General features: G+C 45.7%; 2 protein-coding genes across 6 annotated transcripts in view; both read left to right on the top strand.

The window, feature by feature from the left end:
- Positions 1 to 12,086, top strand: part of LOC119436068 (uncharacterized) — a 79,810-nt gene extending 67,724 nt beyond the window's left edge. For 3 of the 5 annotated variants that reach the window (XM_049655486.1, XM_049655484.1, XM_037702813.2), the window contains 2 exons: positions 5,379 to 5,426; positions 10,438 to 12,086. In XM_049655486.1, coding sequence (XP_049511443.1) covers positions 5,379 to 5,426; positions 10,438 to 11,909 — 1,520 coding nt within the window. In that variant the 3' untranslated portion in view covers positions 11,910 to 12,086. The remainder of the gene's footprint in view (positions 1 to 5,378; positions 5,427 to 10,437) is intronic. The other 2 variants (XM_049655494.1, XM_049655503.1) reach the window with 2 other exon arrangements.
- A 39,519-nt stretch (positions 12,087 to 51,605) lies between these two features.
- LOC119461085 (transmembrane channel-like protein) lies at positions 51,606 to 137,999 on the top strand. The gene is made up of 22 exons (XM_049669307.1): positions 51,606 to 51,808; positions 68,359 to 68,502; positions 70,628 to 70,724; positions 72,936 to 73,017; positions 75,418 to 75,524; positions 75,757 to 75,855; positions 76,545 to 76,684; positions 80,934 to 81,081; positions 82,831 to 83,013; positions 83,144 to 83,253; positions 85,030 to 85,099; positions 86,794 to 87,765; positions 91,055 to 91,183; positions 94,781 to 94,848; positions 99,111 to 99,350; positions 100,245 to 100,370; positions 104,111 to 104,189; positions 105,256 to 105,370; positions 116,410 to 116,604; positions 118,823 to 118,956; positions 128,589 to 128,880; positions 137,770 to 137,999. The coding sequence occupies exons 1-22, from the start codon at positions 51,612 to 51,614 to the stop codon at positions 137,997 to 137,999; spliced, it is 3,957 nt and encodes a 1,318-aa protein (XP_049525264.1). The 5' UTR covers positions 51,606 to 51,611.
- The last annotated feature ends 6,180 nt before the right edge of the window (positions 138,000 to 144,179 follow it).

The following is a 144,179-nucleotide window of genomic DNA, read 5'->3' as shown; positions in this document are numbered from 1 at the left end:
ATATATAGAAGAAACTACCGTATTTACTGCATTGCGGCTTGCTCTGTAGCTTTAGGACATATTTATCTATATCCTAGACGCAGCAAAATAATATTGAATTTTTACTTTTTGGATAATTTGCTTTTGAAGATTGCCAAATATCGCACCTTCTGTTGTAAACAGCCTGGCCACTACATGCTCTAGAAAGCTAAATTTTGGACAATTAGAGTTCAAGGAATTTCCATGTAGGACGCTAAATTTCATTCATGTACCTTTATTAGTTTTACACCGCACCTTCGTAGCTTTAGTACCTTCCCGCAAAAATGGGCAAAAGTAGGACCCGAATTCTAAATATTGCTTAATTTCGGTCGCATTATTAGGAAAGTCAAGAAAGGTACATAAATGAAATTTTGCATCCCAATTGGAAATTGCTTGATCTCTAATTTGTCCAAAATTTAGCTTCCTTGAGCGTGTAGTTGCCGGGCTGTTTACAACAGAAGTTGCGATATTTTGGCAAACTTCAAAAGCAAATTATCCAAAAAGTAAAAATTTAACATTGTTTTGCTGCGTCTAGGAAATAAATGTCCTAAAGCTACAGAGCAAGCCGCAATGCAGTAAATGCGGTAATTTCTTCTAACTATGGTCACAACTGAGACACAGTTCGCAAAAACCATGCATCTCATGCTTGTTCTTGAACATTTATTTCTAAATCACATTAATCAATTTCTTAATATTATCTATAGTTAAAATATACAAGAATTAAGCTTTTTTATGGTATATACCACAACTTTATATCCTAATTAGAAGAGCCACCGCGGTTGCTCCAAAGGTACTCAAAAAGGGGGGGGGGGGGGGCTGGTGCTGCCGGACCGCCACCTTAAACGTTATCGCTCGGCGCAGGAAGCGCCTGCATGTATCGGAATTTTCTCGAACGTTATCGATGCTTCTATCCGTTGTAAGTTGTCACCGACGCTGATGTAATCTGATTGTATGAGCGACGCCAATTGTCTAGTACCTTCTGGAAGACACGCGGGTACCAGAGATTACTCTGGAACCTTCGATGACTCATGTATAAAAGCCGACGCGCTTCGCCGCTTATCAGATTTCGACGATCGCCGATTGTGTTCGCCGCTATCGTTGTGCTTCGAGTGAAACTTGCTTTTGTGGGCACAGGCTCACCCAATAAAAAGTCCGTTTCGTCATTCACAGTTTTGCGACTGTTTTCTTCATCGTAACTACTACGTGACAACTACGGAATTTTAAAAAATCGCCTGTGGCAGGTAGCATAATTCTTATCGTTGAGCGGTGCACATTAGTAGCACGAGCAATCGAAAGACATTCAACCAATTAACAAAAATTGACTAATGAACTTCTTGGTTAATTACTTTATGACACATATCGCAATTTACGAATTGTAGCCGGTGAGTTTGCAAGACCCATCGACTTGAAATGAATTTCCATGATGACACCAGTTTCGAGATACTATTTCTCAAAGTGTGGGACGAAATACATGGACGTTACAGTTACTTTTGTGCTTCAATGCATTTTGGTAAAAAATTAAGTGGAACAACAGTGCATTTTTACGGCGAGTATGATGGCGCATATCTCCAAACTGGTGTCATTCTGGTAATTCATTGCAAGTGGATACGCCTGACAAGATCACCGGCTGCAATTCGTAAATTGTTGTGTCGTAAAGTAATTAACTAAGAAGTTAATCAGTGATTTTTGTTAATTAGTTGAATATGTGTTTCGATTTCTCGTGCGAATTTGCGCCTCATCGAATAACCCAGCTCAATGATAAAATTATGCTACCTGCCACAGGCGATTTCTAAAAATTCCGTAAAACTTAAAAATGAACACCCTGTATGTTAAAAATGGCGCTTACTGAGGAGGGTGGGCATGGAGGAAGGAATAATTAGAAGAGAACATCGCAGCACGACTGAAATCAAGAAGTAATGGCGCAACACGTGATCGCCACATCAGAGCGCGCGGTAGGTTTAATAGACAGTTTTAGTTACACGCACGTAGAGGCTTTGCGTACGTAGAGCTTCTACGTGTAAGCAGTGCGCATGCGCAGAACGTAGCGGCCGCGCGCTGGTCTCACGGACGTACGTGAGATTCGATTTTTTATGTGCGTTTCTTGCGCACGTAGACAGCTTCGCGCGGGGGTTTCGCGAGATCACGAACAAGCGATAGCGTGCTGTGCGCGCGCAGATGGCTTGCATGGAAATACGGCGACAGGATGACTAGGTCATCTATTTCATTCCATGTCAACGATGACAGCAGATAACGCGTGCACAACACACTTCCGGGCATTGCGGAGACGATGACCGGCACGCATCAATGCACGTCACTGGCTTCGCTGAAATACTCATCTTGAATTGAATTGTTCATATTTCCCGATATATGTAGCTACGTGGTGCGTCGCGTACGTGTAGCTAAAAGTGTTTCAGATGGCGTGCACGTAAGGTACGTAGACTGTTCACGTTTGCGTACGTGAAGTCTCCACGTACGTGTAACTAAAACTGTCTAATGCTGCCGGGTGCAGGGCAGCAGCGCAGCTGAACGGGTGCGCACTGATTTGAAACTGCTGCGAACTAAACAATATCGGCCAATACGTTGTCACTCAGGGTCACGTGTTGACCCTACTGCGAAGTAAAAAGCGAAGGAAATCGCTTGACGGTGAGTTCGCTTGCCAAGACTAGCTGCCTCACGTAATGCTCTCGCCTAGTTTATTTCTTCCTCCACGGGGGCGGCCTCTCTCCGGGCCCCAGGCAGCCTGTGTGACGTACGCGTAAAGCGGGGAAGCGCTTGGCCAGCTCGACATGACTCGGGAAAACAGTCGACAGTCGCTCTCGGTCTTCGCAGCCGCGCGGTCGTTGCTCGTACTCCGCATTCTACAGTACGATTTCAAAATTTTCACGCCACTTTAGTCACTGTCTAGAAAACGATTAATCGAACTGCTTTAATCGATTAAACCGATTAAATTAAAGGTACACATCGATGACGATTAATCGTTTTGCGGCGTACTTTTAGTCGATTAATCGTTCATCGATATTACCATCCCTAAAAACGGCTTGGCTCAGTGGCTCTGGCGTTTTGCAGTAAGCGTGAGGTCGGGTTTCTATTATCGGCCGCAGCGAGCGCATTCCGACAAGGGTGGGATTAAAAAATGCTAGTGCATTTGATTATAGGTGCACGATGACCAATCCCAGGTGGTCATTACTTCAGAGCCCTTCCACTACGGCGTCCCTCATAGCCCACTGTGCAGTTTTCTGACCTGAAATCCCAAAATGTGATTTTAATTATCTTATTAAACGTCATATTTCGCACTGCCGTGGCAAATTTTTTCCATGCAGTGCGACACGTTTACTCAAGTAAAGGCTAACCTTGCACCAAAAACAGCAATCACACACCATTTCGTATTCTTAAAACACAAATACAACTCTACGAAATTTCACACGCAAGTACGCATCGAAAACAATAAGATGTTTTTTTTCTGCTGCAATAGGACCCGAGTTTTCTGATGCCCACAGGTTAAATGGCCACGCGAGCCTATTCACAACCAAAGCATACGCAATAAGCATGGATGTGAAACAAGAAAAACGCATACCAAACTCAGTTTTGTTCAGTGAAACCATGAGCGTTGCGCCAGCGCTACGCACATGTAAAGCTAATCATAATCCTCTGCTGAGTTCCCTCAATAAAAAAACAAAAACAAAAAAAAAAAAACTCTAGAGCATATAGTGATAAACTTGACATAACCATCGGCTGGGTCCCAGAGCATCATGATATATCTGGGAATGAAGATGACGCAATAGCTGGATCAGTCGATAGCCATAGCCCGCTTTCATTGACCTATGTTCCATACCGATACCTTCGAGCACTAGTGCGCAAGAATTTAGAGAAGCACTGGCAGAAGGAATGCGATCTTCTTGTCAATAAGCTTCGCACAATACAGCCACGAATTAGCTTTGGATACTCGATCTGTTCCGTCACACATGAAGTGACTTTCAGCCGCTTGAGAATAGAATATGCTAATGGTACTCATACTCACACCTTATCCTCGTGGTTGATGCACTCATCTGCAGTCGGTGTGGTCTTCCACTCACCGTTCATGCCGTAAATGCCGCAAAATGTTGCAAGAAAGGATCCAACACTTTAGTTCCCTCTTCAAGTCACACCATTGCATCAATCCTTGTTTCTATCTCGTGAACCCTCAGTCCCTTTTAAACACGTTTGACTTTCTGAATGGTGTTGGAATTTTAAAGGTAATTACGTCTGAATGAACCCAGTCCTATGAATGAACCCATAGACAAGATAGTGACTGGCGTAGATCAAAACATCTCACTGGGCACTGGGCGTCACTACCATTGCTGCACTGGGCCTCACTTCCTGGGCATCACTAACCCCGACTTCACTGCGGCGGTGCTAGATGGTGCAGCGTGCCCAGAGGGAAGCGCAAGAGAGCATTCCGGCTGCATACACGCCTCATACATGACGTGTTTCTGCAGTTGTCAGTGATAACCGCCGTAACGTCCACATGGGTTCTGCCATTTTCTTTTAATGCCTGACTGGCCAGTATACTTGCTCACAGAAATATTAACAGTTGCAATGCTTCAGTACAACTCTACCGCTACCGTCCCGGCTATATACCTGCGAGCTTTGCGCCTGCTAGCTCTAAGTCGCGCCAGGTGCATGCACAGCGAGGATCAGCTGGCATAGCAAAGCTGGCAAGTGGCCGGGAAGATAGAGTAGCGATAGGGCTACGCTGCAGCCTGCTGTGTCATGGTTTGCTATCGCACGATATGCGTGATAGCTTTTCATGAAATGAACCTTTGACGGTTGTGGAAAAACGTGTATTCGTAGTTTAAACCTGCTATCGGAAAGACGAGATAAGCCGTCACATTTTGCAACAACCATTAAGTGACTTAAGTTTTAAATCTGGCATATAAATTGCCGTAAATTTTCAACAAAATAACTCGTGGAGCTCAGAATGTGCGATTTTACTGTGAATGACAGTGTGGATTATTGTGAAGTGACAGGGAAGTAGTGCTAATTTTCGTGGTCGTTATACCTTCTTTAGTATGCAGTGTGCGCTGGTTCTACACAAAATCAAATTGTGTACCACCCCATGTTCAGCAAATACATAAGATGAAGTATACCTAAGCGCTTGTCTTAGTACTGTTCTGTTGTCGGTGTTCCTTATTTTCGCTATCCTAAGCTATAGATAATACAAACCGGCCCGATAAGAGTGCTTGCTATGTATCTAACGTACGGTTTCACTCGTCACATAGATGACAGGAACTCGTGAGGTCTACCTGCCATGCTTGGTGATTTCGAAGTGAGCATGTTAATCTTCCGGTGGCTCCATGCGCTTTTTTTCCTGATTCTTGCAGATGACCGGAAAGGTGCCACTCCCATTTACATCAAGAAATTCATACTTGGTGAGCTTCCTTTCAAAATAATCCTAGTAAACACTAGGCTGTCCGAGAAAATCTTGTCATAAGTGTAAATAAAAATGAATGGTGAGAGTCGCGAAGTATTCGGGGTCAATTCTAAGGATTGCCCTTCTGAGTCTCAGGTCCTTGCTAACTATCAGCTTGAACAAGAGCTATTATTCATCAATACCCTATATATGGAAAGCGTGCAAAATTGCGAGATAATTCATTACGAAACTTATTTTCAGTGCATCCTCGAGCTACTGACATTTGTGGAAACGGCTGTCTATAGCCTACCGCCAGCGACGCATAACAAAAAGCGAAACCTGTCTCAAAGCGATGTATTCAAAGCTTCGTCAGAGGTCCAACGGTACCTCAAGATTGGTTAGAATGCAGTGGTGAACTCATTTCTTCCCTAATGTGGCTGTTTGCGCCTGTTGCTAAGACATGACTAAACTTTCAGCGTACAACCAGACGAGGACGGTGAAAGAACACGGGAGACACATGAGCGCTTGTCTCCCGTCTTTTCACCGTCTCATTGTGCGCTCAGTTTTTAGTAATTTCTTCACATTGTTGCCTATAGACGAGAACTACACAGAACCTGATCTGTGGAAAGCTCTATATTACTCAGGTGCTGTGTCATGTGTGTGTGTCCAAACTGCGCGTGCAAGCCCATATATGGTGCCATGAATACTCAAATTGCACCCATAAGGAGAAACAGATTGAAGCCAGAGAAAGCATAGAAGACATTGTATAACTGAAATGTATAAGTAAGGTAAAACGAAACGAAAGTGGATGAAAAAAAAAATCGAAGCCCCTTTCTTAAAGATGGTCGAACGCGAAGCTTTCTCCCATGCAAACTGAATCAGTCAGTCCAAAGCCAACGACCACGCAATGAACCCAAGAAATGCTGAGCGACCCGATGCGATGCATATGTGATTTGACTGCTTGTTTAGGATCGTATTTTTTGAACGTTGAAATTAAATGGGCACATTTCGCTAAGTTGCATAGCCCTTATTTTAGATGTTTAAATTACACGCACACACTCACTTTCACGGACGCATCTACACTTGCACAGTATTGCCTTGTGATCGCTGTGGTAGACGGTCAGAGGCTCTGCTGTTGCTGATACACGCACTACGGTTTACATTCGCAGTTGTACCGATAAGAAACATGGGAACCGCAACGACACGCTATCCGGACGAACTGTATATATCTGCATTGCATTACGGGCATCATCGCAATACATTCCCGGCCGTCACCATGGGTAGGCCGCGGGTGAAGCGCACAGAAGAGGCTGCCGTACGCGAACGTAAGCGCGAGCGCGATCGTGCCCGTAAGGCCGATCACGTGTATCGGCAGCGGCAGATATACAAGTGCAGTTCGTCTGGGTAGCGTAGTGTTGCAGTTCCCCTTGCTCTTATCGGTACAACAGCGAATGTAAACTGTAGTGCTCTACGATACGTATGTCGTGCGCCGTTCTATTGTGTGCACAGATGCGCAGCCGTTCTATTGTGTAAGTTGGCTTTCCTGCAGTGCGTGTTCGGCGCTCACGGACGAATCAGTGAGACATAGAAAGCTTCGCTTTAAAAAAACTTACCGCAGGTGGGAGCCGAACCCACATCTCCCGCATTACGCGTGCAGTGCTTTCTTCGTTATTTGTGTGTCTACAAGGTTAGCCCTGGGAGTGTTAGCCGGCGCCACTCACGGCCAAGGCGGCGGATGCGCTCATCCTTTAAACCGCAGGCGTCAACCGGGGAAAATCTTCGTTACACCTTTCATTAATTTAAGGGTGTTATGATGTATGCCAAAGAACTGCAAGAAATTGCGCGTTTTGTACGGCATCCCACACGTATATAAAGCAGGGCAGCACAACTCAAGATTGGCTATGGCCAAAACAAATTTATCGGGGGCTCACACGGGCCTCACTTAAGTGGGGCACGTTGCATCTTTGGCTTGCGGTAACGCAGTCTGTGATTGAGCGCCATCGTATTCGGGACAACGTCTGTTCAGACTTATAGGTGCTTCCGAGACGTATAGGTGCTTCCGCAGTGGACATAACGTACCAGAGCATGCTCCGCCGTTCAGACAGCCGGATTTTCCCGGCCATACACGATCACTCGCAATAAAATATTGGTTAGAATCGGTAGTTGGTATTGTTTGGTACTATCTATATATGCAGCACCTGCGCCCTTTCATCGAATTAGATTAAAATACATTTAATTGCTACATAATTTATACAAAAGCAGTGCCATCTGCCTCGACCATTCGAACTAGAGAAAGTGCATGCTCGTTTTTATTGCGATAGCAATTATATGGACACTCAAAAGCAGATTTCTGCCGTCGGCGTCGCCGTCGCCGTGAGGTTCCGTATGACGTCAATGGAGATGAAATCGTCGCCGCGTGCTAAACGCTGTATGTGCGAGTGAAAGGGCGCGAGGGGCGCGCGCTTTCACGGGGAGTGAACGCACGGCGGAGAACAAACGCGCGTTCTGCGCCATGCTCGCTTAAGGGCTGCAGAAGTAGGCGTCTCTTTCCTCCTTTACAATCACCATATATGTAGAGCAAACGCGCCTTCTTCCGACGCGTGAGAGGTCGTGAGGGAGGGGGGGGGAGGGGGAGGGAAGGGAGGCGACGTTTAGCTGCGGCACCAAGTGCCTGTTTACATCAGAGGCTCCGGCAACAGTCACCAACGCCGCACTCATTTTGAGCGAACGCGGGCAAAACGCCGACGGCGTCAACAGTTCTGCGTGTTGCCGGTGCTGCTGCATGTCCAAGTTTATACAGCTGATAAAGCTAATATCATTACTCCGTATAGCTCTCTACAAATTTGCTATCGCAATTGATGCTTCGCCTTTCAAGTGAAACTGCGACGACTTTTTTCAATGTACTAGCGCCGCAGGCGACATGCATGTTTGGCTTGGTCGCGAAGGTGTACACATATATTGTCCCACAAGGTTACCTTTATAAACTTTATATGATAATGCATGACCGCGCATGCTCTGAAGAACTCTGGGTTTGCGAACGCTCTGCTTAGTTGTTCCCAATACTCCCTTTGTGCTTTTAATAAGGCATGCTTTATAATCTGTTGTGTAATGACACTTTCCATTGTTGGGAATATCATGCTGGGAGAATTGTTGGTGAGGAGGCTGTTATTCGCAAACTACACACTAAGCACCCTTAAGAGCTGAAATGTGTTTCTCGAGTTTGCATCGTCCATTGTATCTAGCACCCATTTTATTCAAAATACCCTATAGCGCGCGCGTGTGTGTGTGTGTGTGTGTGTGTGTGTGTGTGTGTGTGTGTGCGTGTGTGTGCGTGTGTGTGTGTGTGTGTGTGTGTGTGTGTGTGTGTGTGTGTGTGTGTGTGTGTGTGTGTGTGTGTGTGTGTGTGTGTGTGTGTGTGTGCGTGCAAGAACATCGCCGTGCACACGCACGCACACACGCACAAAAAACCAGTAAGGACGTTGAATGGGTGTTTTTTTTTATTTACACCCATTGTTGACCCCTTTAGGCACAGGGAGTTTATGTGCGCCCTATGCGAAAGGTGTTCTTGCATCTACTAGCGTGCTCGTTACCGGTAAAACCTGTCTTTGCAGCTATATGATATTAAAAAGGCCAAGCGTAATGACATTATTTTCTGCGATAGAATATGCGATCTGATGGAAAGTTTAGCATCCGGTGGCTCAGTCAGCAAGGGCGTTGCGCAGCTGAGCACGAGGTCGCGGGATCGAATACCGGCCGTGGCGGCCGCATTTCGATTGAGGTTAAATGCAAAATCGCTCATGTGCTTGCGTTGTAGTGCAGGTTATAGAACCCCAGGTGGTCAAAATTAATCCGGAGCCCTCCACTACAGCGTGTCCTTATAATCATAACTGGTTTTGGCACGTAAAAACCCCAGAAAGAAGTCAAGTTTTGCATCAAATGAAGCAGCGTGAGTTCCTGGACCAATTCCTGTACACATACCAATATTTGACGAGCTGCAACGTGGCTGCTGTGTGGTGCAGTGGATTAGTGTCTATAAAAGTATGGAAAAACAGGCTAATGGGAAACTGTCCATCTTGAGCAGCGCATAAACTGACACCATAAAGAATACGGGACAAGCATTTAGTACATTTAGTATCTAGCTTCTACATGAAGCTCCTGGGTTAGATGCCACCTCCGTGGATTTTAACATATTCACGGATGAATTGTTTGTACTTTGATTTCATTTATATGGCAATGTTAATAAAGAAGTCGTAAACAGCGGAAAGGACGGCGACCTTAAGATGACATTTCTTTCATTTGGCCTATAGTTAGGCCAAACACCCTTTCTTAAGGGTGTTAATCAAATAAGAGGGCTTGTATTAATACCCTAAGGGGACTCTCGTCTGGCGACACTAATTTGCATCTTAAGGGTGTTAAAATGTTGAGTGAGTATTCGAAAAATATTTTATTCGATTTATATTCAATTTGGTCTCAAACTGCTATTCGCACACCCCTAAATGTGTTGGTGACAGTTAAAAAAATAATGTGAACACATCAAACAAAAGCATCTGTTCGCACCCACAGCCACCTTCGCGACCATAGAATGTATTCATCAAGTTGCCAGCGCCTACGATTACTCAATCGAAGCATATTGGCAAAGCGGATTTAATTCAATTAGTTAGCAATTAGGGAAAGCATCAGTTTTTGACCTATTACCGCGTCGCGGTGGCTCATTGGCTATGGTGTCCTGCTTCTGTGTACGAAGTCGCCGGTTTAATTCTCAGCCATGGCGTTCGCATTCCCAAGAGAAGGGAAGGCAAAAATGCTCGCGCATTTAAATTTAGGGGACGTTAGAGAACAGAACACTAGGTGGTCAAAATTAATTCGGAGCCCTTCTACAGCAATCCTCAGAGCCCGTGTTGTTTTAGCATATTAAACTCCATAAATATTTTTGCTTTTTCCCAAATGCTGTCTTGGTCCAAGAGTACACTGTGGAAGAAACGAAGGCGATTGCCTACTAGGATTTTAATTACACATTTTCATTTCTCCAGGCAAGTACCCCGAAATGGATACTCAGCTTTTCAAGGCGAGATTCAAAAGGACCTTCATGAAGGCAATCGAGAACCACGTACTGGTAAGGACAAAGGCAACGGAACACGCTGAAGGCATGACCGGACGGGTCAAGCTGGCGACGAAGCCCCGCAAAAAAATAACGTCTTCAGGTTCCTCGTCGGCAGAACTACCTTCAGCTCCAGGGCAGTCATCGAACGCCGCAGGCAAGAAGGCTAAAGGGGGCGACGCCGACGCGAAGAAACTTACAACCGGCAATGCGAAGGCCAAGAAGGGTGCTGCCGGCGAGGCGAAGGCCAAGAAGGGTGCTGCCGGCGAGGCGAAGGCCAAGAAGGGTGCTGCCGGCGAGGCGAAGGCCAAGAAGGGTGCTGCCGGCGAGGCGAAGGCCAAGAAGAGTGCTGCCGGCGAGGCGAAGGCCAAGAAGGGTGCTGCCGGCGAGGCGAAGGCCAAGAAGGGTGCTGCCGGCGAGGCAAAAGCCAAGAAGGGTGCTGCTGGCGAGGCAAAAGCCAAGAAGGGTGCTGCCGGCGAGGCAAAAGCCAAGAAGGGTGCTGCCGGCGAGGCGGGTGCTGCCGCCGAGGCGAAGGCCAAGAAGGGTGCTGCCGCCGAGGCGAAGGCCAAGAAGGGTGCTGCCGCCGAGGCGAAGGCCAAGAAGGATGCTGCCGCCGAGGCGAAGGCCAAGAAGGATGCTGCCGCCGAGGCGAAGGCCAAGAAGGATGCTGCCGCCGAGGCGAAGGCCAAGAAGGATGCTGCCGCGAAGGCGAAGGCCAAGAAGGGTGCTGCCGGCAAGGGAAAACCCTTGGACGCAATCGAAGAAACCGTAGACGTGGATGATCGCTCCAGCGAAGGCGAGGATGCGAACGAGCATTCCAGCGAAGGCGAGGAGGCGAACGAGCATTCCAGCGAAGGCGAGGAGGCGAACGAGCATTCCAGCGAAGGCGAGGAGGCGAACGAGCATTCCAGCGAAGGCGAGGAGGCGAACGAGCATTCCAGCGAAGGCGAGGAGGCGAACGAGCATTCCAGCGAAGGGGAGGAGGCGATCGAGCACTTCAGCGAAGGGGAGCAGGCGATCGAGCACTTCAGCGAAGGGGAGCAGGCGATCGAGCACTTCAGCGAAGGGGAGGAGGCAGAGGAAAGTGCCACCGAAAACGAGGAGAAACGTGCCAGCGAAGGCGAGGAGGGGAAGCATAGCGCCAGTGAAGGTGAAATGGAGGATCGCGCCAGCGAAAGCGAGGAGGAGTCGGCCGCCATCACCTCCAAAAAGAGCAGAGATGCCGAAACTAATCCAGTCAGAGGTACCACTTCAAAGATGACTTCGGGAGAGCAGCAACCTGCAAAGGTAGTCGGTCGCCGCAGAGCTGTGAACGCGGTCGAAAACTCAAACATCGCGGGAATTGAGTCTGAGACCGAACCAGCACGGCCCCGTCCAAGACCAGCTCGTCGAGGAAGGAAATGAAAACTGAAATATTCAACCGCATGCTCCACACCATGTCAAGCTTTTATTTGCATGTTTTTATCATTGCGTAATGACAAATTTTATGGAGTGGCGCGAAACGCTTGGTTCTGAAATCGTTTGAAGCACATCTAGCGGAATGCACATGTGGATGGAAAATAAAAGTTCATTCACTACCTTCTTGTACTGTGATTTTTCTTTCGTTCTCCCCTCATATGTTGAGGATACATTCAATGGCTGTAGCGTGCATTCTCTCCAAAAAATACCTAACCGAGATGGGTGCCACAACGACGTTTCAGGAAAGTTGACACATTTTCGTTCATATATATATATATATATATATATATATATATATATATATATTGCCGGCTCACGAGGGTGAATCGGCAATCTCGGCTCAATGTAGCGCACTCGAGGGAGGGAGGGAAGACGGAAGCGCGCGGACCGCACGGGGGCGAGGCGACGAAGAGGGGGGTGCGTTATGCTCTGTCGGCTGCTGCTCGCAGTACGGCCGCGCGGGCGCCGTATCTTGAAAGCGACCCGCACGGGTCTCATCTTCAAAGCGAACTGCAATGGGGACAAAGTGCATGCGCAGAGTGCCGGTAGCTTCGTATGCGCTGTGCTTTCGACGTTTAGTTTACGTTGAAGCGAGACGAGAGATAGCACGAAGGTCAATTTGCCCACTGCTGCTGGCGCGCTTTCTTACTCCTGCATTTCACAGCGAGTTTCTGCGGTCATCGAGCGAGATGTGTTCATGTTTACCTGTGCGCGCATGAGATCGTGTTTGTTTATTTAGTTAAGGTCAAGCTACACGTACGCGGGCCGGCGCGCGAGAACTCGCGCCCATGCGACTCACGCATGCTCAGATGGTGCAGAAGCGATCCTGCACCATCTGCGCATGCGTGAGGCGCATGTCCGCGAGTTCTCGTGCGCCGGCCCGCGTACGTGTAGTTTGGCCTTTAGTACGCACATGTTTACAACTTTATACGGCCCATTAAACAACTATCCTTGCTTCGTATAGCACTCTGCTAATTTGCTATCGCAATCGATGCTTCGCCATTCGGACGAAACTGCGACTTTTTTTATGTCAAGTGCAAAAAGGCCTCTCTAGGAACCTCAAGTTGCCGTTTTGCGTCAGTCGACTATCCAATATCACGCTCCACCTGATCTATTAGTCCTGAATTTTAATCCTTCCCTTTTAAACCCATTCTCTTATTTAACAGACCACTTGTCTTGTTTTAAATTTCATGCCCTGCACAACTCCTCTTATTCTCGATTTCAGCTAGAATATCAGATACGCGCATTTGCTGTTTAATCCTTACTGTCATTTTCTGTCTCAATGTTCCACCTACCATTTTTCGCTACATCGATCGTTGCGCGGTCCGCAGTTTCTGAAGTTTATCTTCCAAGTTTCAGCCCTGTCAGCTAGTAATTCAGGAACATGCCACTTACCGTCCATAGAGCTCGGGGAACTGAAACGGGGGTTTCACGATTTATTTCATTAACGCCAGCGCGTGCTTGGAAAAACTGGTGCACTACTCGTGCATCCCGTGGATCATGTTAGTCACCAAACTTGTGTAGACCAGGACCTGAATTAGAAATTTCTTAATAGAATGCGATTGTTCTAAAGAATGTAGCTTCTAACATCGAGTAGAGTATATCATAGTGAAGGTATGGAGGCGGAAGCGCCACTAAATATTTTGGAACGTATACCACTTAGCAGGTGGAGATAAATATACTATTAGTCACGTAGCGCATGAACACCCGACATATGAATAATCACAATGTACGATAGTCACCGCAACATGGCGACTCTCCAAGACCTGGTCCCATTTGCCTGAGTTTGCGCCTTTGCCATGCGAAACAGCGCTCAATCGCTGCACACTTAAAAGGAAGAGATCCACACACCGACCAAAATGGTTTAAAAATATATTTGTTATTATTTGTTATTTGCTACGACCTGGGCCGATCCCGAAGGTGGTACAATGTTACACAGCATCTTCGTAGCTTCTGGTACGAGGATAAGAACTGGGTAATGTGGGCCGGTCCCGAAGACCACGCGGCCTGCACGCTCCCGTTCGTCAAGCACAGAAATGATGAAAACTGGCACACGTGCTCTCGCTCGTGCTATGTCAGGGCAACTGCATGGACCTGATTTTTTGTGCCGGACACGGTCTGGGCCCGCTGTTTGAAGCCCAAGCCCAGGTATGGCCCCATTACTGCATGACTGGGTTCGGTCAGCCCCGCCACATGCGATAAAGATGTCGTACCTTAGGTGGTATATCGAAAGACATTATAATATAGGTTTAGTGGCAATTAGACGTTGCAGAAATGTTGTTCAACAGAGCAGTTGTACAGCTAGCATGAAAAAGCTAAAAAAAAAGCATGGGCTGGGTTGGAAATTACTGGCAAAGCATTTTGTTTTTAAGGATCTTGCGTACACTTTGTTGAAAGCACTGAAGTATAGTATACACATCTGGGAAGCGGCTTTTGACAAATAACTAGCTCTTGAAGCAAAAAAAAAAAAAAAAAAGAAAAACGCAGAAAAATAATAAAAAGAGAAAAAGAAAACTTTATTAGCTGTGCAGCAATTAGGTGTTCAGTTGGAACTTCAAACATGCATATTCCAACTTCGACACGAAAATAATAACGGAGGCAATGGTCGTGCACACTCAAGTGCAAGTGACGTTTTGTTCCAGCGAGGACACTGGATGCTTAGGAAAGAGGTGCTTCGGCTCCTCATAAATTTCTTCGTGATACCAGGGTCCTTCTGAGCACGAAACTCCCCCGCAAGTTTCATATAAGGACAAAAGATAGCCCCGGAGGCGCTGGCGTAAGTAGAAGGGGAACAATCTGCCGCGCCAGATGGCCGGGCTGCGCGATCATGCAAGTCTTTCACGAGGAAAGGCGCCTCTCCCACATTCATTTCAGCATGTTTGCAGACGGGACATGCAAGGGGAACTTCTGGCAAAATAGTTTAACGTACGATGCATTTGCGCTTAAGAGGAAGCTTTACCTATTCAAATACATGTAAGACGCAGAGACGCTTTTCAGAGATAACCACTAGGCCGATCCTAATTAAATTTATGGCATTCGAGTGAGAAAGGTAACTTCTACTGACAACTAAAGCGAAATTTTGATTTAAGGTCTGTATTAAAAAAAAAGACGCATTCACAAATTTGTAACACCGAAAAAAGAAATGGACGCACGAAGTATACAAGTTCGTAGCTCGGCACCAGGAACAGATATCCCAGTTTTGTAAACTGCTATGCGTTAGAGCACCCAAATTGGACAAATTGGATGTATCAATTTTTATCCTACGTGAATTTGTTACATTGTTGACAGGGGTCTTGCACAAGTTCTACTCACATATTAGTGGGCCATTGGAGAGCCAAGTATTATACATCAATTTTGTCCGCTTTGGATGTACTAGTTGATGCAATTAACAAAATTGTGATATCGTTTTGCATTACTGAGTTACGGTTGTAAACTTGATAGCTTCGTTTTCTGAAAATTTGCAATTTTCAACAATTTTATTAAAACATTGACAGCCTAAATAAAACAAAATTCGCTAGCAACAGTCACTAGATTCTAACTTTTTCTTTTAAATGCAACAAACCTCATCGAATTTGGTGCAGTGCTTGCCGAGAAAAAGGATCGCTCCTTTTCCATGTATTTAGATAGCAGCCCTCGAGCTAAAGCTTCCTCTTAAATTATAAACGGTTGCGTTGTACGATTGACGTAGCCCGCCCCTCCCCCCTAGTAGGCTTCCTCGCACCTACTCTTTCGGTCGCGTGTCTCCACTTTGTCTTTTTAGTTAGATAAGTTGGTTGTATTCGGTTAGCTAGTTCAGTAAGTTAGTTATTAGGGGATTAGTTAGTATAGGTAGTAAAGTAATTTGCTTGTTTATTAGAGTTAGGTATGTTATTAGGGAATAATTGTTAGTTTAGTTAGAAAACTTAGTTAATTAGATGGTTAGCTTTGTTAGTTTGATTAGTTAATTAGTTTTGTTAGCTTTGTTAGTTACCTTATTCATTTAGTTTAGTTATTTAATCACTTAGTTATGTATTTAGCTTATTAGTTAAATTTGTTACTGTGGTTTTGTTACGTTAGGTATTATTGAGTTTAGTTAGCTGTTTCCCTTAGCTCAGATATTAGTTATGAATTAGTTTAATTATTTACTAAGTTTAGGTAGTTATAGTAGCTATTAGATTAGTTAGTAAGTTGGGTTGGTTTAGTTGGTTATTTTGATAATTAGTTTAGTAAGTCAGGTAAGTTAGTTATTTAGAGTTATATTTGGTTAGATAGGTAAGTTATTGTTTAGTAAGGTTAGTGAAGTTAGTTGTTAGCGAGTTTGGTTAGGTAATTATTTGTTAATAGTTGAATTGTATGTTAGGTTAGTTAGGTATTAGTTGATTAACATAGTTAGTTCATTAGTTAGCTTAGTTGGTTAGTTGAATAATTAGTGAATTAGTTCAGTTAGCTTTGTTAATTAGAATATTTAGATTCGTTATTAGTCAAGTTCGGTATAAATGAGTTTAGTTAACTAACTAGCAAGTTTAGCTAGCTCAGGTCGTTATTACCTACGAAAGATGTTTAGTTAATTAGTAAGGTTAGTTAGGTACCCTTATAACTTGACCGACACACAGGCACACAGCAAACGTTGGGCATTGTCGCTATCACGAAGCGTGCTGTCACTACATGGAGAGAGATGAACAGTGCAAAAACTTGAACACGAGCTGCTAAAAGAAGCAACGCAGGCCGTTTACGCGTAATTACATAAAAGTGAGACGTGATATTGCTTTGTAGCCGGTTTCTAACAATGGAGTAGTTCCAAGCGTACCTTTTAAATCATGAATTAGGCCGCTGTTACAAATGCAAGTGAACCTGGAAATGAAACAAGGCGTTGTAGTTGTTTTGAAATTGTTCGCGTTTAAATTTTTGAACGCTGTACAGAAACAGGGCGGCGGTTTGTACGTTGTGCCGATAATATTCACACGCCCATAATGGCAGTCGACCCTTGCGCAAAAGCGGGCGTACACACAATGCCTGTGGCGTTCGTCGGGCGTCTACTCCGATGCCCGATGATGGTTTAATTCACAGCCCCTTTGAAACGGGGCGGTGTGAAATAGTCACCTGGCCTGCTAGATTTAATCAGGTATGCTATGCATATTGTTACGTGTGGAATGACACACACGAAAGAGGCTATTTACACTATATTTACACTGGAACCAAAACAGCCAGGCCGACACTTGCACGCGCCAAAAGCTCAGACGCACTTCATCGTCTTTCTCGCAGCGACTCGTGTCTTGAGCATCTCTCGACGATATCGTAATGCTACCCCCCCCCCCCCCCCCCCCCCCCCCCCAGCGGCAAAAGCGCCGTCACGGTGCTGTTAAATATCCAAGGCGCTTGGAGAGTTGGAGGGTTTGAGTCGGGCGACGTTAACAATATTACTGGTTGTCGCAGCGGAGCACGTAGTGGGCGTGGCTAGAACGAGTTCATAGGTGACATCGGTCACTTGGCGGAGCACGCGATATAGGCCTGTTTAACAGGAGAGCAGTTTTTCACGAAGGCCAACTTCACGCGATGAGCACGAGGTCGCGGGATCGAATCCCGGCCACGGCGGCCGCATTTCGATGGGGCAAAATGCGACAACACCCGTGTACTTAGATTTAGGTGCACGTTAAAGAACCCCAGGTGGTCCAAATTTCCGGAGTCCCCCACTACGGCGTGCCTCATAATCAGATCGTGGTTTTGGCACGTAAAAACCCATAATTAATTTAATTAACTTTACGCGATGGTGACCAAACCAACACGAGGGTGCCGGGCGCAAAATGCACGTCACGGTGACGGAGGTCGTAGCGTTGCTTCTGTTTGTCTTGGGACACTTCCAGACGACCACGCGAAAGTTGGCGAGCATGGTCAGCACGGGCGATTGCGTCACGGTCATAATCGCTAGTTGAAGCTGTGGTGGACGGAAGCACAGTGTCTAGTGGGAGCGTCGGTTCTCGGCCATACAAGAGGTAAAACGGGGAAAAGCCAGCAGTTTCGAGACGGGAGGAGTTGTACGCAAAGGTAATGTAAGGTAGAGCCAGGTCCCAGTCACGGTTGTTGGCTGAAACGTATTTCGATAGCATGTCTGTAAGGGTGCGGTTCAAACGCTCAGTAAGGCCGTTCGTTTGTGGGTGGTAGGAGGTGGTAATTTTATGCTGTATTGAGCAGGCACGCATGATGTCGTCAATGACATTGGACAAAAACGTATGGCCACGGTCGGTGAGCATTTGACGCGGAGCACCATGCATCAAAATGATATCGTGTAGGAGGAAGTCCGCAACATCAGTAGCGCAAGTGGTCGGAAGAGCGCGTGTTACGGCGTAGCGGGTCGCGTAGTCCGCAGTGCAGTGACGGCAACCCACTTGTTTACTGATGTAAATTCCGGAAATGGGCCGAGAAGGTCTAAGCCTACACGATGTAAGGGCTCGGCAGGGATGTCGAGCGGCTGCAGGTACCCATCTGGGATCTGGGAAGGCTTCTTGCGTCATTGGCAAAGTTCACAAGCGGCAACGTAACGCCGGACGGAACGGGCAAGGTCCGGCCAGAAAAAACGGCGACGTGCTCGGTCATATGTTCGAGATACGCCGAGGTGTCCTGCCGTCGGTGCGTCGTGAAGCTCTTCTAGAACGGTTTAGCGGAGGTGTTTAGGTACTACAAGTAGGAACTCAGAGCAGTCCGGATGAAGATTACGACGGTATAGAGTACCGTCGCGGAGGACGAAGAGGCAGAGAGTAGCATCGGCCGGAGAGTGTTCAAAACGGTAGATGAGTGCTCTGAGGCATCATGACGTTGCTCGTCGGTGAAATGAAGGAGCTGTGATACTTAGAAAACGCAAGCAGCACTGGCAATATTGGAGGAGTCAGAGTCGTCAACAGGGTAACGCGACAAGCTGTCAGCGTCTTGGTGCAGGCGGCCAGACTTGTACACCATGGAATATGAAAATTCTTGTAGCCTCAAAGCCCATCGACCAAGCCGGCCTGTAGGATCTTTTAGCGATGAGAGCCAGCAGAGGGCATGATGGTCAGTGACTACGGAGAAAGGACGACCGTAAAGGTAAGGACGGAACTTCGCAACTGCCGAGACAACCGCAAGGTATTCCCTTTCCGTAATGGAATAGTTGCGCTCTGATGGTGATAGGAGGCAGCTTACATAAGCAATAACGCGATCTTGGCCACGCTGACGATGGGCTAAGACGGCACCTACGCCATGACCGCTGGCATCTGTACACAATTCTGTAGGGGCATCAGGGTCGAAGTGGGTGAGAATGGGTGGTGAGGTGAGAAGAATGACGAGACGAGAGAAGGCGGTGGCTTCTGAAGTACCCAATGAAAATTGTATGCCTTTCTTCAACAGATTAGTGAGGGGTCTAGCAATTGCCGCAAAATCTTGAACAAAACGACGAAAGTACGAGCATAGCCCAACAAAACTACGAACGTCTGTGGCTGTCTTCGGAACCGGAAAGTCTCGGACAGCGCGAGTTTTGTCGGGATCAGGCTGCACTCCAGAAGCGTCGACGAGATGACCCAGAACAGTAATTTGGTGGTGGCCAAAACGACATTTGGACGAGTTGAGTTGCAGCTTCGCCTTACGAAGTACATTAAGTATAGTTGTTAGACGCTCAAGGTGAGTGTCGAACGTTGGCGAGAAGACGATGACGTCGTCGAGGTAACAGAGACACGTGGACCATTTAAAACCTTGCAGCAAGGAGTCCATCATACGCTCAAAGGTGGCAGGCAGGGGCATTGCATAATACACACGGCATTACTTTAAATTGGTATAGGCCATCAGGTGTTATGAATGCGGTTTTTTTCTCTGTCCATATCGTCAACAGCAATCTGCCAGCATCCAGAGCGAAGATCAATAGAAGAGAAATAGCTGGAACCATGAAGACAGTCAAGGGCGTCGTCGATACGTGGGAGCAGGTAAAAGTCCTTAGTAATTTTGTTCAAATGACGGTAGTCTACACAGAAGCACCACGTGCCGTCCTGTTTCTTAACCAACGCCAGAGGTGACGCCCAGGGACTCGAAGAAGGCTCAATGATGTCTTTATTTAGCATTTTGTTCACTTCATTTTGAATTACTCGGCGTTCTGACGCAGAAACTCGATATGGTCGTCGGTGAATAGGCGTAGCATCGTCAGTAGGAATCCGATGCTTGACCGCGAGCGTCTGGCCTAAAGGGCGAACGTCGAAGTCGAAAATATCTCGATAGGACGATAACACTTGGCAAAGGTTTTCAGCCTGCGTAGAGGACAGGTCCGCCGCAACCATTTTCTTTATGTTGGGATCGGCGTTCGAGGCTGGCGCGAGGGGCCCGCCAAGCTCGGAAGAACCATCGGTTGATAAAGCTGCCACTTGACGGTTGCCGAGACAATCGACGTTGGCAAGGCATATACCTTGCGGGAGAATTTGTTTGCCAAACCAAAGTTAAAGATAGGGATGCGAGTGCAGTTATCAGTAATAGTAAGAATACTGTGAGGCACGGTGACGTCATACTGCAGTGGAATGTCGGGCAGAGGAGTGAAGAGGTACTCGCCATCAGGAACAGGTGGGGAAGACAACAGTTCTATATAGGCTATTGACTTTGGTGGCAGGCGAATAAAGCCGGTGGAGCGTAAGCGGCACTGGGGTGCATCAGGAGGTTCTGCGAGAATCAGCAACGCAAGGCGAAGGGTACTGGCAGAGCAGTCAATAAGAGCAGAATGCGCAGAGAGAAAATCGAGGCCGAGAATTAGGTCGTGGGGGCAATGAGCAAGCACGGTGAAGAGGACAGGAGTGTGGCGGCCGGCGATGCTGACACGTGCCGTACACATGCCGACGATACGGACAGTACCTCCATCAGCAACGCGGATGACACGTGCCGACGCTGGGGTGAGGAGCTTTCTGAGTCGTCGTTGGAAGGCAGCACTCATAATAGAAATATGGGCTCCTGTATCGATCAGCGCAGTGACAGGATATCCATCAACGTCAACGTCAAGAAGGTTTTGATTCGTAGGCAACGTGAGCAGAGGATTTGAGGGCAGGGTCGACAACGCAGCTTCACCTCCAGAAGCTGCAGTGCCTACTTTTCCGGCTGGATCCGAGGGGTGATAGGCGGCGAAGAGAAGCGGTGGGGTTGGGACGAACGAGACTGATGGCGTCGAGGTGAGGGTGAGCGGTTGTAGTGAAGGTTCGGAGCTGGGGCATCAGCGGCAGTGGGTTCATGGCGGGTGGCATAGGGAACAGTAGGTCCAAACGTGCGGGAATAAGCGCCGGTATATGGCCGAGGAGGCAGTGGCCATCGGTTGCGGCAGTGACGAGCGACGTGGCCGATGCGACAGCAGTGGAAGCAGATCCGCTTGTCATCAGGGGTACGCCATTCGGCCGGGTTGCGGTATGTAGCAGAAGAGGACTGCCGGGGACGAGGAGCGCCGCTAGAGAACTGGGGAACGCTGGGTTGAGTCGTTGAACACACGGAGTTCAGACCCATGTTCTCAAATTCCTGTCGGACGATGGCCTGAATCATCACAATCGTGGTTGCAGGAGGTGCGGGAGGCGTCGCGGAGAAGGCTGGCGAACTGGCGGCCTCGAACTCGCGCCGAACAATACGGGTTACGTCGTCACAGGCGGTGATCTGACACGGTCGACCTTCACATGTCGACGTAGCAGCAGTGTTGGGTAGCCGCGTGATGTGGTGTGTGATACGGCGGCTCTTAGCCTGTTCAAGGCGACGGCATTCTTTTATGGTGGCGTCGATTGTCGTGTGTGTGTGAGTGATTTTAAAAGGAAGAGAAGAGAAAAGTACAGCGCCGTAACTGCCTCTCGGGGGAGGGCACCTCAACAGCGCTGTACAGGGAAGGGGGTGAGGGACATATAGTGACAGGCTAGTGAGAAAGTGGGGGAGAGGGGAGAAGAGAAAAAAAAAACGAGCAGCAAGGCCAGGAGGTGAAGGCGGCTCGACTCACAGCCGAGAGCGCAGGTTGGCATCCTCCAATCGATTGTCGAGACGTTGCCGAAAACAAGCAAATTGAAAGCGTCGTCGGCGATGCCCTTTATCAGATGGGCCACTTTATTTGCTTCAGACATAGTGTCGTCAGCTTTGCGGCAAAGAGCCAAGACGTCTAGGATGTATGAAACGTGTGGCTCTGTAGATGTCTGAACCCAAGATGCAAGAGCCTTTCTCGAGGCAACCTTGCGCCCAATGGGGTCGCCGAACAGTTCCCGTAGCTTTTCTTTGAAACTGTCCCAACTGGTTATCTCGTCGTCATGCGTTTGGTGCCACACGCGTGGGGTGCCGCCAAGATAAAAGATGATATTGGCGAGCATAATCGTTGGGTCCCACCTGTTATTAGCACTGGCGTGTTCATGAAGTTTGATCCATTCATCAACGTCCTGTCCCTCCAGGCCAGAGAACACACCAAGGTCGCGATGTTGGGCAACCATGACGACTGGAACAGTCGGACGAGCTGAAGCCGTTTCAAATGCGGTCTCGTCACCGGGAGGCATGGTGACAAGCTCGGTGTACCGACCACTTCGGAGTTTCGTGGCGAGGACGGGGATCGCAATCCTCCACCAGAATGTTGCGTGTGGAAAGACACACACGAAAGAGGCTATTTATACTATATTTACACTGGAACCAAAACAGCCAGGACGACACTTGCTCGCGCCAAAAACCCAGACACACTTCATCGTCTTTCTCGCGGCGGCTCGTCTCTTGAGCATCTCTTGATGATATCGTAATAATATGCTTTATCTAACATCTTTGTATACATCTCCTTAATCCCCCCCTCATAATCTACCTTGTACCACTACGTGTGACTGTGAGAAATCCGGTCGTATGACTCTCTTTTCTGCTTTTCTTCCATCAATACTCTAAACGTCTCTTGGTTATCTCGACTGCTGAATGCTTCTATACACACTAAATACAAGCCCTTCTGGGGAGTGTACGCTATCCACGGTGATCACTGGGTGAATCCCTTCGCATTCCATTAGCATGTGCAGAGTGGTCTCCGGATTTTTGCTGCAGCTTATACATGCCTCATCTGGTTGCGAATATTTGCTCCGGGATGTGTTTATCCTTAGGCAACCGGCTCGAGCCTCAAATAGCAAGGCACTGCACCTTGTGTTATTGTACAGATTGTCGCTTCTAATTTCTTACTTCTCATTCTTGTAAATCTTCATGGTCCTTTTTGTTTCCATTCTTTGCATCCAATTCACTGTCTCTGTTTCTCTCACTTTCTTTTTGATGACTCCTGGCTGTATATTTACACTTTCAATTACCCTGTACTTGGTTGCCAACTTGCGCTGGTTGAGCTATATGAAGCGCTCCCATAGCGTTACGCGGGAGTTTCGTGACCAAATAAAACGTGTTGAAGGATCCTGGGGATACTAGCCGTGTGGGTCGACGGGGGGATTGGATAGTGGGCAACCTGCGGCGCTCCGTGTCAAGTTCCTAGTGTTACATGATGATGCTACTATAAGACGGACTGTGACGGGCTTCAGACCGTACCACCTTTGATAGGTAACATCCGGGCGGAGAAGTTGGCCGCAACTTTTGCAGGGCTAGGTCCACCTTGAGAAAGCAACACTCCTCCGTCTCCTGTGCAGTATGACCAAGCTATCGCAACATATTCAAGCTATCACAGCTAAAAGCATGTTCTCTTTCCTTTGAAATTAAATACTAACATAATACATCGTGACACGCGCGTGAGCGGGAAATGAGCTGTCATACCGTCCCTGCCACACTCACAGCTAAGCACTTCTTTTGTATAGATTTAAGGCCCACGAAGAACATTTCGAACACGGGTATCGTGGAAGCCATCGATGTGTAATGCCGTGGCTATTAAGCAATCTACTATGTGGTGCAATAAATAAAAAGCGGAATAGAACAATTGCAATAAAAATAGTCGTATCGAAAGCGGTAACAGTCAAATCGTGTCAGGAGCGGCTTTTAGTATTTTTCCCCCTTTCCAGGGAAGAAAGTTTTTTTTTAGAAACAAAATCGAACGAGAACTTCAATCGCTTTTATTTTGTTTGCTATGATAATTAGGAGCCATTTTTGTTCAACTTGTCAATTTAGCTTCGCACAGAATGCCTTGGATCAAGGCAGAACGCCCTCGTGTGCTCGAAAACCCGACCGAGGCCAATCAGTGAACGGGCCCGTGCCGCGATTTCAAGCCCGAGCCCGGCCCGCTAGAATGCTTTACCCAGCCTTTTAAAGCCGGGCCGGACTTTCGGGTAGCCTCGGGCCCGTGAAGTGCTCATGCTTTGCGACATGACACGCGCGCACGTCGTCTCAAAGGGTTAGTTGGCGTTGGCACTAGTGAAGTATGCGTGGTATCGTGGCCTAATGGTTAGAGCACCGGGATATCTGTGCTGGGGGCGGCAGAGGTTCGATGCCACCACCGGATACTTGAATTTTCTTTTTATTGAAGAGGTGAGACAGGAACCTACCTACCTAGGCGCCTGGGATCATAGAGTTTCCTACAGTGATTACTAGAGGGAACCGTGGCGCTATGGGCACCCTGCACTGTTCAGAGGGCGCTATACGACGTTTTCATTTTTCACCCCAGCGTCACCGACACCGGCCGCTAGAGACGTGATGAAAATGATACGCCATTTCAAACGATAGCGGTCATTTCGTCGCTCGTCTGAGTGTTATGCCCTGCGCACGCGCACTTTCAACGTTTTCACAACTCGGACATTCTCGCCCCGTGATAAGCGGTCGATAGTGTCACGGCGAATGTATGCAGCGTCCCTCCAGTTTTGCTTCCACCACTCGTTAGGCTGTGTATTCTGGCGCTGCTGTCTACTCTGCAAAGCTTTAGCGCAGGCTGTCTATACGGCAGCTGCAAGCAGGGCAGTTCGGCCAGCACGGGAATGATGCATGGATTCGCCTAAACCTTCTTGCTTTAAAACGACTTCGTGATGTTGCAGTGTGACCATTTTCAAGAAAGTACTGCGTTAGAAGTAATTAAATCAGCACAATTAAAAGTGTCCGACGCCAGGATTAGAACACAGGTACTCTAGCACAGAAGAAAGCCTGATGTTGAAACCATTACGCCACGGACGCCACGGACGCAATTAGCAGTGATTATGCGTACTTGCAGAACCTTATTACTTTCTGCATTAAAAAAAAGTATACATTGCTTTGAAATTTAGGCCAATTGAGGCCCTGATAAAGCGTAATAAACGAAGCCACAAGAACGTCTGAAGCCCCAAGCACGAAGATCAGACGAATCCATGCCATCATTCCCATGGTGGCTGAGTGATCCCAGCGCCAGAGTTCTCTCTGGCGTAGGAAACTCTATGCCTGGGATGAGCCAGGCACTTCGCATTAAATGTATGACGACACACGCGGAAGTGGAAGGGACGTTGTGATTTTATATTCCTTGGCGCGAATGATGAAATTCCTCTAAAGGTATGGCATTTCGACCGTGACGTGAACACTTTTTTTCTGTATTTTTTAATTAAACGTGTGTGCAGGAGAGTTTCGCATCATGGAATGTGCCCGCTGCGCCTTCTGTCTTACGCAAACAGTGTTGATAAAAAAATGGCCGCTTAAAGGTGTTACTCTTCTTTGAGCTTGTAGCTTTTCTTTTTTCAGGTTACGCGCCAGCGTGTCTTTAAACTTGCTCATGTACGTTTATATGCGAGGGAATAGGATGGAGTTGAATGACAGAGCCCTGATACGTCTTAAAAGCCAGTTCATATTTATTCGCCTAGAACGAATAAAAACGCACATTTGGCTGTTTTAAGAACCGAAATTAATCTCTAAGTGAATTCTTACTTTAATTGGCAAAATTTTGATTAAACAATTTCGAACATTTTTGCTCCATAAGTTTCTTTTTTCATTGTCTCCAACAACATGCACCTGCGCATGTTCTTTCACAAACAAATAATCGTTTGTGTGTTTGTGTTTTCTTTTGCGCCATGCGTTTTAACATAAACGCCAGTTGATAGTTCGGCCATAACTTGTTGACTCTCTTTCGTTTGTGCTTGTCCGAGTTGTCCCCTCACGCTAGCGCAAGAAAAGTTGGGTTCTGAACAAATTCTACAGCGAAAGAGACGGGTAATCAGATTGTGCATGCGACGCGAATGGTAAAAAAAAAAAGAACTGCTGTTTTGCGTGTCAAAACCAGCATATGATTATGAGGCTTGCCGTAGTGATGGAGGACTCCGGATTAACTTTGACCACCTGGGGTTCTTTAACGTGCACTCAATGCACCCCACACGATCGCTTTTTTAAAATTATTATTATTATTATTTGTGCATTTCGCCCCCAACCCGTCGCGGTGGCTTGGCGGCTATGACGTACAACACCATTCGCGTCACCCGCCATGGTGGCTTAGAGGCTATGGCATTGCGCTGTTAAGCACGAGGTCGCGGGATCAAATCCCGGCTGCGGCGGCCGCTTTTCGATGGGACCGAAATGCAAAAAACGCCTGTGTCCCGTGCCATTAGGGGCATGCTAAAGATCTCCAAGTTAATCCGGAGTCCCTCATAATCAAATGTTGGTCGTGGCACGTAAAGCCCCATAATTCTATCTTCTATTTCGCCCCCGTCGAAATGCGGCCACTGCGGCCGGGATTTGATCCCGCGACGTCGTGCTTAGCAGCGCAACGCCATAGCCTCTAAGCCATCATGGCGGGTGACGCGAATGGTGTTGTACATTCTACAATCTAGGCAAGCACTAGGGCTTATTCTGAAATGTACCGTGAGACATGCATAAATAGCGGACGGACTTGAACGGTGAGTTTAGATCCGACGACCGTGCTCGCCCCTATATCCCTGCAACTGGTGCGATGCTTGTCTTTCTGGGCACACGTTCGTCAAATAAAGAGTTATTAACTCACACATTTGGCCGTTCTCCACCTTACTGCTATTAGGATGTGATGACTGTGACATCTCGACAGCTGCGCGTGCGTTCGTCACGCGGCGACCTTGCACACTCACATTCATCACAGTGACGTTTCTATATCTCGTATCTCTTACGAGCGTGCGCTTTCGTTCATGCTGGGATGCGCTCCCGTACGCTCAACGCATCTCGAGTTTTTGGTTAGATATACATACAAAGTGGATGAAGTCGGCGTGTGGTGCTATAAAGTAATACGAAATTGGTGGTGGAATGGAGCCGATGTCTTTTAGCACGGCAGTCCCATGCTATAACCATTAGGACACCATTGCACGCATGCTTCTCGTGCCAAAGTCTCTCTATGAAACGTCTGGCACGCGCCATTTTCTCGTATTCCTCCCTCGTCAGAGCTAGCGCTTTGAGACACTGCGTTAGACTGCAATACCCTCGGGATCGTCCCATATCTTTCGTCAGAGGAACGTGATACCTCCAAAGTGCGTTGTCGTCGGGAGATAAATTGGTCACTGAGCTCTGAGTGCGTAAAGCAAATGAAGATGCTGTTAAACGGTTTGTTTCCTACTTCATCTTCAAACTCAGAAATTCAGACATCGCTCTTCGCTTAGCTTATGAATAATATACAGCTGAAGTCAAAGGTGCACGGACCGCAGCCTGGTATTCGAATTTCCAGACTGTCATGGTCACAAACTACTCGTAAATTCGATGTTTTCTCAGATCCTGTGGTCCATAAAATTTTGGCGCCGACTATATGCACTCGAAGCGGCACAGAACAAAAGCCGAAAAAAAGAAGAACTACGCTCAACACATGCTAAAAAAAAAAAAAAGATGGACTCACGCATGCATGTGCACAAACAAAAACTCTTGACTGAAGCTTAGTATAGCTCTCGGTTTCGGTCAGAGACTGACGCACTATTCCAAATGTGTAAAGCCATGCCGCACTCCTCTACCAAACTGACGGGTAGTGAGGCACGTGCAGGAAACTGTCGTTTTACCAATGCCTTCCCCAAGGTAGATGCGTCGGTTATAAATAATTTAACCTCGCTCTTGTTCTTTTCCCGTCGCCCTCCCTTCTTTTCGTCCCTCTGACTTTGCCTAGGAAAGGAGGCCTCTGCGTGCAGACGGGTTATACTGCCGTTGCAATCACGCGAGTCGTCGAGCTCCACCCTCTTTCGGGTGGGAGCGGCGCGTGCGCACTGGACGCTGGGCGTACGCGCGGAATCGCGTTCCGGGAAGCGACGGCAAGAGGGTTACGGCCCCGAGACCCGCTCATTTCCTCCTTGACCAATTCTCCGCACTCTCACTCCCCCCGAGTGCGTCGCTTTCTCGGAACACGACACGCCGCTAAAGCTTTCCCGAAGGGCACCGCGCGACGACCACAGGTGAACAGCGCGCCATCGAGCCACCATGCCGCTGATCGACAGGAGGCGCCAGAGCTCTCTGGAGCAGAAGCGCTCCTCGGCTTGTTGCCGAACACCAGGAGGGCAGATCTAGCTGCCCTTTGCGTCTCCTCAATTGTCTTCTGTTGCTGTTCCTTATCTGAGAGTAAGCAAGAACCTTGAAAGGCAGTTCGGGGGAAAAAGATTACGACAAATACAACAGAAGCTATTGCTAACCAGCGGAAGACAGATTCGACTCCACATTGCAAGGTAAGCTGAAATGAACTTCTTTGCCTGTGTCGTATGACAGAAAACCAAAAGGTGACCAGCCACAGCACCGAGTGCAAGATCCAGCGCGTTCGCTTGGTTTTGTTCTCGTGGCTGCATTCCGTGGAATCACAAATTTCAGATGAATCAGCGCAATGATGTTTCGTTCTTAAATGAATGTTGCCATTGGCTGGCCACCTTCACCACTAATATGTCAAGCATGAGGGTTGGTCGGAATTTTCTATTACGAACAATTCTAGCGTTAGAGCTTTTTGAGAACATGCACCATGAAGGGCTGGAGCAATCCTAATTGGCCTTTATTTTCAGCTCGGGAAAATTGTCCCTTGGATATTCCTTCCTTGTGAAATCCACCTCACAAACCACGTGTCATGGTTACTTGTAGACGATTTTATATAGTTCCTAGATAATCGGCATGTTATTCAGTTTTGTAAGTTCTCTGATATTCATCAGCCCGACTTCTACGTTAGCGTTGAACGCTGACAAGAAATGGAGGACGAAACGACATTGTCAAATCCAAAGCTAAAAATAAAAATAAAAGGCCTCCATTATCTTTTTACTAATTTGTGGTACCCTCTTTGAATTCGTATCATGTAACTCAAACGCAATGGAGAGGAGGAGGCACCACTTCTATCGTATGGGAAAGTTGCAGCTTTACGTCAAGCAGCGACGAACGGCTCCTTACCGTGAGCTTCGCCCTCGTTAGGGTCGCTTGTGAGTCAGATGCTCACGTTCAGGCTCAAAGATATTTAAGGCCGCCCTGCAGAGGCGACCTAAATTACAAACGATGCCTCGAATTCACAGTTGTAGGTGGTGCAAGTGCCAGTGATTTTTGAAGTTGCGTAGATCCTAGTATTATCTCCTTTAGTAGAGAGAGAGAACAAAAAAGAAAAGGTAAGGCAGGCAGGTTAACCAGGTTGAACCTGGTTTACTACCCTACACTGGCGGAAGGGAAATCAGGCAAACAATGAAAGGGAGAAGCAAATGAAGCACAAGTGATGCGCGCGCACGCACACAACAACGTTCACCGCGCAATCAAAGACGGTCGCACAGCCATAGATCGCATTCGAAAAGGGCAGCACTGCTCTAGTGGCCCGAAGCGCGGATACTCGTAACGAAATGTGCCTATCGCGAGTTGAATAGACGCGGCCTGACTGGATCGGCATTGCAGATATAGTAGTGTTGAAATGCACGGGAAGAGGACACTGTTCGGCAACACGGGAAGGGGAGGGAAATTTCAGGTGACTGATAAATTATAACAATTATTTGCTGATAAAATTGAAGTGTTCGGCTTTCGCAAGAACGGCGTGGTGAACGTTTTATCAATTCGGTTGTGTGCGGTAAGCACATACTGTAATTAGGCTTCACCGATTTCAAAGAACAAACAAAACAGGACGTTAACAGCAAGACAAAGAGAATGAGGGAGAATGTGGGAAGTTTTGTGCTGGAGAAGTTTACTTCTGTAATTTCATTCATTTTGCGAATCAAGAGTATAGTAATTGCTAGGATAGTTGACACGACATCATTAATGAGACAGCATTAAGGTAAGAAAAAAAGAGGGAAAAGAATAAGTAAGGACACAATGACAAACAGTTGTGACGCCGTCTCTTGTCGATTTCGAACAATTCGGTGTAAAGATGGCATGTATGCCTTCTTTTTTGGGTTTGATGTGCCCGCCCTTCTCGTTACACTGTCCTCATCAGACCCTCTCCACACCCGACTACCTTATCGTACTGAGCCCTCAGCCATAAGACGAAGAAACCCACCGTGATTCCTTAGTGGCTATGGTGTTGGGCTGCTAAGCACGAGGTCGCGGGATCGAATGCCGGCCACGGCGGCCGCATTGCCGCCTCGCAGTGCGAAGAAAAACAATTTGACCCACCACCACCACTGGGAATCTAACTCGTGCTATTGCCGCAACGAGCAGTTGAGGGCCGCACGTGCTAAAAACTCAGCTGACAGTGACAGTGACAAGAACTTTTATTGGTCCTGAGAAACTGGCCAGGGGGAGCCGACGGCTCCCTCAGGTCAAGTCGGTGGCTCCGCCCACGATGGCTACGGGAGGCGAAATCCCTCTGGACTGCCTGGAGTTGGGAAACTCAGCGGTCCCAAATTTTTTATTTATTGCATGAAAACACTGCCAACAAACGCAGAGCGAACGTCATGTATCCAGAAACACACACACTACCCACGCATTATACTGAATAGCTAAGAGAAAAATAAAATTCGGCAAAGAAACACAAACATCCATCTAGCTACGGAATTTGCTCAGGAACGGGTTCAAAGGTGGTAAGAAAGCCACATACTTGAGCCAGAGACACTTGTCGAACGAGTTTGCTCGGGGTGTCAGCGGACCATGTGCTTCCTCCATGTTATTATTATTATTATTATTATTATTATTATTATTATTATTATTATTATTATTATTATTATTATTATTAGTGACATTATAGATCGTGTCCAGAAAAAGTTTCTAAGCATATATAATCACCGCTTTGCAAACCTGGACATTGCACCCTGTACTAGCACTGTTGGATTGTCATTGCCTTCACTTCGCGACCGACGTAATCGCGCTGACCTTCTGTTTCTCTTTAAACTCCTTCACGGTAACCTCACGTGTCCCGAACTTCTCAGCTGTGTCATGTTCCGCATCCCACGCAAGATCACCAGAGAACATAGACCTTTCCATGTTCCTGCCTGTCATCACGAACACTCAACTGTCCACAGAATACAGAATCTTTATAACGCTTACTTTCATGAACTTGATATCTTTCATAACTCCTTGTCATCGTTCTTTTCCGAGCTTTGCCTGGTATTTTAATATCATGTATTGTTCAAGTGCCCTTCTCCTCCTTTTTCTTTTGTATTTACTTTGCGCTTTGTTGTCAGTACTCTCTTCTTTTCACAATTTTTATTTTTATTCATTTATTGTTTAATAATTTTTCCCTGAGTGTCTTTTTTTTTTGTTTGTAATGTATGCGTGCGCCAGCACTCAGACCTTAGGGTTGTTCCTGGGCACGTTAAAAAAGTTGTCGCAGTTTCATCTGAAAGGCGAAGCATCAATTGCGATAGCAAACTTGTAGAGAGCTATACGGAGTAATGATATTAGCTTTATCAGCTGCATAAACTTGGACATGCAGCAGCACCGGCAACACGCAGAACTGTTGTCGACGCCATCGGCGTTTAGCCCGCGTTAGCTCAAAATGCGTGCGGCGTTGGTGACTGTTGCCGGAGCCTCTGATATAAATAGGCACTGCGTGCCGCAGCTAAACGTCGCCTCCCTTCCCTCCCCCTCCCCCACGGCCTCTCGCGCGTCTGAAGAAGGCGCGTTTGCTCTACATATATGGTGATTGTAAAGGAGAAAAGAGACGCCTACTTCTGCAGCCCTTAAGCGAGCACGGCGCAGAACGCGCGTTTGTTCTCCGCCGTGCGTTCACTCCCCGTGAAAGACGCGCCCCTCGCGCCCTTTCACTCGCACATACAGCGTTCGGCGCGCGGCGACGATTTCATCTCCAAATGACGTCATACGGAACCTCACGGCGACGGCGACGGCGACGCCGACGGCAGAAATCTGCTTTTGAGTGTCCATATAATTGCTATCGCAATAATAAACATGATTGATTGATTGATTATTATTATTATTATTATTATTATTATTATTATTATTATTATTATTATTATTATTATTATTATTATTATTATTATTGTACGTTGTTCAACTGCCTTTCTCCTCATTTTCATTTTGTATTTATCTTGTGAATTGTTTTGTGCATACTCTTTTTTTCATAATTGTTTCATGTACGCTCTTCTTTCTCAATTCTTTTTATTCATTGTGTGTCTGTTTTTTTACTTATATTTCCTTGTAGTTTTTTGGTTTATTATCATGTATGCGTGCTCCAGCACTCAGAATTTGGGTTGTTCTTGGGCATGGTAAATAAATAAATAAATAAATAAATAAATAAATAAATAAATAAATAAATAAATAAATAAATGATTGATTGATTGATATTATAAAAAGTAATACATGTAAGTATTACATGTAGATCCTCATCACTCATGTAACAGTTGTGCTAAGGGGATCTTATAATAAACATAAGAAATAAATAGGCAATTAGCAAATTTACTGTAGTAAAAAGTAATAAAAAAAAAAGAAAAACAACATAGTATTCGTGGATACATAACGAATGCAGTCTCAGTAACACAACAATGCTACGGATGTTATTTTTAAACTAGAAGGAAGCGCGTACCATAAGACGTATCATAGGTGGAAAGGGACCCGCAGCCGGAGCTGCATGTGTGGCTATGGATTGCACTGCTGAGCTCGAGGTCGCGGGTTCATTCCCGGCCGCGGCGGCCGCATTCCGATAGGGGAGAAATACAAAAGGAGCACGTTAAGGAACCCCAGCTCGTTAAAATAATTCGGAGTCCCCCACTACCGCGCGCCTCATAATGGAGCCGTGGTTGCGGCACGTAAAACCCCAGAATTAAATTAATGTTTTAAAAGTAGAAATGCGAAGATTGAAGAAAAGTTTTCATTTCCCCGTAACACTTACTTTACGCACGCGTACAAGGACTTCTTGACCGGAGAGAGGCAAACACAGGTTTCGGTATTTTGGCACAAGGAAACGATGCGCATGTGCAGCGTTTAGAGGTATTCAGTTGACACTGGACAAATACTCTAGAGAGCAATTTTCAAGAAACCTGTGAATATTAAGTGCACGGGGTAGCGCTGGTAAGGAATAAGGAAGAGAGAGAAAGAGGACGTGAGGAGTAAAGCATGTGTTCTGGCGGACGGCCTACGGTCTGCTTCTCTCACAATGACGCCATGGCGCAAAACCCTGTAACGGCGAAAATGGAGGTGCGAAGCGAAACTTGTTCGTATGACATCAAGAAGAAATGGATGATGAACGTTTCTAACGTTTCATTCTGAACGTTTCATTCTCAAGGGCAAGCAGCAGCTAGGTCATGGCCTTCCATGACGAAGGCTAAATAAAACATACAAATATCTTATAAAATGCTTGGATATATAGTACACGTGGGCAGCGCAATACCTGCAGAGCGTAAATAAGTTATAAAACAAGAAATCTGTTTCATGCTTTAACTCTCGCAGAAATGGAGAGTTACATCGCTGACATCATGATGACGTTTTTTTAAGGATGGTGGTTATCGCAGAGGTCCAATGGGGACCACTAATACAGAAGCTATCGATAGGCACACCAAGGTATCTCAGCGGAGATTTATAGGCAATGAGGAATTGTTTAACTGACGTCGAATGAGCGAAATCAGCAAGAGGAGGTACCACATACGCGGCTGACGCACGCCCTATAAGGCATGCGTCAGCTGCGCATGTGGTACTTTCTCTCGGGAAGGAAAGATTGCAGCGCATAGTATCGCTACATGACAATGTTTTTGTCTCTTGGACTGCTCCAGCGTCAACTTCATGCTTCCAAAGGCATCTGGAACAACTGCAGCTGAAGTCTGATATTCTGCATTCCATGTACGTCAAGTATCGCTACGCATAAAAGGAAGGTTAAGGAGGTGGCCATTATAATGCAATTAGCATGCTTTGCCTACTTCAGGCGTTTAATCTATCTATCTATCTATCTATCTATCTATCTATCTATCTATCTATCTATCTATCTATCTATCTATCTATCTATCTATCTATCTATCTATCTATCTATCTATCTATCTATCTATCTATCTATCTATCTATAGATATATATGTTGCGTTACTAATTATGTACTAGCTTGGGTCACAAGCAGGGTGTAATAAATACACTTCAGGTGTTGACACTCCGCCCAACGGCGCGGACAGATCGTGCTCGCTGTAGCCACGCCCCATCGGCCCCTGAGCCGCAGCTGTGTAGCTGTGGCACATGCACCGGCCCCGCAGCTGCGTGGGGGGGGGGGGGGGGGGGGAATGGCTCAGGGGCCGATGGGGCGTGGCTACAGCGAGCACGATCTGTCCGCGCCGTTGGGCGGAGTGTCAACACCTATATTTCTTACGCCGTGGTCACAAGGTATGTGCTCGTGGTCGTGATGCCGTCTGGTCGTCCCATCGTTGTCATTTCAACTTTGTCATCTGACTCGCCATGCCGTCATCGTCACTCCTACGCCGACTCAGTCACGGTGTAAGATATATACTCTTAGGTGCGGACACTTCTCGGCATGCGTGCGAGACGCGATCGAGCAGATAAAGTAGTAACGGCGCGCGCCGATCGGCCCGGTGACGGCAGCGGGCACCTATCGGCGGTGCGACCACGGTGTAAGATGTGCGTACGACGCAATTTCAAGACAGAAAAGATTTTTATTGGTTTAATCTCCCGTTGGTATAGCAGCTGGCGCTTCGGGGGAAATCCGAAACGCGACGCCGCTTGCAGAAGCTGCTCTCTGGTTCCTTGTGTTATCCGCGCGTTCTTTGTACGCACAAGTTCTAGCCTGCGCCCTAGGCCACCTATAGGCCATGGCATGCTGGCTTCTCAACGAAAGCTCGTCTCAACGAAAGCTCCGCCGGTTTTGCGCCGAACAATACCTGGTCGCGCCGTTTGGCGGAGTGTCAACGCCTTTGTATTTCTAACACCGTGGTTTTTAACTGAACTTGCGTCGGTCCCGCCGATAGGTATCCGCTGCTGTCACCGGGCCGATGGACGCGCGCCGTTGCTACATTATCTGGTCGATCGCGTCCCGCCAGCGTCCTCAACTAAAGAGTCAATATCTTACACCGTGACCCAAGTTGTCGAAAAGCTTGGGCCACTATGTGTACATGCTTGTGGTCGTTATGCCATAGTGGTGTTTGCATTACGTCATTCCAGCTTTGCCATCCGACTCTCGTCATGAGGTCGTCATCACACCACCGTCGTCATACAGTTGTCATGCATTCGTTGTCATTCCGTCGTCTTCATGCCGTCATCGTTACACTGTCGCCGTTTTACCATCGTGATCATTTCAGAATCGGTATCTCATTGTCGTCATACCGCCTTTGCCGTTCAATCTTCGTCATTCCTTCTTCGTCATTCCATTTGTGGTCACTGCGTCGCGTCGTCATACCGTCATCGTCATACTGTCATGCTCCATGGGTGATCTTGGCAAGCGAATGCCATAACAAAGTGGGACGATATCGAAGACAGCGTGTGGCGCGTATAACCGAAGCACCGGAAATCTCAGAATGACCACTTGCAGATTTTGAATAGACGTGCCGTAAGCAATACGATGTGTCGCTGTATTGCTTGAATGCTAATCGCATTACCGTCGACAGTCATCGTGAGATAAAAAAATTAAATTTTGGAGTATGAAGTGCCAAAACCACGATATAATTATGAGGCACGCCGTAGTGGGGGACTGCGAGGTAATTTTGACCACTTGGGGTTCGTTAACGTGCACCCAATTCACAGTGCACGGGTGTTTTGGCATTTCACCCCCATCATCGTGTGATGGATTCTGCAGTATTCTTTTTGTTATTTAGACTAAAGCATTTGTCCGATCGCCCTTGGGAATAGCAAAATCTGTGGCCAGTACTTTGCTCCCTTTGCGCATTATGCGGCATCCTCCTGACGGCAATGAGAAGACCGAAGCACCACACCATCAACCTGAGACGCAAGACGTTGAGTCCAATAAGACCCTTTCTCAGCTGCATTCAAGGCAATCGCTGTTGCTTCGTCATTAATTGCATGGTACCAGACGCTTTGTCATCAGACTGCTGTCCATTGGCGTTCCCTTTTCGCCATAAGGTTTCTGATGCGAAAGCGTCAAATGGCCCATTGAGCGAAAAAGCCGGGGTCTGGAGCCTGTAGAAGCGAACCGGCACCTAAAGTCTCATTGGCTGCGACGCCAGGTCACGAGCGCGCCTACACAGACCAGAGTAGGTGAAAGAGAACGCCTGCTGCGTGATAGCGCTCCAGGTGTTGCAGGAGGGGAGTGGGCATCGCCACGACGCCACGTCACTCGCTCTCGGAAGCCAGCGCGCGGTCCGTATCTCTCTCACACCCCCACTGGGCTTAACTGCTGCGCGCGCCTGCCGGCCTTGATGGCCGCTGTTTCTTCTTCGGTCTCTCGTCGCGCAGGACGTCGGTGGCATGCGGCGTTGGCACCGCAGGCTACTGCTGCTTGCTGGCTCGGGTAGCACGTACCGCTATGGTACATTACTCGCAGCGCAAAATTCGAAGGACCGCTCAGCGGTGTTCAATTGGACATTACTGCTTTCGCATTCACAACTCATAATAGTGCTTAGGTGTCCTCGGATTTTTTCTTTTTTTCTTGCGAAACTTTTGATCTTGGCAGTTTGTGCAAGCTTTCGTGTGGCACGCACACAGTGAGAGCGATGGCGTCTTTGCATGCACTTCGGAGGCTACATCAAGCAATACAGTAGTGCACGAATACGAGATTGTAATTATCGCGGTGTCCGGCCGTAAGATCCTTCCGCATTAAAGCTTGGTGACGGATGCGATGCGGCCCTGTTGCAATACGCTCACTTAACAGAGATGGTGTGCCATACAGCAGTCATTCGCAGCGCGGTTTTTACCGCACCAGTTATTCTCAGCGTTTGTTTTGAAGCATGACTATTCGCTTTATTGGATGTCAATAAACGAATGGCTGTCGTCACTGCTGTCACCATCGTTGTTATTATCGTGTCATCGTGATTGCTGTTGCATACGATTGGGGAACCGCAGCTGTGGCTTCCGCTCCCCCTAAGACTCTTCTGTAATCGATTCTAAGTTGGTTAGTTTCCAAAGGAATAAACCAGCGTACGTTGATAGTCTGTGTTGGAATCCGTCATTTCGCAATCCCACATGCATATGTATGGAATACATAGCGGGCAAAAAGCCTTACATACAGTAAAAATAAAAATAAACACGCAGATCCAACGAAATGTTGAAATCTAAGCTTGCTTGAGGTAGCAGCACAGCACTAACACAGTAGTAACACAGCGTAGCGCAGCAGTAACAGATGACAGGAGCACAGCCTCGTCGCCTGTAGCTGTTAAGTGTTTGTGTCACGAGGACGAAGGCAATGCATGATGCTGGTCGAGGGAAGAATGTTGGTGTGAGGCATATGCTCGCAGAAGTAGGGCACATATTTAAATGCATTGAAAGCTTCATACCCCCTGTGTCACAGTGGTACATCCATTCTGGGGGGATTGCTCAATAATGAACATATACCCAGTGGCACACCCCTATATTTGCACGCACCCAGTGCCGAAGTTGTCTGTTCGGGCACATACCAGTGGCCTACTAGACCAGACAGCAGCCTGTAGCAAGTTGTCTATTCGGGCACGTACCCAGGGGACATAGTTGTCTATACATATCCACAAGTATAATAGGCGAGGAAATGACTACGGATGCCAAACCCCGGGAAAGATTCCACTCCTGCGTCCGCATCTTAAAGCAAACTGGCGTGATCACACGTGCTCTCGGTTTTTGAAGCATATTGAAACTGTGTGACGTGACGCACGCCAATTGTCTCGAACCGGCTAGTTGACATTGGCACGAAAAAAAAAAAAAAGGAAAAGGTACGTACATGCGTCTGTTGGCCTTGAGTAGACCATCCGGCTATTGCACAGAGGGCCCACGGGTCGAAGCCCACCATCAGACACGTATTTTTTTTTTCTTTTATTGAAGAGGCTCGGAACGAAGCGACAAAGAAGAGAGAGCGATAGAAAGAGAAATAAAGGCAGGGAGGTCAACCAGGCTGCACCTGGTTTGCTATCCTACACTGTGGGAGGGGGAAGCGGGCAGAAAACGAAAGGAAGAACAAGTGATTGCCGCAATCAGCTCGGACGACTTCAAAAAGTGCAGTAGTGCTCTTGTGGCCCACTGCGCGGATGACGATCGGCTGTACGGTTCCAAAATTTTTTAATTCTGTGAACACTTTGTCGTCTATCCAGCTTACAGCGGCACGCAATGTCTGTCTTTGAATGTAAAAAAAAAGACAGTAGAGTACGCGATGTTATATGGTCTCGCCGCAGCCACAAATGCCGCTCGAGACACTGCCCGTCATGCCGATACGGAAACATTATGCGTTCGAAATAGGGACACTAAAGCACAAGCGACACAGTAAAGTTGCGTCGCATCCAAGCAGACCAGGCGGTAGTCGAAGGCACAATGGAGGTCAAGCGAGTGCAGTCGCAAATCGGAACATTCCGGTGAATTTCAATGCTCTAATTCATTGTGACGAGGAAGTAGGTGAAGTGCCGCGCAGCATCAGGCCTTGACAGTGGCACAGGCACACGCTAGACTTGTTGTTTCCTACTCCCGGCTTCAATTTCAACGTTGGAGCATACGCGTATGCCCTAAAGTGAAAAGCTAGAAAGTTGAGTGGTGAATCTTTTTAATTAGCTACGTGGTCATTCCTATTTGTCCTTCAAGTAATGTCCGCCATTTCTACTAATCTACCTGAGAGAAAGCAAGGAGAGAAAAAGCAGGGAGGTCGACCAGATGAGCGTGAAGTTTTCTATCCTACACTGGGGATAAGGGGGAACACAGAGAAAAAAAATAGGGATAGAGCGAGCACTGGGAAGGACGTGCAAGTGGACTATAAACGTTTACTCAGATCGGTTCACTTGAGGATCTGCACTGTAGTGCGCGAACATCTCTGTGCGCCAACGATGGATGGTAATTCACATAAAAAATGCCGTATTGCGGTATATGCTCCACGTCCTGATCAAAAAAAAAAAAAAAAGAAAGGGAAAAAATAGATGCTTGGTATAATATAACTTCAAGGTGGTAAGGTAGTCATATATTCGCTTAGATTACTTAAAACAACTCTTTTTCATGTCGGCGTTTTAGCCCGAGCCAGACAAGGCAACATTTGCGATGCTGACTGTTTTTACACCATTTACATTCAGTAAAAAAGTAACACGATAATGATAAAAAAAAAACAATAGAAACATTTCGCAGAAATAATCGGTGGACGTTTATCAAAGTCAAATGATAGCTGGGCGGTATAAACCTGCTGAGATGCCCAATTGCGTTCAATGCGAGCTTGTATGGCGACAACGACAAGACGCCAGCGATGATAGCTTGATGACGACGGACAGCACGCTAGAAAGGCGACGGCGCGACGACGGAGACGACAATAACATGACGACGGCACCATTCCAATCGAATGACGATGACACGTCGATAACGATGGAATGATGACCATGAAATGATGTAGACCGCATGACGACGAAGGATTGCTGAACTGGGCAGATACCCTCATAATTCGTTTTACTTCCTTGCGCTCTACACCCAAGCCTCATCCTCACCTGACCTTGTGAAATTTACCCGTCCTTCTTCGCTCTCACGCTTATTGCGCAATTTTCTTTCCACACTTGTTACCTTCAGCTAGCAAGAATTGTTCTCCATCCTCACACTCGATTTCGCGAGTTTGAATCAGTGATTTACTTTCCTACCAGTGAAGACTGCCCGCGTACTTTTGCACTACTAAAAAAAAAAAAAAATCCTGCAGAACCCACCTCCGGATGAATGTCGACGTTAATGCAATTAGCATTGAAGCAATGTAGCCCCACACCGTATTGCCTAATTCTTAATTCTTAAGGATTTTCTAACCCCTCCGGCTCTGACTGACACACCACATCATTTAACTATTTGCAACAAGTTCGGTTTCTGCAGCAGCAGGTAGGCCATTAATTCTGGCCAGCCATGTCATTCCAAATATTAAAGTTTGTACAAAGTGCAGTAGACAAATGGTTACATCTCTCTACTTTGCAGGCGTTCTGACCAACACTTGGAGATAAGGAGTTTGCAATGCTTGCAAAGTTTTCACCGCTTCTGCTGTATTTTATTCTCTATTGCCAAAGTATATTTTCGCGGCATGGTAAAAGACAAAAAAATTAGTCCCGTAAATGAAGAAAATTTACTGACCATGACCTAACCGCAGCAAACGAGGAAACGAAAGCAATAAGGGCAGTTCATCAGAACGAAACCGCGAGTAGTATAAAAAGTAGCTGTTGCCAGACAAATTGAGAGCCATTTTGCAATGAGTGTTGAGGCACACTTCTAACGTTCATCACTAAGCATGCTCAATAAGCCTTTTATATAGACCACAATTTTTGACGCAAATGGTTGAATTAAATTTCGCTCGCAAGATATAATGCGTCAAGAGGACAGCTTCCGGCAACCGTTACGTTAGGGTCTGCGTGAAATAAGACACGCCCTGCGACAGAGCATGCTCAGAAAAAAAATGAAAAAAAAAATAGGATGAATATTAACTTACACGCAGCCTGTCATGCCCAAAATTCGCGCGTTAATTCCGGTCGCCGATAACATAACACACAGTCAAATTACACATTATCTGCTATAGTCAACACATCAAGACGAAAACAAAAAAATGAAGTTCGTTAGCAGCCACAATTGCACAATATTAGATTAGTCTTTTTCAATTATGTGCCTGTCATGCCGCTGATGCGCGAACAAAAAATGATATATAAAAATTAGATAGATAGGACGGGCTGTCTTCTTTTCTTCACAGTTGATTAAACCGAAATTGAAATACTGTTTACAGTCGGGCCAACACCGGCAATATTTACAAGTTTCCCGTTTGTCGGCCTTTCTACATGGCATGATGCACGTATAGAAAAGTAAGTTAGACAATAAATGGAAGCGATTTTATTTGCAGGCATGCATTTATATTTGAATGCATGACAGTAATATAGAAGTTAAACAATACTACAGTTTTGGCACCCGGCATCATCGTGATTTATCTAGATAATAACGCGTATTTACGGGTAACAAAATATAGTTTTTACAAGGGGTAAAACAGATAAAAAGCGAACAGTACGAGTATCAGTGGCAACACATTCCACTTCAGCAACGTCTGCGTGGCGATAGGGCCATCGTGTCGTTCATGTATAACAGCAAAATATGACTGTTAGCCGACAGTCAGAGCTTGCCGACACGGCCGTCGGCGGACCGTCTGCGGACTGTTGGCGTCGGCACATTGTGATAGGGGCACCGACACGATGTAGACCGCTGTCGCCGGAATAAATCGGTGGGTTGTCGTCCTATAGCGTGACCGCGCCTTTACCATAAAATGCATGCGTCTTTACGCGAGCCGGGCGGTGTACATTCACAGTAACGAGACAGATGCGTATGGACGCCGCTTGGCATCGCGTTTACGAGCAAGTGTGAGCAAGTTCGCAGCGTATCGAAGGCGTTCCTGCCCTATTTGACGCTTCTTCCGAGCCCCTTTATTCTCCGCACTCCGTACACGACTCGGCCCAGTTTTGTTCGCATTGAAACTGGCGTGTGTGCTTGATATCTCCGAGGGAGCAGCTGATCGCCCAAAATAGCAGACAGTAGCCACCAAGTGGGGCAAGAAGCTTTGCTTGAAATACGGGGTGATCACATTTAAGTGTTGCAATTTTCAAACATCGCCCGTTGAAGATAACATAATTCTAGTCCTTGAGCTGGATTATTCAGAGAGGCGGACATTACTTGCACGAGAAATCGAAGCATATATTTAAGTAATTAACAAAGATTCCCTAATTAGCTTCTTAAATAATTAATTACTTTACATCACATATTGCAATTTACGAATTGTAGCCAGTGAGTTTGCAAGGCGTATCTAATTGGAATGAATTTACAGAATCACACCAGTTTGGAGATATGCACCATCAAACCCGCCGTAAAAAGGCGTTGTTGTTCCACTTTTTTAACAAAATGCGCTTTTATGCATTGAAGCACAAAAGCAGTTGGAACGCCCATGTATTTAATCGCACACTTTGGGAAATACTACCTCGAAACTGGTTTCATCCTGGAGATTCACCACAAGTAGATGCGTCTTGCAAACTCATCCGGCTACAATTTGTAAATTGCAATATGTGCCGTAATGTAATCAATTAAGAAGTTAATTTGTTAATTTTCGTTAATTAGTCGAATTTGTGTTTCGATTTCTCATGCTAGTAATGTTCGCCTCTTGGAGTAATACAGCTGAAGGACAAGGATTATGCAATGTGCCAAAGGCGACCTTTAACAATTCCGTAAAACTTACAAAAATGATCACCCTGTGTATTATAAGATAGGAAGAAACATCCCAGGCGCGGTAAATCTAGAGCTTGTTATGTGAGCGCATATTGTTCAACCGACTTGGGGCAGCACGGTGAGAACGTCTTAAGGTCCTCAAAGGAAGGGCAGTGGCGGAAGATATGCTCGATACTTATCGTCGTCCTAAATCCACATATGTGTAGGAGATGCTATGCATTCATTCCCGCCTATACATTTGCTCGTATAAGGGACAGGCCGTCACTTGAGGGCACTCACTGTGTCACCTCCGAAGTTTTTGTATGTGGAGCGCTGTCTCATAGAGTACCCACAGCAATGATCAGCTGCGAGAGATCCTGCGAGAGATAGACATAAACGTCATCTGCTCATTAAGAAAGTATTTGAACACGAGTTGCTCCCCAGAAAATAGAAGCTCCTAGAAAGGTTTTATGATTTCTTTGGGAATTTTAGTGTACAATTTCTATGGTACGTTGTTATTTTTAGTTTGCGCTCTATATTGATGCGTGGATTAGTACTTCACACTACTGGTGTTGTTGTTTATGTCTGTGTTTTCTGTACTCTCTGAACTAATTGGTACTTAGCCTATGTTGTCTTTCTCTTAATTGATCACGAGAGCCTAACGCTTTGTATCTGTTTAATTATTGAGTACGGGTTGCTTGCTAACGTCTTGTATGTCTATGCCCATAATTATTTTTCTATCGCTGCTTTCTTTGTTGACTAAGGTTCGGGTACAGTCGGCCCAGCAGGGGACAAACTTGCAATAAAAGAAGAAAAACATAAAAAATGGCAGTATGCATTTGTGAACATGCAATATAGGTTTTTCGCCGTTATTCTATCAACTTGTGATCTGGAGCAGACTACTCAACGCTGTCCGTTCATGCCTTAGCTACTAATACTAGTGCCGGTTCTTGCGAACCAGTTCAACATACGATTTTTTAAGTACGCTTCCTGATGTCATATAGTCGGATAACTCATGCTCTAGTGCAGTTTTGCAGACTTGGCCTTGGCTGCACCCCGACAGTTTCCAACCATCGGGCCACTTCCCCTGTCGGCAGGATTCATTTTCTTTCTTTTTTTTTTTTTTTTTTGCTGTGATGCTCTCGGTTTGAAAATGAGCGGTCGTGAAGACTTAGAGCAGGTGTTCGCGAACCTTACTCGGCGACAAAATCGATACTAGCAGAGGAGGGATTACCATGTCTGGGCAAACGTGAAGGGTTCGGCGACCTCGCCCTCTCGTTTGCGGAAGCACTTTGCTGCTGCTGCAGCTGCGGCGGTTCCTCACGGGAGCGCTCGTTTGCGGAACTTGCGCACTGCTCGCAATCGACTGTCATTGCTCGAGCAGCGCGCTGGTTGGTGAGCACACGTCTCGAGCATCGTCTGCCGCTGGCTGGTGTGCCTGAGCACTACGCGCCTTTTACCACCGTTCTTCTCGGAGAGCCCGACCCGCCTGGAGAACGCACGACATGACGTTTACGCACAGGTGAACATGTACAAAGTTGCATTTTTGCCCCCTCGCATTCACTCATACATAGGACGAACGAAGACGCGTTCGTCATTGAGGATTGTACTTTACTCTTTGAGACCGCGCGGCAGAGTGCGACTCGATACACTTGTTGGCGAGTTTGTCCCATTGGCGTCGATTGCTTTGTAGATGTTTCTCTCGCGCATTTCTTTCTAAGTAGTTAAACTTGACTCAGTTCAGTGGAATGATCTACTACATGTGTGCCTAAATCACCCAAAAAGGTGCTCCTCAAATGTTCGAACACATAAACTTCGAGTGCTTCGCGGGCGTTCAGTCTTCATTTTCTAGAGCTGAAATTTTAAGCTTGACTTTATCACGTTCGCTTTACACATACTTGTATGACGCGGGGTAGGGTCCCCTCTGTTAACCAGCATAATAACTGGTCGCTAAGAAGGCACGGTGTAGGTTACCCGACTAGGCCCACTCGACCAGCCAAAGCCAAACGTGTGTGGGCCTGCGAATGTGCCCCCCCCCCCCCCTTCCAAAAAAAAAACAACAACAAAAAAACTAACAAATTTTTGTTTACAAATGACCTTCGTGGCACGTATTGTTCTGTGAAATACACCCGGAAAAGGAAGTTCCCTGATAAACCTGACTGCTTATAATAACTGTCTTCTAGTGCCTTTGATTGTTGGATCGTCTTCGAGTAAATCTGTGTGCGGACGATCAATGAGCATGTATCGAGAAGTCTATATGCCCACCGCAACAAGGTGAACAGTACAGTAGATTGTCGTGAGTTTCGCATCTTTGGTATATAGAAGCAAATAATAATAATAATAATAATAATAATAATAATAATAATAATAATAATAATAATAATAATAATAATAATAATAATAATAATAATAATAATAATAATAATAATAATAATAATAATAATAATAATAATAATCAGCTTATATTTATGTCCACTGCAGGACGAAGGCCTCTCTCGGTGATCTCCAATTACCACTGTCTTGCGCTAGCTGATTCCAACTTACAAATATACAGAAGCAAATATACTTTATGAAATTCCTTCAGTTGTCTGCCTTTTAATACGAACGCTTAATATTTACGAACGGGTGGGAGGGGAAGGGCAGATAACACGTTTAGAACAGTGTTGTTATTATACTTGTATTACTATTACGCTTGCATTAGTATTACGCTTGCACGCTTTTACGTTTGCATTTCACGTATACCGTGAAACCTAATTAATTATATGCGAGGCAAGAGGATATTAATTTAGTTCAATATTCTCAACCGAAAGCTTTCAGAAAAGACGGAAAAATTTAGCTTTCTGACGTAGGTAATCCAAGTGCAGTTAATTATGAGGTGAGTTTCTGATACAAAAGTTGGTTGCATTGCCAAGAAAACTAATCCGCTATAGATTATGGCTAGCTGTGTCGCTTACAGACGTGGAATCAGTGGTAATCTGCTTCTTCGAAAGCGAATCGCCGCCATTGAGATAATGTTTAGAAAAAGAATGAAAATTGAGTTACCTTTCCATGCATAAATGCTCAGTTTATCACTAAAAATTGTGCAATAAAACGTTTAATAGATCGCGATTTTACCTAAAGAATTGCACCTGCCTCTTTTTCTTATGCCATTTCAGTGGGATCAAAAATTAGAAGTATTAGGTTGTTGTTGAGCCTCGCAACTTAGGCTAATCTAATTTGTCTTCGTTTGTAAAATGGCGGTGCACAAGAGTTGGATTAGAACAAAAACAGAGCGACACACAACTTTTATTACGTAAAGGCGTGGGAAAAAAAAACATCAATTACGTTGAGGTTCAATTCTAGCTCTCTTCGAGAAAATAAAGACGAATATTCTGGCTAAATCTCCTTAAACGCCGTGTTCGCACTAACCTGGTGGCAATTTGCACGTGAGGATTCCAAAAAGTCACTTTTTTAAAAAATATTCAGACTGAACCGATCATGAAAATATTTTATCGGATTCGCTTGATCAATTTTTCAATAACGTATACCTTAGTTTATTCATCGTAGGACTGAGAAATCGACGTAAACAGAGTGCATATTTTCGAGGGCACCTTACTGCCACAACAAACGAGTGCTTTTGCGGCGCCATTTTCAAAAAGGTTAATAATGAAAAAGGTTAAACATGAACCTTCAAAAAGCTCAGCACTTGCTTGGGTGATTGACTGTTCGCTCTGAGAACTACCAAAAAGTAATTTTCTTGGAACTACGTTGAATTGATCTAGTTTCGGATTTATTTTCCTAACGCAGGCACGAAGTAAGAAACGACAATGAGAAGACACGCAAAAAAAGACAATACGAGCGCTGACGTGTCAAGGTCAAGACCATGTTTTTTTGGGAAACACTAATTATACTGTACATACAGAAGGCTGTCCTTTACGCTTGCGGCACGCTATTTCACAGTATTTCTTCATGCAAAACCGTAAACCATGCTCAAAAACGGCTATTTCACTATCTAATAGTGTTAAGGAAGCTTCGCTTAGGCATCTCCATCACCATTATGCTTTATAAAATGAGCTCCCATAATCTACCCGCCGTGGTGGCGTAGCGACTTCGGCGTTGCGCTGCTAAGCCCGAGGGCGCCGGATCAAATTTCGGCGGTGGCGGCCGCATGTCGATGGGGCGAAATGCAAAAACGCTCGTGTACCATGCATTGGGTGCACGTTAAAGAATTCCAGGTAGTCGAAATTAGACCGGAGTCTCCCACTACGGCGTGCCTCGTAATTGTATCGTGGTTTTAGCACGTGAAACTCCACAATTTCTTTCTCCATAATCTCTTGGGACATGACATCGCTGTGTCGACGAAAAACTGTTGCCGGAAGCAACGGCTCGTAGGAGCAATCGCGACAATGTGCCGCGAATGCCAGCCTGTCAAACCTTCCAGATAGTTTTTATGCTCCAGTATAGACGCTTGTTCGGATATTTGACTGTCTGATCTACGTACATGCGCCCACGTATGAGAGGGACACGTGCACGATACGAAGTTGACCTCGCGCCTGTCCGAACAGGCAAGCCTTGGCCAGTACCTCGATCACGCTCGATTCTGAACGACCGCGCACAAACAGATTGGCCGACATGTTGCCGGGACTAGGTGTGCGAACCGTCGTTTCATGCAACCACAGTCTTGCTTTGACACCGAGACATCGTTGGGTTGGGTTCATGGTCGGGTAAACGGAGAAGCTCGAGTGAAATAAGAGAAAACCTTCCTGAAGAAGTTTATGAATTCTAATTCAGAATTTTTCACAATACACTGCGTAGTGATAACGCTGCTTTTTCTTCAAACTGTACCGAGAAGACATGGTAGTAACACTGAAGGGAAACTGTCAAGTTCAGTAACGGTGGGTTTCGGGCGTGCTTCAACACAAATCTCTACCACATACTCTGGGGCTGCTCTCAATCGCAGCAACCTAATAATACCCAGGGTTCGCTTATCACTACCCCTCAGCCGTGGGAGGCCACGCTGATCAGCTCCCAACGTTACTAGCTAGTCCAGTAACGTTGTCAGCTCCGACCCGGAAACGCAAGCCTGGGTCACGGAGTGGGCAGAGGCAGCCGCCAGGGCACAAGGTCTCCTGGCCGCCTGACCAATAGTGGACTCTCCCACGCTGAACTTAAGCTCCATGTATATGGTCCTAAATAAATGTTTTTCCTCCTCCTCCTCAAAAAAAAAAAAAAAAAAAAGAAAGGGCGCACAGATTCCAAATGGCTGTCGATATCAACGGCGATTATTTGGTGACATGTTAAATTTGTCCAGTCAAGGAAAAAACACCGGTTATACCTGCTTATTTTAGTGGAAGAGAATAAATTTTTGGATACCTCCGTGCTTAGGGGTGCTAAAATGCAAATGAGGACTGATAAAATTGAGGAGTTCGGGGCAGGGGAGGATACCATGAAGGAGTTTGAAAAGAAACAGAAGGTGTGCGCGATTACGTCGGCAGCGAAGAAAGGGCAGGGACAGTAATCCACCAGTGCTAATAATATGATACTACTACTACTACTACTACTACTACTACTACTACCACTACTACTAATAGTAACGATAATAATAAAAACTCGCCATCCCGGCCCTGCGAAAGTGGATGTCCAGCAAAGCTCTTGAAAACCACCACTACAACTGCTGAGGAAGGTATGCTTTATGGCTGTAGAGTCATGGTAGTAATGTTATTTTAGAGTAATGGTAATTTTGACAGCACGCCGCCGCCCATAGCGGTGCTGCAACAACATTGAAATCAGTTGCTAGTCTGGTTGTTTTATGTACGAAAGCCGGCGTCGCAGCGGAAGCTTGCGCAACAGTAATCTTTACCTGGAAACGTACGAGGGGAGCGCTACACATGCTTCGCGCTGTTTTCAGGAGCGCCTTATCATCAATTATGTGGTTCGGATGCTTGTTTTGAGCTAGTTCTTTATTGAAATGTATGTTGTTTTGTATGTTGATGCGTGATTCCAAAGACTGTGTGCACTGTTCGCTTCAATTTGCTGAGTGCTTGTAGCCTCTGCCTTACGGGGTTATAAGTTATTGCATTTTTGCTTGCTTACGGGGGTATGAGTCACCGATGAGTCACGTGCCCTGATCCTCCCGCGTGCCTGCTCCCTTCCTCACAATCTTTCTCGGGTGGAGGAAGTCTCTCTCCGGAGACTTCGGGTGGCCCTTACACCAGCTGTCACTTGTGCTTGGGGTCAACCGTACGAACACATTGCCCAGTTTCCGAAGTGCTCTGCTCCTGCGTCGGCAGAGGATGCCCACCATCTACTTTGGACGTGTCCTGGGACAAAGACAGTTCGAGAAAGTGTGCTCAAATGCGTGAAATTGAAGAGTGATCAAGTAGAAGACTATGATAGATGGATTATGGACAACGCATTTTATAAGTCGCAGTTGCAGTATCTCTATGAAACGGTCCTGCATGCTTATATTTAACCCCATTATGATGTTATTCCGCGTGGCAAACCAAGCGGGGAAAAAAAAAAGAGTCACTGCTTGTAGCCTCTGCCTTACGGGGGCATGAGCCGTTGCTCTGCCCTGCAGTGCCGCCGCGATCGGCCCACCAATGCTTTCTCTGTCGACGTTACACCACGAAGAAATCCAGGGATCCTTGCATAGACAGCTTCGCTGTAAAAAACGCCATAGGTCTATGAGCAGGGCGTAGGTTTGGGTGAGTTGGTATCATGATTTCACGATGCCGTGCGGTAGACGGCTGGGCAGGAAGAAATAAACTGGACACAACGGCGCTTCGTGAGAATCGGGAAATCGTAGAACCATTAAAATGACAATCTCGACGCACCCGCAACGATGTTTAGAATATACGCCTAACACGTCGTTTTTAAAACTCCTTAGAACACCTGAAGAAACAAGTAATGACGGCTTGCCTTCGAGATACTGCAACTTCTTCAAAAATTACACTAAAGGAATTGTTCCATTCAATTCCTTTCCGATCTGAAAGAAGGATACATAGAAAGAAATGTCTTTTATAAGGTGGGCGGTAATCATTTTTTTAAAAAGGAGTCATGGCACTGACACAATCGTCAGCAGGCGCATTGTCACGCAAACCACCCACCGAAGCACGTTCTTGACATTACACTCGATTATTTGTTCTTCAGCAGTGCATTTATTTACAGCCAGACAAAGAAGTAACGTACATTCACGGTGTTACAGTTATACAGTTTTAACTGTTGCAACCTCTTTCGTGTTCTAGGTAATGATGAGCTTGTTTTTTTATGGCTAACTTCTGGCAGGATGCTTTCTGGCTTTGAGGAGAGCCGGCCTCGCTCAGTAGCAGCTAGTGACAATTTTTTGCTTTTATAGTCAAGCAACGTAATAGCCTTTCATGGATAGTAATCACTCAATGAAAAAGCTACAATCATGCTCATAAAAACTTTTTAAAATGAAATATTATTCGTTCACTGTCCTCTACGTTTGGTTGGTGATAATACGCTCGGGCAGCTTTATATTTATATTTAGGTAAACGCTTCAGTCTTCTAAATTTTTTTATGCATTTAAGTATAACCCCTTTGCTTGGTGACACATAAGCGTGCAGTCTCAGTAAAATATTACGCCGTAATTTCGTGGTCTGCTAAGATCACGGCAGGACTGTAATCAACATTTGGTGGGTTGATGCCGCTGGAGGTTCCTGACCTTGACGTAGTTCAGTCCGGAAATCTTGCTGCATAAATTTTGCAAGCCATTTAATATATTTGTAAACTATGTACGGGACTCGTCATTATTTGTTTCTTTGAGCAATAAGACATCCACTAGAGTAAATATTTATATACAAAGGGGAGTTCATAGCAGTCCAATTTACTATAGAGACGAAAAGTTACACTCTCGCCGACATAGATGCGCCAACTAAAACATAAAATAAATTCGTAAGTGAGCTTGTCATATAAAGGGTACTTTTTTTTTTCAAGCGCATTCAAATATATTGAGAAAATTCCAGAGAATAGACCGAAACGGGGAACTCTCCAGCCCCGCTGTATTGCAATAATTTCCGGCTAATGGACGCTGAAGTAAGTGAGAGAGAAGCAAAAATCCCCAGCCCTTTCCCTGTCGAGAAAATGGGGGTAAGCGAAGCTTGTGACAAGGCGACGCTGTCGCAAGCTTTCCGCTTCGTTTGCCCTAAACTCAGGGTCGGCGGCTTTTCGCTGACGTTTGGTCTCAACATCACGCTCCCGCCAATCGGGGTCCGCAGCTCTTCGCTGACGTTTTGCCTAAACTTCGGAAGCCCTCACGCTAGAGTCGGCACCCTAGGATCGGACGACAAGCTTCGCTTACCCCCATTTTCTCAACAGGAGGAGAGTTGGGGATTTTGTCTCTTTGGGTCTCACGTGTAACAAGGGTAGTTCAAAGGCGCGTGACAGGTCCTCGAGCCCACTGGGGTATGTGACATTGAGCTTGAACCCTTTCTGCACTATCACCAGGATCGGCCCACTTTTTAGCTCTCGTCACGCTGTGTCGGAGCCCATGGGAATTTAGGAGCCGTTTTTCGCTTGTCCAGCCGAGAGACGCGGGATATTTCGCTCAATGGGCGATTTGATGCTTACGCATCAAAATTAAAATCAGAGAGGTTATCCAGAATAATTGTATGGTTGGCTGCCCTGTATTGGGAGAAGGGCAAAATGTAGAAAATTTAACTAAAGAAAGCAAGATGTGGAGAATTCTCAGAACACTTCTGTTGCTTTGTTCTTTTGAAAACACGAGGTAACAACGTGCTGATGAAGTAGAATAAAACGCCTGGAGCCTGCTTTGGAGACTATGGCCTTTATATGGCAATTCAACGGTTGGATATCTCTGAGGACGCTGCCATAGTAGTGGAGAGCATCTTTAAAAACGCACTTTGGCCGGCATCGAACATTTGCCCTCTAGATCTTGAGAAAAATGTCGAATCGATTGCTCAATTAGGACATCATGTACCTATCTGCAGGAACAAACAGGATCCCATTTTGGTGTGTTCCATGCAAGAGCGGACGACCTTTAGGCTCTAGTAGGTACCTTCGTAAGCAAACGTACATCGCAATCCTGTGCGGGCGCCCGGCGTGGTAGCAGTGGGTAAAGAGGGCAGAGGCGTACATGCTCACGGCTGTCGCCTAGGTGAGGAAAGCGAACCATGGATTTTTTTTTCTTGGGAACAGGACAGCGAGGAGTCAGCATGGCGGCGACGTCCATCACGGAGGACATGGGTGAGGAGGACATGTACCTGGAGATGTATCTACGTCACAAGGGAACCGAGCGGCGTCAAAGCCGCCGTTTCAGCCGGCAATCTTCGTCCAGGAGGGGCTCGTCACCATTCCCGTGGGAGACGGCAGCTGGACGAAGGCGCCTATCGTCTTATACTCTCTCCTCGGAGTAAGTAGCTGCTGCGGCATTCGCCACTCTCTCGAAATGTTTCCTTTCCGACTGCAATGTGAAGTGTGACTGTCTGAAGACAGAGAAAGAACACACACACACACACACACACACACACACACACACACACACACACACACACACACACACACACACACACACACACACACACACACACACACACACACACACACACACACACACACACACACACACACACACACACACACACACACACACACACACACACACACACACACACACACACACACACACACACACACCACACACACACACACACACACACACACACACACCACACACACACACACACACACACACACACACACACACACACACACACACACACACACACACACACACACACACACACACACACACACACACACACACACACACACACACACACACACACACACACACACACACACACCACACACACACACACACACACACACACACACACACACCACACACACACACACACACACACACACACACACACACACACACACACACACACACACACACACACACACACACACACACACACACACACACACACACACACACACACACACACACACACACACACACACACACACACACACACACACACACACACACACACACACACACACACACACACACACACACACACACACACACACACCACACACACACACACACACACACACACACACCACACACACACCACACACACACACACACACACACACACACACACACACACACACACACACACACACACACACACACACACACACACACACACACACACACACACACACACACACACACACACACACACACACACACACACACACACACACACACACACACACACACACACACACACACACACACACACACACACACACACACCACACACACACACACACACACACACACACACCACACACACACACACACACACACACACACACACACACACACACACACACACACACACACACACACACACACACACACACACACACACACACACACACACACACACACACACACACACACACACACACACACACACACTGTTTCTCTCTCTCTTCTCTTTCTTTGTCTTTATCCAGTCGCGCTGCACATCGTAATCATGAATCCGAACCAAGTAGCCCGCCAACATGCTTTAACATTTCCAACTACATTGTCAAAGCGCAAAACACCCAATGCACGCACTCTCTTTTTTCCGCGCGCGTTTTATCAATCCGCACTCCTGTCGACGAGTCGTTCGCTGGACTGAAGGAGATGTGTTGTAAAACCTGCTGAATATCGCCTCTCTAGCGGTGATATTTTCTTAGGTGATTTAAGTCAGATGGAAGAGCGAAATGTTGTGTCATGACGCTTGTGGTCAGTGAGGCAAAAGCTCCGATGCTGCACCATCCGCGTAGGACGATAGTGCAGCATCGCAACTTTTTATAGAGCTGTTTTTCCTGAGGAATGATTCCAGTAATCCGCCGCTTCATTCCATAAATGATTCTAGGAACGAGGCTGCTGAGTCATGCAAGCCGGGAAGGGCAGCCAAATTGGCGTAGCATGTCGTCAAAATGCCTTTTACGGTTCTACTTAGGAGGGGGCAGGTTAAACCCCCCGGAACTTCTCCATTATATCCAATGCAACCTCTATTTTTTTAAACGTTTTTCACCAGATTCTTTGACACCGAGTATGCAGTCTTGTGTGCAACATTTGAAGTTCCCACTCTGCGTGTCTTGTGGTACAATCTACAACCAAGTGGTTCTTTGTGGCATTATCATGAACGCTCTGAAAACGTTTCCAAGTCACACAGAGCTATTTTAAGTTCTTTCAACGTCTCTTTCTGTTCCATCACTGGACGGGGAAAGCCCATGGCCCTGATGCAGAACCTTACATCTTACCTTAGACAACGATTCAAATATTCTCAGAACGAGTACGATTTAGCTGACGACCGATGCCCCAAAATCTGTACAAAGAACCCTGAACAGTTATCGTTCTCAAAGAAAATACACATTATCGCATAACATGCAGTTGCAATAAAAGTACTTGAATTAGAAAAAAAGAAAACTAACCAAATGCGAATAAGAGCTTACGCGCCACTACAGTCAAACCGGCTTGTATATTTCGTCCCATCTATTTGAGGAATTGTCTGGAGCAGGTTGTAAATCCGTAGCCATACAATTTTGAACGTTATAAACGTGAATAACCCCCTTATTTGGGACAAACACTTTAAAAAGTTGATGACGTGTGCTTTGTGGAAGTGTGCAGAAAAAGTGTCATCATTTCTCGGCCGCTCTCATTATAGTCATGAGAGGCTTTTACGTTTGTGATATGGTGATATCACCATGCCAGAAAACTGCAAAGTATAGATGGACACATTTACAACGTAAGCTGTTATGGGCTCATTCCAATAGCCGTTTCGGTTCGCGATGGTGTCCGCCGCCGCCGCCGCCGCTGGTGACCGTAACCGCTATCGCCGGAAATGCGAAAAAAAAAGTACCCGGTGCCCGCCCAGGCCCGCTGCGCGAGAGTCGGATACTTTACCACTGAGCCACGCAAGCGCTTGCTATCAGGCCACGGAAAAATGCCCTATAAACGCGCTCTAGGCAGGCGCGCAGGCGCAGCCGACGAGATGCGATTCAGACGAGGCGCGCAGTCAACGCGATCCCGACCCTCCGCCAGTATGGTGGCGCCATCTACTTAAAGTGCCTGCAAACGCAGCGTGCGCAGGCGCAGACGACGAGACGCGATTCAGACGAGGCACGCAATCAACGCGATCCCGAGCCTCCACCAGTATGGTGGCGCCATCTATTTAAGGTGCCTGCAAACGCAGCGTGCCCGACATGTTGCATATGGGGCTGACGCGCTGTAGTTTTGAAAGACGGTTGCGCGGCCTGGTGGCGTGCAACGAAGTTGGCTGGGTAGTTAAAGATGGACGGCGTCCCTTGAGTTACAGAGGTCTCGCTCACTTTGTGCGTTGTATGGAATTTTGTGAGCAGTTTTCAGACTCGAAAAGTGCTTGAAACGTACTCACAACCTTGTGCGCTACTGCCTGCATCGTCGGACATGGAAAGCGAGCGCTCTCTTCTTCGACAAATCGCGTCGAAAGAAGGGGGACCTGACGATTGCGCTGAGCAGCGCGCGGTAACGAAGCGCGTTGCCACCGTTATTGTTGCGTCGTAAATTGTCATGAACATGAGGGTCGTAATCTTGATGTGCGGTTCTACCGGTTCCCCGGAAAGCCGTACGAAGCGTAGGCACGGGAGCGCTGGATACGTGCTGTTTGACGCGTGAAGTAAGTACGCAAGAGAAACGCTGTCTGCTACATGTAGGGTATTTACAACCTTTCTTGCATGTGTTCTCTGTACTATATGCAGTCCTGACGGCACTGCCGCCTTGGGTGCCGACGCCGCACCTTGCCTTGCAAAAAATGAAAAAAAAAAAAATTGAAGCAAAAAAGTAAGCACTAAAAATATTAAGTTTTTTTAAAGGCACCAGGCAAGGTTAACCGGGCGAGGATAACAATGGGCTCCATGAAGGCCAGCGAATACCAGCCCAAAGTAGTTTCGGAGCGATCAGCCAACACGGGGCAGATAGCGAAACCACGGCTGTCAGCATGCGAATTTGTGAACTGCCATCGCTCACATGCACAATTTAAAGAATATTGTGGAGGCGATTGTTGAAAAATTTGCGCAACTGCCGTGCATGCTGAAAGTGCTTGCGCAATTGATTGTGCTGCAGAAACTGCATAGACCCGCGGCGGCACGAATGCGCGAATTCGGGCCGCCGACGACCGCGGCCAGCAGTCGCCGGTGGGCCTTTCATGATTCTGTTTCGTCGTTTATTGCAGATAATTTTGGGTTTCTTAAGAGTAATTTCTACGTCCATTCATTGTCGCTAATCGCGTGAACATGCCTCATAGAACTTACCTCTATTTCAATGTCGTATGACATTCACTGAACTTGCGAGTGGCAGCGCGCCTGCTGTGATCTCCTGCACGTGGTAAACGTACTGGGCGTTCAACAGCTTCCTGCCTTTTCGAAGAGTGCTTGGCCTGAAGAACTCTTGCACGCCTGAAATTCGCCTAAATCCTAACCGCACCAAAAGCGAAAGCGGTGGTCCATTGCGCTCCTGAGCTTTCAGCAGCAGACGGCCAACTTTTCGACAGCTCTAAACCAACGAACTCGCCGTTGGGGGTGCTGTTTAGCGGTGCTCTTGCAGCGCCGCCTAGGCAGCGAGTCTCCCCCATAGCAATTGCATGCTGCATGTAACTGGACCTGGTTAACTCAAGCAGGCTAGGTGACTATTTGTCACCAGCCCGTTTTGAAGATTCCAATAAACAATCATGATCATCATCATCATCATCAACAACAACAACGTACCGTGCCAGGGGTAATGGATAGTGAGATGTGCGCCACGTATTCTGGATACTTCTTCGGTACACGTTATGGCGTCTCCTCGCATGGTACGAATCGCTGCTGAAGAAGCGAATCGTAGAGCTACGTGCGCGGCTACAACCAGGCATCATCGGGCTAAGCAGACTGCTGTGCCACGGCCACTGGATAAAAAAAAGTGTGGCCTGCCACGTGCATCGAAAACGGTGTCATCCGCCGCGGCGCCACCAGCCGGGGATTGTTGTCGAGGATCGGCATAAAAAATGCGCCAGGAAAGCACTTGGAACGCCGTCGCACGTGAAGCCGACGCGTCCCAACCCTGTCAGCTAGCGCCGTCCGGCCCAGCCAAGCGGCCGATAATTCAACTACGGCTGAGACATTTGCTCCCTTTGCAGCCCGATTGGAGCGGCAGGCCGCAACATTTTTTTTATCCAGCGGCCGTGGCTGTGCAGAGAGCATTACAAGCCGAAGCTCGCCGTCGACGCCGGGCGGAGCGTTCAGATTGTTCTCGTCAAAATGAGGCGAATAGACTTTGCGGCGAAGACCCCGTTGCGCGTGGTGCCGAAATTGGAGCTACTCTTGAGCCGCTCCACCAGCTTACGTTGTGACTGTGCTGCGTGTGACGCGCAGGCCTGTGACTTTTTTGTGATCAGCTGGTGCAGGCGGTCTTCCCTTCAGGAAGATCTCGTGTCAATGTTGTACTGGTTACTTCTGAAGAGAGAAAAACTAAATCGACATGACGCTTCAAGTTTGTGTCCATGGAAGTTCCCCGTTGTGGTCTCGCCACATTGCCGTGAACGTACAGCATTGCTTGCCCTTATCCATTGATATTTTACAGCGTAAGCTGTTATGGGCTCATTCCAATAGCCGTTTCGGGTCGCGATGATGCCGCCGCCGGCGTCCGCCGCGTAACCGCTATCGCCGGAAACGCGAAAAAAAAGTACCCGATTCCCGCCGGGATCGAACCCGCGCCCGCTGCGTGGGAACCGGATACTCGACCACTAAGCCACGCAACCACTTGCTATCGGGCCGCGGAAAATACTCATATATAAGGCAAGCACGCAGGGGGAGACGACTCGAACCTCCGCCAGTATGGTGGCGCCATCTAGGTAAGATGCCTGCAAACGCAGCGTCCGCAGGCACAGACGACGATATGCGATTCAGACGAGGCGCGCAATCAACGCGCTCCCGAGCTGCCGAGTCTCCGCCAGTATGGTGGCGCCATGTAGCTGAGCTGCCTGCAAAGGCAGCTCAACTGCTCGACATGTAAGTTGCAGTTTTAAGGCTTGATCTGGCTCAGCAGACTGCTGTGCAGAGAGCACTACAAGCCGCAGCTTGCCGTCGACGCCGGGCGGACAGTTCAGATCATTCTCGTCAAAACTAGGCGAACAGACTGCCGCGAAGACCCTGTTGTGCGTGGTGCCCAAATTGGAGCTACTCTTGAGCCGCTCCACCAGCTTACGCTGTGACTGTGCTGCGTGTGCCGCGCAGGCCTGTGACTTTTTTTATGACGGCTCCATAAGATGTGCCTCTCAAGAACGATGCCGGCCCAGCGACGAGTCTTGATTATCCTTGGCAAATGAGCATCAATATAGGCATACGTAGAGATTATTCAGACGATTTAGGGGCGTGAGTGAGGAATGGTGGGTGGGGGAGGGATGCCTTTTAGGAAGAAAAACTGATACTTCATTTACGCACAAAACCATTCAATTTGTCTTCAGTCCCTCTTGTTCAATTCAGTCCATCTTGTTAGAAAATTAAATAAATAAATCTTTTGTACTGATGTTCAAAGCAAATATTGTTTGCACATATCGCACAACGAATAATCGATGTCGATGTGGCAGCTGCTCCATGAATGGTCTAAATAGAACGCGAGTTAAAACTCGTCTTTCCGGATTCGTCTGCTTCACGTATGCTCCTTCGTATCAGACGCCTCTTTGTTATCGATATCGGTAAAGGGTTGTCTACTTGCACGGTAATCACATGTGAATCGCAGAGTCCTTCTTTCAATGGAGAGAAGTACTATTCTTCAGACCGTGGGCCTAGATAGCCGTGTTGCCAATACGTTGATATCCAGGAAAAAAAATCACATCCTCTCACCTTACGGGCAACCATGGTGGGATGCGAAAGCATCGCGGGGGATGCGCATCGAGTTTCCGCTTCGTTTCACTTGGCAACGCAACCCAATGAAAGTTAGGGTGAGAGAATGCATTGAGAAGAGAGGAGACGTTTGTACGGGGTTGTTGCGTCTTTATTTAAAGATCGTACGTGATTCCTAGCATCGGTGCGCGCGGTATCTTGAAGACGCGGCCATTGCGCTTCGACTTTCCGAGCCCGGAGTCCGGGTCGGCTTGATAACGCTGACGTTCCACTTCAGCGTGCCGAAGGGGAGAGTTTCCTGCCGACGTTGACGTTTACGTTCGGCTTCCCGAGTCTTCCTGTGCTCCACGGCGGTGGCGCTGCCTCTAGTGCCACCGCCGACTAGTGCCCACGTTTACGTTGTTCATGGCATTTCGCACATCGTTGCACAGAGAGAGAATGAGGGAAGCCCAGCGAACGCGCACTTTATACTGCGCCGCGACACTTGCGCCGCCTACCGGCGTACCCTTAGAGAGAGATGGAGAGAGTGAGAGAGAGAGTTATATGCAATGATTTGCTGCGCCGCACCTGTGGCGGAGAGGGGGAGAGGGGAGGAGGAGAGCGCACACCTGCGTAGGAGAGGAGAATGAGGGAGAGTTGCGCATGCGCAGTATGGGTGCGGGCGCCGCAGACCGGACACTGCCCCGAGCATAAGATGCTCTCGCATCTAAAAAGGAAATCTGAAACATTTCTTTCATCTGTCATGCTCTATACAGGTAACAAGGTTCGATACATATTCTCGCGCTCCACGAACTAAAATAAAGTTTGTTGTGACAATTAATTATGCGTGTTAGCTTACGTACGTACGAGTATACATAAATAGTTATATTCCTTTGTTTTGAAGATCAAGCATGTAAGGTTAACTGGCTCAAATGCTATTTAGACTACCACTATTTTCTGGTGTTTGCTGAGAACTCTTCCGGATTATTCGTGTCATAATTTTATTGAAAACTATTTACTTTGAAAGATCAGGCTGATTATGGCGAATAGCTTACGCATTCGTGATTTATGTATCTTTTTTCTATGAACATTATATCACTGTAATAACAGTGATACCACGTATGAAAGAAACTGCTAAATAAAATGATACTGGAGCTGAAAAACACGACACTCATTCATGAGTTTAATGACATGTCTGTGCGGTGTTTTATAGTTTGAACATATGGATGTAAAGCCTTTCATATTCACAGATGCCATGGAAGTTTTTGCGAAATTTGTGGAGCAAGAATCTCCGGTTTCTTGTAAAATATCTCGTAAACATATTTTTTGTGCAAGGTATTTTCCTAGTTCGGCGAAAACTAGGGATGGTACTATTATTTTGTCCTTTAGCTCAGCGTATCTCTATGCCTCTAACATTGGCAAATGTATTGCTGGTCGAGGTTTACCTTCTTATGCACCATGGACCTTGTAGGGGTTTCTTGCTTTATTTTTTTTCGTCTGGTTTTTTTTCGTTAGCATACGCACGCGAATGTCTATTCACACTATACAGATGGTCAAATCAGAAGCGCGACCAAGACTACAAGCGACCTTCTGCTGCCTTTATGATTTCCAGGTCATCGATGAATTGATTGACATGGTGCACATTGCGTTGGACACTGTTGCGACCATGGCATGTGACAGACCAGCGTCTCATAGTAGAGCCTTAAAGTAGCATATGAAGTACGAGTAAGAGCCACCGCAGTTATCGTAAATCTTGTACTCAATGTACATCCGCCTTTATGTTTGCTTATAAATTTTGTTGAGTTTATGTATAAATTCATCCATTTTCCCCTAGCCATTCGTAGGTCATTGGTATGTACTGTGGCATATGAAAAAGTTGACAGTTAATGTTGTACGCCGAAGTCATATTAAACGACTCGAGTTGTCACAGTGATCATAATTAACTCTTTCCCTATTATATAAGGGGAAGGAACTACTGCAGTAACTGAAAATGTCATTTTTTTCTCAGAACCATAAGCCAATGGAACAAGTTACCATCCGATGTCGCAACGATTCTTTCAAACGATGCATTTTCAAACTCTATACGCCCACTGAAGTAAGATAGTGTTTTATTGCGATAGCAATTATATGGACACTCAAAAGCAGATTTCTGCCGTCGGCGTCGCCGTCGCCGTCGGCGTCGCCGTCGCCGTCGCCGTCGCCGTCGCCGTGAGGTTCCGTATGACGTCATTTGGAGATGAAATCGTCGCCGCGCGCCGAACGCTGTATGTGCGAGTGAAAGGGCGCGAGGGGCGCGTCTTTCACGGGGAGTGAACGCACGGCGGAGAACAAACGCGCGTTCTGCGCCGTGCTCGCTTAAGGGCTGCAGAAGTAGGCGTCTCTTTTCTCCTTTACAATCACCATATATGTAGAGCAAACGCGCCTTCTTCGGACGCGCGAGAGGCCGTGGGGGAGGGGGAGGGAAGGGAGGCGACGTTTAGCTGCGGCACCAAGTGCCTATTTATATCAGAGGCTCCAGCAACAGTCACCAACGCCGCACGCATTTTGAGCTAACGCGGGCAAAACGCCGATGGCGTCGACAACAGTTCTGCGTGTTGTTGCTACCAAAGCCGCTCACCTTACTTCGTATGACATTGCTGTGTTGCTATCGCATTCATTGCTTCGCCCTTAGGGCGAAACTGTGACATTTTTTTGTGTGTATGTGCGAGTATGAAAGTGTTCCGAGTACATGTTATTTGGCCTGCTTTATTGATTGGTTTTTTGTTTCCTCCCCCCCCCCCCCCCCCCGCTGTAATGCCTACGGGCGCTGTGGCTCTTGTGATAAATAAATAAATAAATAAATAAATAAATAAATAAATAAATAAATAAATAAATAAATAAATAAAAGGAACTTCTGAAGGAACTACTACACTCAATATTTAGTATAACACATAAACAGAAAGCAAAATGAACGCACTTTTCACGCATAAAGGTTTTATTAACGAGATGTATGTCATAAAAAAGATATAAATTGTTAAAATCAAGACTGTGCGATAAAGCTTAACAAACTTTGTTAAGACACGCCTGTATCTACTAAGAAAAAATGTTACGAAAATTATGAGATATACAAAATGCATTGCCGTCTATTAGGCAATACCTCCGAAAAAATCAAAAATTTTCATTGAACAGGTATTTCACTACAAAAATTTAACTGGCAGCACTACAGCTGGGCATGCCGGGCTGCGGCCGCCGATATTCCCGGCTGGCTTGCGTCGTCGCCGCTTTCAGACTCAAAGTCCGACGAAAAGTCAGCGTTCTATGACTCGCTGCTATTCGACGAATCGATAAGAACAGCCGCAGAAGCAGCGGAATCGCGATATCTGCGATCTCCCGAAGCGCGCGCGCTGTTTGCGTAGCCGGACATTTTTGCGTTCTGCTTCGATGATCGCGAAATTTTGGAGCGCCTTTAAAAATCACCGCTTGGGGGAAAAAAAGCGAACTGCTTAGAAAATAAAAATATAGTTTCTCCTCTTGCACGTCCGATGGAGCGGTGTGTCCGTGAGCGGCGCGGATCGAAGGTCTCGAAAGCGGTGTTTCAAACCATCGATAGCGGGCGGCCATTTTTCCATTCTCCTTTGACGATCGCGAAACTTGCTTAGAACTAATAGAACTGCTTAGAAAGCTAAATATAGTTCTCGTCCTTCACGTCCGATAGCGCAGTATATACGTCCGTGAGCGGTGCGGAAGGTCTCGAAAGTGGCGTTTCAAACCACCGATAGAGGGCTAACCATGCCCAATGGACGCGGTACGGAAACAGTTAATGACGTGACCATGACTGGCTATTCTTAATGTGAAGTATAAGTTATTAACTAGATTAAAGATTTGCGGCAGAACCCACCTCACGATGACTATTGACGGTAATTTTAGCATTGAATCAATGTAGCGACACAACGTATTGCCACCGACGAAGCGAGTTATGTATGAGGCGTGTACTGCAGCAGGATTCCTCTTTCGTGCTTCCCTAAGAACACGGGACGCCATCTAGCGCCGCTGCCGCGAAGCCTGCGCGTCGGCGTCAAAGAGTTTCGTCGAACAGCGGTACCTACGTAGTTCCGCATCTACAGTGACCCATGTCGGCGTTAAAATGGTTCGTTAAAGAGCGGCACGTATGTACACATTGCCACATACTGAGTTGGTCCTATGGTTGGCTTCGAACTCTGTTACCTCAGCACAGCATCCCGATGCGCTACCCATTCGACCACTGACTACCCAGTGACCCAGGTAGGCGGGAAAACGGTCACGTATACAGGGTGTCCCAACTATCATGCACCAAGATTTAAAAATATGCAAATGCCGCATAGCTGGACAGAACCAAGGTAATGTCGCTTGCCGTCACTTGGAGACACTCAGATTATTTCTTGCATTCCGGCTAATTACATAATTAGTCTTAACAACTTCTTAAATATTACAATTAGATGAAAAGCGTCAATGAGAAAATTGTAGAGCAACACGAAAAACTCCCGATACAGCTTTCTGTCGCTCAATACGTGCTACATAAAAGTGTTTTTCCGAGCGTGAAAGAAGCCCGCGAATACGCGCACAATTGCCGCGCGACTGGCCGCTCGAGGCACCTTGCGTGTATTCGCGCTCTTCTTTCGTCGGAAAGCTCGCAGATTTGCACAAGACTTGGAAAGGGATCGCGGAAGTTATACCACTTTCAGAATGCATATATAGAAAGTTCAAAAGTTGGGCTCTTTTGTACCCGTGCTCCTACCGAGAACGATAAGAAGGAGGATGTTACGCATTGTCAGATGTCTTAGATTCTCCCATACTTGACTTAGCCTGAAATGTCGCACTTTCTATCATCTGATTGTCCGATCCCCATTTAATGCACTTTGCGCCAAACCTGCTCTAACGAACATTGGCAAGAAGAATTGATCTGTGTGGTTTTATGCCCCGAAACAGGGCACGAATTATAAGAGGCGCCGTAGAGGAGATCTCCACATTCATTTCAACCACCTAAGGTTTCAACCACCATTCGTCACAATCTGAGTGCAAGGATGTTTCTGCATATCGGCTCCACCGGAATGTGGACGTCGCGGTCAGGAACCGAACATGCAACCTTGCGGTTAGCAGCAGAACGCCGTAGCCACGGAGCCACTGCGGTATGTACTCTGAAAGATTAAAGCGTATACTCTTCTTATCAACAGATCATATACCGCGCTGCGCAATAATTGCAGTCGTTGCTTCCAGTTCAATAATACCAACACACAATCCACGGTAGCTCAGTGGCTGCGGCGTTCTGCTGCTGAGCGCGGATTCTACTGCTGAGCCTGATAGCTGCCATCCGATAAAAGCGGAATGAAAAAAAAAAGAAAAGACAAGAAAAAAAAAAACAACAACTTATGTATCACACCTTGAGTGCATGTTAACGAATCCCAGTTCAAAATTACCCCTCTACTGCGGCGTCTCTCATCGCCCATGTGTCGTTTTGGGAGCTGAAAGTCAAACAAATCAATCCACCAATTATTCACGCAAGTTCTGGTTAGTGTAGTGTTGCCATGCTCTTTCTTAAGACGTATAGCTTTTGAGCAAACGAGTACAGAAACTGCGCAGGTTTCTACTATATGCACATAATGTCCACGGTGATTGCGCGAGCCGTTCGGTGATCGCGTGCGTTGCCAGCAGGACGGTGGCCCGACATACAGTTGCTCTGGGTTCGTCGTGGATGGGCCTCAATGGCAACGATAAGGCAGCCAGCGAAAGAGATACCTGCACTGAGTGCACAGCGCATGAGGCGGCGTCCACAGCGTGCGCTGGTCGCAACGCCGGACCGCGGCTCGCGAGCGTTGTTATTCCCCCTGCTGCATTATTGATGCTCTTCGCCGCGGACCTAATGAAGTGGGACAAAAGACTGAGCAGCGAGTCCGGACCCGCCCTGAGCTCGTTGCCACGCCCCGCGCGTCGCCGGGCGAGAGGAGAGTTCGTTCTCGTGGGCCGGCGGGGATTTTTCTACCACTTTTCCCTTGAATCCCGGACGCTTTTTCACTTTGTTGCATCCTTAGGCTGGCCACGTATTTTGTGTACTTTTTCGCTCGTTGCTTCGTGCCCTTAATCCTGATATCTGTGAGCCGCATTGTCCCTTCGCACTGAGTAGAAAGGAGGCACAGGAAACGCTGTCCCTAACACGAGAGAAACCGCAGTCGCTGCAGAGAGAGAGCGTCGCGGAAAGCAGAAAGCCAGCGCCTTTCATGAAGACATATTGCGGTCCTACGCAATTTGTCGGGCATGTTGAGTTCTTGGCTGTAGAACTTGCGTTTCTGACTGGGCGGGGCTTTGTGCTGGCTGTATTTGGAGCTATTACGGAATGAGCTGAGCTTAGGAGAGAGGACAGCTAGCTTTTCACCATTTCTTCGAACCGCATTGATCATTAAATGCGGTATTGTTTGATGTCTTCATCTGAAATAACTGCATAAAAAATACTCTCCGCTCTGGCTCAGTGGCCATGGCGTTTTGTGTCTGAGCATGAGGTCGCGGATTTTATTCCTGGCCACAGAGGGTGTATATAAATGTGGGTGCAATGAAAAAAAAAAAATACCGCTCGTATAACGCCGATTTTGGTTCACGTTAAAAACGCCACATGGTCAAAATTAATACGGGGCCCTATAATATACGGCGGCTCTCGTAGGAGATCTGGTGTTGCTTTGGAATGTTAAACTTCATGAATTACCATATAAAAAGTATTGGTAATTGAGCTGTTCCTATAACATCCGTTGGCGTCTTTCTTTTTCTTCTCAACGTCAGCGTCAGTGTCCCCAAGATACATACAAGAAGACAGTCGTGGCTATACCTAACGTTTTGTCACATGAAGTTAAGAAAGTAGGCAGTCAATACGGGATCAACGTTGCGTTTATATATGGCTGAATATTAGTTGGAAACATGTTCGTCATCGTGCAGTGAAAGAAACACCAGTTGAACGGCCAATGAATGAACCCGATAGGTGTTACGTAAAACGTACTAACAAGTTTGTAGAATGTCGTACAGGATTAGTTTATAAAGTTTCTCTTTAGCTACGTTCGCGTTCTTATAGGGCAGACAGGCTATTGCATTATTTGTAGATTAAGTAACCACAAGTCGGTGGTAGGGTGGAACGGTGTGTTCCACCGATTCGATTCAATGTCGTGACTGTAACTGTACTCCAAAATTTGCCGACAGTGAAGTTCGGTTCAGACGTAGGCATGAAGAGTGCGTTTTATGGTGGAGGCGCGGTGCATCAATTATAGCGGTGGCACGTGCGTAAATCAGACCTCGAGTATCTTGCTTAATGACTAATCATCATGCCTAAACTGTTATCTGTCACGAGTGCCCCTGCTTGTTCATAATTGACGGGTTGCGGCTGCCTTCCCATGAGCCTGCGCATATAGTTTTTTTCTCCTTTTCCGTCAGTAGGCGCGTTTTTATTTGATAGTCGGCTTTTGTGTTGTTCTTTTGGTTCTTGTGACTGTGTTTCGTATATACGCACGCCTTTACGTATTATATATGACTATCCAAAGCTGCATTGTACACACACCTAACGGGATTTGCATTACAGGTGCTTGGCCACTTATGCGATCACACGGCGTCGTCTCGTGTCATTACGCCATTGCAAAAAAATAAAAAAATCGGTGATCTTTATGCGAGACGCATATCTCTATCAATGCTGTTGCGTCCGCAAGAACATATGCTTTGTCCTCAACGCGATGAAAGGTTAGTGTTAGAGTTATTTTGTTCTTCTGGAGTCACCTCAAGTGCTCCCACAGCCACCTGTATACGAAAGCAAACTATTTGCCGCTGCAAATAGTTTGTGGGCACATGTGGGCACATATTAGTTCACCGAGTCCACGTTCCGCACCTCTCCATACAGCGTACAAAAAGTAAGTCACTGTGTGCACTTGCGTGACATCTTACTCGCTTACGATAGGTGCAACCTGACATCACTTACGCAATGTCAGGTTGCACCTATCGCTTGCCCACTTTTGCTTGGGTTCGTTCGTCTGTCACCGCGTGCGTAAAATTTCTGACCCACCGTTCAGTGAAATGATGATGTGTCTCGGATTCGTCATATTTTCCTTGAATTCCTGCTGCGCCTCGTTTGATGTAAAACGGCCTTCGTTGTATTCTAAATTCCCTCTCCGAAACCACTCACAATGCAGCGATGAAGCACTTAATAAACATGGCTGTCGATTGCACAAAACAAGAGAACGACTTTAAGAAGACAAACTGCGCTGCATGTTACACGTTGTAAAAAAAAAAAGGTGCCAGTGTATTTTTTTTTGTGGCTGCTACCGTATAGCACATACAGGATGTTTTTTTAGTTCCACCAAATTTTTGAAAATTGCCTGTGTCAGATAGCACAATTATAACCCTTAATCTAGGTTACTCGATGAGGAGGCTATTTGTTCTACGAGAAGTCAAATGCTTAGTTGAATAATTAACATAATTACGCTAATAAACGTAATAATTAATTACTTATTTTAATACAAATTAACGTATTTCAATCCGCGAATTGTAGCTAGTGAGTATATGCAAGGCATATCGAGTTAGAACGAATTCTCAGGACTTCACGAGTTTCGAGATAATAATTTTCTCTGTGTCCGACGAAAAGCATTGGCGTTCCAGTTACTTTTGTGCGTAAATCCATTAGAAAAGACGTTTTCATTAAAACGTGAGTGGAACAACAGTGCATTTTTACCCCAAGTTTTACCACAAGTTTGATGTCTGACAGGCTCACTAGCTACAATTCGTAGATTGAAATATGTGTCATAAAATAATTAATTAAAAAGTTATTTAGCGTAAGTATGCTAATCATCCAATTGAGCATGTTGATTTCTCGTAAATGTAATGACCGCCTTATCGTGCAATTTAAATCAAAGGTTAGAATTGTGCTATCTGCCACAGGCAATTAAAAATATTCGTGCAGCTAAAAAAAACAACAAAAATACCCTGTATAGACCTCCTTAATCACACCCTGCACGAACTGAAAAATGCAGTGCAACCGGGCCACCGATACCATATCGCTGAGCTCATATCTGGTGCGATGCGAACGCACGCTGTTTCAAAAAGATTTCCATAGTTCCATGGTAGTTTTCTTTAATTTTAGACGCCGCATTTGGTTTACCACATCAGAATTCACAGAGACACCGCTGATGGGAAGCACGCATGTCTGTTTTTTTTTTCGTCTGTAAAGCATAGCAATGCGAACAACTAAGCGATTCATACCTGCTGCTTCTTGTATGCTTCATCTGCCTTTTAAAGCGAAGCTTTCTATGTCTCACTGATTCGTCCGTGAGCGCCGAAAACGCACTGCAGGAACGCCAACTTACACAATGGAACTATCTGCGCATCTGCGCAATCAATAGAACGGCGCACGACATACGTATCCTAGAACACTACAGTTTACATTTGCAGGTGTACCGATAAGCACAATGGGAACTGCAACGCCACGCTACCCAGACGAACTGCATATACGCATTGCATTACGCGCCTCACGCAATGCATTCCCGGCCGTCGCCATGGGTAGGCCGCTGGTGCAGCGCACGGCAGAAGAGGCTGCCGTACGCGAACGTAAGCGCGAGCGCCATCGTGCCCGTAAGGCCGATCTGATGTATCGGCAACGACAGAGCCTCTGACCATCTACCACAGCAATAACAAGGCAATACTGTGCAAGTCTAGAGTCGTCCGTGAAAGTGTGAGTGTGTGCGTGTAATCAACGGCTACATGATCTAAAGAAAGGCTATGCAACTTAACGAAGTGTGTCTTCATTCAACTTCAACGTTCAAAAAATACAATCCTAAACAAGCAATCAAATCACATATGCATCGCATCGGGTCGCTCAGCATTTCTTCGGCTCGTGGCGTGGTCATTGGCTTTGGACTTTGACTTTCAATCAGTTTGCATAGGAGAAACCTTCGCATTCAACCATCTTTCTTTGAGAAAGGGGCTTTGATTTTTTTATTGCTTTCCTGTAAACCAATACTTGTATGAGCTGAAGGCAACAACAGCGCAAACATGGTGTTTTTTTCGCCGCAGCTTTGGCAGCGAGTTCGCGATCGATGTGGACGACCTGGACCAGACGGAGGAGGAGGTGAAGGAGAATGTGCGAATGAACAAAAGCATAATCGAAACGTGCAAAAATCAACCATGGCCCATGAATAAAAAGTACAAGATGCTCAGGTAAGACAAGTTTTGCACCAATCAGGTAGGAAGCTGGTGGGTAATTGCTGACTAAACCTTTCGGGGGGATGATCTGTAAGTGTGCAGTATTAACGAAGAATGAATGAACGCAAAATCACTTAACGGGTGGCCTTTGTGAGCCCCTTGATGGCTTGCATAACACGTCCAGCAGTAGCTATAACTATGTATACCACTCGTGGTGTGCTAATAGCTCTAGCGCGACGCAATAGGCGGCTCGAAAGCACGGGTCGGCACGCGCTTTTCACTGTTCTCGCGCGGCACGTTGTTAAACATTTACTCACTTCCTTTTGTCCTTAAAGTGCTGCGGTGAATAGATTTCGGAAGGAGGGCGGAATGGGAAAAGGGTTATGTTATTCATTTTCGTCGTGGGAGCCCATGCATTGAACTTGTACGGGTCGAGATGGAGAAGCCTGGTGTCAGTGACCGAAGCCCCACGGTCATCCAGGAATTGTCGTTGCAATCATCATAGCTCGTTGGTGGCCACACCAGTGCCTTGCAGAATCGGCACTGCTCAGGTTTAGAGGCGATTGGTCGCTACTCTATCGGCGATTGAAGCAAGAGACCGATGTCTGCGGCCAGAGCATACAACGGGCAGTACAAGACTGGGCGTTTCAGGTCCGCCTGTAGTGCGATTATCCTGGGTGTTTTCTGTGACAATGCTGCACGGGATGGGAGTAAGGAGGGTTCTAGTGTGTACCGGCCGGAGCAAAACCGGCGAGCAGAAGCATGTAAAGCCACTCACAGAAACTTTCCAAATTCAGTTGCCAGAAAAATAAAGAAGGCTGAATTTTTCGGCAATTTATTCATGCAGCCAGTAATTGAAGTTAAGGGTTATCGTGTTGAACAGGAATTCTTGGGAAGGAGTGCCACGTTGGCAGTAACTGGCTTCAGTTATGAGAGAAGTTGATGAAAACTCAAAGCAAAGGGCCAGAATCTAAAAGTCGTCTTTATGTGCGTAAAATAAAAATAAAAGCTACAATATCTTCAGATGAAGCCCCTCGTCAACGCCAAGAAGCAGCTAAGCTTGTTTGCAAAACGCTGACGAGATTGACGCTGCTTGAGTGATTAGCTTGAACATGACAAGTTTAGGGCCTTCTGGTTTTGACATTTCTCAGCCTCTGCATTGGGACAAAGACGATTAAAAAGGAGAGGCGTTAGGTATTAAAAATTAAATCGTTTTATAGCTGTTTGTAAGGTTTGGCGCCAGCACCCATTGTCTGTTTACTTTTCTTGCGGCGTCATACAAGCCAAATGCGCAAACCTCACAGGCACCGTCTCACTTACAGCGTTGCACCACAGGGATGAAGCACTGATGTATCCAAATATATGGCCAATAACGAGGCTGGTGCCTGACATCGCGTATACAGAATAATATCAGAAGAGACGATCGACGAACACAAAAACATGTAATCTTGTAGGTTGCCTGATCACACTTAGTCTGGTTGTGCATTTAATCGGCCATCGCGATAAGCGAGGTGTTTCTTCCTGCCGTAGACGAGGTGACGAAGCTTTGCATGCTGTAACCGTGGACTAGGTCCGTGGGAGTCGCTTTAGATTTCTTGCCACCAGGCAGATTTTGTATTGCCTTCGCTGTATGCTTTTGCCCACATAAAGTTTGCTCACTTTAAATAATTGACTTTCCTCGGGCTTTATCAAGAAAAGACCAGCGGAGCTTCGGGAAGCAGGGATACGAATTTAGCCTGTCCGCTCTGGCTAATACATGTTCCACGGGGAAATATTTTCACATACTGGGGGGAGTTAGAGAAACTGCCGCTAACAATGATATTTTGCTTTAGACATTACACTTAGTATAATTACATCTTAAACAATGGAGTGGTCACTGTTCAAATCCAAATAATATATTCATAGACAAAAATATCTTGCTAGAACACCCAAATATTACCAACGATTTGTATAATGACTTTGAACATAGCGTTGATAATGCGATTACAGCATTTAAATCCGGGTGGGACACGTGAGCACATTGCAAGATTTGGGGCTGTATCAGCGAAACATGCGCACGACGAAAATGCCAAAGTTAGTTAGTACTTGAATTTGTAGTAACGTAATATCTGGTGCTTAATGCAGCCATTGCTATTTCCAGACGTGCCAAGGCTTACGTCAAAAAGCATGAAGGTGAACTCGCTCAAAGTAAGCAGGCCAGAGATGTACTTGCAAAGTACACGATACTTCTGAACAACGTAAGTAGCAAATCAATTCCAGTGATCAGACAGCCCCAGCAAAAAAAAAAAAAAAAAGCAGCATTTTGTATTGTAAGAAAACACTCGATGACGATTTGTGTCACTGGTTATAGTTGACGGTCTTACACTGCGTGCTTTATCTTCAAGACTCGTTTCACCTTCTTTAAACATTTCCATCCATCTCTGCACATTAGTCTTGTCAACGGTGTCATCTCCGTAAACATGCATAATAGTCTTCAGTGAATGTCGGACAGCCTGTAGTCCTCCTTGCTTAAAACTCACCCACTGCCCTTTCTTCTGCTTGAAATCCATTAGTCACGTGCAATGAAGAAGAAGGGATATTATGGGATAGTGTAGAGAAACATTTGCTCTACAAATACGTAGAATATAAAAACGGATGCAAGTTAATAGGAAATGTTATACCCGTCGCGGTGGCTCAGTCAGCTACGGCGTTGCGCAGCTGAGCACGAGATCGCGGGATCGAATCCCGGCCGCGGCGGCCACATTTGGAAGGAGGTGAAATGCAAGAACGCCCGTGTGTTTGCGTTGTAGTGCACGTTAAAGAACCCCAGGTGGTCAAAATTAATCCGGAGCCCTCCACTACGGCGTGCCTCCTAATGAAAACTGGTTGTGGCACGTGAAATCCCAGAAAGAAGAAGAAAATGTTATGCCAACTTTTGCATTTCTTCTGGTGCAACCCTCGTATATGAAATGAGAGAAGGCTTCTGTTATTAACTTGTTCAGAATGACGTATGCACTACACGAATGTTGTAAGCGCTCCTGGACTGGCTGACGTTGTAAAAGCTCCACTTTCTCATTGTATTTCAATTGGTTATCGCATTGGTAATCTGAATGATGTTGGTTCAACTCCCACGTGCGGCAAGTTGTTTTTTCGTCCACATTCATTTCCCTTTACCTCATCAGTTCTATATTTCAACTAAAGAAACAGTTAATTTCATCTAATGCTTTCCTTGACTTCATTGTCTGTGGGCAACTGTTGTAAGAAGCACTTGTCACTGGTTCGCCGCCTTTGCTAATATAATCACTATTACGATTCACTACCCGGCGTGGGCGCTTAGTGGCAGCTATGACGTTGCGCTGCTACGTACGAGGTCGCGGGATCAGATCCCGGCCGCGGCGGCCGCATTTAGACGGGGCGAAATGCAAGAACGGTTACCTTGAATTGGGCGCACGTTAAAAAACCCCAGGTGGTCAAAATTATTCCGGAGTCCCCCAATACGGGGTACCTCACCATAATCATATCATGCTTGTGGCACGTAACACCCCAAAACTTAATAATTATGATTCGCTGGCACCTGCTGTCGTGAATCATTCTAGTGTACAAGACAATACTCAGAAGGGTATTCGCACGCTAAAGTGGCTTGAAGGAACAGGAGATGGTTAATCAGGATAGCAAACATTTTAGAGAAGACAGATGGTGCGGATGAAAACATTTTGAATTTGGCCCCGGGCTTGGAATTCTCAAATCTATTCGTACTCAAGAAGGGTTCCTAACTATCACTGCTGCCCAGTAATAATAGCATGAGCACAGCAAGCGAGATGATAGCAAAGACACACGTATGTGATGAGCACTTAAATAGAAATTATTAATTTTGTGAATGCAGCACCATTTGCATCTGCGAGCGGCTTTGCATCAACACTTTGACGATCAAGCCCTAGCTGTACCCTAGCTGTACATAGCCCTAGCTGCATCAAGCCCTAGCTGCTTGTACCAATGTCGCCAGAGATCAGCCGTATACTCGTTCATGCCCTTGCTTGCCGTAAACGAGCCACACTCGTTAACTCAATTCGCGTTTTACATTAGAGTTGCGGTATTTAAACATTTTCTTTGACGTCTTACATTCCTTTCGTTATTATCTGCTCAGATAATTACGCTCGACCTTACAAGTGTGCTTAGGGAACATATCTTTTTGCAGCAGATGACCTTCAATAATGCTTGTGTTGAATATGGAATAAACCGCCAATGCAATATCTTTTTCGAACCTGGATAAAACTGGCAGTAAAATTGCTAGAACATAAAAAATATCTAAATATTGTGGACATTTCTTACAAAAAAATTTTGAGTTAAAGGGTTTATGTTGCCCGGTGTTTATACACTGTTGTTGCCAAGTGATTTTTGTTGCGCGTTGCACTATTCAAGCATGAGCGGGCTGTTTTGGCTGCCGTTGTTGTCATCTTAATGTTTTGCAGTCATGGCATCGGCTGCAACGCGAGGTGGCGGAACTAGTTGTGACACTGACGCCATGGGAAATGCGTATCAAGAGAATCGAAAGTAAGTACCGGATCCATACAGCCGTGTTCCTTCTCACTTCAATGTTATATTAAATATTCCTAATCACTTGCATGGCGCTCTTTGGTCAGACCTGGCCCTTGCGCCATAAAACATCACATATAATCAAGTACCGGATCCTCAACTATTCGCGCGAGAAATCACTTCACTGTCACGATCCGTAGTAGTTAAACTTGGCATAACTTGCAAGAGGCATAGTTCGCTTGGCACACGATTATGATGGCGGGAAATGTTGAAATAAACTACCAAAAAGACACACAAGAATGTAGTGGTTTGAATTCCGACCAGCTGTTGGATTTCGATGCGGGAATATGGCATTCAGGAGTAGTGCGCGATAGCTCCGGCTGTGGGGTGCATATTGAGTAGACCAGTAATTGATCGGTCAGCCCATGCATGAGCATCAAGAGACCGCCAGGCACTGAGCATGTGGTACGCCTTTCTTGATACTAAAGTATTTAGCCTCTTCTGTTTGTTTGCTGACATCAAGGCGTACGCGCGATTGTATTAACTGTACTTTCGCGTCACATATCCTATAACAGGTGGTACTCTGGGAATTTCTGCTTAATGAGCGTGACTTTATCACCGCCTGGCCTCAATTCCGCCATTGCAACGTGTGCCCTAAGTGAACAATGAAAAAAGTACCCACTGAAACTGTTAAATATTAACTGAACATCGTGATTTGCCGAACAAGCAATGTCTTTCTAAAAAATCCACCTGGAGGAGTGCATTATTAGTGCTTACTTACCTGCGAGTACACATAAACGAACGAAAGACCTACTCAAGCATCTACAAGTTAATCTAAGGATAAAGGGGAAGCGGAGTGCAGCAATAAAAAAACATAGAGCACTTTAGGGCTACAATAAATATAAGGTGGTGCTAGAAATTTGGAAAGTAGTAATGGTGCCAGCGCTAACGTTCGCAAATGCCTTTCTGTGCTTAAAATAGACATCTTCTCGCAGTTGGAAGTTAACCAAAGATCGGTAGGCCGGTTGGCTTTCGGGGCCCACGGTAAAACCACAAATGAGGAAGTGCAGAATGACATGGGTTGGGCTTCTCTTGAAATCTGAGAAGTGCAGAGTAAAATTTGTTTTGAAGACTCAGCAACATGTATGAAAATAAATGGGCGGCTAAAGTGCACAATTATCTGTACCGCAAAATCGTGGACACGGAATGGAGGAAGAAGTCAAGGAAGTTGGCAGCCAAGTACAGTGTAATGTAATGAGTAAATAGACAACCCGGAGTTGCCAAAAAGAACGCGAAAGAAACAGAGACAGTAAATTGGATGCAAAGGACGGAAACAAAAAACACCATGGTGATTTACAAATATGGAAAGCAAGAAATCACAAAGGGAAATCTGTACGGTCACACAAAGGACAGTGCCTTGCCATTGAGGCCCGAGCTGGTTGCCTAAGGACAAAAACATACCGGAGAAAATATTCACAACATAATGTCTGCTGTTGAAAAAATTTCGAGAAAACTCAGCACACCATAATGACATACGAAAGTGTTCACCCAGCGGAATCCGTAGGTAACGCCCAACTTCTAAAAGCGCTGGGATTTAAAGCGAATAGAAGCATTACCCGTCAGCTGTCGGGAGAAGCAAGATACGTCTAGAATATTCTCAAAAAAAAAAAAAAAAAGAAGGCAGGGAGGAGATTGTTGGAACCAGACCCGTTACAAGCATGGGTAACTGTACAAGGTAGATATCGAGATTTTAAAGAAGAAATATAATATTAAGTAGAGATGGACGAAATGATAGAATTGCTAGTATGTATAGATTACCTGATTAGCTAAAGTAGGCGAGATGACTATTTGTCACAGCCCCGTTTTGAAGGGGATGCCAATAAACATCATTATCACCACCAACACCACAACCACCATCATAATCGTCATTATCATCAAGCACGGGCAACTAATAAAAAACTTGGAAAAAGAAAGAAGCAGGTGGCCTGATCAGAGTAGCATGGTATATGGCATGCTGGTTTGTGTTAGCGTAACGCGATCCAAGTAAAAAAAAAAAAAAAAGAGAGAAATCGGAGAAAGAGAGGTTGACAAGCGGATTCACGCAATGCTACACTGCTCTTATTTCTCTCCACTGTTTTTTATTCCCTGTTTTTTTTTTTCACTGGCGGTATCGTAGAGATGCAGTGAGAGTACACTTGTAGACGCATGGCGTGCTTCTGATGATTTTAGCAGGCGTTAAATGTTAGTTTTCTTTAATTCCAGTCTATATTTACCAACCTCAGTGATCAGGTGTTTTGAATGAATTCAAGTGTGCGGTGACGTTTTCTTTTCCATACCATTATTGTACGCCACCTGAGCCAAGACAAAAATGCGATCGTGACAAGTGAATACAACGAAACAACGTGCAACCTCTTTCAGGTCATTTCGGTAGTGTCGTGGCTTCCTACTTCATTTTTCTGCGCTGGGTCTTCTGGTTGAACATCTTCATCGCTGTTTTCGTTTCCTGTTTCCTGATGATTCCAGAGGTACGAAAGATTTATGCATGCCTATTGACTTCATTAGTGTATGGTACTGCTTCACCTGTTCATCAAGTAAACCTTAGGGAAGTGAATATGCGTCTATCGTCGTTTTTGGAGTTAAATATTTTAAAAACATCTTAGTGTGTCTGCAGCGTCCTTGCACTTGAGACGTCGGTAAACGACAGACTCTTTCACGTACTTGTGTTTGTTTTGATTTTATTTTCTGTTGGAACAAAAGGTTTTACGTGGCGATGACGACCCAAGCGGAATGAGAAAACAACTCGAAAGTGAAGAAATGAAAAGTGCTCTAAACCTGCAAGCTATATGGGAGTTTGAGGTACGCCACCATTTCTGTCTTTGCCATTTTATTTTATTTTCGCCGACGCTGAATAACTTCCCGGCCTGTATACTGTGTAATCGGTCTCTACTATGTCTTGCTAAAATCGTGTGTCGTTTCGAAAGCTGGCTGGCGTAAGAAAATGAGGGGCAAAATTCACAAAGCTGTACGAACAAAGGAACAACATGGGGGGGGGGGGGGGGGGGGCAAGCGCTTTAGCGCTGGCCGCACTACGATAGCCAAACCCACAATACAGAACGCGCCAGACACCATTCGTACGTATGAATAGCCTTGTGTGTTCTCAGACTAGTTGGTGACGTATTGAACGCTGTAAAATAATGGATACCAATAGAAAGAGACATAAACAACGACACGGGCCGTAAACACGAAGGACGACCACACATATCGTCATTGTTGTTAATTAGCCTTTGGTGTTTGTGTTTTTTTAAACTGTACCCAAGGCCTTTAGCCTTAGGAGTGCAGCCATGATTCAAATTAAGGCAATGCCAGCTATGGTTTTCATGATAACGCAAGTTTTTACTGAGATGTCCACTCACGTTACGAGGCGTGAAAAATTAAGATCTGTGGATGGTCACTCAAGGAGTACATTTATAGTGTGCAAAGAAAAATATTCCTTTACTACATAATGCATAAAGTTGATCCCCGGTCCCTTTCATTGTCTTTTTCAGGGTTATTTGAAGTATTCACCAATTTTTTACGGATATTACAGCAACAGAGAGATGACAGAGGAAGGATATCGACTTCCACTCGCTTACTTACTCTCTTCACTAACTATGTACATATTTAGCTTCTTCGTGATACTTCGAAAGTGAGTAGCTGCGTTTTATTTATCTCGATTACATAAAACATTCTGATATGCCTTTTTGTCCGAAAAAATGTCTGCTGGTACATTTGATTAGTCATGACGAATGCGTGCTGTACGTGCATGAAAGCATGCTATATTTTCATCAATCGCGCGCACTGCGAACATCTTGAGTGCTTTGAACAAACCGGATAGGAACAGCTTTTCTGCGGCTTATCTGCTAAATTTCTTTCGCATAGTAAACCACAATGTCCACAAGTTCTATCAATACCTGTGAGCAATATGACGTTCTTGTGAAAGGGAGATGATTTGACTATTAAAACATTAAAACAGATATATACAGTGTACTTCAGATCAGGCTTTCACATATCCTTATGTGCATTCTATATGGCATGCCTGGGCACGTGAGTGGTTTCATCGAAATCACTAACTAGCTAGTTAAATTAACTAGCTAACTAGCCACTAGCTTCATTAAATTGTGTCGGCGCGCTAACCAGTCTCAACAAACACTATTGAAATTTCCTTTTGAAGTGGTAAGTATTTAGGCGAACGAGAGAAGGGAAACCGAGGGGCTCTATTTTTTTAATAATGACCATATAAAGCCAACAGACAATGAAGCCAAGGAAAGCATAGGGGATATTAGCTGGGGCTGAAATTGAAATGTAGAAAATAATGAAGAAAAGGTAAATGAAAGTGGACTAAAAAATAACTTTGGTTATTTTTTAAGCGAAGCTTTATAGGCTCGCAAGTGTCGGCGGTGGTGCTAGTGGTGGCGGCGGCGGTGTCACGCTGAAAAGTGGGCCGATCCTGGCGATAGTGCAGAAAGGGTCCAAGCTCAATGGCACATACCAGGGACAAAAGAGAGAGAGAGAAAAATAAAGAGAGAGAAATAAAGAGAGAGAGGGAAATATAGAAAATCCCCACGAAGGTCAGACAAAGAAAGAGAGAAAGAACTAAGAGAGAGAAAGGAAGAGAGAGAGAAAGAAAGAGAGAGAGAAAGAGAGAGAGAGAGAAAGAAAGAAAATCAACATCAAGGTCAGAGAGCAAGAAAAAGAAAGGAAGGAAGAGATATAGAAAGAGAGAAAGAAATAAAGAGAGAGAAAGGAAGAGAGAGAGAAAGAGAAAGAAAGAGAGAGAAATAAATATAGATAGATAGAGAGAAAGAAAGAAAGAAAATCCCCACGAAGGTCAGATACACACACAAGCTTCGCTTACCTCAAATTTCTCGACAGGGGAAGGGCGGGTGATTTTTTTCTAAAATTAGGGGCCATTCACAAAGATTTTCGTTGCCTTTGCCTGGCCATCTTCGCTAATAATATAGCGAGCACTAGGATTGGCTATAATTTTCTCTTACGAACAAACAATTAGAACGTATAGCATTTTTTGTGAATATTGACCCAGGTTCTCAGGTGCGATTGACTTTTTTTGCTGGTTGTAACCGAGAAAGTTGAAACTGCTAGACAAAGAGCGTGAATTCCACGTGCAGTGCTCAACAACTGACGCGCGATGCTGGGGGTGTGTGGCTGCCGCCACTTTTTTGCACCACCGGTGAGCGCTGGGTGATCGCTATGGACTAAATAGAGTTACAATGAGTCACAAAGGCTCTCACTTTCATCTTATAACACGATGCATGGGCTCGGTGTACTCAGCCCTCACGGTTGATGCAAAAAGCACCGGCAGCCATGCGCTCCAAAGATCACGTTTCAATCACTGACCACTCTACAGGGAGGCGTCCGTTGAATAGGTTAAATCGAAGGTATATGTACGCATGATAGCGAAGTTGCCATAGAAGCCCATAAGTCCTGCAATGGCGGCTTGTGGAGGCACGGCAACACTATCTACATTTCGCGGGGACAACTTGTCGGCGAAAAAAAAAATCAACATTCGCCGTTCGAGGCTTGTTGCGTTGAGTAGTCTACTGCGCCAGCACACATCACATCGCTATGACATCGCATATGCTGAGCACGCAACAATACAAATGAAGCGTAGAAAGTGAGAACATTGGCCACGGCATCGCGTCACAATCCAACCCGAATACACCCATCTATATTTATAGACCTAATTCTATAACAGAATGCATTACACTGGTGCGCCTTGAGAGTTTTGCAGGAATTCAGAGCATGGGTTCACCCCGATCTTTATCCATGTGTCCTTAGTACCAACACACATCTGTTATTTCGTTGTTAAGATAAAATCAACATTACATTGAAATGAGTCACAATAACCACACTTTAATTTTCACTAACACAGCACGCGTGCCACCGGCAGTTTTTCTCTGGTACTGAAGACATAGCTAAAACATAATATTTAGTGATAAGGCAGTTCAAAAATAAAGTTACTGAGGAAATCTTGTAAGGTGAACACTATATATATTGTGACGGAAGCGAGATAGAGGCGAAGGATCTATTTACAGAATATATACAAAGAAGGCTAGGGCAAGAGATGTCTGATCCGGCACACGTGCAAGCGTCTTAATCGTCGTCTTCGTCGCTATGCCAAGCATTGCGTTCATCGATGTATAGACCGCTCCGTAACATCATAGCCATTACTTTTTATGGCTACGCATAAGAGAGTTTGGCGACATTACAGTGGTAAATACGGTAATACAATCTCGGCATATCTCAGCACGCACCGCCACGAGAAAACTTCAGAAAGCCGGCACAGTTTCGTATTCATAATTATTCGTGAATGGAAGCAAACAGCCTGTCATTTCACATTTTCCTATTATGACGGAGTTGTCTGCAGTTTTTCAAATGTTTCGTTTCAATGGAGACGTATTGGATGCCTAATTTTCAACAACTCGCTTTTTGCCCCGGAATATGTAGTCTCGCTTCAATCGCAAGACCATAATTGATGTCCCTGCTCATTGGCTTGGGAACCGTATTTCAGCCTCGCCTTCGCGACCATGTGAATTGACCTTGTTAAATCTGCCGGCAGCGCCTAACCGCAGTTGTCTGACAGCGATCGTCCTGGCCCAACGGCCACAGTTGACACGCTCGCCCTGCGGCGAAACAGTCGCCTCATCTATTCGCAGGTGAAATTTACTCTGATGACGCTACCCAAATGTTTATATAGCGTGAGCGACCGTAAGCTCGCAGGCGGCTGATATCGAACAGTCTGGGTCAGTGGATTTATGCGCATGGTTGTCCATTGTTACGGTGAGCACCTCATAAGTATCGGAACGTGAATAGCCGCTGGAATTTGATGTGGATGGTTAGTCGACATTCTTTTAATAATTGACACCTGCGTTAGGCATCATATCGGCTTGGATGTAAAGGTCACTTTTCTGTCATGAAGTTATGTTGATTTGAAAAGTATATAGCGAAACGTTTTCTTAAAACCGGATCACCAGGTCAGCGAGAGGCTGGAGCTCTGAGCGGGGAATTAAAAAAAATTCAATCCTTGAAGTATAGCTTTTTCGAAAATGTACTCGTAAAATGTTTCTGAGGCCATGTTTCGGTAGCGATTAATTCTATTTTTTCCCCTCTTAAGCGTCCCGGACGCTTCCGCGACCGTTATCGCCGGGACAAGCCACTCTGCGCAACAGATGATGCGAAAAGAAGACTAAAAAAAAATGAAATGAATCTTTTGCACAATATGGCCCATGGTACCTCAGTGTCTCTGTAGAAATATAAGTATCACGCTGCCCCGAACGAGATGCGAAGAGCAGCACGCAAAGTGTGTGAAGGTGCATATTTATAATGGTCGTCGCTGTGGTTAGACATTTCAGTGAAACCACCTGTTCCTCGTATGCCCTGTTATACAAGGATTTCCGAAAGCCTTAGTCAAAACAGCATGTACACCCGTGAGCAAAAGTATACGGACCAGGGTTTGCGCAAAAAAGCCGATTTTTTCAACTGCCTGCGAATTAAACTTGAAATTGAGGATTGCAGTCCAAACTTGGCATTGCGAACTTTCCATGGTACTCGTCAATTTCAGTTTATGAGTGTTAATTACGAAGAAATTCAGTTTTTTCGGCGGCCCTGTGGTCCGTATACTTTTGCTCACGGGTGTACATATTGATCAACGTAATGCTGCATTGCGTATTTTATTGTTATATACCCGAAGACAAGACTTTTAACTTCTATACGCCAAGTATGCAGGCGGGTGTTTTTCTTCTTCTCTAAGCAGTCCTGAGCGAGGTGTGAGAAAATGCGCGTACTTATTTTCATCACGAGGAAATGTTGATAGACTCGCCATTGACAATGTGAGCACTTGTTATAACTACGTTAATTTTTATGGCTCTCCTGGTCAGAATGGCGGAGAACTCTCGTCAAAGCAAAATGACGGAAAAGGAGGACGAGTGCACCTTCACATGGAAACTCTTTTCTGGCTGGGACTTCATGATTGGCAACTCCGAGACAGCGCACAATAAAGTAGCGTCTCTCGTAATGAGTTTCAAGGTCAGTGAACATACACGGTTGGCTGTGACGAACGTACACACCTTGAATGTGCGGTACCATTGGCAATCGAGACGGTTAAGGAGCTTTAAATTGACGACAACACAGCGTAACAAGCCATTGTCACTGGTATTATTACTGTTGCTATAACCATTCGGCACACAAAATACAAGAAAGAAATAATTAACTAATCTGGAATGAACAGTGGCCGAACAAGGAAGGCCTCAGCCTGAAGAACGGGGGAAATTCGTCAGGGCAACAGCTGTTTTTCCTTGTCAGTATTTATATGCTCATTCTCCCCAGGTGTGAGGGTAATAAGCGGGTACAAAAGAGGGCGCAGGTTGAGTAAGAGAAATCGAAATATTCAAAAGGAAGAATTAGTCGGGACAGTTAGAAAAGGTGGATTGAAGAGGAGGAGGGGGAGGGGATACAGGTTCTTCTAAGGACTAGTTGTGGTACCTGGAGCGAGGGTAGGCTAAAATAACAGCCTATTTTTGCACAAAGTATCATACTTGCAAGTATCCTCAAAATGACAAAAACTGAAAGCACCGATAATCCCCACGTACTCGAAAAGAAACTCGGCTTTACCTGCGCTATCTGTAACGTCAAATATATGATGAAATGTTCGTTCGGCCGCATACATATATCGGCGAAACGGAACAGTCATTTAAAATTAAACAGGCATAGCAAGGATGCGGCCAAGAAACTTCCCAAAGCAGTCATGCAAGATTTTAGCTTGCCAGGTCACACCTTAGAAGAACCTAAACTTTATATTCTACAGTCAAAAGCTTTAGTTCTACAGCTTTTGTTCTGCAGGAGACAGGAAATCTCATCCCCAAGTTCCACATACTGTGACCAACATTGCATATTTTAAAGAGAGATTGAGATTGTATTCGTTATATGACAAGGATATAAAAACAGCAACGCTTAACTTGGGCTACCTTAGATGTGATCAGAGCAGAGCTATAGGTGTTACCTCTCTCTCCCCCCCTCCTCTCCTTTCACTCCATCTTTAGTACGACATGTTTTGTACTAATTACGTGCTTTAATTCATTGTCTATAATCTTTCACTGAATATTAGTGCCCTTTTTTATTCATTCGATAGTTACGCGTATATTATAATCGATGAATCTGCTCTTCTTCCTCTCAATGTTCGAGCAGACATGCATTTGTACTTATTGTTTTTCTTATCCTATTGGCACTTTTTACTCTTAACTGGGTACCTGTTGATACAACCCAGGCTCTTTTACATAAAACTCGTTTTTGAACTCTCCCACGCCTGCTTAGTTCTTGCTTTCTGGAAAAACTATGCAACCGGGCCGGAAACGCCTGCGCACATGTGATTGTTAATTTCAGTATTTTCTTTCTGTGCCACCCCTACTTTTCAGAAAAAAAAAGACTTGCAGCATCCCCGGTGCGCTCCTCTTTCACCATCGCAGCTTAACCCTCCTTTTGAATATTATCACTGCCCTTACCCAGCCCTCACCTTACTCTTCTGTAACCGCCCATCATCCTCCCCACTAGGGGAGAATGAGCTGCATAAACACTGCCGAGGAAATGAGTCGTTGCTCAGACGAAGACAAAATTTACATTATAAAATGATGCTTCCCTTGCTCGGCAACTCATGACCATTTCGTCTCCATCTTAACTACTGTGCCCTCTGTCGCTACAGCTTTAGGAGCATCCGCGCTGTTGCGTGTAGAATCTGTTCTTGAAAAAACATTTTCTTAAATGTATTTTTGTCTTATGCAGGAAGCAATCCTTGAAGAGAAGGAACGAAAAAAGGAAGAAAGGAGCTGGAAAATCATGTTTCTCAGGGCCCTGGCAAATTTAATAGTTCTAATACTGCTGGCATCAAGCGCATACGCTGTTGTTCTCGTAGTTGAACGGTCACAAGAACCGGAAGCTGAAAAGACTTGGTACCGTCAAAACGAGGTACGTTGTGTGTTTTGAAATTTGCGTGGCAAGATTGTTTGGCTTTCCAGCTCTTTCTGTTTCCGCCCTTTCTATAGGCTGTCACGCACAATGTTCAATGCTGTCATGCACACGTCTCTCGTATTTATAGGTGACCTTGGTGGTGTCAATGATATCCATTGTTTACCCTAATCTCTTTGATCTGATTGGTTTGATGGAGCAGTATCACCCACGTATACAGCTTCGATGGCAATTAGCAAGGTAAGTTCGGATGAAACACACATGAAAATAATCCTTGCTCTTTCAGTTGCCTTGGGAGTAAATCATGAAAATCATGACTATGGGATAGGATTGTGTAACGGACATGCTTTGTGATACCCCCGTCATCAGGGCGAGGTTATCGCCGTTAACGTTTCCCCACGGACACGGGAGTAAGCAAACCTGTCCTTCACACAATCTTGATTTATTGACGCTTTACTTCCGTGGTTTAATTACGTCAGCGCATTAAAACTCACAAATCAAAAGACAAAAAATAAATAATGTCTAAAAAAAAGCCCTGCATCACACAATTTCCTGATACCCTTATTACAAGGACAACGCTATTGTATTTCAGCAATTGGGGCCGTACGTGCCATTATGCCATTATTTTCGAACCTGGTGTAGCTACGCGCATATTTTATCTCATAGCGAGCATATTTAATGTCATGTACGCGCTGCTCTATGCTGCATTGGCACAACAGGTTTGTTAGGAAGCGCGATCTTCAAGAAGAAACGTTGCTTACTAGTTAAAGTCACAAAAGGCACAAATAAGCATGCGTTAAATAGATTTTAATACTTTTAAAAGCTTTTAAGAAGTGTTGTACTTTTTTATGTCAAAAAGTATGCTTTTAAGAAGTGTTGTATTTTTTTATGTCAGAAAGTATGCTGGTAAACTGCAGACAAGATCTAGTTGAAGAAAAATAGCGCCTACATTTTTTCATAATTCAGACTCAAAATAACATCCTAATGACTCAAGCGTGAAAAAGAGCTTCCAACAGGTAGTCACAGGACTTTTGTTACATATTTTTTTTCAGTCATCGAAGCGTGTTGCCCAGCACATATAAGAACGCGGGTACGCTTTCGATGGTATACCGAACTGTCGGAGCATATTTCGTCGCTAATAGCGCCAAGTATTAATGTCATTAAAATTAAAGCATGCAACTGGCCTTTGAAGTAGAAGCATGAGGCGTTTAATGACACTAAGTTTGCTCGTGGGACGAGGACAGAAGACTTGAATGCACGTGCTTAATCTGAAATAGTAAGTACACATTTTCGTCGCAATGACACCAGTATGAAACATTGAGCAATGTCATGTTTCATAAAATGAATCATCAGGATAAACCACTGCATTAACTTCATCATAATGCAGTTTTCTCGACGGCTTGTGACAAAGCCCTATCACATGGTCAAGGACCTCAATCAAACTTGTTACAAGCTACCTAAAAGCACTCGCATAAGATTAAAGACAGAAATGATGATGATGATGATGATGATGATGATGATAATAATAATAATAATAATAATAATAATAATAATAATAATAATAATAATAATAATAATAATAATAATAATACGCCAATGGGACCCTAGTTCAAATCCCACCATCGGATGTGTAGTTTGTCTTTATTAAGCGATAACCAAGCCACGGCCCAGGGGCCGTGGCATAACTTCCGTCAGAGCCTACTGGGAGCTAACCTGACGAGCGACCGACCAACGCCTAACTTCAGGGAGGCAGGCAAAAAAAGATTCGCTTAAAAACGCTCGTGTACCGAACTTCGGGAGCGCATTAGATAACGCCAGGTAGTCGAAATTAAAGGAGCTGTCCAGCTACGATGTCTCTATGTTGCTCTGGGTAGCTAAACTTAATCAGTCAATCACTCGGTTCGAAAAACACGACATTTGCTTCTAGATATATCTCTGGGAAGCAAACCTAGGTCATTTCCCGCATAAGTAGAAATGTGTGTGTGCCTTATGTCCGTTTTTTCTTGTCTCTTTCAGAATATTGATATTGTATTTGCTAAATTTATATACTCTAATTTTTGCTTTGTTTGGAAAAGTCATGAGCATGGTGAGTAACGCTTGTTTCTTTAGTCGGTGGATTTAGTAGGAGGTCGGATGTTATATGCATGAACAGGCCGATCTGCCCTATTATATAATGCAAAGTTTGACTGATGAGGCATTCACGCTTCTGAGTAAGGAAGGTCGCGCGCCAAACTCGGTCACAAATGGTTGCTTTTGTTGAATAGGGACTGTTCTGGGTTATTCACTCGCTGCGTGATTGCTTAGATCCGCGACTGAAGTCCGTATGTGCTAAACTAATCAGCGGCGCGTCAGAGCGGGACTTCGGAATACGCCAACTCATATTTTACACGCGGATTCCCGCGAATGAACGTGCCTTGAGCATAACCATTGCCGCATTTTCTTCTCTGCAAATCAGGCTATTAGAGCAGACACCGTCGCGGTACATTTGCACTATGAACTTGTGCAGGAGGTGTAGTGAACGACACATGGATATAACACAACTCTGATCGATAACAACGACAAAAACATTGCTCGCTTGCTTGATCCCTAGACCATGACGCGTGCATACTACGGGGATTGCTGAAGAAGCCAATCCGATGTTCCAGGGCGCAAGAAAAAACGAAAAAGAACGCCGAGGAAAAGACGATTGTACAGCTAGAACGCTTAAAGGCTGTACCTGTCCAGTCGTATTTTTTTCTGCGCTCTTCTACATTGAAGATGTGAGCCTCTAGTTGGTCGGGAACTTTCGTGTTCGCGTGCGCGGTGCTCACAAAAATGTGGGCCGATCCCGGAGAGAGTGCAAAGAAGCGGGAAGCACATATTGTGCTGTTTCTCTAAGAGGCATCACATGACGTCATCAGGTGACATCATCACTTGACAAAGACGTCATCGCGTGACGTCACGTTTGACGTTTTACATGATCAGATTACATCATCAGGCGATACCGTCACGTGATGACGCTGTTATTCTTGTGTATTGGAATTACAATCCGAAGCTATCATGTCGGCAGCTCGTGTGTAAGTTGGAGTTTGCGAACTTTCTGACGCAATTTACTTTAAAATGTAATTAGTTCACTAAGGCACTTGCTCTTGGCGGAGAGCCTAGAGGAATGAGTATGTATGCTGCACTTCCGCACACGTGCGTGCGCGCGTGGCGTATACGTCGCTTGTGGTGGTGGTGCTCGTCTAACGTCGTCTAACGTCGGCAACAGCTTCGCTGTACATCCACTTTCACAAGGTGGAATGGAGGCGGATTTTTTTTTCGTTTTTTTCTTATGCGCTGAAACGTGGCTTTGTAGAAATTCCAACGAGCCCTACTTTCTGCCCCAAATATGGCGATAACAATGAGATCGTCATTAAAGTTCTTATCAAAAATTTGTTCAGGCGAAAGCAGGCGCGAGCGGCGCCAATCCCAATAATTAAACAATGCACTTCGGGGTGGCGGCTTCCAATGCGCGTGTGTGTGAACATTGCTTGCCGCGAGCCGCTTAATAGTTGCCACGCGTGGTTGGTCGCGTGTTCTCAGTTAGTCACCATTATATATCTCCATTCGACTGAATGAAGACATAAGGAAAACCAGAAAGCAAGTGCACCAGGATGTAAATCATATTAATTAGAACAACCCACAGCTAGTGAGGAAACATCATTTGTGTGTTGTCTGTTCTTTTTTTTTCTGACGCGGCTATTCTCTGTACAAGCTTTTTTTTCTCTGTCTACCGTTGTGTTCTCTCCTCGTTTCCAGACCAGTGCCCTTGTCGGTATTAAGGAGAACATCACATACTTGTTAGACATGGGTCTTTTGGAACCATCGATACTGAACACCACAATACTCGACAGCAACACCACTACTTTTGTTCCGTCCACGATGTCAGAAGAATCGATTTTCTCGACCACGACAATGGAACCTTTCATCGCATCGCTGGCTGAAGCTCTGGTTGGACAATCTTTCGCGCAGGGCGCATCTGGACCATTTACGCCGAACAATAACTGCACTATCGTTCCGGTGAATTGTACGCTTCTTTTCCAACTGGGCGTGAACCTTACCAGAGCGGGGATTCTGCCATTTCTCCAGTCTGAGAGCCTCGTCGTCACGAACAGCACCTACCTGGATGAGATGGCCACCACGTTTCTCCCATTCATAAACGAAACTGCGCCAACAGCAGCTCAAACTGAAGAGTCCACGACCACTCAGGTGCCGCCGACAAGGCTATTCGAAGGTTACGACGCCATCTTGCTACGAATAGCTAACTTCACGGTAATAGGTGTGGCCAATTGGACGTACCGGTTCCCATCGAGTCCCGATGGTAACATTTCAATGCCAGTCATTTACGTGGACAACTACTCGAAGACTGTGAACGTAACAGACGAAGAGCTAAGCTCCACGCCAGAAAAATGGCCACCGTTGTGGAAGGGCACAGTGGGCACTCCGCGGGACCCGAACGACACCACTGTTCCCACTTGGACCGAGTTCGCTACGACTTTGGACCCCAACAATTGTACTGTGGTGTACGTGTCTGTGTGCAATGGTGTCACTGACGGGCCTTTTGATATTCCATCGTGGACGTCGTCCGAGACAACACGGACAACATCGACCACCACTGAACCCAGCACGCGGAAACCTGGCAGCCCTCTTAGGCCTGAGGACTTACTCAAGGTCGACGAGCAGACGAAAGAAAAACTCAGGAAACTCTGTTGGGAGACGATGTTCGGCCAGGTGCGTGGAGATTCGATTGCAAGCATGAAAGCTATCTCTGATGCTCATTAGTTGCTCTGGCTCTTGAAGATCGTATTAAAAGCGCGATGCATTGGTGATGTTGCGCAGTATTGGTAACATCTTCGAATGGTTATAAGAACATAAGTGGTGTAATCTTCAGGTAGTCTAGGACAGTGTAGTTGTGAAGTATTGTAGTCCACAAGTGCAGTCTCAAGACCGGAGGGCAGAGAGCAAGTTGCTCTCTTTAAAATTTGAGGAAACGTTGCCTAACGGTAAAGCTCTTGCCAGACAAGGCCGTGGCGAGAAGCTGACTGCCGCTCCCTCGCCCACTCTCCGCCATCACCCAGGGCCCTGCCCATGTCTTGCTTTCGAGCTCACGGAACTTTACTTTTTAAACCTGATTGAATTCTGCCGCTCGCAGAAAAAAATGATGCAAGTCAGCCTGTGAATATTTTATTAGATTATTATTAGGTTTGAACACATAGAAGGAGATACAAAGAAAAAAAAAGGAAAGAGCAGGCTGGCAACTGCTATGGCGACGACTCCGATGCGGGGGTAGGGGAGGAATGTCGATTGCAGGTCGAGGCAATGTGAAAGGTCCTGTGTGGCGGGTGAAGGGATAACTCGCCTCATCGCACAATCGATCCGCAGCATTTCATTTGCTTCTATCTCTGCTATTACTAAAGCCATCCTAAAAATTCTTTGGATGGATAGCTCGCTGAGCGGCGCTTTACAAGAGGCGTGGTGAGGGGCCTTTGAGTAGATAAGTTTTATGCATAAACACCTCCGCAATGTTTCATCAACGTTTTCTTGCAAATACCACGGAGATTTGTGGAAGTTACAGTCATGGACATTTTCAACTACCGGCCACGCCACATCACAGTGGTTGATTTGGGTGTTCCAAACCGTTACGTGCCAGTACAACCGATGAGAACAAGCGGCTAAAGTTTGGTTTGCCTAATTTATTGCAGACTGGCGATTAGTCGCTATAAGGCTGTTGCAGTGTGTTAACCATTTATATATGTCGCACGCGAATGGGTCTGTGCATGTTCTCAGCTTTCGCGCTTGTAAATAAAACAGGCTAAATTGTTGATATTTAAAACTAAATATAGCATAGCTAAATTGGCTACTGAAGATGCACATTTCCGAAGCTAGCACTTCCTAGGTAATATGTCTATGCGATTTGAGCTGTGATGTCACGTGCGAAGCCAGGGAGCCCCTTGACAACCATGCTTTGGAAAAAATTTGGCCACTCAACATGTGGGCCACATATCTCATTAAAGGGATATGGACACAAAATCTGAAAATTTTACAAAAATGGTGAAAATGAATCCTCAGTGTGTGATTACACCGAAAAGAAATGGTCACTTAGCTCATTTTTGAGCTGATGGCTTTATTTTTGGCTTTTCTGCGAGCGCGCGCCTCGCCGCCCGACCCGCGGGAGTTGGAAGGCGTGAGGTCACGACACCCTCGTTGGATAGCCAGCCGGCCGGCGGCGGTAATTCGAAGCGCGCCGACGCCGCCATCGCGAGCACGGATTTGAGTTCTGGTGCCTCTTCCAGCGATGAGTACACGTCTGAAGACGAGGACCATTCCAGTTTGGCAAGAAATATTACCGCTTACGGTTATGAGCCTTCCGCGTCAAGCGACGAAGAAAAGCAGGCGGCCGTGGAAGTGCCGGTCAGGTTTTCGCGAACCGTAGCGCGAAGATTTCGCTCTGCAGCAGACACTTGCGCAAGAATTATTTGTCATTTCCTCTGTAAACTTGCTTTTTTCAAAAGAGCACGCAGGCGAGGCAATTGCGGGGTACTTCAGCACTGCGTGGATGACTGAATAGTAGTTTAATTTATGCCGTCAGCGTGAGCAAGTGCTGTGCCTCCGAGACTCTCACGTACACTTCGCCAGCCGCCCGATAGATGGCAGCACCTGTCTGGCGTTCTCCCCAGTTTCCCCCGCTTTTAGCCTGTAGAGAAGCAGAGCTGTGTGTGTGTCTGCCCCGCTGCCATGTAGGACTGATCTCGTGAGTCGCACTCGCGCGCGCTAGCCTTGTATTGTTTTACTATGCCTTGCCAACATTTTTAAAGACATTACTGCCTTCGTGCCCAGCCTCGGGCATCTCGCCCCAGCCTCGCCCTCACACTGCACAAGAAGGCTGCAAGTGAACGAAAACAGTACCGACATCTTTTCGCCTCCTCTTTCAAACGCACCGCTGATCATTTCTGCCTTGCGTTTTCGTGGTCCGCACCAATAAAGTCATTTTTTAGAGGTCGCCAGGCTGGGTGTGATGGCTAACAGGCAGTTAACCAAAGTTTACGCACCTTCTCCTCTCTGGGAAAAGTGTGCGACGGCGTGTCACGACCGACGATGCTGTTATAACAGCAGTGTCTGGGCATTTCCTTCCGCCGCGACGAACGCGTCAATACCGAGCGACGACCGCGGGAAGGCGCATGTAAGACGCACCATCTGCGTGGAGGGCCGACGGGGATAAAGTTTTAGACGGACCACGTGCGAAGATCTCCGAAAGGGGTTAAACAAACGCTGAAAGGGACCGACACCCCAGGAAACACTGCGACGCCTGTGGCCCACCTTGTCCGCGCGCGCGCGCGCGGGTGGGCGTTATGACGTCAAATTTCAGCTTCTGCCTGCGGCCGCTTGGAGGCAAGGTACAACAAAAAATTGCAAAAAAAATGTTTATCGTTCTTTTTTCAAAGCAGCTTGTTGTATTCGTCATTTTCAACAGTTCAACTTTTGTTCCGACGCAAAAAACCACGCGCCAACGTTTGTGTCCCTATCCCTTTAATACGTATGGGCTCTTCTCGTCTTCCGGCGTGTCGTCGCGGCCCAAATGGTACAGGCCTTTTATCTAAGAGGTGAGGCACAAACTTGCAGCAAAAAGCTAAAATTCCAGGCAAACTGCATAATAATGAAAAAATTCGCACGCGTTCACATATTGAACTTTGCAAGCTGATAAGTAGCAGATAATGTTCTTAATAAAATGAGATAATTGATTCTTAAGAAGCTTTCTGGTTTGAACCCAACTGCCTTCTGTGACTTCAGCTTAACTTCACTGTGGAAAGAAACTAGAAACTAGTGTAAATAGGTGCTTAGCCTTCGTGCACCACTGTGTGCTGGCATAAAATCAGTGATGTCGTTGATTATGTATGAAAGTCGGGTAGTTATATTTGACGGACTCAATTCTTTGTAGCATAAACGCTAACTCAAGAACGCTGCATAATTTTCATCATTTAGCAACCCCTCTGAAATGTAGTTTTTTCTGCTTGCGTTTCAGGAGATTGTCAAGATTACAGTAATGGATCTTGTAATGACTATAGCATCAACCATTATCACCGATTTCATAAGGGCTCTCATTGTCCGTTATGCCAATGACTGTTGGTGCTGGGACCTCGAACAAGGGTTTGTAAGTGCTTGCACTATATTTAATAGACATCGCAGTGTGCAATATAATCGACTCTCGTCGATACCTCAGCATTTCATGGTCTCATAAAACACGCGCTCATACGCTTTGAAGCTCTAAAACATGGCAAGGAAATCTTTACTATCTGTTAAGGGTGCTATTGTTAAAAGCGTGCGAATATTCGAATTTAGAAAGCAACGACTATCAATCTATTGTATTTGCTACTAGGAATGAACCGGCAGTATTGGATTATCCGAATACTTTCAGAATACATTGAGAATATTATATGAATAAATGTTTAGGCTGGGAGTTCCGCTTTCCAGCAACATTAAATGGCTTTTGTAGTCCGTGTGAAACTTCTTCTCGGGCTAGGTGTTCTCAAATAACAGGGAAGCCCAGGAATACCTAACCCTAGAAGCGCAGCTTCCTGTAAGTGCAAGTTTTACAATGCACGAGCTGTCTATCTCAGTGATGGCATGCACTGGGCAGCAAGTATGAGATCTTTTTAGCGAAAAAAGTGGTTTGTAATGCACATAATAGAGACAGAAAGTAAAAGCCTGTTTCCCTTGCTGAAACAATGACAGGCCTTAGTAAACCTTTCTCTGCCACTAGCAGTTATGAGCTAGCGAATGGGCATTGTACTTTGATACAAGCGCAGAAATGTAATGTAAAGAAATACGTCCGAGCAGATATACCTTGGATCAAGCCTATTATTTTGCATTTTAAAGCCCTGAATTTTAACCACCGCGCCAAGGCTACTTTTTTTTTCTCATTTATTGCCTATACTTGTAGACAAGACAGTGTGTGCGTTAGTACTCCACATTACTATAAATTTTGCGCAAAGAAAGCGGGCATCACACTAGTTTATAATGTGTGTTGGAACACTGACACAAAATCTTCGTTGTGTTTTCTTATCATACAGCTCACCATATATGATATCCCTAACCACTAAGTAGTCGCACTGCTTCGCACACAGATCAGGCGTTCACATCGCTGTGCTTGTAAGCAAAAAACCTACGCCAGACTGCACGCGGCCACAGAAAAAAAAAAACACACGAAAAAGAACCTCTCTTATCTAAGAGATCTCATATTCAGCTGGCACAAATCGAATGCCATATATGGGGGTCAAGAGATGGGGGCTTCTTTACAGTCCTCTGTAAATACGCCACCACCGCCCACCGCGGTAGCTCCGTGGCAATGGTGTTGCGCTGCTGAGCCCGTGGTCGTGGGTGCAATCCCGGCCGCGGCGGCTGAATTTTGATAGGGGAGGAATACAAAAACGCTCGTGCATCGTTCAGTTGGAGGACGTTAAAGAGTCCCGTGTGGTCAAAATTAATCCGGAGCTTTAAACTATGGCATCCCTGGCAACCCCCTGTGCATTTCAGACCGTTAAAACCACAAATTAAATTAATTGAATTACGTCACGGCCGCTTTGCGCAAGCGAACACATAACACTTGCATTGGGTGCTGAGAAAATACTGACGGTTCTCCGTCGGGCTCATTTCGTGCACCGTACCACAGCGTTGTTCCGGACGCGGTGCCTGCGGCGTTGGTGCACGTTCACTGCGGCATGCTACTCCGTCGCACCACCTTAATTTCCATTAGGCTGCACTTTCTGCCTGCAAGATTCATGTGTTCGTGAAGCAAGGGCTCAAAAAATGCACCAGGGGTAAAGAATACAGCGAAGGCCACTTCGCGTAGTGCACGCGCACCATGCGTGTCTTACGTTCTTACATATCCTGCTTACTTATCGATGGCGGTGCGGACAGCGCATGTCTGCTGCTGCATGGACGCTGTATGCTTCTTCAGATTTCATTATTAGTTTCCGGGAATTCTTCAGGAGCAATTTCGTATTGGCATAAACAGTGAAGGAGACGGGAGCAGCTAGATAAGTGTTGTACGAAGTAATTGAGTTAAGGGAGTTAAAGTGTCACTACAGTCTGTGGATTGTTGTTTAAACTTGAGTAGCTTTTTGCTTGCGGGTGAACTCAAAGTATAGAAAGCTCTTCAAATAGGTTTACTTATTTTATGACCCACCTAATCTAAATGTTTTGGCCAAACATGTTGTTCTCGCGCCGGTGGCACAAAAGATACCTATAGCCCCATCTACATTTCGATAAATTGTAGGTAAGTAAAAGATGATGCAATCGCATTCTTTCAACGAAAGATTCGCGCAGAGCGACGATGTGTTAATTTGTGTTCAAAAAGCATTGTTTCCGGATGCTGTTAATAATATTGAAGATAAAGTATTCCTTGAAGCTTTTCTGCCAACGTTCACACTATAATTTTCGTTCCGTACACCTAACGGGTACTTTAAGTCCCAAATTGCTGACATGCTTTTTTTAAACTAAGCTATGCTCTATAGGACATGGTAGGACAACAAAGGACAACATCGAAATCATATCACTGAATTTGTGTTAGCACGTGTTCGCTCTAAAAAAAAACGGTAATATAGCTAGAAGGAACTCGAAAATATTGGTAAATTCAATCCCTGTTCACATTCCGTTCCGTAAACAGAACAAACTAGTTTCGTATTGGCATCTACATTTAAAAAAGCTAAATATTCGCACAGATTCAGCTAGTTATCAGCATATAGGAGAAACAGCTGAGCGAGTGGCACGTGTAAGGGCTTCCCGGAACTGCGTGTTGGTGAGAAACAATGACCGCCAGTCAAATTGCTGCTGGTGAAATTAACAGTTCGTGCATGGCTAGCGCACTGCGTGTAAGAAGTACATCAAGACTTGATATCACAGAAACTCTTATGATACCACCGCGTGCTAATAGATTCGTTAAAATGTCTATTTAAAAGTGCCGTAAATACAGGGCGATTGCGATATTGAAGCAATTGGCAAGTGTGCATATGGCGGTTTCAGCCGTGGCAATTCAGGCACTCTACCACAACAAACTGTATGACACTGTCGTCGTAATGAATAGTTAATATGAATAGGCTAGTTCATATTACGCACTTCGCTTCCATAAGGCTTTCAAAAATATGGAATCATTAACTCTTCTGTCGACGTGAAACTTGCAAGCAGCAAGTTATCGCATACCTCCACTGACAATAAGATTTCAGCGTTCAACAGTGCTTTATTCAGTCTTAAACAAAAGTGACAAATAATGTATTTGTATTATCAAAGTAGATAATTAGAGTCAAGTTAATGACATGAGAATCTTACAACAACCTCTGCCTGGTGTGTTTCAAGAATATGCGTGGTTATGAACTTATTTTTTTTAAACAATAAAATTTCTTGGCGCCTAATTCACAACTCAAATTACAAGGGCAAGAAAACTTGTGGGTGCCGATAAATGTTGTTTTCAACGGCAACAACGATTAATCTTCCGTTGCAGCATCTACACAGAAATGTTGCATGCAGTTTTTTCTTGCGCAACATCTTCGCTGCGCTAGCGTCTTTATAACTTGACATTTAGTTACTTCTCCAGGTCAAAACAGTTACGTTGGTAGAACATTATGAGCACATGTGTTAATTATAATGAATAGACTATTGTAGGTGTTATATCACCGTGAACTTATGTATTCAATGATTGTCATGAACAGTGTGACGAAAATGTTAATTGCTTATCACCGTTGTATCTTTACAGCCTGGATATGGAGACTTCAAGATTGCCGAAAACATACTACACTTGGTGAATAATCAAGGAATGGTTTGGTGAGAGAAATAAGGGGCAATTATTTTGTGGTCATAAATTCTTAACATGATGTTTTCAGTTGGTAAAGAGAGTGCGCTGAGTGGTTGCAGCTGTTTCATGCATTTTGTTAAAACAAATGTAGGATGGGCATAACAAGGCATATACGTTATAACCAGAGCCAGCTCCCAGAAGAATGTGACTTCATCATCCCATATACCAATAAACATTGCTGAAAGAAACAAAAACCTTACGTGATAGAAATATGTAAACCGGGTTTCAACTGACCAAGCTTCCCTTTTAGAAAAGCTCTTCTTGATTGGCTGCTGTCTCCACTAATCAAGTATACGCAGTCACGATTTGCGGCACTTGTTTTCGCTAAACGTTCTAGCACGCCAACTAGCGTGCGACAATAACATTTACTACCAAAGGTATCAGCGCATATTCGCAGATAACACGAAGAAACTGCACCTGACCTGAAAATATTTTTGAGCAATTCTTAATGGCTGTTCACTCGAAGTCAAAGCAATGCTCAGTTTATTTTTGCATGCTACTTATCATGATTGAACGCGGATCATATGAACTCTAAAAATGACTGGACAAAGATCCACAGTGAATGCGACAGCACTTCAATAGTAGTGAATTTGCATTTGCTGCCTGCATGGCTACTGAGGTCTGCGGATGGTCACCTGGTGGTGAGGTCACTTGGTGTTTTTGTTTTGCGTTGTCTTGATCACGGGAACACATTTTAGAAGAATATAGGTTATTTGATCAAAAACACTTAAAAGTCCATTTATCTACGGCTAAGAAACCTAAAGGCGAAAGACTCAGTCATGATCATGAATCAACTTTTAGCCTTTTCTTTCACTTAGTACCACATCCGAACCCATTCCATTGTTTTTTGAGTGTTATTCTTTTTTCGCTGAGTTATTTTCATTTTGGCTGTGTCATGCTCATGACTATGACTTCTACCATCATCCTTTGTGCTTCCTTCACTTAGTGCCCACATCCGAGCCTATTCCAGTGCTTTTTGATTGCTAATCCTGTTTTTCGCCAAGTCAGTGTCATTTTTTGTTGAGTCATGGTCATTATTGAATAATTGTATTCTACTATTATTGTCGTTATTATCATAACTATACTTGCACCCATTCCATAATTCTAGATTCTTTGCCACTTTGGGGGTTCTTGAGCCATTTTCAGCTTTGTCATTATCATTATTAATTTAATGACTATCATTATCAGTTATCATTATTTATATTCCTCATGCAATTAGCTATCGATTGATGTATAATTTTATGAGGTTTGTAATGATATTATTGAGTTATCGATTTTTAACATATTTTTTACCGATATTTGTCTTATTCTTGGCTCCACTTTTTCAAGGTCACCTGAAAACGAGACAGACATATAAGGCTTTCGCCTTAATATTTAGTTCTGGCGAATGGCTGGACCATGTGCAGGCTACCGCAAGCCATCAAACACACAGAAGTTACGATAAAGTTAGATTTCCTCGCGGGTTCGCCACATAGGCTGAAGTTAAGATGAACAGTGTGGTGGTCGTTCGGCGGAGTATCTAATGCATGTTAAGATTCGTTGAAACATGCCTGGGCTGGGCAGGAATTTCGCTTTTCCTCCATTCCTATGGCCCCGAGAACTATTGAGGTTGGAGGTACTAAATACGTATGTAACAATGATGCTTTGACGATGTCAAGAAATATGCAGACCTAACTGGGGAGATAGAGATAAAGGAAAGCAAGGAACTTTGACCAAGTCTGAGCCTGTTTGTCTACACTGCACAGGGGCTACCGTAAACTGGGGGAGGCAAAAGGGGAAGAGAGGTTAAGCGGAGGAGATAGGACAAAGTTCAGGTGCGCTGGACGCAGACGAAACGGAACAGAATATTCATCACTGCCTCGCAGACGGTCACTCAGTGGTGCTGATTTCGAAAACTAGAGAAGCGTTCTTGTGGCTTTCTGCTTCTGCGTGGTGCGAAGCTTTGATTTAACTGTCTTGCTCTCAATGAAAAGTCTTCCATGTAGCGACACAGTGGTGTGGAGGGCAAGTCCTTGATCTTCAAAGAAAGAGCAGTTGCATATAAATGTTCTATGTTTGGCGATTGAGCCAGGGACTTGGTGGTTCCAAGCAGGCTGACACAACGGGAGACATGGCGATGCAGTGAGCACAAAGGCACAGTAGCTGCATTATTACACTACGCGATAAAATATTTTAACTGATCCAAATGCGTTAGCTTTTTGGCAATAAAAATAATCTGAAATTAAAAGGAATTTTTAAAAGGATAAATCGTTTTGTTCAGCATCCACTGAGCAACTTTAGATCACGTTTGTTGCATTAAAAGTGTAGGCAAGATATAGCGGCTGTTGGGGAGAGATTTTATTCATGCTCATCAACGCAAAATCTATTAAGACTTAGAGATTGACTCCAACCAAATATTTGGTTGGAGTCAATCTCTAAGTCTTAATCAATTTTCCCAACCAGACAGGTAATTCTGTCGGAATGTTTAGCTTCACGCAAAATCTAGCACCAAGTTTACAACTGAGCAATAAAAAACGATAACGTGGTCCTCTCAACTGCAACAGTTGGGGCATAAAACGTGTAAAAACTTAATATACCTCTGACTTTTGCATAACTCATGTGAAATATGTAATAATTTCAATTAAGGTGTAAACTTTCCTCCACTTTGGACTACCTCAGCTTACGCAAGGGCAGCATTCATTTTTGGCGCAAAAATACGAAGGTGTAAACATTTATGCATCATTGTTATTTATTATTGCGATAGCAATTATATGGACACTCAAAAGCAGATTTCTGCCGTCGGCGTCGCCGTCGCCGTCGCCGTCGCCGTGAGGTTCCGTATGACGTCATTTGTAGATGAAATCGTCGCCGCGCGCCGAACGAACGCTGTATGTGCGAGTGAAAGGGCGCGAGGGGCGCGTCTTTCACGGGGAGTGAACGCACGGCGGAGAACAAACGCGCGTTCTGCGCCATGCTCGCTTAAGGGCTGCAGAAGTAGGCGTCTCTTTTCTCCTTTACAATCACCATATATGTAGAGCAAACGCGCCTTCTTCAGACGCGCGAGAGGCCATGGGGGAGGGGGAGGGAAGGGAGGCGACGTTTAGCTGCGGCACCAAGTGCCTACTTATATCAGAGGCTCCAGCAACAGTCACCAACGCCGCACGCATTTTGAGCTAACGCGGGCAAAACGCCGATGGCGTCGACAACAGTTCTGCGTGTTGTTGCTACCAAAGCCGCTCACCTTACTTCGTATGACATTGCTGTATTGCTATCGCATTCATTGCTTCGCCCTGAGGGCGAAACTGTGACATTTTTTTTGATGGCTTGTGGGAATTTAAATGAAGGTATGAATAAAGAGCGCTTGCACAAGTCGGTAGAATGCAGCTTTCGCTCTTAATCGCACCACATTTTGTTCAACATTTTTTAGCAGTCGTCTAGTGAGAGCATTTCTCCATTTCACATATGCATTTCACAGTTGGACCAGAGAAAAAGGTTCCTCTCATCTGTTAAAATTAGGAAACGGATATTTCTGCAATATCTACAGGATTTGGTAAAACCTAATTCTAGCACTAATAAACAGATACGTTCTGATTGCAGCGAAATCCGCTAGCTATACGACTAGTGTACGAGAGCAGCAGTCATGTCTTACTGAAAAGAAGGCGTAACGTTGCACAGAGTGATGTATCCCCTTCCCTAGAGTTTTGTTGTAAAGGCGCAGAGGGAAAACCCGAAATATATTCACGCATTGACCAAGTTTGATGCACACAGAGTCCTAGACCTTATACGACGTTCCTCCCTGAGCGTGCTGATTGACGCATAACACTTTAAAAACGGGCGCGTAATGTCGGTGACAACTTTTGGTTTGCATTAAATTGGCGCAAATCACAATTTTTTCTAGTCTGGACAAGAAGCTTCTATAAGCAGAGAACCACGTAGCTCTCTTTTTTACGTAGTAACTACTAGCTAATGTTAAAAACGTGCGTTTTAATCAACTAGAATTTGTGAATGATGCTTAAATGAGTGGTGAACGTTTCTCCACTTGCGTTTAATGGCGGAGCTGTTTTAAAGATGATAAACAAAAAAGTGTTCTGTGAATAACACTTGCGTTTTGTCACTTTATCTGGTTTTCTTCATGATTACTAGTGTCGCAAGGAATACTCAAGGGCAAGAATACAGCTGACAAATATGTGTGCTCGTTTAATTAATGCCATCCTGGATATGCTAGTTCCGAACACGGTGTTGGTTTGCGCAGGATGGGGATGTTTTTTTCACCGGGGCTCCCGGCCGTCAACACAGTGAAGCTGTGCATTATGATGTACCTGCGCTCCTGGGCTGTTTTAACGTGTAACATTCCCCACGAGACTGTGTTCAAGGCGTCTGGCTCGAACAATTTCTACTTCATGCTGTTACTCATCATGCTATTCGTCTGTACTCTGCCGGTTGGCTACGCAATGGTGTGGCTGGAACCATCTTGGCACTGCGGGCCTTTCAGGTGAGATACACGTGAATCATTTAAATTATGTGTAAATAAGCGATAGAGTAGCGCTGCTACTCATAAGTCAGACCGCAAAAATTTTCAATGGGATCTCTGGAAAAAGAAAAGAAAAATATGTTTATCTCAGTCACTTTAACCGCTGTCCAATTGCAAGGTACAGTGAATACTTCCCTGTACGCAGGATCAACGGATTGCTCACCTGAATTCCAGCATGAGTGGTGAAGTAGAAAAGAAATTTAACTTTACGAATTTCGTGCTCGGAAAACTTTTGCGGTCGTCTGTACACCTAGGTAAAGTAGAATTGACTGGGATAAATCATTATACCGGGATTTACAGCCCCTGTATCTTATCATGGGTGATTATAGAGCTTGTCAAAAGGTATCAGAAGCAATTGTCCCATATTTTGGTTGAAACTGCGAACTTTACTTTAATGTGATTACCAAATTTAATAATTACTAAAATTTGATTAACGTGATCCACTGAAGGACGAGGTCCTCCCCTGGATATCTATGTAATGTGAGTTAACCGTTAACACTCTAGTCGACGGGTAGCAGCTGATTGACATCGACTTTGACTACGCTGTCACCCAGAATTTTAGTTCATAGTTACCTCTGAAACATGAGCAGAGCGCTTGAGTGGTTCCGATTTCATTTTTATTGGTAAAAACTTTTTTCCCGCTTTTAAATAATCTCCTGATGTTTAAGCTATGGAGACTTGTACCACATGCAATAATTAAGGACAGCTAGCCGAGGTGCAGCTCTGTAATTTGCACTTCGAGCTTTTACACCTTTTTTATTTGTCGGTACAACACCGCGAAGTTAGTAAGATGAACTGAACTAAGTCTCTGGAACCTAACGTGAAGTTGTACGGTTTTCTTTTCTCCCCTTCTAGTGGTTACTTCCGGGCTTACAGGGTGTTCACCGGTTATTTAGACAACACGTTACCAACTTGGATGAACAAGATAATCGAGTATTTGACATCACCTGGTGTGGTGATACCTCTCATCCTTTTACTAATGTAAGGCTGTCGCCGTCTTGAATGCATTCACTCGGCGTAATGTTGTGTTCGCATGCACATTGCATTGCTATTGCTATTGCTACATATGTATGTCCTTGTCTATTATGCAAGGTGCACGCTCACTTGGCACGATAAAACACCCTTATCACTTTCTGCAGCTTTGGCACGGACAGAGATTTCTTTGTTATTCTGTCGCATTTGACATTGTCTCTTGCAGTAAGCTACCACCATACCTGTAGTCGCAGCTCTCCGATACAGTATAAGTTTCTTCGAGGAAAACTTTCATTGCGACTAGCTGTTGTGGACGAAACTCGAAGAGAAGAAAAAAGTGGTTTTTAAGGAGGAACACGTGGAGGAACTTATAAAGTGTAAATGTTTTGAGGGCGCCGTAGAAAATGATCAAATTTAGACCACTTTGGGTTCTTCGCGTTGCTTGTTCTTTTTTTTATTGGTGCTAATATGCATAAACTAAGTAATGGCTTTGCTTGTCGAGGGTTTAAAACGTTTGCAACTGGCGAATGACTAGGAATATCCAAGTCAAGGTTTGTAGAAGTACAATGTTTATTTGACAAAACATGCTAGATATAGTTTAACGTTGTTGATATATTCAGGAGACCATAGAAAATTTCTAAAACGTCGTAAATGATTTTAAAAAGCTCCTTTGCCCACTAAACCAATTTGAGAATTGCAGCTGTAAGCAAACGGCTGAACACTCCTGCTTGAATGTCCACACACATACTGGAGACCCTGTACATTTAGATTCAACTGTCTAAAGTATTTTTTTATGTTGAGAAGTGGTAATTTCAGTGCGGTAATTGTAAGCGGTGACCGTCGGCGCCACAGCTATGGTGCAGCCTCTTTGTTTTGGTGAACTCTGCTTTTCTGAAATCGGGGTTATGATTCTGCAAGGTCGCAAGGCACTGCCGGGAAGTTTTTCATACACAGTTGTACCCTAAATTTCTTAATTTCACCAACAAATTCAAATTTCCCAAATGTTTGTCATTGGATTTATGCATTGACGAATGTGATCTTACGAAGCAAAGTCGACAATCGCTCCCAATTTTACGAAGACGACCCGAAAAAGAGAGGCAAAAAAGAGCTCGAAGTGTCACAGCGAGAGCTGAGCGCACATTACAAAAATAAAGTTAAAACATTGCCGAATTTAAAAGAATTCGATTATCGGTCATCTAACTGAATTGTGAAGATATTGTATAGACACGCCGCGGGAGTGCATATGTGTGAAAATGCAGACATATTCAAGAAACTGTGGCTTTGATTGCGCTATCTTGTGGCAGAGATAACGCGCTTCAGGCGATCTGTGGCAGCAACAGGACACAGGGCTTCTTTTGAAGCTTGTTGCCGACGCAGAACAATTAAGTGTCGGAAGATAACGACACGGATGGAAACTTACACCTTGTGCCTACAACTGGAGAGGTCGGAGATGCCGTCGAACTTTTGAGATGAATTGTTCGGTCTAAGGAGCTAGGGGAAGAGGCTCGCATCGCTCTCACAAGCGACGACAGCTGCGTAACACCATTACTGACTAACCGTAAGGGAACGAAAGACAAGCGCTGACTTCCAACTACATTTTACTCAATGAACATGAGCACATATAAATAAAACCGCTCCATTGATGCAGGCACCCGAAAGTTCTTCCGTGGCAAAATAAAATGAAAAAACTGTGGCTCCAATCCAAGCTGTGAAGGTGGTTGGACAGCCAAGCTGTAAACAACACCCACAACAATTACCCATTGTGACGTCACTTGAATTCCCACACGTGGCTCTACAAAGAGTGAAATCAGAGACAAGTGAAATGTACTTAACCACACCCTTTATTACTTCACAACGACATTATATTCACGCTGTTCGTCTGGCGTCTTTACTTTCCGTGGTGTACCCTTGGTAGCCTGAAATGAACTGAATGAGTTACTAGAAGGTGGTGACGTCATTACGTGATTTCTATGCTGTTGGGTACTTTTTCACTCGGAGTAGCTTACGCAACCATAATCTTGACCGGGAAACACATGCGGGAAAAGGAACGCGGCAAACGACACCCACAACGATTACCCATTGTGACGTCACTTGAATTAACACACGTGGCTCTACAAAGAGTGAAACCAGAGACGCTGGTTTGACGAGGGTTTTGAATAACGTCAGCCCCTTTCGAAGCAGCTGCAAACCTAATCTTTACCGGAACGCGTCCGAGGCTGTTCCGATCATTCACACGCGCCTTGTCCATCTTGTGGTTTTGATGCTTGTTTTGTGGTTTTTCTTTTGAAAACGAGTGCGGAGATGTATGCTATATTCCTTATTTCAAAGGAAATATGTTGTTTGTATTCAATTTTTAGCCTGGCGTTTTTTGCTTACGCCAACACGATAATTTCCTTGGCTGGTAGAGGTATACAGCTTCGCTGTAAAAAGGGCCAGACAAGAAAAACCAAAGAACCTCAAAACATGTTGTCTAGGAGTTAAATCGAGAAAAGCCGTGCGCTTGCCCAACGTCGTCACTGGTCCTCAAAGTCTTGTTGTCACAAGAACCAGTTGCATGTGTGCCGGTTGTTGGACGCAGTATTTACTCAGTTCGTCATTATTTCAGCACTGAGACGATGTCAAAATTGCACACGTAACAATGCCCTAACGCTAGCTATGCTGCACCGATTTCTGACGGAAAGAGAACTTACGTCACTATACCGTATACATTCTGGACATCTCGGACAGGCTAAAGAAGATAGACAACAGTACAAGCGTCGATGTTGCATTTTCGGCACCAAATAAGCTAGCCAGTTTGTGCTAGCTTCCGGGGCTCCAACCTACCGGGGCTCCAAGAAGAAGTCACCGTGCGAAACAAACCTCAGGCAGAGTTGTGTTGCCTGCGCAAAAAAAAAAAGAAAACCGTCAGAAATGAGAAATTATATTAGTCAGACAGGGCGGTGCCGGAACAACTGCGCCAGAAAAAAAACCACTGTTCACAACGGCACCGCGGGACACCTTAGGTCCCATTGAAAGAGCTGCGCATCCGAGCCTACTTTCAATGAATGCACAATTGTTAGTAGACATGCCGTACAGACTGCGCGAGAGATTATCGTGACAACAGAAGTCGCCTGCTTGGGAGCAAAGTGTGTCAGTGCTCCGACTATTGAACTTTCGCAGAAAGAGTTAGGATATTTGCACCACGCGACGTTGATATTGAGGATCAGAGATGACGTTGGGTGAGCACGCGACTTTTCTAGTTTTAACTCCTACACAACATGTTTTGAGGTTATTTGGTTGTTCTTGTTTCAAATTTCGTCATTTCATTTTGCCACTGAAGTACTTTAGGGCGCCTGGGCAGATGGAGCGAATCCTTTATATGTGCTCATGTTCTTTGAATAAAATTTTAATGGAAGTCAGCGCCTGGTCCTTCGTCCCCCTTATTGCCACACTACAACACCTCACATCATGGAATACCAACTGACCCAAACACTAATTGTTTGACCATTCCCGATGGACTTCGTAAAATTGGGGCGTAGTTGTTTCGCGCATGTATGTGTTCTAAAAAATGATTCGTCCTGCCTTTTTTTTAGTGTGCCTCCTTTATAGGAAGGTAACAATTCGAACACGTTATGCAACTGCCAATGTGTCACTTTCATGCCTACCATCTTAAAGTTACGTCGTAGCCATTTAGATGTTATATCAAGTTTTCATTATCAATGGAATGTATATTTTCAGCTCTGGCTGCAATAATTAGTTTTTCTTTACAGACTCATCATATACTACTTAGTGGCCCTCACTGGATCACTCAGAGAATCGAACAATGACCTGAAACTGCAATTAAGGCGGGTACGTAAAGAAGGCAAGGCAGGCGACCTAAAGGCTGCCTGCATTGACCTTTGCATTCTTTTTCAACTCCTAGTGCCCAATTCAATACTTCTTCGGAACATGCCGCAACGATTGCCAGGCGGGAAGCACGCTTCTTATATAAAACCTGGCTTGATAATGAGTGGCTAAAATAGAGATGAGTATGTGCGGAATTGGAGGAGGAGGGGGGGTGATTGCATTTCACATTCGCTCAAGTAGTAGCGGACTGAGTGCGCCAACATGTCCGTTTATTTTTTCAAGAGCACATACAAGCCCTAACTTTATGTCCATCTTCAACAAAAGTATAGATACACAGCTATTTTGTCCATATCAATAAGATTGATATGCAAGATTGTTTTGTATGTTATGTATGTTATGTGGTATTGTCGCACATCATATCAATGAATTTGTTCGCAGTGTTCGTTTGAGTCATATTTTGAAACCTTGTTGCTTAGATTTTACTGTTACATTTTAATGTCGTTGTGTGTCTATTCTGTGCAAGACTCATTATTCTACACAAAATATACACGTTTAAAAGTGTATAGGAGTATATGTGTATGAGTGTATTGCACATCTTGCTCATGAGACACGGAATAGTTGGCGCCGTATTCGCACATCAGCGTCCACTTCTTTTCCTGTCAATAAAATAAGCAAAGTAAATCGAAGTTGAGCCGGAGTGGCAAAATTAAAGTGCTATTTCATAGTGCCGCAAGGCACGCTCGTTAGATAACTTCAGCTGCTTTCAGCAGTTGAAGATTATTTCAGGATAAGTAACGCGGGAAGATACCGAGAGAGAGACAGAGAAATATATTTTATCCATGTGATATGAGCATGAGGCGGTCATGCTACTCTAGATCTCTGGGAATGAAAGGTAGAAGACAAGAATAAGAAAAATATAAAAAATGGAGCAAATAAGAAGGGAATAAAGACGTAGAACGCATGCTTTCGAAGCCCAATAGCGGAGTAATATTTCAAAGGTGTCCTTGCGCACTCGTGCAGAGACGCACGAAGCGTACTTCACTGCACATGGATATGAATTTGTGTGCAGGAGAAAGACACGGAAACAAAACCAGAGAAGAAAGAAAATAAAGAGGAAGCTGCAGCAGCACCGGCTCCGACAACAACAGTCACGGTCACAGAGATGGTCCCGCCGGAACCAGAAGGTCGGCTAAGCATGAGCTTACCGCAAACCCTCAAAGCCATTTCCTATTGCTTTTGCTATTGCTTATTATTCAGAATTGCATTTGCTTTAGAGTCACCATGATGACACCCTCGCAATGGAAAAAAAAATTCTGGGTGCGTTTTTGCTCACTCAAAGTGAAAGCGGGAGCAGACAAATGAATGTTGCAAATATTTGGATTGTTATCAAATCGGAACGGCGACATAATATGGTACACGACGTCCCGATATTAGCTGAAAATGAACTTACGAATCTTGCAATATGACGCTTCCAAATCATTATCCTATATTTTTTTGTTCCGTTGTGTTCAGGAGGGGCAGAGAGAGGCGGCGTATTTTTTTTATACTCATCTAAAAAACAAGTTTTACGCAAATGCTTATCAAAGAAAATTTAACAAGCGATGTACTCGCATATCTGAAATGATGAAACATTGCGAGAAAGAGAGAGGGATAGAGAGGCCTTTTAATGAAAACTGGGAAAATACCTACGTAGAGTGGGAAGCACTGGTGGGATTAGTCTACCCACTGTAGAGTGGAGGAGCTACATACTAGAGCACTGCACGGGCTGGTTTTTCAGGCCCAGGCCCGGCCCGAGCCCGAAAGTACCATGCCGTCCCAGTAAAAAAAATCAATTGACTCCAATTGGTTTTTCCAATAGGAATCAACTGGGCCCAATAGGAACCAATTGGAAAATGCTTACTTCCAACCGGTTACGATTGGATCAGAGGAGAAACCTATTGGAGTTGCCAATTGAAATGAACTGGACCCAATTGGAACCGATTGGAAAATCCCTAGTTCCAACTGGTTACGATTGAGTCAAAGTGAAACAAATTAGGTCCGGTTGGACTTGCCAATTGGAATCAACTGGCCCCATTGGGAATTCCTTACCTCCAATGGTTACGATTGAGTCAGGGATGGAATCAATTGAGTCCAATTGGACTTGCCAGTTTGAACCAGCTAGGCCCGCCTTACATTCCCAGCTGAGTCTAATTGGACTACCAATAGGCTCGAATAAACTAACTAAAATGTAACCAACTGGGAAATCTTACTTTCAGTTTATGAACCCATTCAAGGAAACTGGTATGAGTTATAGCTATTATGCATGCAGTACTAAGGCTATAGCAAACCTGTTTCTGACAGCTGGAATCCTATTTAGGTTTGCTTTGTGGGGTATATATGTGTATTGGTATTGCCCACTGGTGCAATTGGCCATTCTAACCAATTGGTTTCAAACCAATCGGTTTCAAACCAATTGGCACCCATTGGGTACAATTGGTCACTCCAACAAAAACCAATTGGTCACATTCCAGTTGGTTCAATTGGTCCAGTTATGTACTAATTTATGACTGGAAATATTCCAATTGGTACTAATTGAAAATTTTCCAATTGGAGTCAATTGCTTTTTTTGACTGGGTTGGCCCGCCCGAGCCCAGCCCGGTGATTTAAAACCTGGCCCGTACCCGGACCGCGCCCGAACGATTCCGGCCAGGCCTGACCCGGTCCGGCCCGGTGCTGTTCGACCTATTGACGCTCTAGCCCATACGAAGCTAGGTGGAGTGCTCGATTATTGTGAAGATACTGTCATGTGATCAACGGGCGCCGGCCGGTGTTCAAGTTGCACCAAAGCAGCTTTTTGCCCTGCGTCCCCTCTTGCTGGCTACTTTAACTCTGAGAGAAATAAACATTTCATTGCTAGCCGAACACGCACAGCTTATTATTCGAACATTTGGTATGAAAAAGCATATACAATGGACAGTGAGGAAAATATGGAGGGATCAGGCTGGCAACAGCCACCAGGAGTGGCACAACGTCAGCTTCCATTTAGGGAGGAAGATATAGAAAAGTACATCCGTTGATCACCATGCTCATGCTTTAAAGAGGGATATGAACTGCCGTACTGTATTTTTATTGCGATAGCAATTATATGGACACTTCAACCGGATTTCTGCCGTCGCCGTCGCCGTCGCCGTCGCCGTGAGGCTCCCTATAGATAAAATCTTCGCCGCGCGCCGTATGCCCGAGCGGAAGCGTGCGGGGACGCGCGCTATCACGGAGAGCGAACGCAATCAATCTCCCACGCGCAAGCAAGGAAGCGGGAAGCCAGCGCCGGAGGGAGCGGAGGGGGGGGGGGCGCACTTCCTCTCTGCCAACAACCGCGCTCGTCGCTCGCTCGCACCGTCGCTTATCTCCACACGGCTCTGACCTTTATGCGCCGTGCATTCGTAGCTCAGTTTCCGTTGAAGCGATAGACCGCACGTACCTTCGCCCGTTGGTGCGGCGTATGCGCTTGCTGCCAGCGTTTTGACAGTCGTTGTCTGCAGTCATTCAGTGTGATCTATTCATGTTTGTTTGTGCGCGCTCACACCACGCTTGCTGAATCAGTTAGTAATAGTCGGGCCACATTTTCCAACGCACGCTACACATGGAATGCTGCCCGGATCGGCAGTGCAGTGCTACAGGTGTGTCCCTTCGCACGCGCTGCCCACGGGAAGCGCTTCTCATCAACACCACCGTTTCACACGCGCCTTCTCGTGGTCATCGAGTCTCTCTTCATGTCGGCCTACTTACGCCGCAGCACACCTGCTTACTTAATCAGCTCATGTTTACTACAATTCATATTGCTACCAAAGCCGCTCACCTTACTTCGTATGACATTGCTGTGTTGCTATCGCATTCATTGCTTCGCCCTTAGGGCGAAACTGTGACATTTTCTAAATAGTTGTGTGGCAGGATACAATAGCGATGGCATAGGCGAATACTCATGTACACACCGCCAGCCATTTCATCTCACTTTTGAATCTCATATAATCATTGGGATGCACATTGATGGAACTGGAGCAAATAAATCTGGCGCAAATGTAAATTTAAGTACGCTGGTCTATTGGCTTTCAGGAATACCATATTACACTGCCACTAGAAGCATTTTTCATTAAACAATAATTGGTGAGCCGCAAGGCTAACTCTTATGTGCAATCATATCTTCACACGCAACTTGCCATTTTTATTGCTTTATTAGGCTTCATTATAATGGTGTCAGTTCTTCAGTCGACAATTTAGGCATCCTTGTTTCGCACTATATGCTGACTTGGACTCTGTCTACTTTTGTTTCAGTAGACTGCATGTACAACCTAGGCAACGCAGTTTCTTTCCCGTCAGATTGGAATATGATCTATTTGCTTATTCACGTAAGTTCGCAGGGAACTCACCTAGTGTTAGAATAATATATGCAAAGCTGCGAACACGAGGGTTGAGCCACTTATACGTGTGAAAATAGCCTTCAAAAGAACAATTCACTGAGACAATAACATTTTCTGCGTTGTTTTCTTTTTCACATTCCTCTCATCAATGGTGAGAAATTTTGGAGCATCCGCGTAGGCCTAAAGTATTCATCTAAGAAAAATGAACACTTGAAAGCCTAAATTTAATTAGTTTGACTAATTGTGCGATAAAATACGGAGGAATGTTCACCTCGCTTGAACGAATAATGAAGAAAAATAATGGAATCCAGTAGCGAGTTGCAATATGCCTTAACAGAAAAGATATTTTGAATGAACCTTCCAGAATTTATTTGCCACCACTTTATTTAAGCAGTCTAAGAGCTTGAAGAAAATTTATTTCATTTTTGTTTTTACATTAAAATGATCACGTAGAGGTAGTGCAAAGCGGTACATCAGGGACCGCTGTAAAAAATCTAATATTTTTGTGTAGCAACAAAATATTGCAGACGACTTTGCCTCTAGGCACGTTTTCTGCTCTTGAAAAATGTAACCAGTTGTACCGAAACTCATCTAATTGATTCCTCTTGTAGTTGCTATACGACGGATAGCTTGGATACCTGAAGACAGTCTAGTGAATTTTTTGCAGCGACTCTCGCACCAATAAAATAGTTTCCAACTTATTTAGCGCCGTTGCAATGCAAATATCTTTCTAACTCTTCGCCATTTTGATTCCTCGCTGCGATATCTAGCAACTCTTGTTGTTTGCCTTTTGCCGCCACTACTAACTATCCCAATGCACTTCTCCTCTTTGATAGGCGGGGCCGCTGTCAAACTCACAGCGCTAACTCTATCAAACGTCGAGTCGTCCGTCTCACGCCTGAGCCCGATCACCTCTAGGAATTCGCGGTCCTAATAACCTGGGAACAATGCTGACCAGATTTTTTAGTGTCGCGAAGACAAAAGAATTCTGGCGTGACTCATCTTAAGATGACTATCGAAGTTAATGCGATTAGCATTCACGTAATGTAGCTACCACGTAGCGACACACCGTATTGACTCAGACAACTTTATTCAGAATTCAAGTGCTTCGGCTATATGTGACATACACTGTCTCCCTGACTGGCCCGCTTTGTTATGACCATCGCTCGCCACGGTTATCTCACGACGGTAGAACGAGGACCGTACGCCGACGGCGCATGCAATGACGACGATGAAATTACGAAGGAATGACGTCGATAGAACAACGAAGGTATTATAAGGACGACGGCGTGACAACGATGGGATGATTCTGAAGTGATGACAATAAATAACCACGACGCAATTATAATGCCATGACGACGGAGGCATAATCACGCTTGATTTACTAAAGCACACTTATGACGGAATGAAAGAGAAATTATGTTGATGGAACGACGAAGGCGTTGTGACGACGGCGGCATGACAACAATTGGATGACATATGATGGCGACGATGCGACAACAGGGCGTGCCGACGGTGGCCTCGCGACAATTGAATGCCAAGTGTACCACGACTACGTTTGGCGTGAAGTGTATTGCGTGACAATGACAGCGTGACGACCACTGTATGTCGAAAATAGCGGGACGATGACAGTATTAAAAGAATCAGATAATGAAGCTGGAATGACGACGATAGAACGACCTTGTTGCGACAACAAATGCATGACGATGACCATATGTCGACGATGCAATGACGACGATGACATGACAACCGCCATATAATCACGATTGAATGACGACAACATGATTACGATAAAATGACGTCGATACAACTGCGAAGACGGTATGACGATGAGTGTATGACGACAATTTGATGACATTTATGAAATGATGACTGTGGTACGACAGCGTTACGGGAATGACATCACTAGAATGGGATGATCATGACTGTATGACGACCATGGAACAACCATAACCCCGAGGACATAGGTAGTGGCTCAAGTTAGTAGACAACAATTGGGTCACATGGCGTAAGATAAAAAGATAGATATATAGATAGATAGACAGATAGATAGGTAGACAGACAAAACGTGCGTGAAGTAGGCAAATAATGCTGATCGCATTAAAAAGCGGCGCGTACAATTGGCGCGGTTGATCATAGTACCGTTTTATCCGCGACCGAAGAGTGCCGCTAATGTAGACTAATCAATGCAGCGTATAGCTGCTGTGTCGTGGCCCCCTGCCTGCCTCGGCTTTCCCATAAACCGACATACACCATTGAACTAAAATTTGCGTAGGGCTGCACATTTTATAGTCTTCAGTTTTGTGGAGCTGCAAATAGCATGCCCGACTGCGGCCCGGGCCCGATTCGAGCCCGAAGTTTTTATGCCCGAGCCTGGCCCGGGCCCGAGTCAATAATTGCTCACCCGGCACGAGCCCGGCCCGCCCCTGGCCCGCGGGCCGGGCAGGACCGGGCCTGGGCTCATGGGCCAGCCTGTGCCGTGCAGTGTTCTACTACTTACGCTTGATTCGCTCGCGTGCAGTTTTGTATAAAGTTTGTTCTCTTTCACTGTCTCTTCATGGTCCGAATACATGAGCTCAAGGTGTAAACCATATGGCAAATTTAGTGCCGTCATTAACATTGTTCTTCGTAGTTCAAAGAGGTTGCAATTACTGATTAAGTGGGCTATGTCCTCTCGTACATTGCGCGCCAGTCACAGTGGTGATCCTACTTGCCAATATTGTCATAAATAGTTGACATAGGCAACGTTCAGACGAATAGAGTGCCGACATGCGCGATCACTCATGTCAATATCACACGACGTGTCAAAATCGTACATTGGGTCGTAGGTGCGAATAGTTGTATACTGCTGCTTCAGGTCGGCTCATGTAACACGCTGTGAGCGCCATGCAAACTAAGACACTGTAGCTGAACAGTGTCTCCCTAGAAAAAGGAATTGGGATTTGCTCTGAGGAGTTGCTGTGTGATAAGCCAGCAGCCCTGTAAGCATGTGCATTGCACGTTATGCCGAAAAAGTTCGGTAGGTGTTACACTCTTGTAACACAAGAAGGCGAAAGCCTCCTGTACATATGGTTATACCTGAAATTATACAATCGGGGTTGGACTTCTTTGTAAGACATATTGGTAATGTATTAAGTTATGCAATCGGCGCGATGCTAGGTGCTGCAACGTTGAAAGTAGGTCGCACAATTCACAATCCCTTCAGAACTTGAGCAGAGCCCTTAAGGCCTTGAGTGTCGAAACCCGTCTTGACCAGTGTCCTAGAACTTTTTCCTCTGTGCTCCTCGAGAGGATAACACATATTGTCAGTGTTCTCGTTTAATTGCTTCGAAGGTGTTCATGTTTGTTCGGAAGAAGCCATGTAGGGCAGGTAGGCTCTATTGAAAGAAACCTTCGAAGAGCACTGTATAGTATAATATAGTATAGTATAATTCAACGGAGTATGCGCGGGCGTTGCTGAAAAGCCCGCAGAAGGTATGGGCAAAAGAGGCAGGTTTTTTCTTTGGATATCGCATATGTGGCAACAATGTCAGTTGGCTGTCAAAAATCACACAGTAGTTTATGGCTTGTGACTATAGGATATCTGGGATTCTTGCCTTCTGCTTTTAGGACGTAGGGCAGGAGGTCTCTCTTCGTTTCCGCATTCGCAGCGCACTTTTCGGGTGACACAACCTTCGATACCGGCTGTGACTTTCTAAAGCCTTGTACATAGGATACGCATGTTGCAGCTGGAACTCCATATGCAGCTACCATCTGCATAAAGAGAAATCTGCACAGAGTGCGGCACACAATTCTCTAGCCCAATGCGACAAATATTGAATATTGTGGGGAACACCGCCTTGCGGTACTCCACGTGATACTTTGTGCAGTGTGGTGGCGCCGTCTTTAGTTTACATGCACATCAATTTGTTGGTTAGATAATCACAAATTCAGGTTCACATGCGGCCACAAATGCCGACGTACTTCAATGTCATGAATTGCACCATGGGCCACATTATCAAACACCCCTTTAATGTCCAGGAATACAGCAATTGTGATTTGGTGTACAGCTCTGTTACGCTTCGCATAGTTAGCAAGGACAATTACGTTAATAACACTGCTGCGGCCTTGCCTGAACCCTGTCATCTGAGGAGGGTAGACATTCCTGTTTGCCGTATTCCAGTCAAGATGCAGCAGAACCACCTTCTCAATTCATTTACCAATACAACTGAGAAGTGCAATGATTCGATATAAAATGACGTCTAATGAAAAGAGAGGGTCAGAGAGAGAAACGCAATTTCTTCACAATTCTTACTCCGAGATGTCGCAGTCCAGCTTGGTCCCCCGGTCTTGGTGCTTAGTATATTTGTCTGTACCCATTGACGTGTTTTTTGTGGGCCACCAGCAGTGGACAGTGTGGAGCTGTTGCGGTGGTGCGATGAAGCTCTGGCAGGTGGGGGGAAGCGAGGGTGGGATCTTTGAGCGAGTTAAACAATGTTGAGAAGAGAGTGCTGAGGGGCATTCCCAGTAAGTGTGGAGTGCGTTGGCGTATTACTTGACACGTTTGTGTGCCAGGTCTGTTTTCAATGTGCTGCTGGATAGCATCGTTGGGTAGTGTAAGTGTTTTTGCCGGGGGGATTAGTATATAATTTTACCTAATGTGTGCTTGTGGTGGTGATGGTTTAGATGAGTCTATTTTTGTACTCCTTGATCCGATTACGGGCATTCTTTTCGATGTTTCGCGCTGACGCTTCAGGGCAATAGATCTCAGGCCACTTCATTGGTTTGCTCGGTCTTTTTGGATGGCGATCTAAGGCATGAACTCGTTCATTGTCCTCTATGTTCTGGTGACCTGGCACTCACTCCAGGAGAACCTGTATGTTTGTGCATACATTTGATTGGTGAAGTGCGCATATAACCCGGGAGTGTACTCGTAAGGGCAGGTAATGCTCCCTCACTATCCGAACGAATTGTGATAACGTCAGTCTCGTGTGTGTGTGTGCGTGCGTGCGTGCGTGCGTGCGTGGTGTGTGTGTGTGTGTGTGTGTGTGTGTGTGTGTGTGTGTGTGTGTGTGTGTGTGTGTGTGCCGTGCGTGCGTGCGTGCGTGCGTGAGTGTGTCTGTGTGTGTGCCTTTGTGTGCGCGCGCGCGCGCGCGCGCGCGTGTGTGTGTGTGTGTAGGTGAATGGCTTCTGTTATGGCCTGAATATATGCGTCTGTATGAGACAGTACTGCTCCGTGACTACGAATCATCTGCCTTCTTGTTTTCATGACTGATCTAGTAGTTTTCTCCGTGCTCTGAGCAGCGTCAGCTTAGCAGATGTCATGGTAAGGTTTGGCTGAATGAGCAGCATGAGCTTGTGGTCTGCCTTAGTGAATGTCCACATTCCTATTTTTGGCGTTTGGTGAACTCTTGATGTTCGAGATAGTGTCCCAACGTGGTGGAGGTGCCTGGATATCAGGCACATCTCGAGTTTCATTTCCCAGGCTTCGCAGGACTAGCACGACCTCGAGTAGACACTGTTAGCTGGTGGACGTGAGCTTCCTAGCACGCATCAGATTTTCTTCTATAAAGTTCTGTGTCGCGGACACCTATAAGTCATAGTTCTTGCCAGAGAGTAGAACACCAAGCTTTGGCACCTGCCGATGGTGGCTTCTAGTTTGTTTAGTTGTGATTTGTTAAGACGGAAGTAAAGATACACGTACATAATTCTGGAGTAAACGGTTGCTATCAATAATTTTGGCTAGTTTGTGTTGCTTAAGGCCAAGTTTGTGAGTAGCAATTCTCAACATGTGTCGGGCCTGATGTATTTGCTTTGTGATGGGCTTCACACACTCTGCCCTTTCATCGTCTTGTTGCCAATATAAACAAAGTGTTTTGATGACACATCTTCGTGGGATGAGGATAGCTTCTATGAGGACCATTGCCCGGCTTCAGGACTGGTATGACAAGAGCGAATTTTCCAAGCTTTCATTCAAGACGACCAACCTACCAGGCGTTATTATACAGGGTGTCCCAGCTATCATGCACCAAGTTAAAAAAAACATGGATCATTCTGCCTGAATGAGAACACTTGTGCATTTTGTTTAGAATCTCGTTGAGAAACTACCAGTAATTTTTAGTCCCTGACATCCGATTATTTAATAAAAAGTTATCTATATTTTTAGTTGTTCTAATTATCAAGATTCCAATTGAGTGGTGCAGAGATTCGTAACACGCCAAAATGAGGTGTTTCCAGCAAGGTACACATCGCTTGTTTATTATTATGGCAAATAGAGAAATCCCACAACATATGAAAAATACCAACTGACTGCGCGACCATGTGCACTAGGGAGCCTCGCACGCACACGCGTTCTATAATGCCAGTGTGTAGGCGCGCTTATTAAAGCTCCCTAGTGCGCACTAAAGCCCTTGGATCTTCTAAATGTAGCGCAAACTGCATGCAGCGCCTCCTGGTTTGGTCCAAGTCAAAAAGATTCAACATCCATGCGCCCGACGAACAGCGTTGCTTTATGAGGCCGTGCGACTTTAATAGGCCAATCCGTTAGCTAACGTCGCATCGTAGCCTTGCGCTGCTCTCCCTTTGTGTGAAGATGCAGAAAAGAGCCTGCTTCTCTGATTCCGTTCTGATCTTGTCACTCGGTGCGTCGACAACATGTTGAACGAGCGGCCAGCAATGGCACCCGCAATGACGCGGGCTCGGTCAACACCACCTAGGTAGCGCAAGGCCTGCGCACTCCGATCTATGACGTCATGCTACCTGCCCGAAATTTCCATTGCTAAGGCCTACGTGACGAAAGCGGAGACGTCAAAATCACTGTTGCTTACGCGGGAGCATCCCCATTAGATTTTATGGCAGTCGGGCCAGGTAGCATGACGTCATCGATCGGAGTGCGTAGGCCTTGTGCTATCTAGGTGGTGTTAGCTCGGTGCAGAATACAGGTGAATCAGCCTATAGTTATTCTGCTTAGCCGAAAGACAGTCAATTTAAAAGAAAAATAATATATATATATATATATATATACATATATATAAACGACCAGGTGCAAACGTGCATGCCGGTTCAGCGTATCTATCAGAGTCGAGCCTTCATATCCATTTGCGTGAACAAGCGGAGAACCCAGAATTGCGATAACGGCTATCGTCACCGGCAGATTTGTCCGGTCGCAAGCGTATGCTCCGTTTGGGAACGGCGATGTGCACCAGGCGCGCGTCGTCTGCTAGCTGCTCTTAGTCTTGGCGTACTAGATGCTCTTGGTCTTGGTCTCGGTTTCAATGAGGAGTGCCTTCGTCATCGGGCTAGTAGTTGAATGTCCCGGGGCGAGCCTCTTATCGTGTCCTGCATTCACCTACATTTCTCGAATACTAGAGCTTCATTCGCTATAATATTGACGCCTTAGACGTTCGCGAGCATTAATCTATCACTTTAGCTTGACGTAATATTAATTTGCCTTAAGTGTCCCTTTAAATATTTGCTTTCTCGCCTTATTGGTTTCAACTATTAATTTTCATTACAGCTCTGGCTCCATTTCTGCCATTTAATGGGCAATAATCTGTGCAGATTTTCTCATGAACTCACACGTAAACTTGACCTTCTTCCAACTTCATGCACTCGTTCCAGGTGTGTTCGTATCTTTAATGAGCTTCTTTATCAATTCATTATTATTATTGTTAATATTTCGAAGTGAGTACCTATCATCAGTGTAATAAAGATACTATATGTTCTTGCTTATTGTCATTTCATTAAAAATCTGCAGTTACTCATGTCACGTTTCGATTATTTTCATTTTTGACCCTTTTCTTGCACTCCTACGGTAATCATAAATCAGATGTGTTTTTTTCCCACAGTCGTGGTACCGAAGGTTGAGTCGAATATCGAGCGAACAGCCGAGATACTGAACAAGTGGAACACGGCTCGCCGCATGACGTCCACATTCCCTTCCAAGCTGAAAGCAGCTGCCTTGCTCTCAGCGGCCGCCGATCGCGAACGCGGCTTGGACAGTCCCACCAAAAAGCCGAGTGGTTCTGACACTCCATCTAGTGGTAAGTGACGCCGCAGTAATCTTGCGCTGTCATCGATTGGGTTTTCCTTTAGAGCCCATGACTGGTTTCTGAGTAAGAATGAAGAAAAAAAATGCGCGGCCGTATATTGCTCTCACAACTGTAGCAGACTGCGACCGGAAGTATTGGCCAATGTTGTCCAACGTCAATGCATCTTAGGCTGCATGAGTGTGCACCACCTCGTCGTGCTGCCACACTCATTCACGAGACTCCTATGACCTTGTACTTTGCAAGAGTACATTGTTTGCAGTGTTAATGTGCTGGTAATATATCCACAGGTACTCATATCCGAATTTCTGTCTTATTGTACTATTCGTATTTGAAACACGCCATAAATGATATTTTGCGTCATTTTTCCTATCAACCAATATTTGAAATATAACTTGTCAGTAAAGTTATAAGAACCCAACCTATAAATAAAAACGGCCGATACGCAAGTATGCAGCCAAATCGAAGGATCCCGCGCTTATGTGTTAAACCACATACAGTCGGCAAAAAATAAAGTGCAATCGCTTCGGCGTTCGGTAAGTTGCAGAACACGCAACTGCTACGTGATTGCTTGATGGAATACCTAACGTAAGTATTTGAAGCACGTGCTGTGGCCGCAACACTTTGTATCATAAACTGTACGACTCCACAAACTTTGCAAATTAAAGGCTGAGGAGTAGCGTCCATAGATGCGAATAATTCCTTTCAGCGGGAGACTACGTAATATCCGTAGTATAAGGGGGTTATATAAGGGGTGATATCCGTAGTATAAGAATGATAATTGGCAGTTTTGGGAGGAGAACAGCGTGCCTAAGGCTATGCCCTTCGGTAGGACGTGGTCGCCAATTCCGAAGTTGACGAGAGGAAGACTGGTGTAGTTGTTGGTGATAGTGATGACGGTGTGCGGAAGAGCAACGTGATGGGCAAGGAGGATGTCCGCGAGAGGAGAAACGACATAGTCGCCGTCAGGCACCAGTGGAGCTGGAGAAAGAGGACGCAGGTCATCGCTTGTGGGGCGAGTCGAATGTGCTCGGCGGTAGTACAATCTACTCGGAACTTGCTCGGGAGGGTCAGGACATGGTAAATCGAGCTTAACAAGTCCAGCAGAGCAGTTGATAAGTGCGGAGTGAGCGGATAGAAAATCAAGGTATAGAATAACGTCATGGGGACACTCTTGAAGAACAGTAAACAGTACAGACGTCAGACGTCTGACACATTCCTATTGTGGCCAGTGTTCTTCCGTCAGTGACTCGTACAACACAGGACGCCGCAGGGGTTAGGAGGTCAGGACTCTACCGTCTACGATGCTGGTCGTATATCACAGAGATGTGCGCGCCGCTATAAATCAGAACAGTAACAGCGACACCATCTACGTATACATCAAGTAAATTCCTATCCGTCGGTAAGGTCAGTAGAGGAATTGCAGTTCGGGTCGTTGTAGCAGCGTCCCCCCCTCGGAGCTGCACCCGTCAGTTTCCTGTAGAGCGCCCGCACATGGGGGACGGAGGACGGCGAATAGTGGGTGAGCGGGAAAGGGGACGTCGTGGTGAGGGCGAACGACTCTGCCGTGTAGATGGAGACGCCTAAGTAGAGTTGTATGGCTCTGTGGAATCTTCCGATGGTGGACCAATACCTGGTGAGTGACGGTAAGGTTGGAACGCAGAGTGATATTAGACGACGTTCCAAAACCAGTGACGTGAAATGTGGCCGACACGTCGACAGTTGAAACAAAGCGGCTGGTCATACTGGCTTCGCGAAGAAGGGATGGTAGGAAAGGCGTAGGTGTCCGATCGGTTTAAAGGACAGACAAATTGAATTCCAAGGTTCGCCAGCTCTTCGCGCACGATAACCTGCAGAAGGGAATTCGTCTGGAAGTCAACCAGTGCCGCGGCTTCGATCTCTCGGCGAAAGATACGAACAAGGCTCTGGGCCGTTGACAACTGATGTACAGAGTGAAGGCCTTCGCACGACGAAGTAAATAGGAATATTATCAGCTCTAAATTAATGTCTTGCATCTTCAATGTATGGGTATAAGATCAGTCAGCTTCTTTATCAGAATACAGACCGGGAAGTCCCAGTTAAGTGTGCAGGCCTAGGAATGAACGAGCAAACAAGGTAGTCGCAAAGCATTTTCGCACGTATATATCTAATGCTCAAAGCGCAATTTCTCTTGCTTCTTTGTAGATAGATCGTACATTGTTTGTTAACGCAGATGCGCGTGGCCGAAAGGTGCAGTACAACCTGCAGCATTCCGACGAAGAGCCGCTAGTGGACGGGCACAGCTTGGATGCACCATCTGGAACTCGGACTCCCCAAGCAGAACGGAAGAAAACAGACCTCCCCAAGGCGAGTCTAAGATTTTATACCTTGGCCAAAACATCTATTTCGGCTCTGTATGGGTGCACAGCCCTCTTTCCAACGTGGATCGGCCCTGCCTTCACGATCACTGAGATAATGACCTTCTGGATCTTCAGCACCTTAAACGAAGGGCCTTCAGTAAATATCGCACTGAACCTAGCGATAAGACTTATCTTTACTGCAACCGCCGCGGCGACGCAGCGGCGTTCTGCTGCTGTGCACCAGGTCGCGGGTTTGGTTCTCGGCAGCGGCAGCCCCCTTCTGATGGGAGCGAAAGGCAAAAGCGCTCGTGTACTTATATTTTAGGCGCAGTTTAAAAAAATCCCGGCGTTCAAAATCAATTCGAGCCCCTCCCTATGGAGTCTCCCATATCCCCCGTGTTGCTTTGGGACGTTGAACCCCCGCAGGAATGAATCAATCACTACCTTCACTACGCATGTAATATACCCGCGGTGTTTGAATGAGATAACGACGACGCATACCTTCTCTCCAATTGATTTATTTAAAATAGTTAAAATAGTGGAATTTTTAAATATAGTTGAATACAAAAGATAGAAAAAGGAATTATGGCGATCCAACGCATATGTTGGATATGTTGGAATCTGTGTGCAGCGAAGCTTTCGTGAAGCGGCTAATTAAATGAGAACTATAAAACTAAATGCAAAGCGTACAGTTGGTTTTATTGTGGCCTTTGGGATGTGTGATTTTATGCAATGTCTGTGTGTATACACTGTTTAAACATTGTCTACGTTTATGCACTATACCTTCACAATTGCCAAAATGCAAGCAGCAGATCACGCGAATGCGCGCACTGAGACGTCGACGCAGTGATGACCGAGAAACAAAGACCATGTTTGATGTTTGCCGAGGGAAGAATTGGCAGGAGAGGTGTATGACTAAAATAAGTACGACACGGAACACAGGGGTAAGGTCAGACGTGGCACGGTTGGCATCCATATGTGCTTTTATTGCGCAAAACGGTCGACAGAACGAACTCGATGACACAATGAGAACAATGACGACAGCATGACTGGGGCGCTGCAATGACTAAGATCTAAAACACCAAAGAGCTAACTCTGGGATAGTAACATTGATAATGACCACTGCGCTGAAAGGCGCGCGACGAACAACCGCGCTTTATTTGACTAAAGGTGTCTAAGTCTGTGTCTTTTGTAAGAAATAACAAGGCCAATTTCCCAAGGACCTTAAAATTTAGCAAATAGCATCTCCAGTTCATCGACTCTATGTATGCCAAAGTTTATTTCCGAATATCTCTTAGCCTTTCCATGAGAATGATATAAAGTGAGCACTTGGAGTGACAATCCCTATAGGTAATTATATGGCTCCCAGGGCATCAAGGCATTCCGATGAAAAAAATTATCGCTGGAGTAATTATGAGGAAAGGTCGTGCTGCCTGTGCCATACTTTTGCAGCGTTGTCCTGACAGATTACGGCTGTATATGCCCAAAGATCGCGGAACATTATAGGGATATCATGAGGCACTACAAAAAAAATCAACGTTAGGGCAAATTCACGGAGGATAGTGCACGAACAACTTCTACCTGTTCCACAACAACGAGCGGAATCGTTCTGCACAGAGAACGGGGACAAACGTGACCTGTTCAGGTTACGAAAATTTAACTCATTACGCAGTTCGCACGGGGATATACTTAGCGGCTACCGCTTATCTTGCAAGAAGGGACTAAATTGCGGAAATTGGTTTCGGGGCTACGACGAACTGTTTCAAACAAAGTGATTCCTGAACCTCAAATCGGGGTAGATTAAAGCAGTTGTCTGTTCCAGCACAGAGATAGTCAACTTCTACATAATCCTAAATGTTTTATCTGTGCTTCATGGCTATCGTACAAATATTTATTCACTCTTGTACTGATGTGGCTTAAAATTACTCTCCATGTCCTATATCGTGGTAGGTGGGTATCGGTGCACACAACTTTGGTGACGAAAACATGACAAGATTCACCTTGTCCACATACCAAAAACTTTCTTATTAAGAGCAGATACAAGAAGTATTCAGAAAGCTTAAAGATTAGATACCTGTGTTAGGTTCCTCCGAGTTATCGGCAAGAAATATAGCTCCTCCACAGACTCGCTTGCTGAAGAATTCATATGAGGAGCAAAATGCCTCCTGGAAGTAAAAGTGATAAAAAAAAATTCAGAGCTGCAGGGCATGCTTGAGTGTTTTCGACTGAGTTATCTCAACAGCGGGCAATTAAAGCGGTGCCAATATATACACAGCCCTTTCACAGGTTATTTTCCTTTCTGTCTGAAGCTCTCGAGATTCGTATTTTTCTGGTATTATTCAGCGTCATCTGACAATGTTACATTAACCGCATGCTACGCATGTCCACAAGTTGTTACTGCAGACGTGACGTAAATTGCGGGCAAGTCGTTACTTGCACTGAGTAGCATGTGTATTTATTCTGCTTAACAGAACGCCAAAGCCTCTCTTGAAGTCCGTCGAGAAACTACGCCATGGAGACTCACAGAACTCCAAGAAGAGAAAGGAGACCGGTAAGAATATGACTTACATTCGCCGTCATGACGGACGTATAGGGAGAGCGCAAACCGTTTCGCCCACGCATTTGCAGTCCCTTTTAGCATGCATTGAGACTACGAAATATCAAATAACCTCGCTGAAACTGGAGGAAAAGTATAAGGGCAGCTGGTTGTTCTTATTGTGCTAAATATTGAGCCAATATACAGCCCCAGCACAAAATGTGTTATTCAGTGAAAAAAATGTCGCAATTTCGCCCGAAAGGCGAAGCATCGATTGCGATAGCAAATTAGTAGAGAGCTATTCGGAGTAGGGATAGTGGTTTTATCGGCTGCATAAACTTGGACACATTCACTTACTGAATAAACAAACGTGGTCTCAGCGTGCACAAGCAAACATGAATAGATCACACTGAATGACCGCAGACAACGACTGCCAAAACGCCGCAGCGGGCAAAGGCTCGCGCGGTCTATCGCTTCAACGGAAACAGCGGCGAATGCACAGCGCATACAAAGGTCAGAGCCGTGTGGAGATAAGAGACGGTGCGGGCGACCGCCAACGCAGGGCAAGTTGTGCCGAGGAGAAGTTGTTGGCAGAGGAGAAGCTGCCACCCCCCTCCCCCCCCCCTCCTTCCCGCGCTGCCTTCCCGCTTTGTTGCTTTCGCGTGGGAGATTGAGTGGCAAGATACGCCTTTGGTGCCGGTGCACAGCGCCACCCCGCCTCCCTCCCTCCCATACCCCCATGGCCTTTCGCGCGACGGTCGCGTTTGCTTTCCGCCGTGCGTTCGCTCTCCGTGATAGCGCGTGGGGGAGTTCGCCCTCCGTGATAGCACACTTCCCCCGCGCGCTTTCGCTCGCGCATACGACGCGCGGCGACGATTTTATCACCCTTGGAATCTATACAGAACCTCATGGCGACGGCGACGGTGACGCCGACGGCAAAAAATCCGGTTGAAGTGTCCATATAATTGCTATCGCAATGAAAGTTTAACAGCAAAGAATGATTGATCGTCACTAGATGCTGGCAAATGGTCGTAATTAAAAACAACGTTTCGCATGCCTTTTGCACTGAAAGCGAATGCACGGGAATTATCAGTTCCCAGAAAAACAAGCTTATTTGAGTTGAAAACCTGAACGCCATTGATGACCCTTGATCTGCTAAGTAAAATTATATTAAAGAATGAACTCTACCACAAGTTCATGATAGCAGAAATTCTGCCATCTTAGATGTAAAGATGTACAGAAAGGATTAGAAAAAGTTATGCACCGTCAATTATACCCATTCCTCAAAAGCATTACGTGATTTCACATACTCAGTTCGGATTGAGAAAACACCGATCTACAGAAATAGAATTAATGGAGCAAAAAGAGTTCATTCTATCCAGTTTGAAAAGAAACGTGTCGGCTAGCTAGGTATGTATGTAGACTTTAGCAACGCTTTTGATAATATTCAGTATTCTACATTGTTTCAGAAATTAAAATGCTATAAAATTCATGGTCATCCACTAGACATAATAAATGTTATCTAAAACATCGCCAACAGGTAGTCGAGATTCTCAGAAATTGCTTGGACGTGAAGTCTATTTCTAAGGGCATTCCACGAGGAAGCATCCCCGGTCCTCTTCTTTTTATAGCCTAAAGAAATGATCTAATTCGCATTTATCCCGACGTTATATACGTTCTATATGCCGATGATGTCAGCATAATTGTTTCGGCTGAAGACAGTATAACACTCCAGGAAAGAATAAACCAGATTCTTGCGAAACTAAAACACTGGTCATGTTTATAATTTTAACCATAAACACAAGTAAACAAAGGTGGTATATTTAGACAAAAATAACCCAATCAACGATAATTTGCATCTTACGTATGGCGTTACTGAAATAGAGCTATTAAATCGTATAAAAAATCTGGAGTTATTTGTTCAAGCAATATGCTTTGGAACGAAGGTATCGACCGTGTTCTGAATCAGTTATCTATATGTCTCGCTACAACACGTTGTAGGCAAGACATATAGCTGCAAAACAGTGTATAGCCATTTAAAGTAAAGCTTTTACTTCATAAGTCACTTTTTTATTCACTCCTTTCATATGCTTTCTTGGTATAGGGCACCTCAACTTTTACCAACTTGCAAAAACTACACCTGATGCAAAATAAATTATATCAGAAAAATTAGAGGACGCTTCAGCTTCGCCTTTAAGAGTGGAACGCGATAGCGTTATCGGGACCCGTTCTCATCGCAATTTTCTTCCAGTCGGTTTCACTGCAACACGAACGTGGGAAAGCCAGCTTACGAAGACCAACCGTACACCGATCCCCTTAAAGTCAGCTTCACTTTAAACAGAAATGCATTGCTGGGAAGACGTTTTTCCAGGGGCAATATAAGTGGTCTTATACTAAAATATGAAGGCCCTAGGACCTTTTCTTTATTATTTTATTATTTGTTTGCTACTGCTTCGACGCGCGCGCGTGACCAAAACGCATTAGGCAGGCCAAGTCCCAATTTTACCTGCCGAGGATGTGAGCGCCATCTGGATAAGATTATCGCAAGTAGCATACCCGAGCGCACCGGTGTTGGTATGTAGAAATGCTGGCAAAAGGGGTTTGTGTTTGAGCTTCCTCGTAACAGAATTATGTATTCTCGTATATTCAAATAACAGTCCGCCGCCACCATGTGTGCAGGTTGTGGGTAAGTCGTACTTTTCCATTTTTGTGACGAATTTCACTGTGAGAAATTCAATTTTGTTCACTAACACTTTGCACCACGCGGAGGGCCTGCGCGGTAGAGGTGGTTCGGAATGCTTTTCTCCTGCATTAACACCTTGCGCCACGCGGAGGGCCTGCGCGGTCGGGCTGGTTCGGGATGATTTTCTCCGCCGCAGACGCCGACATCCACGTCGACGGCGGATTTTCTGCGACACGGGGCCCTTAACGCTACCGCGTTAATACTTCTTAAGTTACCGTACGATGCCCACACGGGTGATTTGTGTCAACAAGCTGAAATTTTACCTGTACGTAACCTCTACACTTTTAAATTATCTGTAGTAATTAGGCGCGAAGTGAAAGAATCTCTTATTTTTGTAAGAAATGAAAAGTCTGTTGGTCGTGAGTCATAGTAGTTTAATGTTATTGACCAGATGTGTCGGATGCGGTGCGCTCCGTACTGCGTGCGTGAAAATGGAACGTACCAAGGCGGTTGACATTGGAAACGGTAGAAAACAGCGTTTCGCTCGAGGTGCGCCATACTGAGAAATGTGTCCGACCTACCCAGTGCTACCTTCTTATAAGAGCATAGTAACTTATAATTATACCCGTGTGATATTTTAACTATCTGATGTTTTTTCTTTCTTTCTTTTTTAATAGAGGGGGCAGTGTGTTCTAGAAAGGAAGCATTTGAAATCATATGAAAGACCATTTACAGCGAAGCTGTCTATGGCTAGGGTCCCGGAATTTCTTCGTGGCGTAACGTCGACTGAAAAAAAAAAAAATAGTGAGCCGATCCCGGCGGCAGTTCAGGGCAGAGTAATGGCTCATACCCCGGTAAGGCAGAGGTTACAAGCAGTGAGTCATCAAAGCACATACCCCCGTAAGCAAGCGGAAAATGCAATTGCTCATAACCCTATAAGGCAGAGGCTACAAGCATTCAGCAAAGTGAAGCGAACAGTGCATACATTCTTTGGAATCACGTATACAATATACAAAACAGCATACGTTTCAATAAAGAACAAGTTCAAAGCAAGCATCCTACCAACATAATAGATGATAAGGCACTCTTCATAACAATGCGAAGCACGTAGCGCTCCCGGCATAGTTTACTGGTATAATTACTGTGGCGCAAGCTGCCGCGGCGACGGCAGCTTGCGACGTGGTGGAGTGACGTCCCTAGCCTTTCGTATATAAAATAACGAGCCTAGCAACTAATTTCAATGTGGTTGCAGCACCGCTATGTGCAGCGGTGTGCTGTCAAAATTATTATTACTCTAAAATAGCATTACTACCATTACTCTAAAGCCATAAAGCATTGCATACCCCCCTCAGTAGTTGTAGTGGTGGTTTTCAGCAGCTTCGCTGGACATCCACTTTCGAAGAGCCGGGATGGTGAGTATTTTTTTTTTTGAGCATGCTCAGTTTACACATATTACCTGTTTTACCCCACACCACCACGCAGTAACACAGACGCGAGTTAAAAAGGGTGTTGTATAGTAACCTTTTACAGCGAAGCTGTATTCCTCTGCCAGCCAAGGAAATTTTCGTGTCGGCTAAAAGCAAAAAAACGCCAGGCTAAAAATTTAATACAAACCGCATATCGCCTTTGAAATCAGGCATACAGCATACAGCTCAGCACTCGTTTTCAAAAGAAAAACCACAAAACAAGCATCAGAACCACATGATGGATAAGGTGCGTGTGAACAATAAGAACACCCTCCGACGCGTTCCGGTAAAGATTAGGTTTACAGCTGCTTTAAAAGGGGTTGACGTCATTCAAAATGCTCGTGAAACCAGTGTCTCTGGTTTCACTCTTTGTAGAGCCACGTGTGTGAATTCAAGTGGCGTCACAATGGGTAATCGTTGTGGGTGTCGTTTACAGTTTCGCTGTCCAACCACCTTCACTGCATGGATTGGAGCCACAGTTTTTTTTTTATTGTCACCGGAAGGGTATCTCGATGACGGTTCATTAATCCAACACACTTACCCAATTTTGACGTTATCGCTTTCATTTGTTCATTTCATGACATGTGTTCATTACAGATGATGCCAAGTGTTGCAAACAAAAATTTCAATACGGACAGTGTATAAACCTAGGGTAACGTTCTCGGGCACCGCAGTCAGTGTTCCAAGTGCACGATATACAACGCATTTAGTTTTATTGCGATACCAATTATACGGACACTCCAAGCGCATTTCTGCCATCGGCGTCGTCGTCGTCGCCGTGAGGTTCCGTATAAAGTCCAACAGCGATAAAATCGTCGCCGCGCGCCGTACGCTGTGTGTGCGAGTGAAAGCGTAGGAGGGTGAGCCAGCAATCGCGGCTCAATGTAGCGCATGCGAGGGAGGAAGGCAGGCTGGAAGCTCGCGGTCTTCTTACTACTAAGTGGTTCGTTATGAGAAACGGAAAGGTTGGCGCTATCTTTTGCAGCCCTTCAGGGAGCACGGCTCAGCGCGAACAGGGAGGGGAGAGTGGGAGAAAAGGAGATAGGAGAGGAAAGGTTAGATGTCGCCATGGCAGGAGTGAAGCAAATCGGCAGGCAGGAGCATGGTCACACCGGCCGGGGGTAGGGTCCTTGTCTTCTGGTGTCAGGCCTGGTGTGGACAGCCAGTCATAGGCCGAGTGGTTGGGCAGGTCTGGAAGGCGAAAGGGACCAGCACATATGAATAGCCTTGCGGCTATCCATGTGTGCTGCAGTAAGGGTCGCGCGAGGCATTGGGGCGAGGCGACAGAGAGGGAGGCGGGGTGCGTTCTGCTCCGTCGGCTGTAGGGAGCCTACACGCAAGCGCTGTATAAAACAGCGCTTACATGTAGGCTCCCTAGTCGGCTGCTGCTCACAGCGCGGCCGCGCGGCCACCGTATCTTGAAAGCGATGTGCGATGTGGGCGAAGTGCGCGCCCAAGCGGGCCTTATTTTCAAAGCGATCTGCGATGGGGACAAAGTGCATGCGCCGAGTGCCAGTAGCTTCGTATGTGCTGTGCTTTCGCCGTTTAGTTCGCGTTGAAGCGAGAAGAGAGACAGTGCGAAGGTCAATTGGCTCGCTGCTGCTTGCGCACTTTCTCAGTACGGCGTTTTCACAGCGAGTTTCCGCGGTCATCGAGCGAGATGTGTTCATGTTTACCTGTGCGCGTGTGATATCGTGCTTGTCTATTTAGTTAGTAAGCCAATGTTTACAACTTTATACGGCCCATTAAACTACTATCGTTGCTTCTTATAGCTTTCTACTAATTTGCTATCGCAATCGATGATCCGGCTTTCGGGCGAAGCTGCGACCTTTTTTGTGCTTCGTTCAATACTGGGCTGTTCGCCTTGCACCATTAATCAAGTTTACACCAAAACGTACTCGCTTCGGTTTGAATACATAAAAAATAATTTCTCTTAAAAAAGACTGTGATGTTGTCGGCGTAAGTAATAAACTCGCATATGGTATTTATTTTTATGACGTCATTTACATAAAAAAGGAAGAGAATAGGCCCTAAAGTACTGCCTTGTGGTGCTCCCGCAGTAATTCGTCTCAAGCGCGATTTTCTTGTACCTATGTCGGTACACTGTAATCTCTCATCAAGATAAGAGCAAAGAAGTTGCAACGCAAGTCCCCAAAATCCATACAGTTTCGTTCTTTCTAACGATATGACATGTTTAACCGGATCGAAGGCCTTGCTGAAATCCAGGTACAGTCCTAGCGTCATCTTATTTCAATGTTCTCTAATATAATCTCTTTAAGAAGCAGGAGCGCGTCTTCTGTGGACCGCTTTTTTTTTCTGAATCCGAAATGAAGGTTAGTTGGATTAAAGTTTTTACTAAAACTGTCAATACGGGTATTAATAATTTTCCCAAGGCCTTTCGAAAAAACTAGGAAAATTGAGACGGGGAGGTAGTTAGAAAAACTATTCTTGTCGACCGCTGTGTTGCTCTGGGATCGCTTGCGATCTTCATTTGCGACCGCCGTATTGGGAACACATCTTACTCTTCCTTACATAATAAAAACAGTAATAATTTCCGTAATGAAATAAACATTCTCAGATCAATTAGCGTATCAAAAGTGCTTGTTAGAGCTCAGCAGAATTTATTTCAAATGCAGCAGCGGCGTAGCTCCTGCAGGAATAGAAATGTTACACTATAGCCTGTACGAAGTGAAATTCTAACTTCAAATGAGCAACGTCTTATCTTACTTCGAGATGTTATTAGTACTGAGTCGCTTGTGCAGCGCCTAGTGCCTTGAAACACACTTCGAAGGAGTGATCGCTTTTATACGCAGACAGGATGTATGAATAGGCCGTAAGCAATGGTAGCGTATTGAAAACGACGGAGAGGAAGACGACGACGAAGCTGCTGCTAGCCTGTCTGAGTAGCTCTGCCTACATTTATTGTTATTATCGTTATTTTCTGGTAATCTTAGTGGTCAGAACTGTTTATCACATCGGTAGACTCGAAAAGGTACCTTCCGTATCGGAGACTGACAGGTGCTGTGCCACCCGCCGCCTCACAAGGTGCTAGAAGGACCCAAGCTGGCACCGACGAACACTCCGCCATGACCTCCCAAGAGGTGACACCGGGTCAGAAACGCCAGCTGGTTTGTACAAGCCAGCCTGACTGCAAGCGACAAGACACTGGTGAATCTGAAGACGAGTCAACAATTATCGAGGACGACAACGTGGCAAACCTTTCAGACCTCGACATTAACGAGGGTGGTTTCCGAATAGTGCGCCATCGTAAAGACAGGGCGGAGATCATTTCAGTGTTAATCACTGCAGCATCCGAAAGAGCTGATTGATGGCAAGTCCCGTATTGTTGTCCAATATTGTCCCGTATTCTGAGCTTGAAACGATTCTCGGTGGAGCACCAGTGAAGAGCCACTTCACAGCACTAGGAGCATTACTCTCAGATGTAGAGACAGAAGGACAAGCCAACATCCTTCTAGAGACCAAGAATATCGGTGGCATAGCCATATCTACCCGTGTCCCACACAGTTATATGAAAAACACGTACATTGTTAGAGGAGTCCCAAAATGGTACTCGGATGAAGAGCTGCTCACCTTCCTGAGACCTCAGGGAGTATTCCATGCAAGAAGAATCATCCGTCGGGTCCAAACCTCGTCATCTGAATGGGAGTCAAGACGCACTAACTAGGTGGTTCTCACATTTGCTCCAAATTATGAACGCCCGGAGAAGATCAATCTTGGTTTCACCAGAGACGAGCTTGTCGACTACCTGGAGACACCATCACGCTGGTTTAAGTGTCAGCACTTCGGACATATCGCTAAGTACTGTCGTGGGGAACCGAGGTGCAAGCGCTGTGGCAGACCTCATGATTTTAAGACGTGTGCAAGTAAAGAAAACTCTGTGTGTGCAAACTGCGGCGGCGACCATCTTGCTAGCTACGGTCGATGTCCTGTGCGGACAGCTGCTCAACGAAGGAATAAGATGTTTGTTTTGGGTCCAAAAAATGCAAGCGCACCATCGAACACGAAGAAGACACCCAGCGCGCCACAATTCACTGGTTTGGAAAGAGAATACGTCTTCTCATTTCCCGCGTCTCACACCGATAAACGAAGTTATTGAGCCTACGCAAACGGTCACCGCCGCTGAGAAACCTGTTCCAAAAGAGTCCGAAAAGCGCACCTATGCGGCCGCAGTGAACCGACCTCAAGCACCACTTGGAAGCAGTCAACTGGAAAACTGCCAGAATGTGATACGCGCTTTGTTCATGGCACTACGTTCCCACGTCGCGAAGATGCCTGCGAGTTCAACGAAGGATATGTTGGAAGCAGTGCTGGCTCTTGAGTCAGTAATACTCTGCTCTACTTCCACATACCCTCAGTAGCATAACGGCAATTTCTCGCCCACTTGGTCTATTCCGTCGTTCAAAAGTGCCCTTAATAATGCAATGGAACTGCGCCAGGGTTCAACAGCGTCTGTGTGAACATAGCCTTTTCCTTCGAGACATACCTATACAAATTCTAGCCCTTTCTGAGGCTGGTCTCCCTAATGGAAGGACGATCCCAGGGTACATCAGACATGGAAATCCGATTACACCATCATTTGCTAATGGAAGTGCGATGATATCATTAGGCGAGAAATACCTCACGTCGCCTTACCAGTGCAAGACCTTTGTTCTACCTACTTGGAAGTCACCGCTGTGCAAGTGTGCCTAGGAAACCGAAAACTGAGTGTGGTGTCGGTGTATATAAGTCCACGCAGGAAGGTCTCCATGGAGGCGTTTATAAAGGACCTTTGCGTTCGTTGCCCGCCTCCTAGAATAATCTGTGGCGATTTTAACGCGCATCATTCGCTTTGGGGAGATAAGATTGCAGATTTCCGAGGCAAGGAACTTGTCGCAGCCGCGGATGCTGCTGACTTATGTATCGCGAACGATGGTAAACCGACTTTCTTCAGACCACCAGATTCATGGAGTGCCATAGACCTCGTGATTCATTCTACAGACGTTTGCGTATCGTCGACAACGGCCCCAGAAAGGATGGGCAGCGACCATTTTGCGATCTTCATCAACATCACCGGATTTCACACTGCTGGTCGACAATTCTGTGCTGTGACACGCTGGGACACATAAAGAGAAGCGTTGGATGAATCCCTTGGTGAGCTGTTCGCAGATATGCTGCGGAGCAAGAGAGTGGCTACCTCAATGTTGAAACTGCCAGATCATTTCCCTACTCCTGATATGAAACTAAAGAACCCCTGCGCAGCGCGTAGGAGAGCGGAGCGGAAACTAATGAGAAAAACTGGAAATCCCTGTGCAAAAACTGAATACAACAGGATAAACGCTATCATTCTTCGTCACACAATAAGGTTAAGACGAGTTCAGTGGGCTGCTTTTTGTGAGAGCTTATCGGCGTGTACTCCCATGACAAGGATATGGGGAGTAATGAATAGCCTATCCGGAAAGATTCGCCCGCACAGTCCATTCGAAGCACTTGCTTTAAAGCAAAGAAAAGGTTGCAAACCTTTGCAGAAGATTTTGCAGACGTATACACATCTGGCAGATCAGCAGGAGTATCGAACCCTCTGTTGTCTCAAGCATTCCCTACCATGGATACGCCATTCACCTTCCGTGAGTTGGATTTGGCGCTTAGCAAATTAGGAAGACGTTGTGCTGTGGGTCCCGATTCGATCAGCAATCAGATGCTGACAAATCTGCCATACTAACGAAGACGAGCCCCTGGACATATTTAATCACGTCTGGAGCACAGGAGAGATCACAGAAACGTGGAAGATAGCATGGGTGGTGCCAGTACTCAAGTCCGGAAAGGATCCTGCGAACCTCGCCTTATATCGGCCAGTATCGCTAACATCATGCGTATCAAAGTTGATGGAAGGACTAGTATGTATGAGGTTAACATGGTATCTTGAGCAAGGAAATAGACTGCCATCGTGCGTGACCGGCTTTCGTCCACGGTTGAGTGCCCAGGACAGCGTCTTGGATTTACTAAGCCATATCGAGCACCATCGCGCATATGAGCTTTCCACACTCGCCATCTTTATGGACGTTGCCAAGGCATACGACTGTGTGCTTCATACAGGCATCATCAACGGACTCCAAAACATGGGCGTCTCGGGAAATGCTCTTCGATTCGTCCATGAATTTCTCAGAGATCGATGTGTCCAAGTTAAGCTCGGAAGCATAATGAGTGATAAACGACGAATTTCCCTCGGTGTCCCACAAGGAAGCGTTCTATCTCCCTTGCTTTTTAACGTTGCCATGGCGAGCCTTCCAGATGCACTGAAAGTAGGTCGGACGGCTGTTAAAATGTGGATTTACACAGATGACATCTGCATTTGGATCTCGGGGTACCAACACAAACGGTTGTTCCGGATACCCCAGGGCGCAATCTCCACCATCGAACGCCACTTATCGACGCTTGGCCTATCTTTATCAGCGGAAAAATCTGCCTTCATGCTTTTCCCGAGAGTGAGACGCAAGTCAACACGCCTGACGCTGAATATCAGAGGGCATTCACTTCTTCGTGCAACTCATGTTCGATTTCTGGGCGTCACCATCGACAGCAAGCTACTATGGCTTCGTGCGGTCGAAAGTGTTGTGGCTGCATCAGTGCAAAGAGTCAACGCACTTCGTCGATTGGCAGGTGTACGTTTGGGAAACAATCCTATGTCCATGTTTAAACTGAACGCTGCACTGATAACAAGCCGCATTCTCTATCAGCTCCCTCTGATATCACCGTCATCGAGTCAATTCGAGCGCTTGGAGGCTGTGCACAGAAAGGGGCTTCGCTTGGCGATGGGAGTTCCACAGGCGGCTTCAAACAAGAAAGTCACTAATGAGGCAGAGTCTCTTCCACTCCGCCTCTTGGCATCTCAGGCGTTGCTGACGCAGCTATTAAGGGTGGGCGAGTCGCGCGCAGGCACGGCGCTTCTCCGGTGGCTAAGAGCAAGAACTCGCTCACATTTCTATGCGGCGCTGAACACTTCCCGATTTTTAGGATTGAAATGGCCTAAACGAAGTCGCCTTGACCCGCCATGGTCTTTTTCGGACGTTACCTGTAGCCTCAGTGTACCCCACCTACCGGCGAAACGCACCATTTCAACTGCGAAAGCAAAGTTTATTGTGCTGGAACACTTGAGCACAGCGTTTCAAAGCCACCTACAAGTGTACACAGACGGTTCGGTGTGCGCACAAACAGATAGCTGTGCAGCGGCATTCTGCATACCATCCCTTGATGTGTCATGGTCTGGCCGACTGGATCGCGTAGTTTCCTCTACAGCACTAGAAAGCGCCGCAATCACTGCGGCTTTGCGGAAACTACGGGCCTTTTATGCAGGAGATGTCGTGGTGCTGACGGATTCCAAGTCAGCGTTACAGAGATTACACCGTGGCCTACCTCTAGAGAAATTTACAAGGCAATCTCTGGCACTGATTAACGATCTAACAAGCAAAGGATTTAACATAAGGTTCCAGTGGATTCACACGTAATTCACACGTAGGAATTAATGGAAACGAGAAAGCTGACGCCCTTGCACGCGTAGCGCTGACATGTGTCCCAAAAGTGAAAGCTCCAAAAGCTTTTCAGAACCCTAAGGGTGCGATCTGCCTTCACTTTAGGGAGATCCGCAAAAATCCCCACGAAGCCTGTGTGACTCATGGATTTACCCGCGAAGAAGCGACACTCTTATACCGCATCAGGACCGACTCCGCGTACACCCCAGCTTGGTTATTCAAGACTGGGCTTCGCGCTTCCCCATTCTGTGCTTTCTGTGGTGACATTGGTGAGATTGAACATTTCATTTGGATAAGCACGCAGTTTAACACAGAAAGAAAAGCGATGGTCGACAGCCTACAAAAGAGCGGTCTTACGCACAGTACCTTTGAAGACGTCGTTTTCCCCAGAGGGCCCGCGGCAATCAGGAAGAGAGCGAAACGACTGCTGATAGCCTTCCTGCGAGACACGGGGCTCATCGACACCTGGTGACACACCCCTGATCTCAACTCGAAGGAGGATCAGGAGGAACAATTGCCGGCTATGTATGCCAGGCTCCCTCCCTGATAGTGAGAATATATTTCGATCATCAAAACAGTGATGCGTTTATTTAGGAATGCCTGCTTCAACATCATCACCACCACCACCACCTATAGAAAACGACGGTTCTGGGCTGCGATTTGTCCAAGATTACGTGCCTTCTTAAAATGATGGGGCCACGGCAGAAGGCGATTGAGAGCGCAGGATTGTCCATGAGGCTCTGCCAGCGTTGTTTTGATTGGCAGACAACGTGAAGGGCGAAGTAGTTGTGGTGGCAATTATAACACAGCCAAGTCGACCATCGGGGCTCTCGGCTAGAAACAATCATTGTCGCTTATGGCCTACTCATACCTTCGCATGCGTGCAAGAAGGATTGTTGGTTCTAAACGTGAGTTCAGAACTGTGGTTGCGTGCAAGTGCCTTGTGAAATTAGTTAACAGCGGAGCTGTTTAAGCTCTTCGTTGCGCCGCTTAGCATAGACCAGAAACTGCGCCTGGCAATGACGTCACCGCGCGTTGCCTAGCAACCACTTGGCACAGCTGCGCTCCGCTTCGCCTAACTTCGGCAATGCTCCTCCGCCGCCGCGCCAGCTGGTACGACCACGCACCTGCTCCGTCTAGCCATGACGTCACTTCGCATCTCCTAGCAACCACCTGGCATAGCTGCTCTCCCGCTTCGCCTAGGCATGCCATCGCTTCGCCAAGCTCTTCACGCCGCCCTTCCCAGTTACCGCGCACATGCTTCGCCTACTCACCGACACGGCGCGCCCGCCTAGGGATCACGTGAACTCACCAGAACTCCGGCTCCCGCCAAAACCTCCTCGCTCCGCCGGTTAGGCGGAGCCAATAACCGTCACGTCACTGCGCTCCAACACGGTTCGCGGGCTGTGTGGGCTTTGTCTAGCTGTACCCTTCAAGTGTGGAGGCGGAGATTAGTCGCGACGTCACCGGGAGAGAAAAGCTTGGAGCCGTCGTGACGGCGACAGCACTCCCGTTGACTTTGTGGCGAGTACATGTAGCCTTGACATGGGACCAAAGAAGATCCGGATACCCGAAGAAGAAGCCGCTCATCTTGAACCGTGTCGCGCGGCTAAGCGAGAATTTGCGCGTCGGCGGCGAGCCGATTTGGAATACCGTGCCGAGCAGCACTTAGCATTTCCTAGCAAAAGTTAGCCAAGCCTAGAAAAACCTGGAAGAAGCTAGATCGATCACCAGCTCCGCTGTTTACTCCAGCCTTGCACCCCTAGTTCAAGCTGCCCACATTTTTTTTGTATATTCCCACACTTCCTTGGAAGGTCCCAAAATTAAACATAGAGTCGTTATCTTTATGAACACAAATCGACTTGATATTTTTCAACACGCTCTACAAATTCTGTAATGAAATATGTGCTTTGAATGCTAGGTAATTATTATTATAATTAATACTATAGACTAAATGACAAAGAAATACTCTGGGCTGCCTAAAATGACAACTCGTGGTTGCAGAGAGACACGATTTGACCATATTCAGCATCTTTATAATTATTTTACGTTTCGCGCTGAATTTCTTATCCCGCGCACGCTGGATACTAGTAGATCTTTCGAAACACTAGTCCACTGTTTGCGGTTTGGTGCCGCGATTTCAAAAACCCTTTCTGCATAAAATTTCCCGTGCTTCCACACTGCATTCGTGGCCACGCGGATCAGGATGTCATATTCTATTAAAATGTCTGTGACAAGATATCGAAAAATGCCGCTTGATACGGGATTTATTGGCATTGGCATGCATGCTCTTAAGCCTAAACTATTTTAATTCTATGGTTTAGCTAGATATACATTATAAAGAAAAGTGTTAGTGGCCTTCTAGAGATTTCTGCAAGGGAGACTGACGTAGTGGCCGCGTCGCGATGAAAGCTCGTCCTCCCTGCGTGGAGGGAGCCTAATCGATTCTGAAGGCATTCTCAATAAAGTTCTCTCTCTCTCTCGGAGTGATATCCTAGTTAAATATTCAATACAATTTCTTTCATCTCTTTCAACATGACCGTATGCTTTATACTAGACCTAATTTTGTTTCACCTACCGCAGTGGCTTAGCGGCTATGGCGTTGCGCTGCTAAGCACAAGATAGCGGGTTTATTTCCCGGCTGCGTATTTTTCTTTCCGATAATGATTCCGCACGCGAGAGAGAAAAAAAGGAGGGCGAGGAGGATGGCACGACCTTTTTTTCGACGAAGACGTCGACGCTTGAACGCAATCATAAGGTTGGCATGAATGTATGCTCGGGAAGCGTGGCTGTATGGCCTAGTGGTTAGGACGCTCGCTTTGGGATCGGGGGTACGTGGGTTTGAATCCCCCCTCGGCAAGGAAGTTTCTTTTCTTGGTATCATTTTCTTTTTTTCCTCTCTGTTTGGAAGCGTGGTCGGTTGTGCCCCGGTGCCGCGGCGGATGCCGTGGTGCCCGGCGCCGACGCGAAGCGGCGGTCGTTGGGGTGTTGCGGAGCGCAGCGTAGCAACACCCCTAATGAGAAATTACTGCTCCAGTCAGGTATACTGCTCCCTCCCTGATAGTGAGATTACATTTGGATCATCAAAACAGTGATGCGTTTATTTAGGAATACCATCGATCCCTTAGCAGCAACCATAGTTGTGCCTAGTCACCAACAGCCCAGCGTGTTCTCCGTTCCAACGCCGGCGCAACGCCGGCAGCGTTGGAACTCCGCCAAAAACAGAGGACGTGGCATCCTCCTCGCCCTCCTTTTTTTCTCTCTTGCGTGTGGAATCAAACGTGCAAAGCAAAATACGCTTCCCAGCCGTGGCGCTCGCATTTTATTGCGATAGCAATTATATGGACGCTCCAAGCGGAGTTCTGCCATCGGCGTCGCCGTCACTGTCGCGGTGAGGTTCCGTATAAAGTCCAAGGGCGATGAATTCGCCGCGCGCCGTATGCTGTATGTGCGAGTGAAAGCGCGCGTCCCTTTCACGGAGAGCGAACGCATGGCGGAGAGCAAACGTGACGTCTTCCGTTGCGCGAAAGGATCGTGGGGGGATGGGAGGGAGGAAGATGAGGCGACGTTTAGCTGCGGCACCAAATGCGTATCTTGCGACCGGGGGCAAGGGGAACTGGCGACTCAATCTGCCTTGCGAAAGGAGGAAAGCGGGAAGGCAGCGCGGGAGGGAGGGAGTGTTGCTTCTACTCTGCCAGCAACTGCGTACTTGTACTTTGCGCGGCTTCGGGCTGTCGCGCGCACCGTATCTTGAAAGCGATCTCCACACACCTCCTACCTTTGTATGCACTGTGCTTTCGCCGCTCAGTTTCCGTTGAAGCGATAGACCACACGAACCTTCGCTCGCTGCTGCCATCGCGCTTGCTCACGCTAGCGTTTTGACAGTGGTTGTCTGCGATCGTCGAGTGTGATCTATTCATGCTTGCTTGTGCGCGCGTGAAACCATGCTTGTTAATTTAGTTAGCAAGCGAATGTGCCCTAGTTTATGCAGCCGATACAACTATTATCCTTACTCCGTATAGCTGTCTACTAATGTGCTATCGCAATTGATGCTTCGCCTTTCGGGTGAAACTGCGACTTTCTAAGTGGGCGAAATGCAAGACCGGTTGTGTACCGTGCATTGGGTGCACGTTAAACGACCCCAAGTGGTCAAAATTATTTCAGAGTCCCCCACTACGACGTGCCTCCTAGTCAGATCGTGGCTTTGGGATGTAAAACTCCAGAATTTAATATAAAAATTTAATTTAATTTCAGCGTGTTTTGTATTACTTTTTGTGAGCTGCTTTTAGTGCATCCGTCTGACTTAGGCTTGAGTGGGGTTTATGTGATATTTTTTTGTTCCCGTGGCCTTTCTTTTGTTCAATGCCACCTTCTTCTTTAATTTTAATTTGTAATTTTATGTGAAAAAGAGCAGCCGGCGCCACTTAAAACCACTAGCAATTCCTAAATATTATGTAGTGAAAAGAAAATTGTTAGCGTAGCTGGACTGAGAAGCATATGCTGGGTAGAACTGCTGAAGCATGGTGCAAAATCATCGTCTGTTTCTGTTCACGGAAACATGAGCCAAAACAGTGGCCTAGCGAGAACGTCATCATCTTGGTCCATGCAGGAGAGAAGGACGAAGAAGGAGAGGGAGTTCGCAGCGTCGCTGAAGGCACCGATTTGGATGACCGGTGCCCTCGGGAGACGCTGCCACTACTGGACGTTGCCCTGCCGTATCCAGTGGTGCCCCGGCCCGCACTCGTTCGCGAGCTGAGCCGGCAGCACGCTGAGCCGCATGTGCCGCGGGTGAACGTCTGTCCCCCGACGCCTCTTCACACGGAGCACGAGGAGCGGTAGGACTCCTTTAAGTTAGCCAAACGTGTTTCCGCGTAAACGCTCGCGGAGCGCACACTTGTCTCGCGCAGCCGCTGGAACAATGACCTCCTCAAGCTATGGAAGCGTTCCACGAGAATCCGCTTAAGGCGAGCGCCGGTATATTGACGTCGTTCGGTTTTTAAACTGTTTTCTCACAAAATGAAATTTCGCTTCGAACCTATTGCGCAGCCGGGAGGCTCTGTTTCTGGCCGACGCGCAGTGGGCAGAGCTTTTATTTGGTCTGTTCCACATCGTCTGCCATGGACGTTAGTGACGCTAACACTCTCACGGCTAGGTCTAGCACACATGCACAAATACCCGAGACAGGGGGACAGCTGCCACAATTGGTTGATCAGCTCAAGAGTCATGCGGAGGTTGCGAGCTAGACTCACACCGATGGCTAGTTGTCCTAAAGTCCATGTTAATTTTCTGTTTTTAGTTTTATGAAAATATTTATAAATTAGTAAAAAAAAAAGACAAGAAAAAAACCTACACAGTTGACTTCCCCTGTGCTTTCCTTAGCTTCGTTGTCTGTGACTTTCGTAAGGTTGTTACTAAAAATGACTTAATACGAAGAGTGCGGTGCCAAGGCCTTCCATGTCGTCATATAGGACACAATGCCTACAAGAGCGGTTGAAAAAGTGAAGCAAAAATTATAACGGGTACGAAGAAAAATATTTTCGAAATTTTAAAGTTAGCTTTACCACAATGCAAAATTTTCTTAGTAATGACAGCAGTGGGCCCATCATTGAAATGAAGGCTACGCGTACTTTAATTCAGATGCAACGCTGCATCTTTTTTTTTTCTATTGGATTTATTTCTTTAAATTTAAACTCGCCGCACTGCAGCTGGTAGCCAGCAGAATGCACGCCATCCGATTGCCGCTAGGCAAGTATTTCGGCCCCACACAAGGCAGCAGAAAGACTGAAGCTGTCTATAAGTAGAGTATTGTCTAGAATACGAGATAATATTTTCTCCCCTCTGACATTGCCGGCAGAAACAGAAAAAAAAAACGCGATCTGATGTTTGGCGAATTCGATTTTGCGCCCTCTACACGACGGGTGCAATATGTGCACCTACTCTGTGGTGGTCATCCCACCCTGAACCTTGTCTACACCTTAGTGAAATCTGGAATGGCTGGTAAGTATACTTCTGATGCACTCATATGAGTAGCTCTCATGGGAGCGTCGACAGCCTGATGGCCGTGAGTCTGCGTCGGCCATTCCCCGTGCGTATATATTGTGTGTTCTTACTTTTTCTTTTAAAGCTTGCTTCAAGCTGGGAGGCTCACATCTGTTCATGTGCTGAGATAATAAGTTATTTTTATTGACTCATCTTTCGGTAATGCACAGAGGGGAGAAAACTTGAAATCTAATAGTAGTGCGCGATGTGCGCTGTATTGTGTGGTAAGTGCGACGAAGTTTGGAAAGTTACGTCCTCGCGCAGAAAGTAGCTTACGGTAAGCTTGGACATTCTCCAACTAGTCAGCGAGCAGTGCCAGATGTTTCGTCGAGTTTCTTGACTTTTCGTAATAGATAATTCTGAAGTCTTGGTATGGTCTTGAGCACAGGTGTTTCGCTTCCAGAGTTAAGTCATATAGATTGTGATATAGTCATAGAGACTGTGAAGTGGCTAAAGCTCAGCAAGCAGGAAAAACTTCATCGGTTCAATGCCGAGGCGATGAGGGGGCACGGCTCCAAATTCCGTTGAGTGATCAGTGGTCTACATGACGGATACAGCAACTTGAAGACGCGGGTGCGTTTTCGGTAGGGGTGTGTGAATAGTGATTTTTGAGATCGAATCGAACAGCGAATCAAATATAGAATGAAGCGTTAATTAAAAGCATACATTCTGCATTTGAAGCAAACAAATAGTTTCTTCGCATCCACAGGGCTCTTCAGACAGTGCGAATGATCGCTGTACAGCCTGTAAAGTATGGCTACCTAAGTGACTTAGCTAGCCTGCTCCACTACGCAAGTTCTCATGTTTAATGTATACACTATGCCCGCAGGGTGATAAGTTACAGTACTTTTGCTCCAATTGCATGTCTAATTGGGCGCAGTTGGCATTCTGAAATATTCCAAAAGTATTCGAAAAATATTCGCACTTACGAATAGTGATTATTCGATTCGAAGCCTGAATCTAATAAAATACCATTCGATTCGTTATTCTAAGGTTTCGAATATTTGCACACCCCTAATTATCAGCGAGAAACCAGACGTCATTGGTCATCATACTCAGCTCTTCTCTTTCACCGTGCCCCCGAGTTTCTGTATCATGGGACAAGTGTATACGCTCAGGTGGTGATTTAACGTTTTCGAACGTAATTAGACTCGTGCCACACTTACCCGAAATAAGGACTAACTTTCACCCAGATGTCTGCATCTTGTCCTTCTCGGTAGTGAGAGATGCATGCACTCCTGGCTCACTTCTTTTGTTTACAGATTGTGCTCGCAGATCAACCCGACCGAATGAGTTCGGCACTTCGTCGTCGCTACAGGCAGGCCGGTGTTTCGTGGGCGGTGACGGTCACCTTACGGGGTTTTTGTGCCCTTTAATGGCAGAAGCAACTTCATATGAACAAATTAAGATTTCGGCATTATGTACATAAAAGAGAAAAACGCGGAGGCAAAATTACAGGCGTATAGCTTAATATCATTACAGTGACAATTAAAACCCTTCGAATTACCTAGTATTATTTATGGCCATAAAATGAAACATTTCTTTGCTGCTCGCTCACAACGTGACACTATTTATGCTGATAGAGTTAATTAAGCCATGTGACCATTGTACTTTGGCGTGATTACCACATGACCAAAGTCGTGTGCTTGCAATCGGATCAAGATCGCTAATATTTTTTTTTGTTTCAATATGATACTCTGTACTTAATAGCACAGTTTGCGGAGTGGGTTTATTAACATTTAGGTCAGCTGCTGCGTTTATCCACGCTCTGTGGAGCACATGGCCATGGTGGTCTCGTGAGCGTGCGAATCAATTTAACCGGTGAAAATAGCGTCCCGCTAACTCGTAAGTGTCGTCTGTCCTGTAGACGTTTCGAGTACCTATCCTTTACGAATAATCCTAAAGCTATCCCGTAGCTATCCCATGAGAGTTATTGCCATTAACGCTCAACCTCTTGCTATTATCTCAGTGATAGCAACCTAAGCACAGTCAGTAACGGTGGACTGACAGCGCAAATATTAGCGAATGAAATATGCTGCAGTGGCTGTGGTAGCAGTTGACCTTTCGTGGTCAGTAAAGTGCCTGAAAATGATTTTTTTTGCTGTGATTTCAGGAAGGCGCACGTTGAACGCGAGGACACAGATTCGTTGTGACCCAAGTCCTGCTGCTCCTCACGAGCCATACATGTGAAGCCAACATGTGTGTTTGTAATACCTGTATTTTACGTCTTTATACGAGTACATCTACCGGGTAACTTCCAGTCATTTTTGCGGACAATACGTATGCCTTCAAGAGAACAACACTGCTTTTGAACTCTTGTGTACAAGCTAATAAAAAGGAACATATTGCTGCTTGTAGGGTGGTTGATGTATTGCGATGGGAGGAGGCGGAGAAGATCACTGGAGCTCGCTCTCACATTGTCCAGCAGATGCCAAGGGCGTGTTCGAACATTGCGGATTTATTTTAACGACCTTTTGGTAATTTTCAAGCAGAGCTCATTTTAGCGAAATGGGGATGTGCAAGTTTGAATGGAAGCTTCCAGCAGCTGGGACGATGACTTCATATTTGAGTATTAACAGTTAGAAAGAAAGAACAGCGTGGAGGCAGGCTGCTTCCGCACACTGATGACTTTTTCGGGAAGAGCGTTCAATGCGCAGTTGAAACGCCGAGTTCAGAAAGTGTGAATGAAAGTGTCGATGTTGATTTTTTAGCTTTTGAACGTGAAGTACAATCTTTACTAGCATACCTGACACTATCATGCTGTGACATTTTCTTAAACAAGCAACAGAAAGTGCTCCGCAGATTTCGCACTCTGATCACAGCAGTGCCATGATCTTGTGTTGCTTATCTCTTGCTCCTTTTTCGACAAAATGGCAAGTTTCTCGACTAAAGAGCCCGCTATCCCAAAGTTATAAATAAAAACAAAGCAATAAAGCTGAAAAAAAATATTTGCCCTGGCTAATAAAGAAAAGAAAGCAACATAATACTAAAAACATTACGCAAAGTTGCAAATGTCTGCAGTCTCGAGCAAAAATTTTGGGACAGAGGCATCAGCGGGAAAATTGAAATTTCTTCTAGTACAGCTCTGGCAACGTAAAATTACTTCAATGCATTTCATTTCTCGATTACGCGCACGTAGCCTGTATCACTTACTTTCAGCCGACATGCCCAGGCTGAGAAGAAAGAGAATTTTTCCCTACACAATTGGTCTTTAAAGATTTTCTCACGACGGTACGTATCATGAGTACTGTATATACCCAACGCATGAACTGTGACCAATTATTATCCTCTAATATTGCACAAATATGTCAACAGCATTGTGCACAAGAAGTCACAGACATGGAAAGGTCATCATGACGTTACAGTGGCATTCAAAAATTCATCTGCCAAATAGTACAACACCAGTCCACAGGAAAACCACGCAAGGCTTTCAGAGCTCCTCTATTTTTATAGATAGGGGCAATACGAAGGTTGAAGCACTTTCCTTACCGATAAAGTACGCCTATCTAAGACGTCAAGACGAAACGAGGTGTGTATCGATGCCAGTAAAACTTCGGGCATTCGATGAACACGTGCTCTACAGAAGCGTTCAGGGGTCCGAGTGCAAGAGGGCCGTGTGGGCTAAATCAAGATATAGACTGTGCATAGATCTCGTTCTTATACCTCTGTCACACGAGCACGCAAAAACTCTTTTACGCAAGCGGTCTTTTACCAAGCTGAAAGACTTTTGAATGAAGAGGTGTTGCGCAGCAGACACACGGCGCCGACGATCTCCTTTTAGTGTTTCCTTCTGGACACACTACCGAAAGCGTGGCGCTTGCGTTCGAAACAATATCGGCAAAAAAAAAAAACTTATATATCTCGAAATATAAAGTGAAAAGTTATTGTTTACACGTTTTTCAAATAAATTGAACATAAGAAACGTTAATATAAAAATTTTGTGTAGTAGTTTAAAGAGCGTCAGCAAGTGACATCCCCAGCCCGTTCGACCAGCTTACGAGAGTACAGAAGACAATGAGCATTACTGGGTTTACTACACCTTCTGCGAGACATAAAATTTTTTTTTATGATGAGCCTGGGCGACGAAAAATTACGCATTTGGTTTTTTTAATATATGATAATTGCCGGTGCCCACTGGTTTTGAGGCTACTCCTTTTCGGCCGTAAAGGAGATCGGTGAGCTCCTCTTCCAGAAAAGACCGCTTCTGAAAAAGAGATCGCTCCCTGTCGTGTGTCTGCGGACGAAACTCTTTTTCGAGAGAAGTCTTTTTGCTCAAAAGAGTTTCGAGTGCCCGTGTCACAGGGGTATTACACGATGTTTGGTGAGAAACGTAACAAAATGTCTATGTCGTTCAAAAGAGACAATTTCGCCTGCTCATTGCATGAACCCCATGGCCCTTGATAATTGACGCCTCGGTCCATGCAGAGCTCGGAGCGTAGCGCCCGATAAAGATAACTCAATGAGTGCCTTTACACCTAAAGTATGCGCGAAGCAACCATTTTGTTCTCTGTGTCACTACTATTTCAATGTGACTAGCAATCCTCTTCAAACAGATCTGATGGCTGACACGGAATGCAAACATATGTATATGTCTTAAATTGCTTAACGAAGCGAGTGATTGTCATCCTGCCTTATATTTGCTTAGAGTTGCTCCAGAGCTGCTTTAGAGTTTGAGTACATCCCCCATTGTGACTGCGGGCTCTTTTGCCCATAAATCTTATAGTGTGCAGAATGCCAAAAAATTCTGCTGCTGTAGTTGATGTATTCGAGAGACAGATCACTATTCGTTATTTGATTGCGCTGTGGATGTAAAACCACTGAAGTGTCATCTATCGCTGACCTTTCTGTGAACAGAAACGTCTAGCTCTCCTTTAATCGATTAATATGTAAAATCGTCAGAAAATTTCCTTCCAATTGATAAGTTTAAATGTTGATTTCAGAGCGGGAAACTTGCAACATCACTGAAGGCATCGTTAGCCA

The sequence above is a fragment of the Dermacentor silvarum genome, chromosome 1 (assembly GCF_013339745.2).
Source record: "Dermacentor silvarum isolate Dsil-2018 chromosome 1, BIME_Dsil_1.4, whole genome shotgun sequence".
NCBI lineage: Eukaryota > Metazoa > Arthropoda > Arachnida > Ixodida > Ixodidae > Dermacentor > Dermacentor silvarum.
This window is presented reverse-complemented; position numbering and strand designations above follow the sequence as displayed.

Coding starts and splice junctions, on each gene's coding strand:
- LOC119461085 (XM_049669307.1), top strand. CDS start 51,612: ATGGCGGCGACGTCCATCACGGAGGACATGGGTGAGGAGGACATGTAC. Junction 94,849..99,110: donor AATAATCAAGGAATGGTTTG/GTGAGAGAAATA, acceptor TGGTTTGCGCAG/GATGGGGATGTTTTTTTCAC. Junction 99,351..100,244: donor TGGCACTGCGGGCCTTTCAG/GTGAGATACACG, acceptor CTCCCCTTCTAG/TGGTTACTTCCGGGCTTACA.